This window comes from Nesoenas mayeri (genome assembly GCF_963082525.1).
Source record: "Nesoenas mayeri genome assembly, chromosome: Z".
In the NCBI taxonomy this organism is placed as follows: domain Eukaryota; kingdom Metazoa; phylum Chordata; class Aves; order Columbiformes; family Columbidae; genus Nesoenas; species Nesoenas mayeri.
In genome coordinates, this window is record NC_137542.1 from 76,398,223 (window position 1) to 76,514,659 (window position 116,437).

Here is a 116,437-nt window from a genome sequence, read left to right on the forward strand (position 1 = left end):
GCTTGCGATAAAGTTGCTGACTCCGGCTTTTTTCCCCATGTTCCGCACCCCTGCAATACATAAATTAAAGGTTCAATACAGAAATTAAACGCTACCCACCCCAATTTTGCCCTCAGCGTCTCCCCGCTCCTCTCCCTCTCACTCATTGGTTTCTTTTTCCCTCGCAAATAAACAGTCGTGATTCAACATTGAAATCCAGGCGCCGCTTTTCCACTTTGCTTCTCACAATTGGAGACGTTTCCCTTTATCCGTCGTTGCCCCTTTCGTCTCCAAATGCTCATCGCACAGACCCCATCACTTGGCTTCTCGCTCTTAGGCGCAACTCAACCATTCTTGGGTGTTGATATAATGTTCTTCTATCCTCCCAGTTTAAAGATCCAATTTCTTGGTACTATATTTCGGATCTATCGCTCTTCCCCCACCAGCACCAGCCAAAGCCACACAAGTTTCTCCCTTTCCCATCAGCTCCCGGTAGCGGAAACATCAGAAGAAGCCAAATCACAGGGACAAGCGTTAGGTGGTGGAGATGCCAAAAAAGGTTCAGATTTCCCAATTTTGGAGCACCTATGGAAAAAGAACAACTCATTTTTCCTTCATGTGGTCCCTTTGATTCACGTTGAACATGGCCCAGTGGTTCCTGTCTCGGCAGAAGCTCCTTTTGCTGGATGCAAAAGTTGATGGTAGTTGCGTCTGGATGTTCCATGAGATGACAACATCAAATAAGTTGTACTTGTGTTCTTTTAATCAGAAATAATTCTCCTGTTATTGAAGAAGTGAGTTCCAGAACAATATTTTTCTTTAAAACAGGAATTATTTCAATTGTTGTTTAAAGACGACTCATTTTCCAATCAGCAGAAACCATCAGATTGCACAAACTATCTTAAAAACCTTGCCTTGAGTAAATAAATTGAAATAACACCCAAGAAGTCACACCTATTGGTTATCAGAAGCCACACGTATTTGTAAGCACCTATATATATATTATCTTAAAAATCACTTTGCAGTATTAAATGTAGTATTTATTAGGTCACCATTTCCCTGAAGAGACGCAGAATGTACTAAAAGAATCATGAATGTAACTTTAAATATACTTAATACACATAAAACGCCTCATTTGTAAAGACGCTAGAGCTGGATATTTCTTGCAACTTCTTCCTAACGCATCTGTGTTCTTTATCTTTCCAATAAACCAGCGGTATATTGATTTCCTGCGGATTTCTTGAAACAAGGAGACTTCACACACCATTTGGCAGCTCGTTGCAAGCAGTTTGTACTTGAATTTCCAGAAAGGCGGCGTGTTATTTACCCTGCCGGTTGCAACACTTTTCGCTGTGTAAAAGCTCCCTTAGATTTCACTAAGCGTTGCCTTATTTTTTTGAATAAACAGCTGCCAAAGGCAAAAAGAACATTGCAGGGTAGGAAACACACAACATCAATCTCTTTGACATGATTCCCAGAAACACTTGCTGCAAAAAATCTATCTTCATTTTTCTTTAAGCAAGTCAAATAGGATTCAACGGGAAACGTCACGTAATCGCAGTGTTAAGAGTTGATACTCCACATCTACAAAGTTTTGGCAAGAAAATAAGAGCTTGCTTTAAACTAAGTCCATTGGAATAATATTTAGGAAAATACTAATAATCCTGGACAATATATCCCTACAGAATCACAGAATGTCAGGGGTTGGGACTTGGAAAGCTCATCCAGTGCAATCCCCCCATGGAGCAGGAACACCCTTTCCCCTACGCTGCTCTCTAATAGCTCATTCCCCACCTTATACTGGAACCTGGGGTTGTTCCTACCCAGATGTAAAACTCTACACTTGCCCTTGTTCTATTTCATTAAATAAGATATTTGACATTTGCAAAATGTGCAGCTCGCCCTGCATGGAGAAAGGAGCTGAAGGTATTTAGTGGACATTAACATCTATATTGTGCAAGCGGCAGATGCAAAGGGAAGGGATTAACATCCCCTGACATCAACCACCTCAAAATTAAACACCTGATCGTCGTCTTGCCTTCTTGTTTAACACAGATTAAAGTCGCTGCGATGTGCAGGTCCCCCTTTCTCACTCCCTAGAGGATGTAGAAAGCACTCGAGTGTCAAATTTAACTAGGGGGCTGGAATGAAATCAAAGGTGACCCGCTCCTGAATGCACGTCCGGAACCAAAGCGCATCGGAGCCCCTGGAAAAACAACAGTGGTAACTCTAGAAAGGGGTTTTTAGTCCTTTGCTGCTGCTGGTTTGGGGAGCTCAGGATGGGGACGAGGAAAAAGCAGCTCATCTAATGTCTTGTTTTTTACTTCTTTACATGGCAAAACGCTGGTTTTCCACCCACGCCGCCAGCTCCGCACAAACCTTTTGATTCTTTTTCTCTTGGAGAAACAAAGCGCAGACGCCGGGCTGGCCGCTGCCGAGCGCCGCTATTCACCCGCCCGAGCCGCCTCGGAGATTGGGGCTCAAGTTTCCACCTAGTGAGACATGGGCTGACTCCAGAGCAGCCAATCTGCGGCCGAGGCTGCGGATGATGCCGGAGGGGAGGACCGAACACATCGGAGCAGCCGCCAAGCTGAGTAAGCCCGGCTCTGCTAAGCCTGACCTCGCTTGCACCACCGCCCAGTCCTCCTACACTGCTGCTCAGCTGCAAATTCCTCTTATTTTAAATAACATTTCTTAGTAGTTTATGCTTCATTTTTGCTTTTCTTCACCCAGTTCCAAGAATTTGGCGTTTCCTGTCGCCGCGTGGTTTGTGTTCTGTTGTAACCGCAGGCAAGTGGAAGGTGTTTTACAAAACAAGCGTTGGGTTTCCCAACACGGGCTGAGCTCGGGGGGCAATAGCACCAGCAGCACAAAGGGAAATCCCGGCTGTAAAACGGCATTTCAGAATCAATACGGTTAAATGGAAATCGGACCGAAAGCGGCAGGGCTTGCTGGCTGAGCTGAATCCGTAACTCAGACACGGCTTCCCTGGATGAAGAAAATTCAAGCCAGACACAAGTTCTATGGTCAAGTCTTTTGAAAGGTGGAACCTACCCAAAAAAATCCCATTTGGGGCGGGTTTGTCATTGCCAAACAAAGTAAATCAGCTGGAAGGAGCTGGCTGGGGCATTTTCCTTCATTGCCTGAAGCATTAATTACAACTTAATAATGAAATTTTGTCGTAGTGAGATCGATAAAATCCTTTAAGCTTCAGATTTCTGTCTTTGCTACATCCACGTTTCCTCCTCCTCCTCATCCTGAGATTTTGCATTAACTACAAACAACTAACGCAGCACAAATAATGTTAAAACCAAAATAAACACCCTTATAAGGGTCATTAAAAGTATTAACACCTGCTCCCAATTCAAATATGAAAATCCTCCTCGACAAAATTTAACACACACTTGCACGACGCAGTTTTTTAATCAGTAAAAGCCCTTTATCGCCTTGTTTTGATCTCTGACAACTGTTGCTTGGTGACGTTTCCATGGTCTCCTATCAGTGCTGGCCCTCAAGACCCAGTTGTCATCCTCACGACCCACTTGTCACCCCCATGAACCACTTCTTGAGAACTCCGAGGAGCGGAAATGAAACGCGCAGAATTGGTTGTGTAATATGCGCCAAATAAGTTGAGCATGAACTTAGAGACATCTCTTGGACGACAAAAAGCTTCTAGGAATCCTGAAGTCCCAACAGATATCCATCCAACTATATCTATAGGGACCTTGACCTCAGCCCAACTGAAATTAGTGGAAAAAACACCATTAACGCCAGATTAAAAGCACCATCGAACAGCTCAAACCCACATTTCACAAGCTGTAGTTGCCCGGTATCCCCATCCTTTCCCTTCAGGGGGTGGGTGGCCTCGTCCAAGGCCGGTTTTGCATGTAGGACCTGGTTGTCCCAAAGCAGAGCCCTGTGGGCATCAGCAAGACCTCGGGCTAAGCTCAGCCTGTCGCTAATCCCATCTCTTTGGAGGAGATGCTGGAGCCCTTCTAAGCAGGGTTTTAGGCCAGCATAGAATCGCTTTGGTTGGAAAAGACCTTCAGATCAAGTCCAACTGTTAACACACTATGACCAAGTCCACCACTAAACCATCGAACCATTTAGGTGGGAAGAGACCCTCAAGATCATCGAGTCCAACCATTAACCCACCCCATGTCCCTGAGAACTCATCGGTGTGTATTTTCAACCCCTCCAGGGATGGTGACTCCAGCGCTGCCCTGGGCAGCCTGTTCCAATGCCCCACAGCCCTTTGGGGAAGAAATTGTTCCCCACATCCAACCTCAACCTCCCCTGACACGACTTGAGGCCGTTTCCTCTCGTCCTGGCACTTGTTACTTGGGAGCAGAGCCCAACCCTCGTGGCTTCAACCTCCTTTCGGGTGGTTGTAGAGAGTGAGGAGGTGTCTCCTCAGCCTCCTTGTCTCCATGGCCTGTGATTGGCCGTGGGACATGACTACAGGGACACGCAGTGTCACGTCATGGGTGCTCCATCAATCACGCAAGATCCCACAGCCATCCAGGCTGCAGAAGACCTCACGCCACCTGACGAGTAAAGGAGCCGTAGGTAGTGACGGAGCAGGTACAACCAGCCTGTCGGGGAGCTGGTTGCTGAGCTAGGCCAAAAACCGAGCTCAAATACGGTCCAAAATAAACAACGGGATAATCCACTCCTCTGCGGAACAGTTTGTTTAGGACATGGTGTTGAAACCTCAAGTGTGTTACAGCAGCGACACCATCTTGAGAGGCAGCTCTGCTGTTTGGAAGGGTACACGTTCATGGGTTCTATGCACACCTACCAAATGCAATAAATAGGTTAAATCCAGGAGAACGGCCACGACTTATCCCACAGAGTGATCCTCAGTCCTACACAATTGCTCCGGTTTTCTTCAACGTTCATAAACGGCTGAGAAGGAACCACCACAATTCCAACTGGGAGGTCTTGCATCCTACGACACACTGCAAGGAGGACAACCCCCATCTCTGCCGTTTCCTACAGGGCAAGGAAGAATCACACAACAGGTGGGGTTGGAAGGGGCCTTCAAAGCTCCCCCAGTGTCCCCTCTGCCATGAGCAGGGACATCTTCACCAGCTCAGGTTGCTCAGAGCCCCGTCCAGCCTGGCCTGGGATGTCTCCAGGGATCTACCACCAAGCAGACAGGTTGCTCAGTTCCTTAAACTGCTCCTAAGAATTATATATAGCTTTCCTTATTCTAGCACTGACCACGTAACCTTAAAGTTGAGACTGGATGAGTCCCACCACGTTTAGCATCAATATTTCTATACGTGCATAATCGTGCTTCTCTCATCCAGGTGTTGAGACCTGAAATGAGAGGAGAGGGATCTCCTTTACTCCTCAGCACAAGGAGAACTTGGAGAAGACAACCAAGACGCCTGCAAACTGACGCCTGTGCCGGTCTAAAAAATCATAAATTTAACATTAAGAAATAAAACTTCCCCTCAGACAAACAACAAATGCATTGTTTGGTGGTCACCGAGAAGACTCATTTCTTAATCAGACTTTGCAAGAGCGACACACACCAACGTAACCTCGTCTTACATCATCTGGAGTTCGGAATGTGCTCACAGTGCGGTTGTGCAGAAGTAGAACTGGGCTTAAGTGCCAGGTCAGGATGAATCAAGCAGTTACCCAGTAAGGACCTACAAAGCGGTAAGAACACACAAACACCCCTAAAGCTGCAGCACAACAGCCACAGCCCCATTTTTAGGAGCTGAGGCTTTTCTAAGCAAAATGATTCCATCTCACGCGGTGAGTCGTTTCACTCCCCCTTCCCTCCCAGGAAAGTCACGGTGAAACCCTTCCCGTCTCAGAAACCGGTGATTGAGACTGAAATGACACAGGTGGGAGCGACGGGAAACAACAAGCGGAGCGAGGAGCAGCCCTGCTTTGAAGTTCAAGAGTCATATGTCCAGCATGGAAAGATCTGGAAGCTATTTTAAGAGGGCACCAGCTCATGCAACACAATGTGTTGAGTAACATGAAGTTCTTTGGAATCTGACTCCTCCAGGGCACGGTCACCAAGTTACTATAAACTCAGAAGTTCCTGGAGGAACTTACGCTCTGTGGGCAACAGGCTTCAGATCCATAGTTGTCCTCTCCCTCGACTTCAATTTACTCCATGCTCAACCTACTCCATACTCAACCTCATACTCAATCTAGTCCATACTCAAGTCTACTCCATACTCTACCACATACTCAAGTCTACCACATACTCAGGTCTACTCCATGTTCCAGTTCATACTCAGTCTACTCCATACTCAAGTCTACTCCATACTCTACCATATACTCAGTCTACTCCAAAGTCTACTCCATACTCTACCACATACTCAAGCTCATACTCAGTCTACTCCATACTCAAGTCTACTCCGTACTCTACCATATACTCAGTCTACTCCAAAGTCTACTCCATACTCTACCACATACTCAAGCTCATACTCAGTCTACTCCATACTCAAGTCTACTCCGTACTCTACCATATACTCTAGTCTACTCCATACTCTAGTCTACCACATACTCTAGTTCATAGGCAGTCTACTCCATACTCCAGTCTACTCCATACTCTACTATATAGTCAGTCTACTCCAAAGTCTACTCCATACTCCAGTCTACTCCATACTCTACCATATAGTCAGTCTACTCCAAAGTCTACTCCATACTCCAGTCTACTCCATACTCTACCATATAGTCAGTCTACTCCAAAGTCTACTCCATACTCTAGCACATACTCAAGTTCATACTCAGTCTACTCCATACTCTACCATATACTCTAGTCTACTCCATACTCTAGTCTACTCCATACTCTACCACATACTCTAGTTCATACTCAGTCTACTCCATACGCAAGTCTACTCCGTACTCTACTCCATACTCTAGTCTACTCCATACTCTAGTCTACCACATACTCTAGTTCATACTCAGTCTACTCCACACTCAAGTCTACTCCGTCTACTCCATACTCTACTCCCTTCTACTTTCCCCTGAATCTCAAGTATTTGAACACTCACACTTGCTGCTGTTGGAATAAGAGTCACAAACGCCAAATTCTGCTTTTCGTCCACCACAACTTTACATGTTTTTCTCCAAATTAGTTCAACTTTACCAACTGTAGATTTGACCAATTATTACTCTTAAAATACGGTTTAGAAATGTCTGGAGTTTGGTGAGTATATTTTTTCTTGAAAAGAGCGTAACTTTAGTTTTGTGGAGGTGAAAAGCTTTAGCCTTGTGAGTAGCAAATGAGTTAATATTCAATTCCGTGATTACGAGTCCAGTAAATACAATTTCTCAGTGCTCTGCCATCTCCCTTCTGTATTTAAATTACGTTGTCTTCTTCACACTCTTTCCTGATTTTGCAAATTCCAAGACCTGAAGAATCTCTATTTATAAATAACCACAGCAGAGGAGGGAAAAACATTCTAGTGTAAAATATTCCCACAAGCCAAACAAAAAGCCCAATGATTTTATCATGTGTATCTTATACTTGAGCTAAATGTTTATAAAGAGGGATTAAGATTTTTCTCCCTGGCAACAGTTATAATAAACACACCGCTAGGGCAAAATATGTGAAATAGAAGATATGCGCTCAACGCTGAAGAAACGTGTTTGGATATAGTGAGGGACACTGAGAATTAGCGCTTGACCTGTAATTGCTGTGGCTACAGCGTTACCAGCCCTACAGCTGGATTTGTTATCAAACAGTAGCCCTAAATACATTTAAGAACGTTACCTTTGAGAAATACTCACCCATTATGAAACTAAACCCAAGAGTCTCGTGTAATTCAGACTCAACCTGTGCTGCGATATACCTGTTACGTTTAATTTTTTATGTAAATGTGCATAAATTAGCACTAGATCCTTGTAGCTGTTTTTGGAAAACTGCATCCCTGTTACTAACCCTTTAACTTATGCACCCTCAGGAGGATTAATTTCCCCTCTTGTCCCTACTCCGTAAAACAATAGACTCTGGGGTCTGTAGTAGCAAATACGTGTTGGGATGGCGGCACCTGCTTGGTTAAAACCCACAGAAGGAGAAAAGGGACCTGAAATTTCGTGTGATTCGGTTTCAAGGTTAAAAAAATACTTGTGAGAAAAGCTGTGCTACCATATGGAGAACAAACACCTTTGTCATAATAGGAGTGAGATCTGCAGGGTGTTGAAAATGCACCATCCAGTGGTAGAAAGCTACATCTACGTTTAAGAGTAAATCTCACGCTGCTTTATGGGTCTGTGATGAGAAAACATTTATAAGTGATCTGGAAAGTGAGGACATTGTGACATATTTCTATGTAATTATTCAGGATGATCCAATTTGACTTGCACAGCTCGTATTACACACGGCTCGCAAAAAAATGAGGGATAAAAAGGGGAAATAAAACATTATGTGCAAAATAAAGTGTATGAAGGGGATCGTTCTTTACTGTACCTACGCAGTGATGAGCTCTGAAACAACTGTATCTACACAGGGACGGGATCCTGGAAAAACAGCGGCCAGTTCTCTGAAAACAAGAGTTCAATGATTATCCACAGTCCAGAAGGAAAAGGGAATTGGTTCTTACAGAGCTAAGAAAACATCTTGCTTTATAAAATCAGCGCGGCAACTGTATCTTGAAGAGTGAAACCTCAGTACCGCTAACTTGATAAGATACGGTAGAGATATTGTGCCAGATGAACATCTGGTTGCTGCCTTATGGCAGCTGTTTGTTTTTGGAACAAGCTACAAGTTGTTCCTGAGATCTCGTTTCATCCAAACGGCATCTACGTTACGTCAAATGATTCATATTGAACTCTAGGGCCTGCGAGAGGTGAGACGACTCGCTCGGATGTGCACTCGGCAAATGAGCATTACGTGACCCAAAGAGATGGTACTCGCAGAGGAAATGAAGCAATGAGATGCTATATTTTTGCAGTCACCACACGGCAATGCAATGAGGTGCAACTGCTCCCCTTCCTGGACGGCTGGCAGATTTACTAGAAATCTCTAGAAACTACCCAGTAAACATCAGTTATACCTCAGGCTGGAAAAACAGCCTATTGGAAAACAAAAACTGGCTTAAAGCAACAATTCTCAGTGGTTTACTTTTAAAAGAAAGAAAACAACAAAGAAAACCAACTAACCACACCGGCCACACCAACGACACCGGCCACACCAAGCAGCCAACCACGCCAGCCAAGCAGCCAACCACGCCAGCCAAGCAGCCAACCAACCAACCACACCAGCCAACCAACCAACCACACCAGCCAACCAACCAACCACACCAGCCAACCAACCAACCACACCAGCCAACCAACCAACCACACCAGCCAACCAACCAACCACACCAGCCAACCAACCAACCACACCAGCCAACCAACCAACCACACCAACCACACCAGCCAACCAACCAACCACACCAGCCAAGCAGCCAACCACACCAACCATACCAGCCAACCAACCAACCACACCAGCCAACCAACCAACCACACCAGCCAACCAACCAACCAACCACACCAGCCAACCAACCAACCAACCACACCAGCCAACCAACCAACCAACCACACCAGCCAACCAACCAACCACACCAGCCAACCAACCAACCACACCAGCCAACCAACCAACCACACCAACCATACCAGCCAACCAACCAACCACACCAGCCAACCACACCAACCACACCAGCCAACCACACCAACCACACCAGCCAACCAACCAACCACACCAACCAACCAACCACACCAACCACACCAGCCAACCAACCAACCACACCAGCCAACCAACCAACCACACCAACCACACCAGCCAACCAACCAACAACACCAACCACACCAACCAACCACCAAAATAAATAACAAGCGAACCAAAGGAATAACAAGCGAACCAAAGGAATAACAAGCGAACCAAAGGAATAACAAGCGAACCAAAGGAATAACGAGCGAACCAAAGGAATAACAAGCGAACCAAAGGAATAACAAGCGAACCAAAGGAATAACAAGCAAACCAAAGGAATAACAAGCAAACCAAAGGAATAACAAGCAAACCAAAGGAATAACACCCACCCCTTTTTTTTCTCTTATATTTATTGTTCTTTTGGGAGGCACAATGGGAATTCAAGCTTGCGCTCATTTTTCCCTCGCCAACAGCGGGTACAGGTTACAATCCACAATCAGTACGTACTGAAGGTCTCCAATTAAATTTATATCTCATGATAATAAAAAGGTGCACGTGCCCGACAGCAGTGGCAGCTGAAAGAAAAACAGTTTAAACAATATTTGCTTCTAGAGCTGCACCAACTGCTATTTTAAGGCTGTTTGGTGAAAGTTTGACAGGCAATTTCCTCAGGAAATTAAAAGAATTTTGCCTACATTAGACCTGATTGAAAAGAGGCTTTCACAAAACCCTTGATCAGTGCGAAATTATACCGGCGTTACGCTTCGTTTGCTTCAAAAGACATTAATTAATCTTTTTGTATGGAATTCAGACTTCCCGGCTATTCCTTTACCTTGCAGGAACGGCACAAAATGAAGGCGGCGACATTTTATCGCCGCAAAAGGCAGCAATTTCTCAGGAAATTAGTGATTCGGGCAGCGCTGCAGTTTCCAGCGTCTCTCAGGCCGTGTTCTCGATGACAAGAGCAATTCCTTGTCCGCCGCCAATGCAAGCCGACCCAACTGCGTACTTGCCACCACGACGCCTGTGCGGAAAAAAGAACAGTGAAAATTATTGATATGTATGAAACCACAGTCGCTGTCATTCGGATTTTATGAAAGGAAACTAGTTAGCAACTAAGTACTATTAAATGTTTTAGAATGTGTCTTGCATCTGGGTAGGAACAACCCCAGGTTCAGTGTAAGTTGGGGAATGAGCTGTTAGAGAGCAGTGAAAAGGGAGCTGGGGGTCCTGGGGACAGCAGGGTGACCATGAGCCAGCACTGGGCCCTTGTGGCCAGGAAGCCAATGGGACCTGGGGTGGGTTAGAAGCGGGTGGTCAGTAGGTCCGAGAGGTTCTCCTGCCCCTCTGCTCTGCCCTGGGGAGACCACACCTGGAATCTTGTGTCCAGCTGTGGCCCCTCAGTTCCAGCAGGACAGGGAACTGCTGGAGAGAGTCCAGCGCAGCCACCAAGATGCTGCAGGGAGTGGAGCATCTCCCGTGTGAGGAAAGGCTGAGGGAGCTGGGGCTCTGGAGCTGGACAAGAGGACACTGAGGGGGGACTCAGTCATGGGGATCCATGTGGAAAGGGGGAGTGTCAGGAGGATGGAGCCAGGCTCTGCTGGTGACAACCAGTGATAGGACAAGGGGCAATGGGTGCACACTGGAACACAGGAGGCTCCACTTAAATTTGAGAAGGAACTTGTTCATGGTGAGGGTGGCAGAGCCTGGAACCGGCTGCCCAGGGGGGTTGTGGAGTCTCCTTCTGTGCAGACATTCCAACCCGCCTGGACACCTTCCTGTGCAACCTCATCTGGGTGTTCCTGCTCCATGGGGCGATTGCACTGGATGAGCTTTCCAGGGCCGTTCCAATCCCCGACATCCTGGGATTCTGTATGTTGTTCTTTTTCTAGAAAAACATCACCCAGCCTCAACTGATGTTGAAATATTTCTCCAGACTAAAAGTACCTTAATTCATGAACCAGATGAGCTGTGATCCGCGATCCTGACGCGCCCAACGGGTGACCTATGGCGATGGCACCGCCGTTGACGTTGGTTTTTTCAGGGTCAAGGCCCAAAACTTTTTCGACAGCTAAATACTGAGGTGCGAACGCCTCATTCACCTGAAACACCAGAGAAACGATAAAACCATTCGCCTCTGATTTTCCGCACGAGCTTTCAGGGGCTTCTGCACGCATGGGATGAAATGTGACGCGTTTCTTCTCCAAGTCAATATGAAAAATGGTGGTGATAAAAGCGTACGCGGACAACGCACGGGTTGTCAGGCCAAGCCATGAGTAACCTCATGTTCATGTTTAAATTCCTTACCTCTACCAAATCCATGTCCTTCAGGGTCAATCCTGCTTTCTTCAGAACCTCGGTGATTGCAGGTACAGGGCCTGTTGGGAAATGGTGTGCAGTTAGTTAGATTAAAATACAATAATAAAAGCTTATAAATATGTAGGAATAGCTTCATAAAGCTTCATCAGATTCCATTCCATGAGTCTCTGCGCAGGCAATGAATCCAAGAAAGAAAAAGGCTGTTCTGGAGTTTGCCAGACATGTGTTTAGTTACAGTTATTGTTGGTTTGGTGTTGTTAATCTAATTGAACGGAAAATCTTCTAGTCAATAAAACTAACAAGAAAATGTTCCTTTGGACACAGGTCCCAGCCAACTAAAGCCAGTAAGATCTTTTAAGAATATTATAGAGTTTGGATATAAAACTGTTCTCTGGAAGAAAGTTGCCATTTATAACCGTGTATAATCCACTAGCGGTGATTAATCTCAAAGCACAGCTACCTAAGGAGACACTCAGAGATAATTCGAAAGGGCTAATTCATTTGAAAGGACAAAGATATTGAGATGGTAGCTGACCATAAGACATAAAAAACACCCCTAAAACATGAACAATCCTATTGCATGATGGTATTTTACCGAACTTTGTGAGGCAGGATTATCTATGTCTGTGAAAAGGCTCAGTCAGAAGGGATCAGTCCCAAGGTGTATGGATTGGAGGGTTTGTCTGCGTTAAATTCTACTTGATTAGGAAGCATAAAATACGGGACTGGTGACAAAAAGAAGAGTAATTGGTTTGCCAAAATAATACCTGAATAGATGCTGAATAGAGCAACTGAAAGGGGTACATGGAGCCAAAACTCCTTCAACAAGCAGCGAGGAAGACAAATCAGAGCTACACATTTAATTATGGGAATTAAAGCTTATAGAAATTAAAGTGATTTTCAGGAGAAAACAGTTTAAATAAATTGAGAGCGTCTGTTTTCTTCACTTACTAACACAGTGAAAAAGGAAAAAGGTGGGGGACTAAAAGAGCTAATATTATAAGTGCCACACGTAGCCCTTCAGCCAAAGCGAGGAGTAAATCAGCCCCTGGGGACAGCAGGGTGACCATGAGCCAGCACTGGGCCCTTGGGGCCAGGAAGCCAATGGGACCTGGGGTGGGTTAGAAGGGGGTGGTCAGTAGGTCCAAGAGGTTCTCCTGCCCCTCTACTGGAATCTCTACCCCACATCTGGAATCTTGTGTCCAGTTGTGGCCCCTCAGTTCCAGCAGGACAGGGAACTGCTGGAGAGAGTCCAGCGCAGCCACCAAGATGCTGAAGGGAGTGGAGCATCTCCCATGTGAGGAAAGGCTGAGGGAGCTGGGGCTCTGGAGATGGACAAGAGGACACTGAGGGGGGACTCAGTCATGGGGATCAATATGGAAAGGGGCAGTGTCAGGAGGATGGAGCCAGGCTCTTCTGGGTGACAACCAGTGATAGGACAAGGGGCAATGGGTACAAACTGGAACAAAAACAGTTCCACTTAAATATGAGAAGAAACTTGTTCCCAGTGAGGGTGTCAGAGCCTGGCCCAGGCTGCCCAGGGGGTTGTGGAGTCTCCTTCTGTGCAGACATTCCAACCCGCCTGGACACCTTCCTGTGTAACCTCATCTGGGTGTTCCTGCTCCATGGGGGGATTGCACTGGATGAGCTTTCCAGGGCCCTTCCAACCCCTGACATTCTGTGGTTCTGTGTTTTAGCGCAACTCACCGATGCCCATGATGGAAGGGTCGCAGCCAGACGCATGATACGCGACTACTCGTGCCAGAGGAGTAAGACTGTGCTTTTTCAAGGCCGATTCACTGGCAATGATGACAACACCAGCTCCATCGCACACCCCCTTGGAATGAGGGAGAAAAGCATCTTAAGTGGGGAATATAAATCCTGTCACACTTTAAACTGAATATGTCTCTCAGAAAAGCTTGAGTCCAAGATATTAATATTTAACAGACAATTAGTAGCGTTTAATCAAAACCACGGTCTTCCACTATTCTGTGGATTGCGAAAGATAAATGTAGGTGTCTAATTAATTTCAATGGTTTAGAAGCATTTTTGTCACTTGAAGCCGCTTTCAAGAGCCAAGGCCTTGATGTACTCACCGAAGCGTTCCCGGCAGTGACCGTCCCGTCCTTTTTAAACACACACGGGAGCTTCGCCAGCTGTTCTGGGGTGGTCTGGGGTTTGGGGTGCTCATCCTTTTCCATAGTTTCCTTCCCCTTTCTCGTTTTCACTTCAATCGGTGCCATCTCAGCGTTAAAGTAACCGGCGTCCTGAGCTGCGAGCACAAAAAGGATTACACCAAGATGCACGAGCTACACACAACATCAAACTCATTCCAATCAATGCTAAAAACAGCCTAGATTTGAAGTTAGATGAGAAACGCTTCCATTCTTAAACGGACTAACCAGCTTTACACCTCTGTTGGGTTTTGAGCGCGTATCGGTCACAGTCCTCCCGCGTGATGTTGTATTTTGCGGCCAGATTTTCAGCCGTAAGCGCCATAGGGAGTTTAACGTGCGTATCTGTTAGGCCGGCCCACAACGTGTCTTCCAGCTGCGTGAAAATTAGATAGAATACGAAAATTAATTATTATTAGCAGTTTCTCGTTAACTAGCGCCTTCTTAGAAACTAGCGGCGCTTTGTAGAATTAACTCAGGTTACCTATGGATATTTTATTTAAATTAAAACAAATACATTGTGTAAGTGTTGGGCATTATTTTAATTAATCTACATTGTGCTCTAGAGTGATTCTTCCCACTCACAACCCCAAAAGGCTTGGGAAAAACCAACGATTCTTTGCATATCAGCGTATTTCACTCCTGCATAAACTATTTATTAGAGACCTATGAGAAAACACATCTGTCTTTCTGTTGTAACAGAAAAACAGTGTAGAAAAAAACATCGAAATAGCCTAATTTAGGATTTTGATGTTACACAGAATCACAGAATGGACGGGGTTGGAAAAGACCTCAGAGATCATCGAGTCCAACCCTTGGTCCAACTCTAGTCCATTGACTAGATCATGGCACTAAGCGCCATGGCCAATCTCAGTTTAAAAACCTCCAGGGCCGGTGAGTCCAGCACCTCCCTGGGCAGCCATTCTAATGCCTGACCACTCTCTCTGCACAGAATTGCTTCCTAATCTCAAGCCTAAATTTAAGTTTAAGCCCCGTTGTCCTATTGTGAACTGCCTGGGAGAAGAGATCAAGCCCCACCTGGCTAGAACTGCCCTTCAGGTAGTTCTAGAGAGTGCTGAGCTCAACTCTGAGCCTCCTCTTCTCCAGACTAAACAAGCCCAGCTCCCTCAGCCTCTCCCCATAGGGCTTGTGTTCAAGTCCCTTCCCCAGTCTTGTTGCTCTTCTCTGGACCCGCTCCAGCACTTCAATCTCTTTCCTGAGCTGAGGGGCCCAGCACTGAACACAACACTCCAGGGGTGGCCTCCCCAATGCAGAGCACAGGGGAAGGGTCACTGCCCTTGTCCTGCTGACCACGCTGCTTTGGATCCAGGCCAGGATCCCATTGGCCTTCTTGGCCACCTGGGCACACTGGTGGCTCCTGTTGAGCTTCCTGGCCATTAGTCCCCCAGGTCCCTTTCTGCCTGGCTGCTCTCCAGCCACTCTGTGCCCAGCCTGGAGCTGCAGGGGGTTGTTGTGGCCAAAGCACAGTTTATTTACCCATTGCTACCCTCACTAGCTTTAAAAGCAAAAGAAAGCACTAGACCTTGAGTTCTGCTCCTAATCTGGTTCCAAACCGAATGTTTCGAACGGCATATGGAGCCTGGCTCATATTTTCAGCTCCGCCACACAGAACAACTTCGGAGTCGTTAAGGCAAATTTCCTGTTAAGAGAAAAAACAACTAGATTTAGGATTTAATTTGCTGGTTTGGTCAGATGCTTCCTATAGTTACTAAAAACTTAGTGTACGTTTAAGCAGCTTGGAATAGAATCTGCAGCTTTGTTGTGTGTCGTAGTTTTAATATAAGTGGTCAAATTCGCCAAGAGATTTATTCAGCGTAGCCTTTGCAGAAAGTACTAGAAAAAAGGCACTTAAAAAGCACAGGTTGCTGCTTACACAGGTGAGAATATGAGAAATAATCAGGGGGAAGCCTCCTGTTGTGGTTTTGATGCCCATGAATTCCAATTCACCCAAACAGGATCACAAAATGCAACTGCTGCACAGCTGAGCTCCATTTCACTGGGTGTTGCGTTCCTTATATTAAACCAAAAATAGCTACGACGATGATTTTTAAGACCAAGCACAAAATATGTCACTGGGGAGGGTGAACTTCTTCACAAGGACAATAGGAAATCGCTACCAGTGGTAGCTAAAAAATCCACATTAAGCCTCATCCCAAACATGAAGAACATGTTTCTACGTATTTCTCTGATGTTAACACATTGATAAAGGTTATAAACACAGAATGTCAGGGGTTGAAGGGACCTGGAAAGCTCATCCCTCATCCAAATCATTGATGAATATATTGAATAATATAAATAACACAGATTAAAAAATAAGAGCTTTATACCTGACATCCATTGGCAATGGATTGGAAACCAGAGCCACAAAGTCTGTTGACGGTGAGGGCTGGAACGGGGACGGGAACTCCCACCCGTAACCCAGCGTGTCTCGCGATATAAATCCCGTCCGCGGCGCTCTGTTGGCAGAACAAATAAAAGGGTTCGTTACGTTCTGATTTCTTTAATACTCCCGATTAAAAGGCAGCGTGGTGTAATTGCACCACTGCGAGATGGTGGGTGTTCAACCAAAATCCTACTTGTGAGAAGCAGCACTTCAAAAACACACCATCCTATATGATCTGAAAGGGACTAAATATGTTAAGACCGAACTCGGTAACTTAAAGAGTCTTATGTTTTCCCTTTTCTTATGTGGTGAGCACAGGTATGGAATAAAAAATGATAATAGCACTGTAAAGGATCTTTTCCAAACAGAGAAAACCCTAAGATAATATGAGTTATAAAGGCAAAGGTTTGTGCATAATGCTACTTGCCAATGCAAAAAAATAATCAACACTTTCCGTACTCAATAAGAGTACGTGTATCCCTTTAAATAATCCCACACAGTTTTCAGGCAAGTGTGGACTCTTCCCAGACTCAGGGGCAGCTCAGACATTGTTTTTGGTGATGCCACGTGCATACACACTGTGGATTGCATGTTGTATTAATTGCTGCCCCTTAATAATTGACTCAACGGATATCCGAACATGTATTCAAGTCACTTTTGGAGTGCTAAAACCCTGTTTCTCACCAGTTTAATAGAAGTTGTTTTGGACCCTGTTGTCCCTTAAACCAACCTGGGGGTGCCTCCGTGACAGCACTGTAAGAAATTTGGACACTGTTTCTTTTTCTAGGCCACAATCAATTCTTAAGAAACCTGAAAAGAAGCTGAGATGGCAGCTGTAGAATCACAAGCTACACTTTTGGCTGAAAATCAAGAAGAAATGCTGCCTAGGTAAGGTCGCACAAGAACATGTCCAGGCGGGTTTTGAATATCTCCAGAGAAGGAGACTCCACAACCCCCCTGGGCAGCCTGTTCCAGTGCTCTGTCACCCTCATTGAGAAGAAGTTTCTTCTCAAATTTAAGTGGAACCTCTTGTGTTCCAGCTTGATCCCATTACCCCTTGTCCTGTCATTGTTTGCCAACGAGAAGAGCCTGGCTCCATCCTCATGGCACTTACCCTTTATATATTTATAAACGTTAATAAGGTCACCTCTCAGTCTCCTCTTCTCCAAACTAAAGAGCCCCAGCTCCCTCAGCCTTTCTTCATAAGGGAGATGCTCCACTCCCTTCAGCATCTTTGTTGCCCTATGCTGGACCCTCTCCAGCAGTTCCCTGTCCTGCTGGAACTGAGGGGCCACAACTGGACACAAGATTCCAGATGGGGTCTCACCAGGGCAGAGTAGAGGGGAAGGAGAACCTCTCTCAATCTACTGACCATCCCCCTTGTAATACACCCCAGGTACCATTGGCTTCCTGGCCACAAGGGCCCAGTGCTGGCTCATGGTCATTCTGTTGTCCACCAGGACCCCCAGGTCCCTACACTGCTCTCTAATATGTCATTTCCCAACCTATACTGGAACCTGGGGTTGTTCCTGCCCAGATTCAAGACTCTACACTTGCCCTTGTTCTATTTCATTCCATTTTCCTGCCCAACTCTGCAGCCTGTCCAGGTCTCTGATGGCAGCACAGCTTCCAGTGTCAGCCACTCCTCCCAGCTTGGTGTCACCAGCAAACTTGCTGACAGTCACTCTATTCCCTCGTCTAAATCGTTAATTAATATATTGAATAATATTGGCCCCAGCGCTGCCCCCTGAGGCACTGCACTAGATATTGGCCTCCAACTAGACTCCGCACCATTGACCACCACTCTCTGGCTTCTCTCCTTAAGCCAGTTTGCAACCCACCTCACTACTCTATTGTCTAGAGCACACCTCCTCAACTCAGCTGTGAGGATGCTGTGGGACACTGTGTCAAAGGCTTTGCTGAAGTCAAGGTGACCACATCCACCGCTCTGCCATCATCCATCCACCTCGTTACATTCTCATAAAAGTCAATGAGGTTGGTCAAGCATGATTTACCCTTGGTAAAGCCATGCTGACTGCCCTAATAACCCTCTTATCCTTGATATGCCTTGAGATGGCACCAAGGACAAGCTGTTCCATCACTTTCCCAGGGACAGAGGTGAGGCAGAATACAAAGCAAAGTCAGAATACAAAGCAAAACCAAACTAGAAATGCTCTTTGCTGTCTTGCTTAAAACAAAACCCTAATCTTAATATCCTAATCCTAACCCTAATATGTGCATAAAGGCAGTTTTGCAATGCTGGTGCTCTGTACATAACAAGCTCTTTGGAAAAAATACGATTGCTCCCAATAATATCACAAATCATGCGGGGTATGTCCCTTAAACATGAAACATAACACTATAAACGCTACTTACCCGTTTAATTTCCACCCCTTTAGCTTATTCTTGCTGCAAACCATATGTAACTATGTATAGGAGCAGAGGATGAATAAAATCGCTGCTGACCAGCGAATTTTCCACGCTACCAACCTGCATGACGTTTCCGACGATGACGCTGTCGATGATCTCGGGAGAGACTTTGCCGGCGGCCAGCGCGGCCCGAGCGGCGATTTCCGTCAGGTCAGTGGCGCTGAAATCCTTCAGCAAACCTCCATAGGCCCCGAACGGCGTCCGCTTCGCCGCGACAATGAACACGCCTGCGAGAGGAGCGAGAATTAGCCAGATAACCAACGGCGAATTCCCATCCTAAGAGGGTAACATCCTAAATTCAGAAGCAGGTTGTAAAGCAACGAAATGTGAACCCACACAGTTCAAGATCAGGGCTCTAAATGGTGGCACCAGAATCACCTCGGGGCTCAAAATGGCGGCACCAGAATCACCTCGGGGCTCAAAATGGCAGCACCGGGGGCACCAGAATCACCTCAGGGATCAAAATGGCGGCACCAGAATCACCTCAGGGCTCAAAATGGCGGCACTAGAATCACCTCAGGGCTCAAAATGGCGGCACCAAGGGCACCAGAATCACCTCAGGGCTCAAAATGGTGGCACCAGAATCACCTCAGGGCTCAAAATGGCGGCACCAGGGGCACCAGAATCACCGCGGGGCTCAAAATGGTGGCACCAGAATCACCTCAGGGCTCAAAATGGCGGCACCAGAATCACCTCAGGGCTCAAAATGGCGGCACCAGGGGCACCAGAATCACCTCAGGGCTCAAAATGGCGGCACCAGAATCACCTCAGGGCTCAAAATGGCAGCATCAGGGGCACCAGAATCACCTCAGGGCTCAAAATGGCGGCACCAGGGGCACCAGAATCACCGCGGGGCTCAAAATGGTGGCACCAGAATCACCTCGAGGCTCAAAATGGTGGCACCAGAATCACCTCAGGGCTCAAAATGGCGGCACCAGAGTCACCTCGGGGCTCAAAATGGCGGAACCAGGGGCACCAGAATCACCTCAGGGCTCAAAATGGCGGCACCAGAGTCACCTCGGGGCTCAAAATGGCGGCACCAGAATCACCTCGGGGCCAAAAATGGCGGCACCAGGAGCATCAGAATCACCTCAGGGCTCAAAATGGCGGCACCAGAATCACCTCAGGGCTCAAAATGGTGGCCAGAGGGGTGGCAGGATCATCTCCCAAGAAAGGCCTTGAGGTGCTGGAGCGAGTGGAGAGAAGGGAACGGAGCTGGGGAAGGGGCTGGAGCACAAGTGTGATGGGAGCGGCTGAGGGACCTGGGGGGTTCAGCTGGAGAACAGGAGCTGAGGGGACACAGGGACACACAGAAACGGCCTCAAGTCACACTGGGGAAGTTTAAATTGGATATTAGGACACATTTATTCATCTAAAGGGCTGTGGGGCATTGGAACAGGCTGCCCAGGGCAGCGCTGGAGTCACCATCCCTGGAGGGGTTGGAAATACACACAGATGAGGTTCTTAGTGACATCGGTCAGTGCCAGGGGTGGGTGAACAGTTGGACTCGATGATCTTGACCGTCTCTTCCAACCAAAATGATTCTATGATTGTAAGGTATGCAGAATCATTGGTCAGAAAACAAGACAAGGAAGATTCCAGAAAGCGATTTGAAAAAAAACAACACACCCAGATCCAGATTTGTAGACAAACGCATCGGCCAGAAGCAGAATTTCAGCTCTGGAAAAGCCGCCTTTGAACCAAACTGTATATCTTGGCACAGCGTCGCTGCTCCCACGTGCGCCCATTTGTGACCTTTCCCCCAGTTAAACAACAGAGCCACAAAACGTCCCCGGTTATATTAAGTAACACTACAAGGAGAAATACAGATACAAGAATGCAGGCGAATGGAAACGCCTGTGCATTAAACAGATTGTTAATGCTGGTTTTAGGTCTGTAACCCACATTATTTAGTTGGGTTTATATTCAGAGGGAGGGTTCTCTTCTTCTTCTCCTGTATTCAGATCCCAGGCTGTGCGATTTATACAAAAGAACTTTCCAAACTGGTCAAGGTCACACTCACAACCTGAATACAATATTAAAACCTGCAGCAGGCAATTAATACACTCATTATCTGGGGGATAATTTAAGCAAGAATTGCAGCTAAAAGATAGGAATGAATGCAAAAAAACAACGTGGGTTTTGAAGCCATGAAAAGAGCAAAACAAAGTAACACCCTAAAAATGCGCTCTAAAATTTGTAACAAATATTAGGACGAATTAATGAATTTGTTTCTGTAAAACGAGCGTGTTCAACAGTCACTTCAAGACTAGTTCCCAGACTAAGCAGATTTAAACTTACAGCAGCTGGTTTTATTTAATTATCCCAAATGGATTGTATTAACTATACATTATTTCATGTTCCCCTTGAGACTTGATTAAATGTTACCAATGTAAAGCAAAAGACTCGTAGCTGGTCATAAAGCTGCGGCACAAACTAAAACAACTTGTCCTCCTCCCTTTTGGCCACGGTGTCGCTTACTCACGTTATTTGCTGAATAGCCCGAGGATGGAACTTTGTCCTTCAGCTTTCACAATAACATCTCTTTCTTTCACCCTCCTCGCTCACTAAATCTCTAAAGGAAAAAGCAGCACAACCTGTGTGGAGTTATAAATGAGCACAGAGCCTTTCCCATAAGGATTTTTTAAGGATTATTACTGCAGAGCCTTCCTATTTTTGCTTGATTGGAGAGACACCTCCAAATAAATGATCCTATGGTCTTTAACAGCTCTAAATCCCCATTAATTAGTCCTACATTACCATGGCAAGACTTCCAAAGCCTCTGCAATTTTCCAAGGTGATAAAACATGGGATGAAAGCGGAATACACCAGGATAAGGAAACTTTTAGGGCTAGAAAGCAAAGGTCACTTTGAATCCTCACCAAACACTCAGCTCAAAGCTTCTTTTAATCAGGTTTTGTTAATCACCCGCTGCCAAACAGGCTGTTCTAATATTCCTTAATCCTCTAGCATTTCTTGGTATGACAATATTTCATCAAATCCTCTTTTAAATGCCTAAAAAACAACTGTTAACCTCCCCCCAAAATTAACGGGCGAGAAGCGTGTATGAAAAACATTATTGCAAGAGAGAAGATTATGAAATAAGCACAGAAAACTAACACCAAACAAGTTTGGGCAAAGCTGCTCTCTAGTATCAGTTCAGCAGAGCAATATGGAATTACACTAATTACACCAAAGGGAATTACAGAATTAAATTACACTAGACAAGCTCTCAGCCCTGAAACCTCAAACCGTGATTATATACATTATTATTTAGGTACCACCCGCCAAACAGCAAAACCCTGTCAAACAGATAAAAAGCACAATTTCACCACACTCCAATTTTGCTTTTAAAGAATATTGGGGCGTATTCGCCTCATTTTTAAGAGGCATAACATTTAAACGGCGTAAAGCAGAAAGCACTTCTTTCCACAAAACACTTGGTGCTTTTTTACCGCTGACACAGGCGGGGGGGGTGGATGTGACAAAACAAAGTTATTAAGTGTCACTTCTACTCACTGCACGCAAATAGGGACAATTATTTGACATATATATGCGTATATATTAAAGCTAGGTAGGTAAAATCTGGCTTTATTTCTACCACAAGTGATTTAAGCGCTGCAGCAAGTCAAGCACCGCCGGTCACCTTTACCTCAGACCCGCCCGCCATGACACAACCAGCCCGCGTCCCGCTGCCCCCTCAGTGCCCGGCGGCCACGCCACCCTCGCTGGGGAGCCCCACAACCCCCACCCGGTACCGGGGAACCGCCGGGGAACCGCCAGAAACCCGCCGGGGCTGAGTGACGGGAGCCCGGCGGGGCTGATGGAGCCTCACCCCTCAGAAGCGCCATGGCCGCTCCGCTCCCGCCGCGCCTGCGCCTCATCCGCCGCACATTCGTCACGCTGGGGGCGGGGTGAAACCAGCACTTTTTAAGGTGTTTTTAATGTATTTCTCCGCCGCCATCCGCAGCTGAGTTCCACGGATGCGGTGAGGAAGGTTGTAGCGGGAAAAGTTACCTCAGACGCTGAGGGCTCGTCCCTGTGAGCGGCTGTAATGGCGGTTTGGCGCCCTGAGGTGCTTCGCCCTGTTTCCAACCTTCATCCTGTTAAAAGTTGGACTTTCCTCGGGAGAATCCACAAAAAACCAGCCTTTTCAAAGGTGTTTTTGAAAAAAATACACGTTGAGGTGTATTTGGGTGTGTAAAACCTTTAGTGGATTCACTGAGACTGTCTGGCAGATGAGTATATTTTCACTTTGCATACGAAGAAAAGTTGTCACGTCTTCATTCAGTTTAAGTTTCATCAATTTTGTATTGTTTCCCTGCAAACAATCCAATGTTTGAGTCAAAATAACCTTTCAGCAGCATTCCCTATATAATTGCAATGGTTTAATGAATCTATTCACACAGCAACAGGCAACTTTGTCTTTAAAAAAAGCAGATTTGATGCTATTTTTTTCCCCTCTCTGCCATTGATTTACCTGGCACTACATCCCCCTCATTCCTAAGATCCCACCCTTAATTAGTTTCTAATTAGCTCACAATACTTCAGCACCTTCATTAAGTGATAACTCCTACGCCTTTTAAAGCCTTAAGTAAAAGCTTTGAGACCGTTCATTTGTGTTTGTAAAGTGCTTTGTAACTTTTAAATAGAAATGTTTCCCACCTGTACGATATCAAAGTGTATTTTTCACGCTTAGGTTTTTGATCAAAAATCACCATTTCTTCAAAAGTATTTATTTCACATTTTTTGTATCCACAGCTGAATATTACAGTGACTATTACAAGCGTTTTCCCATAAACAAAAGTGTAGTTTACAGATTTGTTCCAAATGGAAAGATATTTTATAAGCAGTATTTCATCTACAGTATCTCCTGTATATCATTTAACTTCGTTAAGAGCAGCTTTACCTTCTGCTTTTTAAGGTAATTAAGCTCCATATCCCCCCCGAAAATCCCTAAACAAATAGACATTGCGCTATAATAGCACATTTTTCTTATTTCAACATAATTCTAAAGCCTTTGTCCACTGGCTTTTATATTTTAAAGGAAATTATATATTAATTGGGGACTATGCGCTCTGGATTGTTTTAGGATCTATATTGTTCGAACTTCTTTCAGGAGAATCAATTTATAACCGTAATAAACGTGAAACAATAAAGTTGGAGGGAAAAGCTTCATGCACTTTGTTTTCATTAGGTTATCGTATTTATATGCAAAGACAAAATGCTGATTTATCAGCTTAATACGCTCTGAAATAAAGGGGGAAAAGGATAAAATAAAATTCAGAGCATTGCAAAAACATCCATTTGCAAAAAGGCAGAAGAGGTAGGTCCAATAAATTAAAGTATCGCAGAGGAGGCGACGGGAGAGGGTATAAATTATCATTATTGTATAGAAAGGCACTACTGTATATACCCAGTAGACGCAAATGCTTGACGATGATGGTTTAGAGGTAGCGCTGGTACTATACAAGCGATAAATTTTAGTCTATAATTAATTGGGTGATGATTAGAGGACAATAACTTTAAAGTCTGGCCTTAGGCTGGGACTAAACCATTCGAAACACGGGATTTACCCACCAATAGGTTTCTTCACAGCACTCCATTTCTTTAAAAATGTGCTTTTTTTTGGCTCGTAATATACATATATAGTACATACAGGACTCTTACAGTTTGTATATACATAGATTACATACACGATGTTGAACTCAAAACGCTCTGTATCTCAAACGGTGGCTGCAACATGGCGGGATTTTGTGTGTTTTGAAGCGACTTCCCACTTTAATCCTCTGAGGAGTTTGGGTTGTTTTAATTAATAAGTTAGATTAAAAAAGCAATCGGAACAGGATTGGTATTGGTTGTAGATAAAGAGTTGGTGTTGACTCCTCAATGGTTTAAATCACTGTGTTGCAATTTGGGGTTCAAGTGTTTCATTGATTATCCATTCCCTTTTAATTTCATGTCTTCATTCTCTTCTTAATTTTTCTAAGCCCTGTATTTGCACGACTATTAAAATTTCAGATGGCTGTTGAACTAAATACAATGTTGCCATGGACTGCTAAGGCTGGGACTAAAACACCCAACAGAAACAGCAGCAATTATTAAACCGGGTTGGTTTTGCACGTCTTATCTATGTGTGAGATTCAGAACCTCGACGGCCGCTGCATCAAAGCTTTTGACTTTTAAAACCAGAGGAAAAGCCAAGAGCGGAGATTAAGATGATGCCTAAAGTTGTCCCTTGTCTCAAGCCCATTATTAATACAGACAAAACCACCTCAGTATTAGACAATTTACACGGCCCTCAAGGCAGCAAAAGTGTCTCAGATTGTGGGTTTAACTGCAATTTCTTCATCGACACCTGTGAAGATCAAAGTGAGTCGGCTCCCGCTTTTTTGTTAGTGGCTTTGGGGCTCTGAACTGTATCAAGCAGTAAAAAAGAAATCTATATTTCAAGTATTATTATTCTGAGCTGCAAATTACCCCCCAAAAGAAAAAAGAATCACATATAGATCAGTCTCTATATTTTTACTGTACAATTTAACATCCATTTATTACTGGGGATCGGTGGTTCTTTTAAACCTGTTGTTTAAAGAGCTCCTTCAATTCCTTTTAGTGATTCTTCTGCCTTCGCTGGAGGTCTCTGGGTAAGGAAGGCTGAGCTTAACTCCATTTTACTCCATTTTACTCCATTTAACTCCATTTTCTTCAGACTTTCTGGAGAAATTGCAAGTTGAGTGAAGCGGGGATGTGAATGGAATCCATGGTTATGGAGGAAGGGTTGAAGGGGAACAAGACCGGGAACATGTGCTTGAAGTCCAAGAGCAGCTGCGGAGGGTCGTTTCGCTCCTGCAAGTGCGTCTGCGAGGTGCAGAAGAAGAGAAACGGATCAATCGTTGCCTTTTCTTTGCATTTCTCATCCTCAAAGGCTTGAGAAGCTACAAAACGTTTGGTTTGCATGTCTTGATTTCTCTCTTAGTTGCCTTGTAGCTGAGAAATAATTCAATTTCTCAGCGGCTCGCGCAGCCTCGATTCTGAGTCACGTTGCATTAGCTGAGCTGGGAACTTAATTGCTTATTGTAATTAACAGCCTCGTTATCCCTGCAGCTGTGTGTTGCAAGAGCGCAAAATCCCGGACAACACGCAAAATGACAAAACGCCTGAGTTATGCTAATGAAATCTGTATTAACTCGTTACTATCTCGTTACTATCCCCCCCACTTTATAGCCTCTAATTTACCTGGATGTCTCGTATGAAAGCTACAGTCACACGTTCTTCAAACTCATTCACGGGAGTGTAGAGATTAAGTATCTTTACAATCTGTTGAGAACAAAAGAGCGTTACAGAGAGTCAGAGGAGCCCAGAATTCAAAGCACCGCTAATATTTTGTCTTGATACAACCAGAACAAGATTCTCTTGACTTTCTTGAGAAGCAGAAGTAGCACAAGAACCATCCTGATGTTCCCCAAGAATCACCAGGGATCAGTTCACACCTCTGGCTTCTCCCTCCTACATTATCAACTTAAGACCAGGCAAAGAACATGAGTTTAGATCCTCCTGGAACAGAGTATCCAAGTTTAAGGTGAGATCCAGCCTAGAGGGGCCATTCTCAACCCCAAATCCCAATTTTGCTGGGCACTCTGCAGGCTTAGCCAGGTTAGACCTGGGAAGAGCAGCTGGGTTTAAAATCCCACGTGTCTGACTTATACCTCAGCGCTGGGTTTAAGCTTTGAACACTGAAATCTCCACCCCGATCCCCACCTGCTGCGTGGTGAGCAACGTGCACAAGGAGCAAATGGCCTCGGCGTCTTCCGACGTTTTCTTTTTGAGCTGCAGCAGCTGCGCCGCTTGGATCAAAGGCTCCAAAGTCTGCGCCGCTCCGCTCTGCTGCAGGTTCTTCCCATGCAGCCATTCCTCCAGCTGGCTGATGTTAAACCTGGGCGAGCGGCCAAGATAAGACGTGAGATGCGAGAGAAGAGATAAGATCACCTCAAAAATACTCTGCGAGACTCAGGGGGTGTCGCAGCGCTGGTGTATGGAGGACAAGTGCAATGGGAGCAGCTGAGGGACCTGGGGGACTGAGAGGAGACAGGGACACAAAGAAACGCCCTCAAGTTGCACCAGGGGAGGTTGAGGTTGGATCTGAGGAACAATTTCTTCCCCAAAGGGCTGTGGGGCATTGGAACAGGCTGCCCAGGGCAGTGCTGGAGTCACCAGCCCTGCAGGGGTTGGAAATACAGAATCAGTGAATGTCAGGGATTGAAGGGCCCTGGAAAGCTCATCCAGTGCAATCCCCCCATGGAGCAGGAACACCCAGATGAGGTTACACAGGAAGGTGTCCAGGCGGGTTGGAATGTCTGCACAGAAGGAGACTCCAACCCCCCTGGGCAGCCTGGGCCAGGCTCTGCCACCCTCACCATGAACAAGTTCCTTCTCAAATTTAAGTGGAACCTCCTGTGTTCCAGTTTGTACCCATTGCCCCTTGTCCTACCACTGGTTGTCACCCAGAAGAGCCTGGCTCCATCCTCATGGCACTCACCCTTTAGATATTTATAACCATGAATGAATCCCCCCTCAGTGTCCTCTTGTCCAGCTCCAGAGCCCCAGCTCCCTCAGCCTTTCCTCACATGGGAGATGCTCCACTCCCTGCAGCATCTTGGTGGCTGCGCTGGACTCTCTCCAGCAGTTCCCTGTCCTGCTGGAACTGAGGGGCCACAACTGGACACAAGATTCCAGGTGTGGTCTCCCCAGGGCAGAGCAGAGGGGCAGGAGAACCTCTTGGACCTACTGACCACCCCCTTCTAACCCACCCCAGGTCCCATTGGCTTCCTGGCCACAAGGGCCCAGTGCTGGCTCATGGTCACCTTGCTGTCCCCAGGACCCCCAGCTCCCTTTTCACTGCTCTCCAACAGCTCATTCCCCAACTTACACTGAACCTGGGGTTGTTCCTGCCCAGATTTAAGACTCTACACTTGCCCTTGTTCTATTTCATTCCATTTTCCCGCCCAGCTCTCCAGCCTGTCCAGGTCTCTGATGGCAGCACAGCCTCTGGTGTGCCAACCACTCCTCCTCACTTGGTGTCACCAGCAAACAGAGATGAGGTTCTTAGTGACGTGGTTTAGTGTTGGGTTAAGGGTTGGACTCAATCTTGAGGCTCTCTTCCTAGCAAAATGATTCTATATGTATCTTTTGATGCATGTTTGCCATACTCGTGACAAAAGACAACCAGAGCGAAGCTGAATGCTCAGCAACTCAAAGCAAAATTTATACTCTGTGTTGTCTTCAAAACGCGCCGAGGATCCCAAACCTGACCCTACCTGAGCTGCATGCCCGTGCTCCACGAGCAAACGTCCTTCCTGAGCAGCAGATTATTCAGGGCGACCGCGTTGATCATGTAGAAGAGCTGCTTGAAAACCTGCTGCACGATCTCCGGGTCCAGACCCTGGTCGCTCATGACGCCGTAGAACGTGTTCAGCTGGCGAATTAGCGCGTCTAAGCTGTAGCTGTCGCCGTCTTCCACGCTGGAGGAGCGATTCCTGTAGCCCATGGGTTTGACACCAGAAAGCCCCTGGATGCTTTCGTTTTCCAGCACCGCAGACACTGCAAAACGGGGATAAAATGAGCTAAAAACGCCTTTATCCACCTACTAAACAGAAATCACAGCAAGTGGGAACGTCTGTGCTTTGAGTTGTAATCGATTCTCCTTCTATACCCACCGCGGAGCCTGAAATTCTGCGCTTCAGGCGATTCATTGGCTCAAAGGACTGAGAGAAATGACAAACAGATTAAAAGGAATCAAATTCTTCCGGCTTGATTGATAAAAGAACAGGACAACTTGGCGCAAGGAGCAGGAGGTACACGCAGCGGTGGAATTGGGCAGGAACAAAGGGAAAGAGTCCCAAGATAAAGTGGAATCCAGGCTGGGAGCTCGGGGAAAATACAGCAACTTAAGGTCACTGTTGCTGCATAAAGATAGTTCTTGTAACATAAATTCTACCTCTCTACCAATCGCAGGCTCATCCTTTGGGGGAAAAGTCACTGTACAAAGGTCTGAAAAACCCGCAGGATATATAATAACAGCCAAAAACAAGCGTGAAGGTACCGATCATGGGTTGGAGGACGCCCTCGGCCACCTTGATGAGCTGCTGGTAGATCTGGATGGAAAGGTGGCTCAGCACCTGGCGATACTCGGTCAGGTCGAAGTTCTTCAGACAGTGCTCGTTCTGCTTCGGCGTGTTCTGCGTCATAAACCCCTGAACGCCGGGAGATTAAAACAGCCCGTTTTGTTATTCCACCCGCTAAAATCACTATATTTTTTATTAATATTATATATACGCTATTATCGTATTATCTTACCGTGTCTCCGCTGTACTGCTTCAAACAGTGCAAGAGGCGACACGTATTTGCCAGCCAGAACGACGTCATCTCAAAATCATCGCTGTGTTTCTGGAGGAGCAAAATTAAACCATCATTTTGAGGTCGAGATCAAGAAGATCCCTCTCCGTAGACCGGCAATATTATCTATTTGTTCCCCACAAATGTTATTTTTGCTAAGATCAGGTTGGAAATTGGCTACGAAAGGAGGACTTTGACGTGGTTCGAACCACCTCACGCCAAGACAAAAGGCAACGGCCACGCACCTTGAGCACTTTCTTGACACCGTTGATGGTGGAGGTGAGCAAGGAGTGGACTTTCTGGTCGTCGTTGATATAATCCGCGTGTCGGATGCACATGTAGAGGATGTAGGCGGGAAGGCAGGGGACGGTCGCAGACACGGCCTGAGGCTTGAGATCTATAACATTTGGGTTGGTTTTGAAAAGAATCCTTTTAAAGTTCACCCAATTCCAGCTGGAGATGCACCCGAGCAAACCCCAAAGTCTTCTGGACGATGAGATTGTGCTTTTGCAACGTGGATCTTTGCAGCGCGGACACGGAGCCAGAGGCGCAACCGGAACCGGGCAAAGCGCAAGAGCCCACGCTTTGTGACGTTGTCCCATTACGGACGCACAACTAGATCTTTACCGCGTAAAAACCTACTCAAGCAGCGCGCAAATACTCCCTGAAGCTTTCGGGAACATCTCCCACAGGTTATAAACCCCACACTCTGAATTCGTGACGCAGTAAATCACTTTTTCCCTCAACATACTGAACGGAAGCTGCGAGAATTTGCTGTTATATCTATATATTGAGATCTCAAGTTTACAAACTCCTGGGTAAGAGAAAAAGGTGCCAAACCCAGAAGCAAAGCGAGTTCCTCACCTGTTATGAGGTTTCGGATGAGAAGCGGCTCGTCTTCTTTATAATATTCCAACATGCCCTGAAAATCTTTCTCCTTCCGCTGGACGGCAACTTGCATGTTACGCTCGTTCCGTCTCCTCTCGGCCGGTAACGCGGCTTGAGACGCTGTGAAAAGAGCGTGAAAGGTGATCAAAACTGGTTCACATCCTCCACGGGCCTTCGAACGGACACCAGGTCAAAGCATTAGATATTAAACTTCCAATCATATCGGCTTCAAACTGATAAAAACATCAAGAACCATTGAGCCTCGCGCTTCCATCCATATTTCATAAAATAGGATGGTTTTAAAGAAAAAACTCTGCAGATCTCGAAGGTGTAGAACCAGAAGCCCAATATCAACCAACAGCCAAGTCACCTTCAAAATCTTGGACCTTCTTCATGTAAATCTTTAGTTGCTTCTTGAGCTTCTTCTCGTTCTTCTCCAACTTCTCCAGCAATTCTTTGAGATCCTGAAAAACAGAAGACGCGTTGGCTTTAAGAAATTAAGAAATTAAACCCCAAAGCAACTCATCTGGGGTGAGTTTGAGGCTGCAGGCGCAGTCAATGCAACATGGTGTGAGCATTTTGGGAGAAGACGACGTGTTATTGCTGGATTGCTCAGCAAAACCATGAACATTGTGGATGTCATGGACCTGATTCTTCTAGAAGTAACCTACAGTAAATATTCACAACACATCACCCACAACATTTCCCCCCCTCAGGCTACATTTTCAATATATTATCTTACCAAATTTTCATTGGTGAGCCGTGTAATTTCTTGCTGAAGTCCAAACTCCACCTGGGCCTCCGGTGAGAGCTGCAGGCTCTGCAGAAAAGCCTGTTGCTGTTTCTCCAACTCTTCTCTCACGGCGTCCACCTCGTTTTTCAGAGCTTCCACCTCCTCTTCATGCTCTCGTCTCTGCTCCTGGAGCTGCGCTTCCAGCAACCTGAGAAAGGGACGGTACCGATGGGTCCGTCATTTTGGTATCGTGGTGGTCACCACTGTTTTGAGTTTAGATCCTTCAAGATCAACCAACTTGGGAGATGTTTCCCACACAATCACGGAATGTCAGGGGTTGAAGGGACCTCAAAGCTCATCCAGTGCAATCCCCCCATGGAGCAGGAACACCCAGATGAGGTTACACAGGAAGGTGTAACTGATATGCCTTGAGACTCACAAATTTGAGTTCCTTTACTCTTCCGATTAGCGACAACAGGCGCCAAAGAGGACAACGGGCGCCAAAGAGGACAACGGGCGCCAAAGAAGACAACGGGCGCCAAAGAAGACAACGGGCCAACAGCAAAGGAAGAGAAAGAAACCAAAGGGGAAGAGGAAACAATAGGGGAGAAGGAAAGAGAGTGTTTTGACCTGGCAACTTGCTTTAAACCTTGATAAGCCAAGCCGAGCTCTCCATCTTCATTGAGATACCCCCAGTCCTCAGTCTTGCTAGAAATAAAGGACAGAGAAAAGGAAACGAGAGGACAGAGAAAGACGAAAGGTCACTTGCAGCACAAGGGGAAAAGATGCAGAATCCTTATTAATTTTTTCTTAATTTATTTTATTAATTGATCAGCCAATCCAACCTCCTGGCAAGTTACCGTAATTCCAGAGATATTCCTATTTTTACCAAAAATCCGAGCTAATTAGATTAATATGTGCCAAAAGAATTTCCTACAATACCAGGTAGACCTCAAACAAGCCTAAAATGAGTCGAATGGACACAATTCACAAAACCTCATTTCTCCTTTATCCTAAATCTTTTTTCCATGCGAAGACACCGCCAGTCCTGCAAAAACCAACTAAAATACCCCATGTTCTCTATAGAAATCACTTGCAAGTTATCACCGAAATTCATTTAAAAGTCTAAACCTGATCTGCTTTGAGCTGCCTGGTTATTATTTGCAATATCGTTACCTGGGCTGTATAACAGGGAAGCTGGTGGTGATTAATGAGTCATTAAGTAAATCACTAATCATCAATATAAACATTAGTTCTGATCCAGGGATGAGGCTCCGGGTGCCCAGCACAGAGTAGAAGCTGAAATGTTGGGTTTTAAACTATATCTGGACTCAAATATAAAATAGATGCAAATTCAGAAAACCCAGCCCGTAGTACGGCAGGAATTTGGGGGACGTGGTGTTATTAAAAGCCATTAATCCACGACTTAATCTTTCGACTACCTTGCTGAACGCAAATTATTACTTTGATTCAATTTTAGGTTGGTTTTTCTACCTTCTCTGCATCTCATCCCCTTGGGGACACGTTGTCCCGATGCCGAGCGCTCCTCACCCATCACACACCTACATCTTCGCTACCCAAGATCCAGAAGCTGATAACTCTCCAAGTTTCATTCATTTTAGTCCAGAGCCTAATTTTGCCCAAACCCTCCTGCTGCTGGAGAAAGAAATTTAGGCCGGGCTTACCGGTTTGTCTCGCACATCCCCTGATAAGCTTCAATCGCATCCTCCTGGTCGACGTGCTTGTCGCTGTTGGGCCAGCTGGCGTTGCTGGTGATGTCCTCCTAAAGCCGACAAGCAAAACGGAGTAAAATGACACCCTGCACGTCTCCCTTTTGCTTTTTAGAATTCCTAAGACCCAAAAAGTCGCGACCGGCCTCAACGTGAGTTTCCTCGGGGCTAAAGAGCTTCTGGGAATTCGCATGCGTGAAATTGGGAGATGGAAAGAGGATGCGGAGAAGCTGGGAGATCAAGGGGAGCGCGGTTTGAAATACAAACCGCACCCAAACCTCCAGGAATGATAACGCGATGAATTAAAAAACCCAAGGGAAGCTTTTCAATACAAATGCAACCAGCTCGAAAGAAAAAAACCCTCGGCTGCGATGGGCCAGGCTGTAAAATATGTAAGAACATATTCCAGCTTCACCCATGAGCAGAATCTGCTCCAAAAGATCTTTTTCCCCATCCTGTTTCTTTGTGGAATAATAAACATCACGGGGAACATCTTGGACGACCACACATCACAGGCTGTATCTTAACCAACCCAACAGAATCTCCTTGAACCATCTTGACGCCCAAAGGCTGAAGCAGAGATGGCATCACTCGGTCATATTTTCAGCGCCGGAAAAGGCAAAGAAACCACATTACCCGCTCAATTACCGTGTTTTTCCCCGTCTCTTTTTGCTGGGCCGCCTTCATAATCTGCGTCCTTAAGATGAGCACTTCTTCCTTCCGCACCTCCAGCTCTTCGTTGGCCGATTTCAGCTGGTTCAGCAAGAGGTTGTAACTCTCCTGGCCATCGTTGGCCGAGTTGTTGTGGGTCGCTCGCTCCGCAATAACCTTGCGCAGCTCATTTAATTCGTTTTTCAGCTTCTTGTTCTCCGACTCCAGCTCTTGCCTCTGGAAAACAAACGCAAAAGTGCCACCGCAGAGAAGCCAAACACAGAATGACAGAATGTTAGGGAGTGGAAGGGACCTGGAAAGCTCATCCAGTGCAATCCCCCCATGGAGCAGGAACACCCAGATGAGGTTACACAGATGAACATCCAGTGCTCTCTTTTCCACCTCACTCCCCGCTCATCCAGCCCGCACTCCCGCAGTTCAGCTGTGAGGATGCTGGGGGACACTGTGTCAATGCCTCACTCAAGTCAAAGCAGACCACGTTGGTTCCTTGTCCATCCCTTTCTCCTTTGCATTTAAGAAATCACCGCAAGCCCCACAATGTTTAACTCGTCTTTAAATTCATTAAATGAGGTGGGAATACGCTGTTTTACAGGTGAGTGACGGCTGTGCGAACTCCCACTACGGCTGTTTGAAAAAGACCCTCAAGATCAAGTCCAACCATTAGCACCTTTTCACCCTTTGTTTCCTCTTATCTATGCACTATCTGCTTTTTATTTTTGGAAATCTAATAATTCCAAAAATAGCTGGGGGCAATTTAGATAATTTACACAGCTGTGGAAACCTCGTTTCCATAGGAAACGGCTGTTGATAATTATAAATCCTTCCAAATTAGCAATAGCAGGTTTTAGCACAGCGGAGGTGTGAGCGGAATAGATGAGCATCTGGACATCTTGCTGCAAAACACCCTGGATTCCTTTCCCAATTTACCTTTAAATTATTTCTCTACTCCTTTCTTTGTGGATTTTATGGATTGATTTTATATCTAGAGACATCTGGTGGGTTAATGGTTGGACTTAATGAACTTGAGCATCTCTCTCAACCAAAATGATTCAATGATGAATCTACCACAGCAGAACAGATGTTGACCCAAAGAGAAACATCTGTGAGCTTGGCCCAGGTGCTGATGGATCAAATTATAGGAGATTTGGGGTTATTTCCACCTTTTTTTGGCTTTTGGATCCACGCTATAGGTGACAACACCAAGCAGGAGGCTCCTCACTCACCTTCAGACTGTTGTAGGCAAAATCCTCGTGGTCCGAAGTCACTTCAGGCTTCGTTTCAATGACCTGCGTGGATTCAAGGGATATTAATTCATATATAAAAGCAGCAAGGGAAGCCATGAAATATTAGGATGGACGAAAAGTCGGCTTTTACCTGGGATTTCTTGCTCTCTTGCTCCTTTTTCTCCAGTTGGTTTTGCAGCTTCTTCCTCTCCTGCTCGAGCTCCCTTACCCGTTTCTGGAGCTTTAGGAAAAGGGTCATGTCCATGGCCGCTTTGTCCATCCCGACCTCCTGAAGAGTGGAAAGAAATGAGAAAAATTCTATTATTCTATGAAAAATAGGAGAAAAAGTCAAGTTTTATAACCCTACAGCATCAGATATTAATTGTTTAGAAACGTGGAATATTTTCTATTAGAGCACAGCCAATATAGATTCATTTGATTTCAACCAACGCTCTCAAAGCGGTTCAGAAATATTTAAGTGCCGTAAAAAGATGCGCTGGGAGGAATAATTGGATATTATTAATAATTTCTTCCCCAAAGGGCTGTTGGGTATTGGAACGGTGGTGGAATCACCATCCCTGGAGGGGTTGAAAATACACAGAGATGAGGTTTGGTGTTAACGGCTGGATTCTATGATCCTGAGGGTCTTTTCCAAGCGAAATGATCAATGATACGATGAATCCTGATTCACCGTGCGGTACCTCCACTTGCTGCACGACGTCCTCGGTGTCCCCGATCTCCGACGTCGATATGGATGGATAATTGGAATCGGACTCCAAACTGCTCTGGTTGGACGGGTTCCTCCTGTGTCCCGGGATTTGCTGCCAAGGAGCGACGCGGATATACAAGATATTCAGTGTTTAAAGAAGGATTCCTCCCAAAGTATCATTTCTGAGAGCAAATATGTGTTTATACACTACTAAGGTTTATATAAAAGGTTCAATTGTCACCTTACACTTCACCTTCACTTTGTTACCTTCATAATCGTCACTTCGTCCCGCAAGTTGTCGTATCTCTGTTCCAGCCTCGAATATTCTTTGACCAGGTTCTGATATCGAGATCTTTCTTCTTCCAGCTCTTTCTTCATCTGGATATTTTCCTCAACTGTATTTTGGGCAAATTCATCTTTCAAATAAGGAAGAAACAATTAAAAGACGTTACAATCTTCACCTCTAAAATTAACTTGTTGTAAAAACACGCAACAAGTATTAATAAATAAAATTAGCAGAGGCATTCCAATGCTGTAAGTATATAAATATATATATATTTACCTTCAGATTGACACAGAATCCTGTTGTTAAGCTCCTCTTTTTCCTGCTTCAGGAGCGCGTTTTCCTCTTCCAAGTCAGATATTCGCTATGAAAAAAAGACAATCTGCTGATTGTTTCGAGCAATTTACATAGTTAAGATGAATACAGTGAATATGAGCATTAATATTAAATAATTCTGGCTTTTTTAACTCGATATCATGAGATTATAGTCATTTAAATGCTTCACGTTACTACAGAATATTTACTAGAGTGTGCAGCAGGGCCTTTGGAGTGTATACAGCAATTAACAGCAATTAATGGAAGATGTTGAGCGGCGAGCGCTCGTGGTGGTTTCAGGCCTTATTTAATGTTCTACCGGAACCATTTGCTCGTGAGATTTGGTTTCGGGCCTCCCTGAATCTTGTAAGAATTACGGTATTTAGGATTTTCCTACTAAAAGGCCTGGTGAGGATTTAACCTGAGTAGTCACAAGAATTCACAGCAGGAAACCAAACTCGAATCACCAGAATCACCTCAGGGCTCAAAATGGGGGCACCAGAATCACCTCAGGGCTCAAAATGGCGGCACCAGGGGCACCAGAATCACCTCAGGGCTCAAAATGGTGGCACCAGAAACACCTCAGGGCTCAAAATGGTGGCATTAGGGGCACCAGAATCACCTCAGGGCTCAAAATGGCGGCACCAGGGGCACCAGAATCACCTCAGGGCTCAAAATGGCGGCACCAGAATCACCTCAGGGCTCAAAATGGCGGCCAGAGGGGTGGCGGCATCACCTCCCAAGAAAGGCCTTGAGGTGCTGGAGCGAGTGGAGAGAAGGGAACGGAGCTGGGGAAGGGGCTGGAGCACAAGTGTGATGGGAGCGGCTGAGGGACCTGGGGGGTTCAGCTGGAGAACAGGAGCTGAGGGGACACAGGGACACACAGAAACGGCCTCAAGTCACACTGGGGAAGTTTAAATTGGATATTAGGACACATTTATTCATCTGAAGGGCTGTGGGGCATTGGAACAGGCTGCCCAGGGCAGCGCTGGAGTCACCATCGCTGGAGGGGTTGGAAATGCACACAGATGAGGTTCTTAGTGACATCGGTCAGTACCAGGGGTGAGTTAACAGTTGGACTACATCTTGAGGGTCTTTTCCAACCAAAATGATTCTATGATTGCAAAGAGCGCCTACAAAACATGAGATACAACAAATCCACACCTTCCTCAGCAAACCCTTCTCCTTGGCGTAGGTGTCCTCCACCACCTTCCTCTCCCCGTGGGCTTTTTGGAGCTCCAGCCGCAGCTGCTCCATCTCCTCCTGCAGGCTCAGGAGCTGGTTGTCGTCACCGCGCTGGTTCCGCTCATATTGCACCAGCTCCTTCTTGAGTTTTTCCACCTCGGACGAGTGTGTTGACGTGAGCAGAGAGAGCTGCTCGCTCAGAAGTTTGTATTCCTTGTTCTGCGGCCCCAAAAGAGAAGAAAATATATCAATACGTGCAAAAAGCGTCAAAATCCTCAAGCAGGGTGGCTAACAAACTTAATAATGAGATGAGCATCTTGATAACCTGCAAATTAAAGCTTTGGTTGTTTCTCAGAGCTTTGCTCACCAGATCCGCACCAGCTCCTGAGAAATGAATCACTGTGGTTCATAAATCTCCGCTGTTTTCCCCATCTATAAAGGGGAATCCACAATCTCTGCTCATTTTCCACCACGTGCTTTTGCGTCCCGAGGTTAATATATATATGATTTTATACGCCGGCAAACTGAGATTTCAACGTTATATAAACGCACCGAAATGTTTTATCTTCTTGTGCAAAAAATCCCTCCCCTGATTTAGAAACTGAATTAATAGGCCGCGTTACGGGCATTAACTTCCCAAGTTAACTGGCGTTGTTAATAGGTCATGTTTATAGATCAGGTCCTACTCAGCGTTTATACTCATCCCTCAAATCCTCGGAAGCAACACGGATGTAACTTGTAGATGGGAAAACCCTCCTACATCAAGCGATTATTCTGTAGCTCGTTAGTGAGGAAGATCTTCAGGCACCGAGGTGGAGACCCAAGATGATCTGCACTTCCATGGTGCTGTCGCGCCCTTACGAGTCTTTGGTCACCAGTAGAAGGTTGATCTTGTCGTGATGTTTGGAAGGATGTCATGGTAGTGGCAAATCCTTCCCAGGAAGGACAAGAGAAAAGAGGCAAAGCAGAACCACACCAAGTTGGAGACCCTACATGCAAATGCATCTATCGTGGTGATGATCAACCCTTACAAGTGTCTGGGTAACAGGAGAAGGCTCCCACCACCACGACATCCTTCCAAACATCATGAGAAGATCAAATTGTTCCCATGAAGGACAAGAGAAAAGAGGCAAAGCAGAAACACATGAAGGTGGAGCCCCAAGATCCAAGTGCATCTACCATGGTGGTGTCAAACCCTTACAAGTGCTTGGACAGCAGTAGAAGGCTCCCACCATGACATCCTTCCAAACGTCATGAGAAGATCAAATCCTTCCCAGGAAGGACAATGGAAGAGAGGCAAAGCAGAAGAAAACGACACCAAGGTGGAGCCCCAAGATCCAAATGCATCTACCATGGTCATGTCCCGCCCTTACAAGTGTTTGGCCACCCTTAGATGGTTGCCACCACCACGACATCCTTCCAAACATCATGAGATCAAATCCTTCCCAGAAAGGGCAACAGAAGCAAGACGAAGCAGAAGCAGGACCCCAACTTGCCCCAGCGCAAGACATACCTGCTCATCGATCTTCCTTTGAAGCTGGACCACCTTGTTCTCCATCCCGATGTTGAGTTTCTTCAGGTGTTGCGCTGAGCGGGCCTCGATCTTCAGTGCCTTCAGCTCCTGCCTGGCCTTCATGCGCCGGTAGTAGCACTGCAGAACGATGGTGGCGCCTCTGACCCGGCGGAAGCGAGTCCGGGCCAACCAGCCACGGGCGTACTTCTGGAGGATCGTGGCTTTGTGTTCCGCTAGGATCTATACGGAAAATACGGGTAGAAATGCAACAATTAAGGGAGAAAAGTCACCCACAAAGGGAGCGGTAGCCCTGACGTTGCGTCAACACTTCTAAAAGGGTCTTCAAGAGGTCGTCTCCAAGTAGGAGAGTCCTAGTAGGTGACATACGAAGATGGACGTTGTTATTTTACATCCTTTTATAGATGGGAAGAGGCACCTCAAACCCCATTCCTGGCTGGTGAGGACTCGATGGGGACATTTGTGCTGAAGTGGGACTTTATGGACCCCCTCAAAATAGAGCAAAGATCCACAAGATCCATCGGTAGCAAAATAAACCAACACTCAGTAATTAACTTGTTACCCCTTCAGCTTCAGATATAACTCACCAGAACAGGTTTTACATTGATTTCTTTCCGTGTTCCGCCCCCGCAACGTGATAAATTATACGGCAGATAAATGACAGATTACAAGACGCTTTGCTGTTATTATTTTGGGATGGAAAAGGCACCGTATCAGCTTCTCTTCCAAATCTCTCGCAAATTTTAGTTGGGAATAAAGGGATTGTGTGAACTCGGGATGCAGTTGGATCCCTAAGCTCTAGTGGGTCACCACGTAACTTCAATTGCCCTCAGGACGGGCTCATCGCGCCTTTGACTTCATTAATTACCCCATTACCATCCAATTAAGCATAAATTTAGGTGACTACCAAAGTAAGGTCAGACCTGAAGAGCGGACAGAAGATTCCCCAAAGCTGTTCTTGCTTTTTTGACCACTCACCCTATCACCTACCATCACAAACCTTTATTTCATTGCTTTCAACTCTTGGTTTAGCACAGAAAGAACTAATTAAGGATGGCAAACGTCAAAACGGCCACAATAAAGACATTTCCGTGTTCTTTATATGCTAAGACACCCCGTGGAGACGTACCCTGCGATAAATCCTCCTGACAAACATGCCCCGAGCGAAGGCCTGGATGGTGACGGTCGCATTGCGGACGCTTCGGAAAGCTCGGAGGACGCGTAGCATTCGGAACTGCTTCTGGAAGACGACGGCCGCTTTCGTCCTCCTCAAGTGCTCGGCAAGTCTAAAAAGCACAGGAAAAAAGGTTAAAAAACCCCTAAAATCATCGTATTTTTTAAAAAAATCATATTAAGTTTTAAACTGGACACAGAGAGAAAAACCTTTTGTCCAAAAGTAGCTTGATGGTGCTGAAGAAAGACCATCCCAACAGTACGGCTAAGAAGAGCGCAGCCGGTAGCATGACTTCGTTAGAATGACGAGAACGCGTACGCAACACTTTGTTACTCCTAAACGGCATTAAAAACAAATATTTTCCAGCTTTTCCCCTTGGTTTGAACTCTTTGCTTTACGTACTGGATCCAATCAACGTCCCGCGTTGGCTCCGTCATTTCCCCAACCATAAAAAGCCAACGGGGTATCGAGCGACTCGGTGCCAACGGCAGCAAATGGATTTGCCATTTAAAGCGGCGTGCGCTGGTTTGGCAACGCTGGCGGTTCACGGCGAGGAAACAACGAGGGACGCGGGCAACTCGGTGCCACGTCGCTCCCGTCGGGTTCAATTTGCTGTTCCGCGGGTTAATGAACGCCTCTAAAAGCTCCATTTAATTGGATAATGAGCTTGTTTTGCTGCATTTATGATCCATTTATTGCTCTCAGCATGATATAGATATTTGATGCACTTCTTTATTATGTGGAAAGCATATCAAAAGCCATATTGGATTGGCTTATAGATTCTCTTCGTCAAGGCCAACGAGTTCGTATTAGGACCCATTGAGCCAGAGCTTATTAAAGAGGACAAGGGATGGTCCGTTCCCAAAAAAACCCAGGAGAAATCAGTTATTCGGACAACATCCATCCCCCAAAAAGAGGCGAAGTGCATACAGAGAGTTAAACTTCAAGCTCTATTATAAATAGCGCCGTTGCCAGTCGTTTGCGGTGATTCTTCTCATTACAAAGGATACAGTAAATCAATGTTGAGAGCTCCCCTTGGATACCACGGAGGCACAAACCTGCGCTCTGCAGAAAAGGAGCACGGAGCGACTAGCAAGCGCCTTTTGCCAGTAAAATAGTAGTTATGTGAAGCATTTTCAGCTAAATTTATATATACTTTAGGCATTTGATTGCAGCCTAACTGCCTGCACTCTAACCCTGAACCTAAGAATTAAATCCATGTAGATATAGAATCAGTTTGAGACAAAGAACTTTGTTCTCTTGCCCCCGAATAAAAGGCTGGGGAGAGGAGCTGGGAAATAAGTCTTGACTTTAGCACCATAGTGCACAAAACAGGTCTTGTTGCTATGAAACCCCCGAGTTTAGGCAGAGATGAGGTTCTTAGGGACATGGTTTAGAGCTGGACTTGGCAGCATTGGGCGAATGGTTGGACTTGATGACCTCCAAGGTCTTTTCCTGGACTCGATGACCTCCAAAGGTCTTTCCCAACCAAAATGATCTTACAATGTGAAGTTTAAGGCCTACGAGACGGAACAGATGGAGAACAGGACCCACCTCCGTGCCCGGTGCCCACGCGCGTAGCGTTGGATGACGACGGCGGCTCGGCGAAGCCTTTTGTACTTGAGCCTCTGCAGCCAACCCCGAACCGTCTTCTGAATCATGATTGTGGCAGCTCTGAACTTATCTGCCCGTAGTTTCTCCAGATATGCCACTTGGCCTGCACGGAAAAAGATCTTGGTACGTCCAAACTGGAACTTGTCTGGATCCTTTTCAAAAGCATAAAGGAAACTACATTTAATTCAGGCGAACATTATTTTGGTTTGTTTCAGTCTATGCTGCTCAGTAGCTACAGATCAAAACCCCGCTTTGGATCAAGTTAATCAGCTCACGTTAATTGTGTGATGAGGATATTATTAGACTCCAAATCTAAGCTTCTATATAGCACACTACAAATGGTTCCGCAGCCGAGACAAACGCTCGGTATGTAAGGAGTAAAAAACCCAATGGAGTAAATAACCCAATTCCTCAAAATCCTACAAGGAAAACAAGGATCAAAAATTAAAGCCTGGCTTAAGATGATGTCCAAGTTCTGTGCTCCGCAATAGCCAAGAGGAAACATTTGTGTGCACACTTGTAACTTAAAAATAACGCACACAAGTCTATGGTTTTGGTAAGAGGTGCGACAATGCTTATTTGCTTATACATAAGGGGAAAAAGTGCTTTTCCTACATATTAGTGGCCATTAAAAGTCTCCCATATGTCACGATACGGAAATTATTGTGTTTTTCTCATTTGTGCAATGAGATATTTAATGATGGGGTGAAAGAATTGACTTTGATTAAGGTTCATGGTGTTGTACACAGCACCCAAAGCTTGACCTCTCAAACACACTTCATGGTGTTGTACACACCACCCAAAGCTTGACCTCTCAAATACACTCCAACCAAAATCCAGGAGGGCTTGAGGGGACGAGTTTTTTGGATATAACCCATTTTTCATGTATAATCAGTGATAAAAACCCCCAGACTTCACCAGTATTAAAACAGCACGTTCAGCAATCGAGAGATTCCACATAACGTTTGTTCTCATTATCTCATTTGGGAAATAAACCGTAATAAGCATCTGAACGAGCAGCGGGCGAAGTAGCAATTTGATTTGTATCAAAGCCACGAGCTTTGGCGCGTCCAAAAAGCGTCGCCAAAGGTTTGGTCCCGGCTCACCTGAATGAGATCTTCCAACAGGGTCTGGCAGATCTGCTTCTTGTCATTCTTCGAGAGGTCTCTCTTCTTCATCAGAACGCGATATCTATTGAAAAAGTCGTGGTAGGACCACCTGAAAGTGAAGCATACAGAGGATTAACCTGTGAACTGGGTGGGACTGAGGTGGGTGTATCAGCAATATAACACTTACTTCAAAACGCGCAAGTTTTGCATCGCTTCAAATAAGAGTGAATTTTAATCCCTATCTACACAAGTTTGTAATGGGGAATGAGCTATTAGAGAGCAGCAGAGGGGAAAGGGAGCTGGGGGTCCTGGGGACAGCAGGGTGACCATGAGCCAGCACTGGGCCCTTGTGGCCAGGAAGCCAATGGGACCTGGGGTGGGTTAGAAGGGGGTGGTCAGTAGGTCCGAGAGGTTCTCCTGCCCCTCTACTGGAATCTCTACTCCACATCTGGAATCTTGTGTCCAGTTGTGGCCCCTCAGTTCCAGCAGGACAGGGAACTGCTGGAGAGAGTCCAGCGCAGCCACCAAGATGCTGCAGGGAGTGGAGCATCTCCCGTGTGAGGAAAGGATGAGGGAGCTGGGGCTCTGGAGCTGGACAAGAGGACACTGAGGGGGGACTCATTCATGGGGATCAATATGGAAAGGGTGAGTGTCAGGAGGATGGAGCCAGGCTCTTCTGGGTGACAACCAGTGACAGGACAAGGGGCAATGGGTACAAACTGGAACACAAGAGGTTCCACTTAAATATGAGAAGAAACTTGTTCGTGGTGAGAGTGGCAGAGCCTGCCCCAGGCTGCCCAGGGGGTTGTGGAGTCTCCTTCTGTGCAGACATTCCAACCCGCCTGGACACCTTCCTGTGTAACCTCATCTGGGTGTTCCTGCTCCATGGGGGGATTGCACTGGATGAGCTTTCCAGGTCCCTTCCAACCCCTGACACTCTGTGATTCTGTGAAAAGCGAACGCAAAGATCACACAAAACAACAGGTTTGTGTTATGTCGGGCTTAAGCTTAAACTTGCTTTCTCAACGCCTCCGTTTTCATATTACACTTCCCGTCTTGCGCTTTGATCCTTTCGCTTTGCATGGAGAAAACCCGTCTCCATTTGAAGCACGTTTGAGGCTTCGCACGGCTCTAAATCAAAAGCGACAGAACGACGGAGCCTGCGGCACTTGGGACCTCCCGCCTGGTTCGGGTTTTATTTAAGCCAGGGATTGCTTGGAGAGGAGGAAAGAGAGCCCCTTGCTCTCGCTTTACGCGGTGATTGTTCCGCTCATTTCCATTCCAGCCCATCTTTAACGGCACGACATCGTTTCGCCGCGGCCGCTCGCGGTGATTTAATAGGAGGTGACAGCCCTGAGATCACAACCGCTTGGATTATCAGCCCCGGAATATCAAGATAAAAGCTCTGCAAGGATGGGGCTCAGCTGGTTCATCAGGAGTTTCAATAATTAGCTGCGTCGGGGGGGGTTTGGAGATGCCGTTACAAGATCCCCCAAGAGAAATGAACAATTAAAGATGATACCTCAGTTCAACTTGTTGATGGGTATGAAATGAAATTGGAAAGCTGAGATCAAGCACAACCCACCTCAAGCATGGAAATTTGAGTCTGAAATCAGTGCAGGTCACTAAAGGCAATCAAAGGAATGGAAGGACAAAGAAAACCAACTTGAATCTGTGGCAAAACCCCTTCTTAGGCTTGAGCTTAAGATGCTCAAGAGCTTGGCGACTTGGTCAACCCCCCAATTTCTTTGTCAACTACAAGAATTAGATGGAGGGAAGAAGCCATAAGACACCCCAGAAATTAAACCTTCTATTTGTGGTTTAAAAGTCAAGATTTGGACACTTTATACAAATCTCCGATTGGTATCAAGCCCTGAAAGGATCAATATTTTAAGCAGTAAAGAGCTGGACTATATGGATCTTTCTATAGCACCCAAAGGCTGTTTGGGGGCAGGTGTATGAAATATTTAAGCCAAGATTTGGCGTGAAATTCTTTTAACGGAGATCTGCACTAATTAATTTGCTACGGACTCATCGTTACGTGGCCAGTTCCTACAGAGACGAATGGTTTTATAACATCCTCCGTGCTTTATAATGAAGACATCAATGATAAATTTACTATCTACACATCTCAGATTCATCACAGTCACTTCTACACATGCTAATAAATCTATTTCTTAATTGCTGCGGAATGTTTCAAATTAAATGATCTCTTTTCAAGAAAGCCCCCCAGCGGCTTTCGTTACCTTGATAACGAAGCTCTTAAATGTGAGGAAGTCAGGAGCGAACGTGCAGGTGGCAAAATACTACATGATATATCTATATTATCTTTTCTAACATATATATCTAAGGCCACAGCCAATTCGCAACACGGTACCTGGAGGGGAAGCCGGCGGCACTGATGCGGATGGTCTCCAGTACTCCACAAGCTCTCAGCTGCTGCACCGCTCTCTTGGGATCGAACCTGCGATTAGATTTAAGACAGAGATTAACACAGCGAGGAGGAACCCACATCATCACCTAAAGCATCCACGAGAACACAGATGTTGGCGTCCTGGCACGATCCCACTTTTGGATCCATTTCTCTTTGCCCAGAGCACAAGTAGCAGCATCTCGGGTCACTTCTACCTCCTTCCACCCCACCACCAAACGCACAAAGAGGTCCCAGCTCTCCAGCATGAAACATTGGACAATGGACAAGGTTGCTGGATGAAGCTCAGACTCAAAAGATGTTGATGTCCATCAAGGTTGATGTCCATAGATCCTAGGAGTCCGTAAAGGGTGATGTCCGTAGATCTTGAAGTCCAGTAGCGTTGATGTCCGTAGATCTTGAAGTCCAGTAGCATTGACGTCCGTAGATCTTCAAGTCCAGTAGCGTTGACATCCGTAGATCTTTAAGTCCACTAACGTTGATGCCCGTAGATCTTTAAGTCCACTAACGCTGGCGTCTGTAGATCCTGAAGTCCGTTAATGTTGATGCCCATAGATCTTGAAGTCCATCAGCGTTGATGTCTGTAGATCCTGAAGTCTGTTAACATTGGCGTCCGTAGATCCTCAAGTCCGTCAACGTTGATGTCCGTACATCACAGAATCATAAAATCATTCCGGTTGGAAGAGACCCTCAGGATCATCGAGTCCAACCATAACCTAACTTCAGCACTAAACCACGTCGCTAAGAACCTCGTCTAAATGCCTTTTCAACCCCTTCAGGGCTGGTGATTCCACCACTGCCCTGGGCAGCCTGTTCCAATGCCCAACAGCCCTTTGGGGGAGAAATTATGCCCCAGATCCAACCCCAACCTCCCCTGGCGCAACTTGAGGCCGTTTCCTCTTGTCCTGTCACTTGCTACTTCGGGGAAGAGACCACCAGAATTTGAAAGGAAAATTGCCAAAGGTATAAGCAGAAGTCAGGCATTTCTCTCTCTTTGAAGTCTTCTCCATCAGGGATCAAGCTCGGACACAGCAAATTTAATGGTGTGGTGCCAACGTTTCCTCCAGGCTACAAGTTCTGACGTTCCTCACCTTCTAAAGAAAAAGTCCTTACATTTGCACCAAGATGGAAAGCAGGAATGAGAGTAATTCAGGGAGCAAGAAACCTTGGAAAGTCTCTAGTCCAACACCCTACACCTACATCATTCCTGTGCCTATTTTGCTTTCCCAAAATCTGGAGAACTCTGACGATGGCCAGATGGGAAGCGTCACTCAGACTGTGCCACAAGCACAATTATCCTCCTGGTATGTGCTACCCAGAAGTACAAATGAGTTCGTTTAGCTAATTACTGCACCTTGACAAGCAGGTGTGCGTGTGTTTAGAAAACGATATTCACTGAGACTTGAGCATGACGTGAAGAATTGAATTGTCATGTTAAAGGTATATTAAGAGCTGAGCATTTTTGAACTTAAAAGGAACAAAATTGGATTAAAATACCTCGTCTAAGAGGCTAAACAAGGGTAACACCTACAGTTCAAAGTCTACAATACGCCTCTAAACTAGAGGAAGATCCGAATCGGCTTTTTCCTTCAGCCATTCGCTCACCTGGAACGCTGATACAAGTCACGTCTTTACTTTTCCCACATTTATTTTGGAAGCACCAAGACATTTTGGGTTTTCATTTCCTTCTCTGCTACTTTTCACTGTGCTATAAACCACTTAAATCAAAGCAACTCTAAGACGAAACTGCACAAAGGAAGAATGCTCAGTATTAGCAGAGTATCTATGAATTACTACGACCTGCGTTCATCTTCATTTCACAACCACATTATTAAACCCAAGAGAAGCAGCTCCAGCGAACAACGAGGAACCTTCTGGTTACGGAAACGGCATCACAATGTCTTGGAGCAAGAGGAAGAGTCCAAAGCACGCTCTGGCTGTAACGCTGAACACATTTAATCAGCCGGAATTCCACTTACTTAAAGGGGAGCTTCTCGTCGTTGGGCTTGATGCAGCGCACGTAGTGCGGGGTGGTGGCGTTCAGAGTCTCCATGAGCAAATGCAACGAGTTGCGGAACTGAAAGACGAAAGGAGAGATGGAGGTGATGGGTCAACGCACCCCAAGTTGGCAGGAAGGGCAAGAAGCCGCCTGCAGTATCAGCCCAGCACATCCATCATTTTGGTTGGAAAAGCCCCTCAAGATCATGGAGTCCAACCATTAACCCACCCCTGGCACTACCCCATGTCCCTGAGAACCTCGTCTGTGTGGATTTTGAACCCTTCCAGGGATGGTGGGGTTCCCAAAATCCAACCTCAACCTCTTCTGGCGCAACTTGAGGCCTTTTCCTCTCATCCTATCGCTTGTTATATGCGAGAGCAATTCAGAGAAGACACTGGTGGCTTCAGGGCTTCCAGGTCAATAAGGTACAAGAGCAATAAGTGTTTGCTCAGGGCTTTCATCAGTTGAGGCTTGAAACGCAACGGCCAAACTGTTCCCATCCTCAACAAAGGTCTCCTTCACTTTTACCCCCCAACTTGTGCTTCAAGCTGAAGAAACGAGATCTGAACTGTCAAAACATGTGGATTTACCTGTCCCATTCTCCAAGCAATCCGCTCATATCGTACGTTACCTGGTGTCCCACTGTTTTCTTGTGCTCCTTGTTGGCAGCTTTGATGGCGGGTCTGGCAGAACGGACGCTGATTTTGGCCGTTCCCTTTGCCACGGAAGTGGTGGGTGCAGCGTCCTTCTCATCTTGGAATAAGTCAGCGACCATTTGATACTGAAACCAAAACCCAACACCTGAGCAGCTCTTTGTTTAGCCAACCCACTCTATGGAGCCACCACAAGACCTAACGCCCGATTCCAAGGATTCCCCAAAAAGCTCTCGAGCAGCAAGTTGGTTTTACAATATTTGGGAGAGAAAAGGTACATGGCGCAAAATCAGGTAATACAGGAGCAAGAGTGATCACCAATATGTGTTAATTTGTTAAGATTATGGATTGGAAATGGTGTAAAATAGCTCTAACAGCAGCTGGAATGTTTCTAAGCTCATGCCAGATTTCCAGTGGTTTATATTCTTTATTTTAAGTGGATTATCTCCCGATTCGCTGGGTTTACCTTGCTGGCTTTGAGGATGTTGATCTGTTCCTCGTACACCGTGTCCCTGTTTTTTTCCAGGAATCCCTCGCTTTGATATTCCACCTGGGACAAAGCAAATGAAGAAGCTCAGATTAAGTCCAACCACAAAGGGACAAGGCGTTTTGGTCCATCGCTCCCCATCATCAGCTGAGACACCAAAGTGGGGGGAAGAAGCGGAACAAGGAACATGGTCAATGGGGCAGAGTCCAGTTGAGGCCTGGACTGCCTGTGTAACCTCATCTGGGTGTTCCTGCTCCATGGGGGGATTGCACTGGATGAGCTTTCCAGGTCCCTTCAACCCCTGACATTCCGGGATTCTGTGAGTTTGGAGGCTGAAGTTGTCCAAGCTGATCTAGATCTGATTGTCCAACCAAGATGATGGTCAACCAGCCATCGCTCTCACTAAAAACGACCTTGTGGTGCTAGAAGTTAATTTCTCATTGTGTTTCTTGGTTTTCTCACCTTGTCGGCGAAGTGGAGGACGATGAAGGATGTGTTGGACATGCGGGGTTTCTGGAAGTGTTGGCAGGCGCCGTGCCGGTCGTAAAGCTTCTGCGCCCAGTTCTGGTCGGTGCCTTTGGGAACCTGGACAGGGAGAAAACGGAGTGAAAATAAAGTCGTGGTCGACTATATAGAGAGATTTTGGAGCCCTTGGGGGATTTCTTGGAGTTCAGGCTACAGGAGTATTTGCAAAATAAATTCCAGCTCCTCCAATTCTAGTTCTAAATAACTGTAAACTTCTTAAATTAATGTAAAATAGCATCACAGAGACGCAGAGAGACAAGCGGGATGGCAAACAGGTCTGTGAGGAGCAGACGTGAACGTTCTTGGCACTTGACAGAAGGATTAATTAACCAGAAAGGTTAATGAGCGTCTTCTAAATAAGGTTAAAAAATGTATTTGGCACATAAAAGGACTTTTCCAAGCAAAATGGTTCCATGATTCATGAATTTCTCTTGCAAAAGTATCGACCCCAAGTGGCTCCTCCTCTTCAGAGCTCTTCATGTCTTCCCTCCAACCTCAAGGTCTTCTGTCCGCTCCACCAAAGTCATTCCCACCATGATTAGAGCAACCATACGCTCAGGCCACCCCAGACATCCAAGTCGTCTTCCACTCGCCCTCCCAACTTCCAACAACCCAATTTTCAGAGGACAAACACCCTCCTCGATGCCCGTCTCTCCTGATGGGTTCTCCATTGGTCTTGTTCTCCTCAAGGGCTCTGCTCTTAGCCCAAAGTACTTCCCACCAACACCGCTGGCCCCGCGGTGACTCCGTCCTCTCTTCTTCAGGCTCATCAGTTTGTGCTAGAGGACGTCAACGTCGCGTCCATCGTGGTGGCCTTGGTTTCTGGCCATGGAACACCAACTCTTGCTGTTCCTCTGGCATCTTTTTACGTCCAAGCAAAACAAAGAGGTTCTAAAAGCTCCAGATCTGGGTGGGTGACGCTCCAGTGCGGGAAATGGGGAAGAGTCACTTGGAGGACTCCGAAGGACATAAGGTCACAACCCTATGGAGATGACGAGTCCTACTGGGCAGACCAGGGACATAACTGGGGGTTGGACAAAATCACCTCCACAAGCTCCCTCCAACCTTAAAAATTCTACAATAGCTTCCAACTCGTGGGACCTCAAAGCTGTTTAAAAACCCCCAAATTCAACCAAATCCTAAAGTCATCTTTGTTTTTCAGAGTTAGGGGTTTTATCGCTTGCTTTAGTCCTTAAAACTCCAATCTCAACTCAAGACTCTATTTTATTGCCAATTCCCATTTCAATCCCGTCCAGCCCCCTTCTCTGAACAGCGACAAGACTCATGATCTGTGACCTTCGTTAGCCAAACGGCTTCGACATTTCCCCAACCACCCCCTCCTCAACCTCACATTAAAGATTAAAAATATAAAACTCCATACTGCGAAGCGAGAACACTAGCGCCAAACCCTCTGCATTTGCGTTAATGTTTCATTATGTTACCAGGACCCCCCTCGATGCCGTTTCAGTCCCGGAATATGTTTATTTTCCACCGTTGTACGTGCTAACGAGACGACTCGCAATTACCCCATTGTGGTCCCGCGGTTGGTTCTCCCCAAGAGGCCGAACGCTGCTGCCAATGACGCGGGGGTGAAGGTTTTCAGCCATAAACCGGTGCTTTTAGTTGACAGGTTTTGCTCAAATGTTCATAAAGCTGGAGAACGCTTGCAGGTTATTATAAAAGAACCAATTACAGGGCTTGTAATAAGGGTCTGTGATTAATGACGGCGTTCCCTACTGACAGGTAAATATGCAGATAATTGGTGTTTGATGCGGGGGGGATAGATCTTGTGTTCCATTTCTTTATGCAAAAAGAAGTATGGATGAAAAAAGGAGCAGCAGGCAGATCTACGGCAAAGTTGCTGTTTCCTTATGGTCTTCACGACGCCCAGGAGCTGGTTTGAGCCTGGAGAACTTAGTGGAGACTAAATGAATATCAAGCTGATAGTCTAGTCTGACCTCCCAAGACAGCACTGCTTAAGTCGCTATTTGAATGTCATCAAACCAAGTTTAATTCGTTATCATTTTGAAGGAGTCTTCTTGAGATCGGATTTGAAAAGGGCAAAGTGTCCGCATACCAGGGAGGGCTGAGCTGGTGGGACGTGTGGGTTGGGACAGTCCGGTTGTGCCCTGTCACTCGGAGGAGAACAGTCGCTTGACAGGCGGCGGCCGTCCCCAACAAGGACAGGTCAGCCTGAAATCCCAACGGGGACAGTGCTCTGAGAAAAGGATTCCAAACCTTTCCTCTGATCGCTGAATCGTAGAATCATTTTGGTTGGAAAAGATCCTCAAGATCATTGAGTCCAACTGTTAACCCACCCCCAGCACTGAGCGATGTCACTAAGAACCTCATCTGTGTGCCCCTGGTGCTGCCATTTTGAGCCCCGAGGTGATTCTGGTGCCGCCATTTAGAGCCCTGAGGTGATTCTGGTGCCCCTGGTGCCGCCATTTTGAGCCCCAAGGTGATTCTGGTGCCCCCAGGGCCGCCATTTTGAGCCCTGAGGTGATTCTGGTGCCCCAGTGCTGCCATTTTGAGCCCTGAGGTGATTCTGGTACCGCCATTTTGAGCCCTGAGGTGATTCTGGTGCCGCCATTTTGAGCCCTGAGGTGATTCTGGCGCCCCTGGTACCACCACTTTGAGCCCTGAGGTGATTCTGGTGCCGTCATTTTGAGCCCTGAGGTGATTCTGGTGCCGCCATTTTGAGCCCTGAGGTGACTCTGGTGCCCCAGTGCTGCCATTTTGAGCCTCGAGGTGATTGTGGTGCCACCATTTTGAGCCCTGAGGTGATTCTGGTGCCCCTGGTGCTGCCACTTTGAGCCCCGAGGTGATTCTAGTGCCACCATTTTGAGCCCTGAGGTGATTCTGGTGCCACCATTTTGAGCTCTGAGGTGATTCTGGTGCCACCATTTTGAGCCCTGAGGTGATTCTGGTGCCGCCATTTTGAGCCCTGAGGTGATTCTGGTGCCGCCATTTTGAGCTCTGAGGTGATTCTGGTGCCGCCATTTTGAGCCCTGAGGTGATTCTGGTGCCGCCATTTTGAGCCCTGAGGTGATTCTGGTGCCACCATTTTGAGCCCTGAGGTGATTCTGGTGCCGCCATTTTGAACCCTGAGGTGACTCTGGTGCCCCTGAAGCCACCATTTTGGGGAGGAACTCCATCTCCTGGATAAGAATGAAGGAATCAAAAGTCGCAAGCAACGACCATCCCTATGTGCACTCAGGCCAGAAACACGAGCTCTGATGACACCGGGTACCCAAGTTGGTAGCAAATATCTACCAAGGAGGTTCTGAAAGGTCCTGAAGCAAATAAAATGCCGAGAGACGCACATGAAAGGAGATAGTTACCCTCCTGCAAGCTACCACAGGTTAAAACCCGTTCTTTAAACTCGTATAAAAGCAAAACATCTTTGTGAAAAGGCTTTTTACCTTACACTCTTCATCCAGCAGGTCCAAGATGCCAAGTTTTGCCTCTATAAGGTCTATGCAGGGCTGGTTATCGTAGAAATCGATGAGAGTCCAAGGGATTCCCTCCTTCATGTACTCTTCTTGTTCCAACTTAAACACGTGCTAAGAGGGGAAAGAACAGATGAGTTATTGACCGGCGTCTGAACCTGACGTGCCCCCGTTCGCACCGGAGCTGAATATTCCCTGGGCGCATCCAGAATGTTCCGTCGGCACATCCCGAAGCCATAAGAAGCATCACACTAAGAAACCAAGGAGAGAAATAAAAATAGAAGGTTTTATGACTTTCAACCAGAAAATGACTGAAGCTGTCACTCCGTTTAAGCTGGAGCCAAATATTGAAGCGGCAATGATATTTATATCTCTAGGGCTGGGAAAACTGCCCTGTCTGTCCTTTATTAGTGTTTTGCTAATTAAAGTAGTGACCTGCAGCAAGATGACGAGTCGGGACCTTCACAAAGTCCACAAAGGATATCAACAGTGGCATCTTTCTATTGTAGATTCTTATTAAAAACTTGAATAAAAATCATCTTTGAACAGCTTATATATCTCAGACCTCTGTCCAAGTGGATAAATTGTCTCTATTTCGGAGCTACTCTAATCATATTAAAAAATACTTCTTCAAAGATGGCTTTTGAAAACCTCTTCAAGCGTCACCTCGGAGTTTGAATTTCTAAGCGTCAGAAGCACTAGTTGGACACCCTAAGTGAGATCTGAATAGCGCAAATACGATCCATAATTCGCTTTTCGGTTTTAACAGCGTTAGATAGACCCCAAAACGTTGGCGTCGCCGCGTTTGAGCCGGTTTCAAACTACCCCGCGGCACTTGGCGGTTTCCAAGCCGACCTTACCAAGTTGAACTGCTGCTGGAGCTTTTCGTTGGCGTAGTTGATGCAAAACTGCTCGAAGCTGTTCACCTCAAACTTTTCAAACCTGCAAAGCGAGGAATAAATCAACGTTAAGCTTCATGGCCAAGAAGAAATCTACTTTAAGCGTCACGTCTCCCTAAGACTCCGGGGATTCAAAATGTCCCTTGTACGCACGGTTGAGATATTTGGTGTGACTGCAGCTTCTTGCCCATCAGGTGGAAGCGCCGAGATGAGAAAAGTAACAGCCTCTCTCAGGGAAAAAAAGATTATGAAATATTAAATCCAAATATATTCGCCGCGAAGGTGACGGAGAAACAGGAGCTGCCCCGAAAGACCCGATGTGGTATTTTTAACGTGGAAAAAAAAAGGTATTAAATTCATTATAGCTTCTGTATTTTATCCCTGATAGCACAGGAGGAGGTGGCAGAACAGTATAAAGTATTAAAGACGTGAAACTTGTTGGTTTTAGCCCAAAATGAGTATTTCTAGCACTTTCTGAGGACCAGCTGGCTGTTCTGCACACGATGAAGCTGTTCCTCAGGTATCACCAAGCACCTGGGATTAATTAATATTTGTGTTAAACACATGCCGAGAGTCTCGATGGTGAACACGTCCCCAAAGAGCTTCTTGACCTCGGTCTCGCAGCCGCCGCACCGAGGCATCGTCAGCTCTCCGCAACTAAAGGGACGCGATTTCAATGGAAATAACTCCTGTAGGTTCATCATGGGAGCAACAGGGCAAGAAAAGACTTAATTAAAACAGAGACGGAAAACACGACGATCAAAAGATACGGGAGGGGAAACTCTTTTTCCACTCAGGAGGCACCAGATGTGATTTACGAACCCTGAGGGGTTGAGCAGCTGCACAACGTCAACTCCAAGGAAGATTTCACCAAGTCGCTAATTAAGTGTTAACGCTTTGCCCTCTCACCCCAAAACCAGCAGAGGAATAAAGACGAAAGGTTGAGAATTAGGAGATAAACCCCACAACCTCTGTACTTTGCATTTGGACCCTGTCTCCAGAAATCCCACCCATGGGGACACCCTCTGCAAATCTACTTCTTGCCATGGGATCTGCAGGTCTCTATGGAGAAAAGAACCCCAAACTTCATACCCCGCGGTGACACCGGCGCGGTAAAAGCATCGGCGGGACGTGACGCACAGGAGACGCGCGGCTAAGAAAGGTTTTTCTTCCACACTAACAGGTTTTCAAGCTTAATCTTTCATGAGCGTTATCCTCAAGTCTCCTTTGATTCTGATTTTGGAAAGACTGCGGTTGGTTTTGTAACTCAGACATTCGGCTTTCTGCATTGAACCAGGTTTGAGAACCTCAGGGCCATGGGTGAGGGTCTCAAGACCATGGGTGAGGGTCTCAGGGCCATGGTTGGGGTTCTGAGGACCATGGGTGAGGGTCTCAGGACCATGGATGAGGGTCCTAGGACCATGGGTGAGGGTCTGAGGGCCACATTTGAGGGTCTGGGGGCCACATTTGAGGGTCTGGGGGCCACATTTGAGGGTCTGGGGGCCACACTTGAGGGTCTGGGGGCCACACTTGAGGGTCTGGGGGCCACACTTGAGGGTCTGGGGGCCACAGGCAAGGTTCTGAGGACGATAGTTGAGGGTCCTAGGACCATGGATGAGGGTCTCAGGACCATGGCTGAGGTTCTGAGGACCACGTTTGAGGGTCTTAGGGCCACGGGCAAAGTTCTGAGGACGATGGCTGAGGGTCTGAGGACCATGGGTGAGGGTCTCAGGACCATGGCTGAGGGTCTTAGGACCACGTTTGAGGGTCTTGGGGCCACAGGCAAAGTTCTGAGGACGATGGTTGAGGGTCTCAGGGCCATGGCTGAGGTTCTGAGGACCATATTTGAGGGTCTTGGGGCCACGTGCAAGGTTCTGAGGATGATGGTTGAGGGTCTCAGGGCTATGGCTGAGGGTCCTAGGACCATGGGTGAGGTTCTGAGGACCACGTTTGAGGGTCTTGGGGCCGTGGGCAAGGTTCTGAGGACAATAGTTGAGGGTCCTAGGGCCATGGGTGAGGGTCTCAGGACCATGGCTGAGGGTCTGAGGACCATGTTTGAGGGTCTTGGAGCCACAGGCAAAGTTCTGAGGACGATGGCTGAGGGTCTGAGGACCATGGCTGAGGTTCTGAGGACCACGTTTGAGGGTCTTGGGGCCACAGGCAAAGTTCTGAGGATGATGCCTGAGGGTCCGAGGGCCACAGCTAAAGGTTTTCAGGACCACGGTTTAGTACCAGGGTTGGGTTAACAGTTGGACATGATCCTGAAGACCTCTTCCGACCAAAATGACTCTACGATTTACACTCAGCTCATCTTTAAGCTTGATGCGTTAAACAGCACGAGGGACAGAAATCCCCAACGGGAACAGCACGAGAGATACATCCCAAAAGCCAGCGCTCAAGTGCATCTTTCATACACTGTTTCCACGTCGGGGCTTCAAAACCTAAGGGAGGACTGAAACTTCAAACCACGTATTGTTGCAACCAGATGCTCATTGCGTGGAGGTTGGACTAGATGACACTTGAAGGTCCTTTCCAACCCAAACTACGATTCTATGATATCACGACCACGCTTTTCGCGACCTTTTCTATGATTCCCATCTCCTGCCATAAGACGAGGTCAAGCGTGCACGACCAGAAGGGTGAGATAAATCAGGAAGGCCTAATAAAGTCATGCCTACCCATAGATATCGAGCACGCCGATGAAGGAGTGCTGCTTGACGGTGGTGTGCAGGGCCTTGTTGATGTGCTGCACGATCCAGTTGAAGAGCTGAGCGTAGATGTGCTTGGCCAAGGCGTCGCGGGCGTTGAGCACCTGCTGCACGGACATGTTCTTCACGTAGGTCTCGGCCGTGGTGACGAGCTTGCGATGGCAAAGCCAGTGCTGCATCTGGCCGTGCTCCAGGCCCAGCAAAGCGCAAAAGTTGGCCAAGTGCTCGTCCTCACTCTGGAGGGGGAATGAGAGGTCAGATCAGCAGGTTGGCGACACTCCAGAAATGGAGTTTGAACACTGAATCTTCAAATCAGTGCAAGGAATTAGTATTTAATGATTATTTAGGGAAATACTGTGTAAGGACAGAGGGCTCGTCCAGTTGCGTTGGTCTTCGTGGACGTGGAGGACATGGCTCATGTGGAGCTCTACGTGGTGGGACAACCCATGGTTTTCCTCTGCTCTATTTTTGAGGTCTTAAACCTCATCAAAAACCAGATTTCCACGGTGATTGTCTCCACTTTACTCCTCCTTGAGCTGCAACCGCACGCTCCTTCTGAGCAACCTTAATTAACCCTCAATTAAAGCTCCGGGTACGCCGTTCCACCGGCCTTTTACAAACCGACCCCATTTTGAATAGCAAAGATGCAAAACGCGCATTAACAGAAGGGTTTGTGTTTTGCAGAATCAATTAAATGAAAGCTGAACTTCCTTTTCTCCAGTGCATTCTAAAACTCAACAGATTTAAAGATGATTTAGGATGTAAGGCGGTCACTGAGCTTTGAATGGTTTTGCTCACAGGCTGGCTTGAGTGGAGACATAATGCGCTATCTCCCAGTTAAAAAGCAAAACAAGCATGAAATTATGATGTGTTTGCAAAAATAGAAAAGAAAACGAGGAGGGAAAGGGTTTTCTACCAAAGGATCCGCTCAATATATCCATATATGAGCCAACATACCGAGACGCTACAGGTGTCGCCGTCCCGTTCCCCTTGGATTTCCAAGTTGCCGAGGTGCAGAATGGCAGCGATGATGCGGAAAATGGTCGTCTGGTGAGACTCCTTCACACCTATGGGAACAAACGACAGGTGATTGTGGCACCGCAAAACAAACGGTGGGTTTCGGTTTATTCAAACCAATTGGTTTATTCATATTTTGGTTTATTCGGTTTGGTTTCCTTCCGGCACTGTGGAGAATTATCAGACCGCTCCCAATCAATCCGGCGTTAAGTCATCGCTCAAATGTGACACAACGGGAGCTCCTCATGGTCTTTCTTTACCCCTAATGGTTGTATCAAAGGCGTTTTATCACGTGTGGGTTTCACACTATAGAGATAACGCATGAAAACAAGGATTCTACCGTTGCTTCTACACCGGGAGTAGATGTTATTGCTATATATATATATATTTTCTAGCAGATTTTTGCAGGTATTCCCAGCAGGGCCTTTGCTCAGCAGCAACCTACACAAAGTTTTCTTGCCATATCTTGCATTTTTTCATCCCTGTTGGGTTTCTAGGCCTGTTTTATGTTCAGTTCTAGTGTCCTAATTATCCACCCAAGGTCTGAGACAGCACCTGCTGGGTTTTGAATTATCAAGAGCTTCTCTTTCTCTTTCTCTCGCTCGCTCTCTCGGGACTTTTCTGTTATCAGCACAGTGAGAAACGTTTCAAGGTTACTAAAAGGAGCAACACTCTGGTGCTTGGCATTCTTAATTGGAGTTAAGCCTGCCTAGGGTGGGGATTTGCAGATAAATCTGACTTCTTGTTACACATAATAAGGCAGGAGAGTGCAGGAGTAATTTCACCAGGCCCTGAACACAAGGAGAGTTGGGGGAGGCAGAGAAAAGGACCAAAGTGACATCTCGTGTGGCAAAGGGATGGGGACAAGGTCCCCTGGGGGTTATAGTCCCGTGGGCAAGTTTGGAGCAACAAGAGGCATCATATATTTACTGAGTAATTATGAGATATAAGTTGCACAAGCTGGACAAGAGGAGGGTGAAGATGAGACCCTTGGCTCAGGAATCAGCTGCTCGGTACAATCCTGCGATAGTCCGAGAAGTGACATCACCCTCAACCTGAATACAGATTGAACTGTACAGTGAGAGCCTGGAAATAGGGTAAGAAATAGCTGCAAAGCAGCTTTGACTCCAAAATGGTTTATTTGGGTTTCTCTGAATTGAAATTCGGCGTCCTCCTCCATTTCACAGAATCCCAGAATATTAGGGATTGAAGGGACCTGAAAGCTCACCCAGTGCAGTCCTCTCATGGAGCAGGAACACCCAGATGAGGTTACACAGGAAGGTGTCCAGGCGGGTTGGAATGTCTGCACAAAAAGAGACTCCACAACCCCCTGGGCAGCCTGGGCCAGGCTCTGACACCTTCACCTCCAACAAGTTTCTTCTCATATTTAAGTGGAACCTTTTGTGTTCCAGTTTGAACCCATTGCCCCTTGTCCTGTCATTGGTTGTCACCCAGAAGAGCCTGGCTCCATCCTCCTGACACTCACCCTTTATAGATCTGTAAACATGAATGAGTCCCCCCTCAGTGTCCTCTTGTCCATCTCCAGAGCCCCAGCTCCCTCAGCCTTTCCTCACACGGGAGATGCTCCACTCCCTTCAGCATCTTGGTGGCTGCGCTGGACTCTCTCCAGCAGTTCCCTGTCCTGCTGGAACTGAGGGGCCACAACTGGACACAAGATTCCAGGTGTGGTCTCCCCAGGGCAGAGCAGAGGGGCAGGAGAACCTCTCGGACCTACTGACCACCCCCTTCTAACCCACCCCAGGTCCCATTGGCTTCCTGGCCACAAGGGCCCAGTGCTGGCTCATGGTCACCCTGCTGTCCCCAGGACCCCCAGCTCCCTTTTCACTGCTCTCCAACAGCTCATTCCCAACTTACACTGAACCTGGGGTTGTTCCTGCCCAGATTCAAGACTCTACACTTGCCCTTGTTCTATTTCATTCCATTTTCCTGCCCAGCTCTCCAGCCTGTCCAGGTCTGGACTCTGCCCCATTGACCACGACTCTCTGGCTTCTTCCCTTCAGCCAGTTCACACTCCACCTCACTCCCCGCTCATCCAGCCCGCACTCCCTCAGTTCAGCTGTGAGGATGCTGGGGGACACTGTGTCAGTGCCTCACTCAAGTCAAAGCAGATCACATCCACCGCTCTGCCACCATCCACCCACCTCGTTACGTCTTCACAACAGGTTGGTCTGCAAGAAAAACTTCTACCGCTACTAAAGAACAAGGTAAAGCCAACTAGCTCAGTGGGAAGGTGGGTTTTTTGCACTTAGTATGACAGGATAGCTGCAGAATTCAGCCCAAAATCATTTGCAAGAGGCTTCTCCAAGCGCTTACCAAGCAGGGTGAAGGCGTGCCTGGTTTTCTCCAAGTCGTCGGCGTCGTCCACACCGTCGATGGACGTGTCGCCTCCCTGAGACGTGTAGAAAAAGTCTTCGGCGCACGCTAGGAGAGGAGAACAAGAAGAAACACATCAGCGACAAGCAGCAGATTTGAAGAGCGAGGGGCGTTTGAAACGAGACGCAACAAGAAGAGACCGCAGGATTTAGAACCGCAATCGCCTTGTCCATAAACCAAGGCTTGATTTGAGGCCCAAACCATCAAGATTCGCACCCAAAGGTGAGAACTGGAAGCCAGAGTTCTCAGCACCAGCTTCGGTTCGTTTCAAACTCCCAACATATAAGTATCACGAAAAACCAGTCGACTTTGTGTTCATGCTGGTAACCTTTAAAATCACTGCAATCTGCGCTTAGTTTTAGACTCGTTGGCACCAGAAAGTCCCCACCCCTTCCCAGCCCTCCCGTGGGTTTTTGCATTAGCTGTAATTTCAGGTTGTAAGAAAAACATTGAGTTCTTTTTGGCACAAAAAGCGCCGGGACGCGGAGGTTTCGGTGCTGATGTCCGTCCCGGTTTCGCCAGCACAATAGAAATTCACCCAGCTAATGATGGAACGCGTGGTGTTAATGAGTTTAATGAGCACAACCCGCTTTGATTCGCGGTGAAAATGAGTAACAATAATTATTTGTGTGTGCAAGACACAAAGGAAAAGCAACAGCTCTTGCTTTTGATGTGGAAAAATAGAATAAAATAGAATGCTGCTCTCTCCCTAATAAAAAGTGGGGTTTTATAGCAATATACTCATAGTTTTGGACAAAAATAGGGAGAAAAGGTTGATTGGTACAGCTCACAGGAGTTAAATTTGAGGTTTGACTACTCATCTCAATATACGGGCTGATACGTCTGGTGCGACATCAGTCATGAAAAATCCCTCGAAATAAAGAAATGGTAAAGAATTGCACTCACGAAACCCCCCCCCGACCTATTAATTCCCTGCACCAAAGTCAAACATCTCAAATTTCGGAGCAAATCGCTTTTCGGCGTCGTTGCGTTTTGCGGATACGCGAGGGAGGTGGAACCACGTACTTAGGCCAAGCTCTTTGAACTCCGGAAGACTCGCTGAGGCGCAAAGCTGGTAGAAGATGTGGTAGTTGCGCTCGTCCTCTGCCTACGGGGGGAAAACAGTAAATTCAGGGGTGAGAAGAGGTTATGGTTGTGCTCCCATCCTGACCGCCCTCGTGGCCAATGGGGCAGAGTCCATTTGAGGCCTGGATCTGGTGCGGTGCCTCAGGGGCAGCGCTGGGGCCGGGATTGTTCAATATATTCATCAGTCTCCTCAGCGCCACCAAGAAGGTGGGAACCTTGTGGTACATGGGAAAAAGGAGGTGCCACCCTTGTCCTAACGCACGGAAATCAAAACCACAGGATCCAAAAGACAGACCAACTCACCTGGAAAACAACGCGGGATTTTTCCAGCAGATACGTCCTCATGTTGGCGCCGATGATGTGGTATCTTTTATCGAAGCCGATCTGAATGTATTTCCCAAAGCGGCTGCTGTTGTCGTTCCTGGTTGTTTTGGCGTTTCCAATTGCCTGCGTAAAAAGATGAAAGGTTGATTTTTCATTTCTTCGTCAAGCAGATGAAGTTAAAGCCGTTTTAGTCACTTCTGGGGACACACAGTGATCGCAATAAGAAGGACAATGGAAAATACGTGGGTTTTACCTCCATAATTGGGCTCGACGCAAGGACTTTGGCTTCGATGTTGGTGTCGCTGGCAGAGCCGCCCACGGTTGCGAAGAAGCGCATGGCGTATTTGGCAGAAACCGTCTTCCCCGCACCCGATTCCCCGCTGACGATGATGGATTGGTTCTTCTCATCCCTGTGGCGGCAGAGACAAGAAGCTTATTAACCTAGTTAATTTGCTTGTTAATAGTCTGTTTGCATCACGCAACCATCTTCACGCAGCCGCGTCTCTCTCGTCTTCTCACCGCCCAGGTGCCGGATTTACTCTGGATTTTACCAAACTAATCATTATTTTGGTTGGAAATGACCCTCAAGATCATTGAGTCCAATGGTGAAGAATCCACAATTGTGCTAAACGTTAATTAAAATCTAAAGGATGCTCTGACCGTCCATCCACCTTATAACGTCACAATATGCTGCTTGACATTCAGCTAGAGAACTATTAACAATCATTGGCTGAATTTCAGCTCTAATATTATATATTTAACCTCCCTCCAATGCTTTCACTCAAGCATTTGAGCTTTTGCTTAACGAAGCACGGGCAATTAGGTGCAAAATTCACTCAAGTAGTCTTACTGCTGAGCTATTAGAACATAAATACCCAGGAAGGTTCCTCTGAGCTCCAAATACATGAAAAACTATTGAAATTGTGAAATCAAGCACCCTAAAATTAGGAACAGCAGAATTCGTTTGATTCCCTGGGGAATTATAGAAGTATTTTCATACATCTGGTTAAAACTTTGACAAAAATAACACAAAGGAAAAATATAATGGATTTAAAGGACACAACTGCTCCTGCCAAGACTCCGGCCAAACCAACGCGTATTCACGCTTCGTTTAAAAGATGGATCTTTATGCACGTTTTGTACAATATTAACACGCGATCTCCCCACATCTGCACGTTTCTGTGTGTCCCTGTGTCCGCTCAGCTCCTGTTCTCCAGCTAAACCCCACAGGTCCCTCAGCCGCTCCATCACACTTGTGCTCCAGCCCCTTCCCCAGCTCCGTTCCCTTCTCTCCACTCGCTCCAGCACCTCAAGGCCTTTCTTGGGAGGTGATCCCGCCACCCCTCTGGCCGCCATTTTGAGCCCTGAGGTGATTCTGGTGCCGCCATTTTGAGCCCTGAGGTGACTCTGGTACCGCCATTTTGAGCCCTGAGGTGACTCTGGTGCCCCTAGGGCCGCCATTTCGAGCCCTGAGGTGATTCTAGTGCTGCCATTTTGAGTCCCAAAGTGATTCTGGTACTGCCATTTTGAGCCCTGAGGTGATTCTGGTGCCCCCAGGGCCGCCATTTCGAGCCCTGAGGTGATTCTGGTGCAGCCATTTTGAGCCCTGAGGTGACTCTGGTGCCCCTGGTACCACCATTTCGAGCCCTGAGGTGACTCTGGTGCCGCCATTTCGAGCCCTGAGGTGACTCTGGTGTCCCTGGTACCACCATTTTGAGCCCTGAGGTGATTCTGGTGCCACCATTTTGAGCCCTGAGGTGACTCTGGTGCCCCTGGTACCACCATTTTGAGCCCTGAGGTGATTCTAGTGTCACCATTTTGAGCCCTGAGGTGATTCTGGTGCCGCCATTTTGAGCCCTGAGGTGATTCTGCTGCCGCCATTTTGAGCCCTGAGGTGATTCTGGTGTCACCATTTTGAGCCCTGAGGTGAGGGGCCCAAAACTGCTTCCAGATTCAACGTTTGGCTCCCCAGAGCCGCTCAGGGGTGTTCAAGCTGTTTTTGTAGCACGACCCACCAGACACATGAACCCAACAGAGAAAAAGCAATTCCAGCTCCAAAGAAACTAAGACTACACACCAAAACCACAAGTATGTTAGATAAACCCTTAGCAGTAGTTCCCAGGACAGGCGACACCAGTGATTTATCATCATTTATCTATTAAATAGGTGAGAAGTTTCACCTCTGCAGTGATCACCTTCATGGACAACCAAGATGAACCACAGCCTGGAAAATTAATATAATGACCCAAACTACAACCTCCGTCCATCAGAGATAATTAGAAAAGCACCAAGGTGCAGAAATCCAAACCAGAACCAAATCCAGGGTTGCTCCAGCTCTAATCCCGGATCCGACACTAATTCTCCACGTGGCGGAGCGAGTCGATGAGTCTCCCTGTATTTCCACCACGAAAATCATATTTAACCTACTTCTTTGGGGATGCTCAGAGGATTAGTGTCCATAAAGCAAGCTGAAGATTAAAAATGCTTTAAGTATTGTAGTTTGAATTTAGCCTGACCGTAACTAAAAGACCCATAAAGCCTCGATGCACAATAGGCTCTAATAGAATTGTGGAGGTTAAAAAAGCGTAGCTATTTAACCACGGTGTTAGCGATATATAAAACGGCAATAATTTAATTACCATCAGTGCCAAAGTGAGCAGCAACATATTAACGGCTTTTCCAGTGCTATTATTTATCCGCAATATCCCATTCCGGCAACACCAAAAGCTGGTGTAACGTCACCCAAATGTTGCAGGGGGGACGTTAGATCACACACAGCCCATCCAGGGTCTTACATGAGATGATGAGATGGTGACAAACCCCCCGGGGTTCACCCTGCGCAGCTTCGGAGACGATTTGCTGACACACACCTGGGTTTTAGCAAAGAGCCAGAGGGAAAATATGGGTTTGAGTCGCTCAATTGCTGCGAAAACGCATAAAAGCACCAGTTTTGCCCCAAAAGGGAAAGGATGAGCACGCGGTGTGATGCTCGAAGTAACGTGCAAATTCACCTTATTTCTGCAGCTACCTCATTCATATGAATATCAATCTGATGCGTCTAATGTTGAGATCAAACACCACGCCGCAAATTCAAGCGTCTTCGCGCGCGCTTTTACGCGACGCTCCAGCAAACCAGTTACTCCTACAAGAGTGGTGGGAGCTCATTAAATTACTTCCCCCACCCCATCGTTTTGTGCCGTCGCCTGGAAAAGCCCCTTCAACAAGCAAAGAAAATCCCACGTACTCAAAGTTCCTACAAAAAGCTGAGCTGGCTCCAATCTTTGCACCAAATCCCAAGGGCCGGCGGGAAGGACGAGCTTCTCCCGGGATTTATGCTTTAGGGAAGAACACAAAGTCCTCGGCCGCGCTCAAATGAGGTCAGCGATTCTTTTGTCTGCTGGTTTTAACGAGAGCAAAACACGCGCCCGGCCAATTTTAGCGGTTCTCTGGTACCCTGATGCTCTTTTTGGCGCTGGGATTGCACACCCGAGCGTCGCCGGCTCCCACCCAAGCGGATGTGGAGCTTGGTGGCGCTGAAAATGGAGATGGCATCCTCCCAAAAAAGATCGCACAGGGTAAGGATCACAGGGGTTTTCTGCTCCACGCGCTTGCAACCGCAGGAGTTGAGCTCTGCAGGCACCAGGAGGACAAGGTGGTTGTTCTTCCACCCCATGGCAGTCCCAGGAAGAGGGTAAAAGAATCATATAATTGTTATGTTTGGAAAAAGACCCTCAAGATCAAGTCCAACCATTAACCCACCCCTGGCACTGACCGATGTCACTAAGAACCTCATCTGTGTGTATTTTCAGCCCCTCCAGGGATGGTGACTCCAGCACTGCCCTGGGCAGCCTGTTCCAATGCCCCACAGCCCTTTGGGGAAGAAATTGTTCCCCAGATCCAACCTCAACCTCCCCTGGTGCAACTTGAGGCCGTTTCTGTGTGTCCCTGTGTCCCCTCAGCTCCTGTTCTCCAGCTGAACCCCCCAGGTCCCTCAGCCGCTCCCATCACACTTGTGCTCCAGCCCCTTCCCCAGCTCCGTTCCCTTCTCTCCACTCGCTCCAGCACCTCAAGGCCTTTCTTGGGAGGTGATGCCGCCACCCCTCTGGCCGCCATTTTGAGCCCTGAGGTGATTCTGGTGCCCCCAGGGCTGCCATTTTGAGCCCTGAGGTGATTCTGGTGCCACCATTTTGAGCCCTGAGGTGATTCTGATGCCCCTAGGGCCGCCATTTCGAGCCCTGAGGTGACTCTGGTGCCGCCATTTCGAGCTCTGAGGTGATTCTGGTGCCGCCATTTTGAGCCCTGAGGTGATTCTGGTGCCGCCATTTTGAGCCCTGAAGTGAATGGCCCAAAACTGCCCCCATGATTCGAGGTTTGGCCTCCCCAGCGCTGAGCTCCTTCATCACCTCAACCATCATCAGCCACCGGTGCTTTTAAAACGCTACCATCTAATTAATTACGGTTGATATACATAAGGAAAATCCCAGATTTTCAGAAATCAACAGGACCAAATTCTCCACCCCGAGGTCTCAGGAAGTTCAGTGAGGACACGGGACAAGAAGCGGCGGCCGGGAGGTGGACAAGGGCTTTGTGCTCCCGTGTAATTACGATGCTCGTCAACACCATCCTGAATGTTTAATTACGACTCCGGTGACACGACAACTTTGTGGACATCACAAAGCATCGCCCTGAAGGATGCGCAAGCGAATATAAACCGCAGCGTTTCACCCACTTCTTAGGAGGCTTTTAAAGTCCTGGTTTGTGTGCAGATGAACCTAACGGGTACAAAATCAAGAGATGGAGCCAACGATAGAAAAGCTGCACAAATATATTCTCTATTTGAGCACTTCAGCTGTGATTTTTCTAATAGGGAGTCGCAGCATCACCGTCCAAATTTTGGTCGCATCCACAGAAGTGGCAGCAACCGCTGAGATGTTTTTATGGAGAGAAATCAAGTTGCGAGGGGAATATTTTGGCGGAACTCCGGGCTCCTGCCCAAAGCGATGACACGGGAGGGAATCGGAGCCACCGCCGCACTGGGACACACAAGGGAGCTTTTGTTCCGCAGAGAAAAGCGAGAAGCAAAGCAGCATTTGTGCTGGATCTCCGGGGCAGCCCGGGTGTTCTCACAGAATCCCAGATCTCTCTAATAGTTCATTCATACGCATTCATACGCTGCTCTCTAATAGTTCATTCCCCAACTTACACTGGTTCATTCCCCAACTTACACTAGTTTAATACCCTCTTGCCCCTAAAATAAGCCCTACCCTGAAAATAAGCCCTAGCATGATTTTTCAGGATGCTCAAAATATAACCGGTCCCAAAAAAGCCTAAAGCGTCGTTTCAACAACGTATTTTTTAAGGGTTTCTTACGCCAGTGTGGCGTTTGATCTCAAGGAAGCAGCTTAATGAGTCAGTTAATCAAGTGCTGCAAAACTGCATTAATATAAACCCATGGACGTGTCTAAATTGCACTTGATTTGCTATTAGAATGACTAAATCTATTTTTTTCTGTATATAAAATCCTCTATATGCATAAACACACTTATATAGATAAATAAAGGCAAGAGGTTCACCAGAGATTGTTTCCCTGCTCTCAACACCATTGTAAATTTGACCTTCTGAGATTGCAGGTTGGAGTTTTAATCCCCATCTATACAATGTACCAGACACAATATCATAATTTTAAAGCAAAACAAGTGATGGTTTTGCGCCGGTTCCACGTTGGTCAGGAACTCTGGCTCATCTTGGATTAGAAACGCATCTTAAATCGCCACTTCCAACCAAAACGGGGCAGAAAATGGGTTGAAACCCTTGGTAAACGGTTCAGCGCTTATTTTTGCCATTAAAAGCCGGGGCTGGACAAATAATCAGTTTATCCACAAGCAAATCTAAACACACTGTTGGAGTCCAGACAACTATAATCAAATGATTCCCGGTGCAACAATTTGAAGCTTCCACTCAAATTCTCTTTTGTAAGAACAAAATCTGTCCTCGGCAACACAATAAACACAAATGGAAACTCACGCCACGTTCACCTGGTGAAAACTCCGCTTTGAAGGACCTATAAATATCTCTAAATATCTACTGGTCACGTCCTAACTCAAAAATCATAGAACAACTGAGTTCAGCCTGCTTATCTCACTAAATTATCTGAAATGCGGTTTCCTCGGAGCTATTAAACATGACATTTGCAGAGCGGTTTGAATTTCTGCCAGGAAACTCATCCAAGCGGCAACAGAAAGATCCCCCGTCTGAATGGCGGTTGTGTGGATCACGTTGAGTTTGTGAGGGCCGCGGAGATCCCTGTCGGCCCAGCCTGTCGGTCTCACCAGCTGACACCGTGGAATTAATTAGAAATTAGCAACGTCGCTACCGTGGCGCGCTGGTAATACTGAGTTTTGGGCTCACCTGGCCATCTGCTTGTAGGCCTCCTCGGCCACGGCGAAGATGTGCGGGTCCATATCGCCCACGTTTTGGCCGCTGTACGCGTAGATGACATCTTGCTCGTAGATGGGCAGCTGCTCGTAGGGATTGATGGCAACAAGCACGATACCTTCGAAAAGAGAAATAGATACGTTACAAAGTAAGCGCAGAGTTAGACTTGCGGCTTTTCAGGGCTTGCGTTGGTTGTTTTGAGTGATTTTTGAAATAAAATGCTTGGAGAAAAACAATATAAGAAGGGATTGGGGAAAGATTCTTAATTCTTATCTCAGCATCTCATTCAAAGTGATGTGCTTTGATATATAAGCTCCCGTACAGCTACAGAGGAGGCGAATGGAACAGGTGAGAAAGTAAATATATAATAATCTCCGTTATGTAAAGCCAGGCTTTGCAGGGGGAGCGAGAAGAAGAGCTAAACAGCCATCACTTCAGAAAAGCAATTCCTGCACGATCAAAGCCCAAACAAATATCTCGGCTTTTCCCCTGACTTTCATTCTTGAGTAAAAGCTCCTAACAAAGAACGTACTCAAATCAAAATGAAATGTATAAATCACAGGGAAGAAATGCCAGAGTTTGAATTAAAGCTTTCAAGCGTCTTTCCTTGGAACGCTGAGCGAGCCCAGGAGCTGACGCGCATCTCACAATACGCTCATAGGTTCCACCTCCAAAAACCTTCAGGTTTTGTAGGTTTAAACTGTTATTGCTCCGGAGAATTGGTTTGGAAAGGTGCCTGGTGGAAAAGGATCTGGGGGGTTGGCTGAATTGGGCACCAGAATCACCTCAGGGCTCAAAATGGCGGCAGCAGAATCACCTCAGGGCTCAAAGTGGCGGCACCAGAATCACCTCAGGGCTCAAAATGGCGGCAGCAGAATCACCTCAGGGCTCAAAGTGGCGGCACCAGAATCACCTCAGGGCTCAAAATGGCAACACCAGAATCACCTCAGGGCTCAAAATGGTGGCACCAGAATCACCTCAGGGCTCAAAATGGCGGCACCAGAATCACCTCAGGGCTCAAAATGGCGGCACCAGGGGCACCAGAATCACCTCAGGGCTCAAAATGGCGGCACCAGAATCACTTCAGGGCTCAAAATGGTGGTACCAGGGGCACCAGAATCACCTCAGGGCTCAAAATGGCGGCACCAGAATCACCTCAGGGCTCAAAATGGCGGCACCAGGGGCACCAGAATCACCTCAGGGCTCAAAATGGCAGCCCTGGGGGCACCAGAATCACCTCAGGGCTCAAAATGGCAGCCCTGGGGGCACCAGAATCACCTCAGGGCTCAAAATGGCAGCCCTGGGGGCACCAGAATCACCTCAGGGCTCAAAATGGTGGCCAGAGGGGTGGCGGGATCACCTCACACCAAGAAAGGCCTTGAGGTGCTGGAGCGAGTTGAGAGAAGGGTGGAAAATACACAGAGATGAGGCAACCTCACTGATTTTGGACAAAAATCAAGCTTGCATCGAACTGCACGCCCACACGCAGCTGCAAAAGGCTGCGAGTTGTGTCAACAGTCAAACATGACAGATAATTACAAATTCAAAGGAAAATTGCCACTGTTAAGAGCCACTGAGGGCACTTATTTCAAGGATGCTACTCTAAAGAGTCATCTCCTCCTGCCAAGCATTTCCTCAACAACCCAAATTGCAACACTTAATCATGGTCGTACGCGCCAGCCTTAACCCTGCCACAAAAACACGCGTTTCACCGAAATCTCCCGACTCATCACTTTGAGAAGCCAACAAGGTCTTCTTGAGTGCCAGCCAGAGGGTTCAACATTCAACGTTCTCCAAGGTCACTGAATAAAAATGGCCGAATTGCCTTTTTTTGGTTGTTTTTTTTAGGTTGCAATCTATTCATGGATAACCCGCTGTTTCGAATGGTTTTGGTGAGCAGCGTAGGGGAAAGCGAGCTGGGGGTCCTGGGGACAGCAGGGTGACCATGAGCCAGCACTAGGCCCTTGTGGCCATGAAGGCCAATGGTACCTGTGGTGCCACAGCCCCTGGTTTGTGGTTGGGAGCGGTTTCTGGGTGGACACGGCTCAGCGGGAGCTCAACGCGTGGCCTGGACACTCACCGCAGTACGTGTAGATGTGGTTGGACTCCAGGAACCTGACTTTGAGGTTGTGGAGGACGGCGGGTTCGTGGAGGTAGCTCAGAGCCGTCAGGTCATTCTCTCCCACCAGGATATCGGGATTGCGAAGGAAAGGCAGCTCGTTTCCTTGGAGATCAACGGGATATTCGTAGAGCTGAGGAGAGACACACGGGGAACATGAGACCACAAAAACCTCTGATGTTATAACAAGCACAACCCCACCCTGATACTATAAAATATTGATACTTGCACATCCTGCTATAAATTAAAGCTATAAGGACCTGGATGACGCACCACCAGGTGACAGGTCATCATAAATGGCTTGGAGGTGGCCAAGAGATGGTCCTGGTGGACACTGATGATCCACAGTGAGAACATGTGAGTTGTTTTCAGGCCAATCATGTGGCAAATAGAGCGGGGATCTCTTGTGATACTTCAAAATGGGCTTTTCATTCAGGAGTACGGCCAGAAACCATAAAAATAAAAACCCAAAGCATTTCAAGCACAAGGACAAAAGAGAAGCACTAAACAAGCAGGTAATGCATGTTGGCTGTCAGGAATAAAAGGCTTTCAACAGCTTCAAAATCCCCGAAGATATGAACGCTCGGTGTCTCCGTCTGATGTACATGATTTTTTTCCCCTTGGCTAAAGCTTTTCAGTCCAACCTGGGTCCCTGTGGGATTTAATATGAAAAAGCAGCAAATTGGGGTCTCTGGGAGCACCCGCAATAAGCAGCAGCTTCTTGTACAACTCCAGAGCATCATCGTATTATTAAAGATACGTGCAAAGATTGATATGACTGAGAGATGCGGGATGGTGAAGCCAGCAGGTCAAACCACGGAGCTACTGAGTGGGGACCCATCCAGAAGCACAAGATGGTGATTCATGGTCCTACAAGAACAAATCTGGTGCTTCTTCCCAAATTTAAGTGGAACCTTTTGTGTTGCAGTTTGAACCCATTACCCCTTGTCCTATCACTGGTTGTCACCCAGAAGAGCCTGGCTCCATCCTCATCCATCACCGACTAATTTTGCCAGGGGATGAAAAGATATGAGAGGGGTCAAGGGCTTTTCTCGCAACCTAATTTTAAACTAAAGCATCAGGGCGATAAAACACATTTAAAAATATTGACTAAAAAACATGAGACGGTTCAGGCTTCTTCACACGTTAATTTGAAGCTTGAAATTCATGAGAAGAATAACGACGTGCACAAGCTTACGGTTTCATCTTCGAGTTTCAGATGGAGGCTTTTATCTCCCTCTTTGTAATCCTTGATGATTTCTGCTGATCTCCAAACTTCGTCGGGGTCAGGAATCCAAACTCGGGTGTACTGGGAAGAGGAGAAGAACAAAATGAAGAATTAAATGTGAGGAAACATCTAGAAATTAAATCAGAAAGAGATTTTGTGGCCGCCATCTTAAAACCGAACGCGCGGCGCGTGATGGGCAAATAATACTTGGAGAGACCCAAGAGTTAAAGAGAGAGAAGGAGGGGCAGGAAGAGAGAGAAGGGGGGGGAGGAAGAGAGAGAAGGGGGGGGAGGAAGAGAGAGAAGAGGGGGGAGGAAGAGAGAGAAGAGGGGGGAGGAAGAGAGAGAAGAGGGGGGAGGAAGAGAGAGAAGAGGGGGGAGGAAGAGAGAGAAGGCGGGGGAGGAAGAGAGAGAAGGGGGGGGAGGAAGAGAGAGAAGGGGGGGGAGGAAGAGAGAGAAGGGGGGGAGGAAGAGAGAGACACGTTCCCGTGTCTCCTTTCATCCCCGCGGCCGCGGGTTCAGCCAGCGGGAGAGATCAAACCCGCTCTAGAAACGCCCAAAATAGTCGGGGATCGGGATGTACCCGGCGGCTTCAAAACCAAGATGTTGAAGCACCGACCTGCCTGGACAGACGGACGCCGAGAGGGACACGTTGACCCCAAAGAGACCCAAATAGAACGGACCTTGTGGTGAGGAACTTTGGGTCCGTCTTGGTGATTCGTCATCGCCCATGAGCAGGTGAGATGTTGGAAGCACTGGTGGAGGTCCCAGATTTCAACGTCCACCACCCAGCCATGGGCTTCGAAGTTGGTGGTCAAAGACTTGATGTCCCACCAACCACCCCAAGCACAAGAGTAGAGAATTGGAAGCATTGAAGCGGATTCTCCTTGTGCGTACGCAAGAAGACGTCGATGTTTGAAAGGCCTCGGGAACCCCTGGGGTAACTCGTTCCCCGGTTGAGACACCTCGAACATGACCTCTGCTCTTCCCATCCTGCTAAATACGGGTGGTTTTGCTCCACAAACCTGCACCCAACGCTTCCCTCACAGCCACAAATCCCAAGTACGTCACACCACATGGTGCCAAAACCAAAGCTCTTAGTCGTTCTTAGATCTTCACAAGCTGAGCTTTAATTAAAACCCACCAAAGACTGGAGGTGGCCAACGGTGCGGACCACCAGGCTCCCATCTCCCAACCTCTTCCCTTCGAAGCAGCTTCGCGTGATGTACGTTTGCCAATTAAATTAATCGCGATGAGAGCCAGAAAGTCACCAAAACCACCTCATAAAATCATAAACCAGTTTGGGTTAAAGGGACCTTCAAAAGTCATCTCGGCCAACCCCTAAGAGAGCATCTCCATGAACATCTCATCCATAAATAATTACGCTAGAGGTGAGATTAAGTTTATACGCCACGTTCTGGCTTAATTAGCGTGAACATCTTGAGTTGCTGGAGGAGCTTGTTATGAAGGGAAGGGGCAAGTGGGTCTATCTCAGTTTAGTCCGGGCTGTTTGATGGTTGTGGCACTTTGGGACAAGCTGGAAGTCGGCAAATCCATCTTGATTATTGTTTCCTTTAATCCCCCGAGTTATTTCAGGAATGGCGACACTCATGTGTTTGTTTTTATGGGAATTCTTTTTCCACGGGCATCTTGCCAACAGGAGCACAGCCCGAGGGTGAAGACAACAATAGAATATCTCACCACCAAGGTTCTTCCACGCAGGTTGAGAAGAACTTAGGAAAGGACTTTAAGAGAAACCACGCACGCCTTAGAAAATCAATTACTCGATGCTCTTGACGAGGACAAAAATACATATTAAAGAGGAAACGGCACGAGCTTCAGTCCTGGCTTCCCCAAGACTATTTACACACAGAATCCCAGGATGTCAGGGGTCATTTATGTGTTTCCCAGAGCTGATAAAAACATATAAACGCAAACAGAGGAGCATAATCTGCACCAGGACGCATATTCCCCATCGGTGCCAACACGTGGATTTTCCAGCATTTATCCACCGGCTCGTTAGCAGCGTTGCTAATGAATTGGGGTTTAAAAAGCTTCGGTTTATCAGCGTGCCAACCATATCTCTCCATCAGCAGAGTTAAAACCGGTACTAAGCAAAGCGGGGCTGATGGTGAGCCCGACACCAAGTGTCCCCTTAATATTTCCAGGACTAATCAATAGCCTTAAACATAAACAGCCAACTCGCGCCTTCCCATCCTCTCCCCATCGTCATTTCTCAGCGGTGCTCGTTAGTGCGGGCTTAATGAAGAGCGACAGGTTCAGCACCAAGGTCTCGGGTGCGCAGGCAGCGCCGCTCGACCGCAGTGACAGCCCGAAATGCGAAATCCCTCTTACAATAAATCAGGAGATGCTGCAAAACTGGGTAGAGCCGCAGATGCTTCGCGATGGCAAATAAATCAACCATTTGCTCTTCATTTTGGGGTAAAAATGGTCGCTCTCAGGCTGAGCAGTTGCTCCACAAGACCTTCTACAAGACGCGGACCAGTCGCTCCACAAGACCCTCTACATGATGCTCTAGAAGATGTTCACCAGTTGCTCTACAAGATGCTCAATCGCTCTACAAGATGTAGAGCAACTCATGAGCAAGATGCTCTACAAGACGTTCACCATTTGCTCTATAAGACGCACACCGTTTGCTCTAAAAGATACTCTAGAAGACATTTAGCAGTTGCTCTACAAGATGCTCACCAGCTGCTCTACATGGTGCTCTACAACTCACCAGTTGCCCTACAAGATACTCAGCAGTTATTCTACAAGATGCTCTAGAAGACGCTCACCAATTGCTCTATAAGATGCAGAGTAACTCATGAGCAAGATGCTCTAGAAGACATTTACCGTTTGCTCCACAAGACGCACACCAGTTGCTCTAAAAGATACTCTAGAACAAGTTCACCAGCTGCTCTACAAGATGCTGTACAAGACGCTCACCAGCTGCTCTACAAGGTCCTCTACAACTTTACAGTTGCTCTAGAAGGCGCTCTACAAGATACCCACCAGTTGCTCTACAAGACGCTCACCAGTTGCTTTACAAGATGCTCTAGAAGACACTCACCAGTTGTTCAACAAGATGCTCAACAGTTGCTCTGCAACTCATCAGTTGCTCTACAAGGTGCTCTACAAGATACTCACCAGTTTCTCTTGAAGATGCTCTAGAAGACGTTCACCAGTTGCTCTACAAGACACTCACCAGCTGCTCTACAAGATGCTCTAGAAGACCTTCACCAGTTGCTCTACAACTCACCAGTCGCTCTACAAGACGCTCTAGAAGACACTCACCAGTTGTTCTACAAGATGTTCTACAAGACGCTCAGCAGTTGCTCTACAAGGTGCTCTGCAACTCAGCAGTTGCTCTAAAAGACATTCACCAGTTGCTCTACAAGACACTCACCAGCTGCTCTACAACTCACCAGTCGCTCTACAAGACGCTCTAGAAGACACTCACCGGTTGTTCTACAAGATGCCCACCAGCTGCTCTACAAGATGCTCTACAAGACCTTCACCAGTTGCTCTACAAGACACTCACCAGCTGCTCTACAAGATGCTCTAGAAGACACTCACCGGTTGTTCTACAAGATGCCCACCAGTTGCTCTACAAGATGCTCTACAAGACGCTCACCGGTTGTTCTACAAGGTGCTCTGCAACTCATCAGTTGCTCTAGAAGATGCTCTACAAGATACTCACCAGTTGCTCTAGACGACACTCACCAGCTGCTCTACAAGATGTTCTAGATGTTCACCAGCTGCTCTAAAAGATGCTCTAGAAGACGCTCACCAGTTGCTCTAGAAGGTGCTCTAGTATTGCAAAAGTTCAATCCTTCCAGGCTACTTCCTGCAGATCCCTGTTGATTGGTATTAATTACCCTCCTCACGCTTAATTCTCAATTAATCAAAACCTTGAGTGGCGTTGTGGTGTAATCTCGTCTTCCCGGTCCCGTTTTCTACCTGAACTCCAAACAAGCACCTTGATGAACATCGACTGGATCTAAAAGCGCTTAATACACACCATATACATTGATTAGTAATAAAGTAATTAAAGAATGGCCTTTGGGTTTTAATTATGGAGTTAAAAACGTCCTTTCGCTCCAGGTTTTCACAGTTCTCCATCTATAACGTAGCCTCACGATGCTTTAGGGAAACGCATCAGCGTGTTCCCTCCCCAGTGCTGTGACCACCCTCCATTAATTAATTTTATATTAAAATAACCCTACGAGAATTATTTAATTGCAGAGCCACCTCTCCACCAGCCTGAATTTTCAACCTAATTAGAAAGTAATTGGCTTAATCAACCTGTATAGTTATCCCTCACCTTTCCGGAACTCACACGCTTAATTCAAAGCGGTTTTGACTTACGCTCGTATTTATGGGGCATTTCTTGGGCATTTTCGAAGCACAGGGACGCATTGGAAAAGCCCCTGGGCCACCTTTGCATCTTTTTCATTGCTAAGCAACTGAAGGAAAACAAATTGATTACAAAGGATTTAAGTAAGCAACGTTTTACAGGTTATAATTAATCCCAGCGATAAGATTTATTAGCAAGGAGACGTTAGACGCTTGGAAAACGGCACCAGCTGGGTCGTGTTCTACACAAAGGGGACGTACCGTGTCCAAAATATGGAGAGAAGTGAAAGATTTGCTGGATATTCCTCGTCCCATCAAAGTTCTCGGCATAAATGTGGATGTTCAACGGTTGAGTTGGAAGTGGCCACACCAATAGAAATAAAACTTCAGTTAACGGCAATTTTTAACTTATCGCCCCAGTTTTTTGGACATATTGTACAACCACAGGCATCTCTTGACTGTAGAAATACCCTGCGATCAACGTATCAAGAAGCAAATTCCTGTTTGTTATGAATAACCATCGAGGACTGAACTGAAATCCATGATCTGAACTTCAGTTATTCTCCATACGTGTCAAAATCACCTGGAGATTCGCAGATTTAAGTCTCAAACCACCGTAATTATTGGAATATAATTCCTGCCAATAAAACACAGCAAACTTGGGATGTTTAAGGTATAAAAGAACCTCAAGCTAACTAATGCAATAGTCATACCCCTGTTTCTGTTCCTCAACAAGGGACGGCGGGGAGCCCTTATCAGAGCATTATTTAAGCTGCTGCCGGAGCACAACCTCCCTATTCCCAGCTGCAGTTGAGATAAGACCCACTTGGTGTGGAGATAAGACCCACTTGGTGTAAACAGAACGTTCAGAAAGGCTTTAGTAAGAGCATGAGAGGGGAATGGATGCTATCAAAGCATCAGTGAGGTGGATTCAGCAGCAGAAATGCAAATATTTGCTTTACCTTCTTCTCTCCTTTGTCCTCCTCGTGTTGGATTTGCAAAACGGGGTCACCTCCAAATGCAAAGCTAAAGGATGTACCGGGTGTTAATGCTGCAGAGCAAATCCAGCCCGGCCCGATGCCCCAGGGACCTGCTGGTCACCTCCTGTTGCTTTTCGTTGATGCTTTCAATCATTTCTATGTTCTACACATTGGACTCTCCCAGCTTGGTGTCACCAGCAAACTTGCTGACAGTCACTCTATTCCCTTGGCCAAATCATCGATGAATATATTGAACAACCCCGGCCCCAGCATTGCCCCTGAGGCACTGCACTGGATCCAGGCCTCAACTGGACTCTGCCCCATTGAGGGTCCCTAATGCATTTCAGAGAAGCCACCTCAACAGAAACCCAAACCTTTGCGAGGACGGCAGCGACGGCCACAGCGACGCACAAGGAGGGGACAACGCGGCCATCACCGACCGAGCCCGTTTCGGCTGCCAGCGTTGACGTCCCAGTAAGAAACCCCAAGGGACTGGTTTTCACAACAGCTCTTTTCATAGAAAAGCAGCGTAACCTGTTTCAAGGGTCTTTTAATCTGCGCTCAGAGGTTTTCCACCAAAGCGCATGAAAAGGTTGGGCTTTGTTTGAAAAGAAACAACCCAACCTCAGCGCCCCTTTCCAGCCAAAAACACTCAAGATCCTGGATTTCCCTGCTCCTCCGACGCTTCCATCTCCCTTTAGGATTTGCTCATATGGGAGAAAACCCTCATCTTGTTTTGCACGGACACCGGGGAAAATCAAATTGCAAGATATCACAAGATATAAAATAGAGGCTCTGGTAGCTGGACAAGCTGCTGCACTTCAATTTGATTATCGCTACAGTAATTAACCCCATCTGTAGAATATCAAATGTAAGAGACATCACCAGCAAAATCCCCCCCATTGTGGGAAGTTCTGTAATGCACCCCACAAATATTTAAGGCTGGTTTACTGTGGCAACACAGCAGCCAATTTTAAGCAGAAATAAATTATGTATGAAACATAAAAGATACAGGTGAGCGATATTTACAGGGTTGAAACAGGTAAAGCAGACGCAGCCAGAGCCTTTTCCATCTCTTGGGGTGTTTCAAAAGCTGTTCAGCTTCCAAACGGTGAGTTCAGATCCAGCTCCTTCTACCCTCAGCCGCCGTATTTTGCTCTGTCTTGACTTGCTAAATTACACGGGTTTTGCGTGAGCCAAATCCTTCCAAAACAGCCTCTTATTCCCATAATAATTCCCTATTTGAAGTTTTTAGCCCGATTGCAGGACGGGTTTGTCCAGATCCCAGGTATTTTTTAGCTCTTCCCAACCTCCCGCAAGGCAGAAAAAGCTTCAGTCCCATCGCCACAAGCTGCAATATACACCAAAAATTAGCTATGATATGACATTAAGACACAAGTGTTGCCACACTTCGCAAAGATTACAAAGCTATTTTTAAGAAGGGGTTACAAGACGTTTCAAGGAGATAAAGTGGGTTTTTAGCTCAGCTCACACGGCCGCAACGATAAAAACTCACACCAAGAAACAGCCGCAACAAGTCGCTCGATGGAACTTGTAGCGCTGAAAATCAACACTCGAGGAACACTCTTGTGTTGGCGTTGGCTTGGACTTGATGATCTCTGAGGGCTTTTCCAACCCAGTCCGTTCTGTGATTCTGTGAACTGTATGTAAGGCTTGTGATACAAAGAAAACATAGAAATCAGAAAAAGAAAAAAAACAACCATCCTGAACCTGGGAGAAGCTCAGCACAGTCATATAAAATACAAAAATTACAAAGCACAACCTCTATTGTCTGAAAAGCGTTGATTTGAAAGTGGGTCATGTCTCCCAGCATTACTAAACCTTCCCAAATTTGCCCCGATTAGTCAAAGGCGATATCCCTTCTGACATGTGAGTGATTGAGGTCGCGTGTAATGCCATTTTTCCCCCTGAATGAGCCACATCAAAGAGGGTTGTGAGCCGGTTAAAACAGTCGCCAACAGATTGTCCTCAAAATAAGAACGACATTATTTTCTTGGAAGGCTTTTTAGAAACATTCGGTCGTTAGGATTGAAGGTGGAGTGACAAGAAAACACCTTCAGAGTTGATAAATGGATGAAATTTCAACTTACGAGCTGCGTGATCTGATGGTTAAAAACTATTGTGAGCACTATCAGCCACAACACAAAAAACCATCGTGTTGATGATTAGCGAAAGGGCAAATTTGGGAATGAGATGATATTTAAGTAGAGTCATTGGAGACTGAAAAGAAAAAGGAGAAACAACATTTTGCTATTTACAAATATATTTAAAATGGAGATATAACACTGAAAGCTCCGAGATGATCTATATGCAAAAGGCTCGATAACAGAAAGCTATAGAATCAGTCGGAGAGTGGATCTGAGCTTCCTTTTTGCAGGAAAAAGAGCTGGGGATCCCAAGTATTTAGCAGTTTGGTGATTAAATGAGATCCGGGCAAAGTTTAGCAAGGACCAGCAGTTTGCGTTGTGATTTACTTCACGTGACTCTCGAGCGCTGAAACTTTGTACCGAGTAAAGAACGCCAGAAGACGGCGGCTTTTTCACTCCAAAAGCAATTAAAAAGAAATGAATAATAGTATTTTGGGTGGGTTTTGTGTCTGATGTCGGACTTTGGGATGTGAACACTAGTGCGGAAGCACTTGGGGAGGAGAATCCTGGTCGCCGTTCGGACAGTGAGAAATTCCATCATCATTCCAGAATGAAGCGGCAGGTGCTCAAAGTCAAATCCAAGCACGTTTGGCTCCTAAAAATGATTTTGACCCACCTCAGCGGTCACGCAAATGGGTATTTCGGCACCATACGGCATCACGGGGACGGGTTTCCCTAAAATAAGAGGGCGCGAGCGCGGCCGTCGCTCACCGAACCAGCCAAAAAAGCAGCACAAGATGAAGATTCGTCCTGACAGCCTCGGCTCTGAGTTTATTTTGGCACAGTGAGAGCACACGAGGTTTTAAAGCATCTCCCAGATGTGCAGACATCACCACCAGAAGAGCTTTCTGGTGCTGTTAAAGGGCTTTTTTTGGCCAAAACGTGTATCCAGGTCTCCATCCCCACCAGGAGGTGAAGCATCCTTGGTTGAGATCAGTGGGTACCGCACCTCCACCCCGGCTGGACGTCGCATTCACCATCCAAAAACCAGCGATATCAGAACTCAAAGTAATTAAGAAGCATAAATCCACGAGGGAGTTACTCAGCTTAATTAGATTGAAAATTATAGCTTGCATCAGGCCAGTATTTTTGCATTCGGTTACGCCAAGTTTCTGCTCACTCGGGGCACAGCACCAAGGACCAACTTCACAGTAGACACAGGGATCAGATGTATTTATTATTATTTTTGGTCTAAAAAGCCATTTTCAACATTAATTTGCTAAGACACATCAGCGGCACCAGCTGCCTGCTCATGTCCAGCCGACCGAGCCGCCTATGGGGCTTCCACAAAAAACTGCACATTCCCATCACCGTCCTCCAAGATTTTTAAAAGCCGCCTTTAAATCTATTAAGGGTCATTTTTAATTTGAAGAGCAGCGACTCGGCAGGATGCAGCCCCGAGATGTACCGTGTCATTTTGATAAGTAGCGGCTGTGACTCACCCGCAACGCATCCTGCTCGCAACAGCATTGGGAATGGTGGTTCACGCGTCCTACAGGCAGCTCGCGGCTCGGCAGGACCATCGGTGACTCATGGGAAGGTTTGGATAAGCTGGGTTTAAGGGCTGGCTTAACACCTCGGTGGAGCCACAGAGGGAAACGTGACCCTTCATGGAGCCCATTAGGGCTTCCCATGAGAGGGGAAGAGAACGTGAACCAAAAGGGTTGGTCAACCTCAAGCATGAAGACGAATTGTTCTCAAGGAAAAGCTAAGCTGGAAGGACCTGGCAAACAAAAGGATGGACCAACAGAACGTCCAAAGGGCAGGATGGACAGGTAGACACAGCTCACATTTGTTGGGGAGCCACGTCACGTTAGCATCAAACACCTGGAGCACACCCAGACACCACAAAACCACCCCAGTGGTACCACCACCAACGCCCATGGAAAGTGGACCAAAGGAGAAGGTTATGGCCACGCGTTAAAGTCGAGCAGAAAATAAATCAATTTTAACAAATCGAATGGGATTTGGTTAAAAGTGGTGAAGGACGGTGGCACAGCGGGTCAGGAACACACATTGCTGGAGGAGCTGCACCATTATCTCACCACCCTGCACCAAGACACGGGGTTGGGGCCATACCCAGCAATTAAGGGCTTATCTTACTTAGAGGAAGGATTTATAGACATATGTTGCTTATAGTTCTCCATTCTCATGACTTACAAGTTTCGGAGAGCTGGAGGAGAGCCCACCGGGCCCTGATCACTTGTCACCATCTCCGGAGAAGTCTCTGCTCATTTCTGAAGGCCCAAGCTAAACCAAAGCCCAACCCAACCCCACAAAACGTGTCTTGCATTGAGCCAGAGGCATTTGAGGGCAAACCGCTTTACACAACCAACTCACGCCACAAAATGCTCACATGAAACTGTTCTTTCGCTTTTGCTAAATAGCAAATTCCTCACCAAAGCTGCAATAAAAGCATTTTCCTGACCTGAATTATAGTTGGTGCTGATATTCCTTTAACCACCATGTTTGCAGAACGGGTCAAAGAGCAGATAATAACAATACAAAAGAACCCAAGTCAGGGCTTCACCTACGCTACCTGCTATTTATTACACCCACGACTGACTCAGAAGGTCCAAAGTCCAGTTTTACGCTCAAGTTACGTTATTTCTGTGCTTTCCTGCCCAGAAAACCATCACATTAAGGGTATTCTACTCTTTTTGGCCACAACTACAAACTAATTGGTGTGTAAATTCTAGCAACAACTCATCCCTGCAGCCCTCAGGTTTCCATCCTGCAGTATGGGAGTTAACCCAGCAAATCGCTGCCACTTGGGCTTGTGTGCTTTGGGATCTTCCCCAAATTCACATCCTTAAAATACTATCAGAGTGCAAATTCTTTAAAATAATTTATAGAATGCAAGTTTGATCCCAAGCAGCACAAGGGTATAAAGCAGGAATGAAGTTAATTAAACCTTGCAGCGGGAGATCCATCCGTACGGAGAGCGCAAAACTAAATCCCCCTCTCATTTATTCCCCCAAAATGTTTCTATTAATACACAATAAATCTCTCTCCTTCACAGCTGCTCTTCGAGCCCAAACCAGCACACAACCCACTAAGGTTGAATCCTCCCTGAGCCCTAAAGCACAAACCATTTTCAGGAAGGTTTGAAGCCAGAAGGTTTTCTGCCAATTCATGGGCTCAATCAGTGTGTGATCACACTGGGTATATTTATTGGCTTCTGAAAAGTTGCTCCCCAGGGTCATTCATTCCAGCTACTTTATTTAATACAACCTGAAGTGAAAACCGGGAAGTTTTCTATACCCAACACAAGCCATTAGAAGAGGATTTTAATGCATTAAGTTCTAGCATCTATTAAAAAATACTTGGCAAATTCGCTTGGCAGAACGAGAGGGAAAAATATATTTAAAAAGAAATAAATACCCTGGTTTCTTCTACAGAGTTTGCAAACCTTCTGAAGAACGTAACTTGAGCTGCAAAACACCCCAGGAGCAGAAAGCTTATTCACCACCCTGGCAGAACTATTTTGCATTAGGTTCAGTGGCTATGCTTAAATGAACAATTAACATATTTTAAGAAGTACCTTGAAGAGAGCAGAACATCCAGCAGCAAAAGCAATTAGATCTGTTTTCATAAGATGAAGAGCTTCGCCGTACGAGAACAAAAACCAGTCGCGCCAACGCGTCTGATCTCCGGTTTGATGCCGTAAATCAAACCGTTACTGGAGGTGGCATCTCTCAGGAGCGACGTCGTCCCTCTGTCCTGCCCAGATTGTCCCCGTTATCTCCTTATAGAGCTGCTGGCATCTGCACGGGCTTACGGGGATCACGCCGCGGTCACCTCGGCTCAAGTCTGACATTATAATAGTCTCCCCGTAACTATTTGCTCAAGTGGAGTCCTACGTGCTTGAAGGTTGATGCAGTTTTGGAACTACTCACATGCTGCTCGTTAGGCATAGCTGTTAATTATGTCATTTGATGGGGGGTTATTAAACACCAGTCATCACTGCTCTTAAAGGGGAACGGATAAGACATCCCATGGAGAGGGTCTCCAGCTGCTGGTGTTCCCAGGACATGTTCTTCTCCAGTTTAAATGCTCCTCAGACTAGCACCGAGTCTAACACAGCCAAGCCAGCAGCAAGGCTTAACAAGCATAAGCTTAAGCACCAAGAAAACACTCCACATCTTATAAGGTCCCAGGAGATCTTCTGTGAACATCAAGTAGAAGTTACGGGCTCCCTACACAACCTGTAGTAGCTCTCTACACAACCTGTAGTAGCTCTCTACACAACCTGTAGTAGCTCCTCATCACAGCCCAGCTGGATGGAGAAGCAGGAGGACCTGACAAGTCCCACTCAGCTACTCCAAACTTCTCCCCACCAGTTTCCTTCTGGTTCAACCAGGAACGACTCCAAGGGAGGTACCATTGTGGCCGTGCTAATGCAACGCCGCACATCAGATCAATAAGCTTTTAGCAAGACATTTATATCGATTCCAGCAAAGCAGATCATCCGCCTTCCCCCAAAAAGCCTCATCCCCACGCTGCCCACAAGGTTATATCCAGGAGACCCCACCTCCGCGCTTGGAAAGTCACCTCCCAAACATCTCCCTCTGCTTCATCTTGGGGACCTTCACCAGCAACCGGCACCGTCAGGTTCAGCATCCAAATGTTGCTGAGATTTTTATAAGTTTTCCATATTTTTTTCCTTATACACTCAAAGTCACAGGAAACATTTTCTGGGCTTCAAAGCCCAGAGTCAGCGCTGAGTCTCCACACAGCGGCCAACCCAGCAGGATAGTCCTAAATCTCACTGCAAGGCCAATGCTCAGCCCCACAAATGACCCACATAGGTACAAGGCATCATCTGTGGCCCCAAAACGTCCCCGCAAGACAGACGGACACCAGCAGAAAGGTCAGTGCTGAAACACCAGCTTGCATCAGGAATCCCTGTTGTTATTAAAAATAGATTAAAAATTAGTGATATGAATGTATTGTCACCAAACCCCATCACTTCCAGCACCAGGATCACAAGCGATGCCCCCACGGGCATCTTATGCCCATTGAGCAGTATAAACCGAATCAAGTCAGCATAAAAACACTACATGGGTTAATTACCTGAGCAGCAAATTAAGAATCAATGAACCAGCCCATAGATATGGATAACACAACAACCAGCTCCCCATCGCATCCACACGCTCATCCTATGAGATGCTGCACGTCGGAGCAGTTTAACCACAGCTTGACTCGCGATTTTCCAAGAGAAAACTGAATAAAAGGTTTTCCCAAACCTGAGACTTTTGCTTGTGAAGTGAGAAATAAAGAGGGCAGCCCCACTTCTTAAATTCCCACAGGTTCAAAAGGAGGAGCTGCCAGATTCACGATCCGTCCTGCGCCCGTTTCACAGCGACAGCCAAAAAACCACCAAACCAAGCGGCAACCCCCAATATTACATAAAAGCCGTCCGTAATAAAAACACGAGTTACAGAGGCAGAAATCTGCAGCAAAGTTCAGTCCGGGAGACAAAAAGCTGGTGTCAAGCTGGTAACATCACCACAGGAAGAATTGCAAACAATAAATTCTTATTGTTAAAACCACGACGCTTTAGAGTCTTAAAGACTCTCTCTCCCTGTCCGAGTTATTTCATCGTGCCAAGTCAATCAGAAAATAAACCTCTCTAGATACCAAAGTCTTGCTTTAAAGGGGGCAAAACCCCCTAAATCACCTCAAACCCGCTCTGGCCGAAGAGGAAAACCACCCTGGCACCCTGAGGATCCCACAGCTGTTAAATAATAAAGCAAAATCAAATCAAAATACAAGTGCCAAGCCACCAGCCATGTTCCCTCCCCCGCTGCCATGAGGAAGCAGGTGCGCTGAGGACTCGGATTTGGGAGGCGCAGAAGGAAAAAGAAACTAGAAATTGGGCACCTTGAGAGTATTTCGGTTCCTCATAGGAGTGTTTTCTCCTCTCCCTCCACCCTGGCGGAGGAAACGTGAGGTAAAAAGCATTATTCTGTGAGGATTTGGGGAAGCTGAGGGTGTTTTAGAGCGCGCTGAGGTGACGGACCCAGTTTAACGCCGACACAACCGCGACCCACGGGCGAACTTCACCCTTCGCTACACGGAACCGGCCGCCCCGGCGGGAACCCCGTGAGGGGCCGGGCTGTGGGGGACCCGTCCCGGTACGCGCGGGGTCCCCAGGGCACCATGGCGGGGGGACACGGGGAAAGTTGCCTCTTCACGAGTGGAAAACTACACACACACACCCCACACACACTCAGCCACCCCCCGCCAAAACGCGCCCCGCTCACCTTGGTGTAGAGCTGCGCGGCGGACATGGCCGGGGCGGGCGGCGCTAAGCGCGGGGCATGGGGCCGGCAGGCAGCGAGCGGCGCCGCCGGACCGACCGCCGGACAGACACACCGACCTTTAGACCCGCCGCCGCCGGCCGGGGCGCGGGGAAGGGAAGGGAAGGGAAGCGAAGGGAGGCGAAGGGAAGCGAAGGGAGCGGCGCGGCCAAGGGGGCAGGAGGAGGAGGAGGAAGAACCGCCCCCGCCGCGCCCCGCGCAGGTATGGGGCGGTGCGGCCGGGCACGGCTCGGCTGCGTTCGGCTCCACTCGGCTGGGCTCGGTTCCGCTCGCTGGGTCCCGTTCGGTTCGGCTGACTTCGGTTCGGCTGACTTCGGCTCCGCTCGGCTGGGTTCGGCTCCGCTCGGCTGGGTTCGGCTCCGCTCGGCTGAGTCTGGCTCGGTTCGGCTGTGCGCTGCTCCCCCCGGGCGCGGGGGGTGAAGGAGCAGCGCTCTGCCTCACCCCTTGTGTCGGTTTACATCTATATTTTAAGAAAACCCCTTTTTATACCTATTTCTCTTCACCTCCCCGGTCCCAGCTGCTTCCCGCCCTGATCCCCAGGCGGGGCACCAGGCAGGGGGGCAAAGCATCACCCCTTCACTCAAACATACCCCATTTCTCCTTGCGTTTGGGCTTTTTTAACCTTATTCTTCTTTTCCAATGGAAAAAAAAGAGTCACAAAACCTCTAGCAGATTCCTCTGGGTGGTTTGAGGCGCTGCCATGAGGGGATGCCCCATTTATTGGGGTGCAGGAACAGCTTTAATGGGGTGTCACCCACACGAGCCCACTGGAAATCCATTGAGGAAAGCGCCAGGGATGGGGTTTTCTCCATCAATCCGTGGCCACGCCGCTTCCCTCCATCCCTGGGCGCTTCTATTCCTGCTTACGAGGCACTTTCTGAGCTCGAGAAGGACGATGCGAATGCAAAATATTCCTGATGAATCACTCTAGCTGCTCATTAGCATTGGAGGTATTTTGCATATTAACTAAGCAGGCAGAAAATGTGCTTCGTTTGCTCTGTTCGGGCTGCGTTGTTCGCTGGGCACCCAGTTTTCCCTGCTCCTTGTCCCTTGGGGGTGAAACTGTCCCCTGCATTTGTCACCGCGGAGCCGGCGGGAGGACAATAAACAGCACAAATATCTCTTTATTTTCCCAGTTCTAACGTCCTTGGTGAATCCAAATAAATCGCAGGTGGCGCCGGGGGAATCTCTCCAAATAGTTTTGTCGCGCAAACAAAACTTAGAAGGCAAAGGCTTCTGTTCCTTTGGGAATCAAAACTTGTGCTGATCATATTTAACAAGCACCGGCCTAGTAAATATTTTAGCGTATCGGCAAGCGCCGGGGTTTTAAATTTGGGGTAAATCTAGGGTGATGCGATTGGGACTGGAGTTCCCAGCTCTGCCACAGCCAAGTCGCCCACCCCATGGAGGTGGAAAAGCAGAACAACAATATATAGGAAAGGATGATAAAAATATATAGGAAAGTATCATAAAAATATATAGGAAAGGATCATAAGCGAACTTCTTGAGGGTTAGACGTGAGTTTTCGTCTCATAGGGTGGATTTTTGCTGTTTGATCATAAGGCTTTGCTAGAATGTCCTGGATCCTCTCTTGATACGCTCGCTCTGCCGCTAAACCCGACTCGTGTTCTCGCTGCTTCTCTTCTTCCTCAGCATCACGGGCCTGTTGTCGCTGGGCGATTTGAGCCCTGAGTTGCTCTTGGTATTCTTTTATTTCCTTGACTTTTCTAGAAATAACATATGAATGGCTTATTATAAAGCATGGCTTAAAAAATAATCAATAATTATTATTATTTAATCCGTTAGCTTTAGATAAAGAACCTCCTGCCCCAGTTTGGGCTCATTGCTGGAGCGGGAGTCACAAAGACGCCTCAAATGCCAACAGTTGAGTCAAGATTTGGGTGGAAACGCAATTGGGATGGACAAGTGACGCAACTAAACGCCGTCTTTGCTAAGCGAAGCTTATTTAAGACAAAACCCAGCGTGTTGCATTCCAAACGGGGAGATTAAGAGCAGAGAATGCAGCATTCCCAGTGACTTGGTCACCTCCCCAGTGCGGAGCATCAAAAATAAAGGGAATAAGTGAAATAATGTCCTTTGCATGACACCCAGAGGAACATTTTAGCTACTGCGGGTAACTATTTTCACCCTAAAGTAAGAATTCCATGTTTATGTGCAGCAATCGGGGACTTTGGCGGCTGATTAAATGACCATTTAATTGCTGCGTGTGGGTGGAGTTGAGCAATTAGCACTAGTTCTCCCAGGTAATAACGAACTAACCTCTCATTAACCCTCCTCCCTAATAACAGCTCGGAGTACAAGGGGGTGTATTTAATAAACAAGTCATGCAATGGGTCAAAAAAGCCCCAAACGAGACGTAATGAAACGCCGTTATTTGTGTGATTAAATCGCTAATTCTGATCTCGCACCAACTGAGCAGCTCTGAACAGAAGAAAATAAGAATGTAAAAGATCGATCTGCAATGAAATTAATTGATTAGATAAAAGAACAGAAGGAAAAATACCTTGCATATTTTTCTTCTTCTATACGTCTGAGTTCTGCGATGGCTTCGGATAATAACAACCTCTCTTGAGCGAGTTCTTCCTGCTCCTTTGCGTTTCTTTGTACTGAAAAACAAAGATAAGCTAAGCTTAGAGGGACAGCAAGCCTGAGTTCAAGCCTAAAGAGCAAGACTAAGTTTTGCTGCTTCTCCAGAGCCACATGAACAATATCAAGTTATCCTCAGCTTATTCAGTTCTTATCCACTCAGAACACAATAAGATTTTGCATTTAGAACGTAATAGAGTAAATAATAAAGATTGCTTGCTCATATAATCTGTACTTCACTTGGCTTTGCCTTGGAAAATCGCTGCTAAAGTGTGAAAATAGTGAGTATATTTGTGTGGCTTTTCTGGTTTTGGCCCCCGTCTCTTCCTTTTGTACCCGTTCGGTTCACTCTGGGCAAAAGCCAGGACTTGTTAGTCTAAGTAAGCATCTTAAAGCCTTCAAAAAATCATGTGTATCACTGTGGGCGATGGGGCAGGAGAACAGGCCCTCCAAGCGCTGTCAAACATCTTCCCAAAATGGGGCGGGTGGTGAAGATGGTCTTGGCTTAAACCATAAATCAAACCGCTAAAGCATCAAGAACCCCTTGCTGTGTGTTCTGTGCGTTTCCCAGTGGGACTCGATGATCTCAAGCATCACTTTCCCACCAAAATGATCCTACAAACGCCCGTCAGAGTCACATTTCAGAAGGTAATTCAGCCGTTATCACTTACGCTTCTCCTCAACCTGCAGTTGTCGTGTGTCCAGGACGTTTTTCAGCAGCTGCTCTCTCGCTTCCCTTTCTAACCGCAGTTGTTCGGCCTTCTTGGCCCAAATCTTGGCCATCTCCTCATCCAGGAGCTGCTCGTCTTCCTTTTGGCGCCGTTTCTCCTCCTCCAGCTGCTGAGCCCGGTGCGCCAGGTAGTTCTGTTGCTCCTTGAACAGCTCGTGCTGCGAACACAGATATTTGCAGAGCTCATCAAGCTACTTCACCCTCACCTGCATTAGAAACCTCGGGATTGAGACATATATTAAGACACTATAATAAATGCCACCTCCTCTAAGGTCTAACAGTGAGTTTATACAACTTTCCTAATGTACGTGAGCTTCTAAATACCTGGAGGAGAGTAAAAAATTCAGCTCCCTGCTCTCTCAAAGTTACGTCAAGACCCATTTTCAATGGGCAATCGACTTATTTTAAGTGACACACACATCTGCCTTTCGTGGCATCTCCAAGATGTTTAACATGTGGTTTTGCATATATATCTCCAGCTAGTAAAGATTTTAAACCTTTTCTTAGTATGAATGAGTTGGAATAAGTTAAATATTGACTTTCCTCAGCTCTTACTTTTCTTTTTGTTTTCTCCTCAGGGTCTTCCTGGGGTTCCTGAAGAGCTTTTTCTAAGATCTTCATCTCGAGGGCAAGTTCGGTTTGTTTTTCCTCATTAAGATGCTGTTTCTTGTCCTCGGCTGCGCTGAGCAACATGTCCCTGAGTTCCTTCTGTTTCTGTCGCTTCTCCATCTGACGTTGGTCATTTTCTTGCTTAAGCAGCTTCTGCTGTTCTTCCTACAATGGGAATAATAACCAGCTTGTAAAATCACACAATCCCATAATGTCAGGGGTTGGAATGGACCTGGAAAGCTCATCCAGTGCAATCCCCCCATGGAGCAGCAACCTGGGGTTGTTCCTACCTAGATATAAGACTCCTTGCATAACTTCCAACCAAGCGATGGCTAAAATTAGTTTAATCAGAACACTGAAGAGCAAAGATAAATAGCTTAAGATGTTCACTAAGTGATAACAGAGCTTCATATATTGTGGATATTCTAGCAGACATAAATTTATATGAGGTAAGTAATTGCATCCTTATATTCAGATGGGAAGTTACTGAATTCCCATTTCCAGTTTATATTGGAAAGAACGGGAAAAGCGGCGGTAAAGTTGAGTTCTTAACAAAGAAACAATGAAAAGAGTTAACAGGTATATGTATAATTTAAGATTATTTAGTCAAAATTAAAAATAGCAAGCACCAGTAAAAGCAGCACAACTACAACAAGCCTATAGTGGAAAGGGATAGGAAAAAAACAACAGCGTATTGACCACAATGGTTGGGCCAAGGCGGCCAAACGCCTCCCGTAATGACACCCAAGAGTAGCCAGGACTAATTCAGGCACTGAATTAGTTAAAAAATAATATATAATAGGTGTATATTCTGAAATTCCAACAGCTGAGGCATAAGCAGTTGGGATTTTGTATATAAATGCGTATCGTGGTCTGAGAGCTGGTGTTGAGCGTCCCAGCTGGGACACGAGGAAACTAGACATCAGGAAACTGCAAAGGTGTATGGAAAATGTGCCCAAGTTGGCCAAAAAGGCCCAAAAGGCCACCGGTATCTTGGCTGGTACCAGCACTGGTGTGGCCAGCAGGGCCAGGGCAGCGACCGTCCCTGTGCTGGGACTGGGGAGGCCAAACTGTGAATGCTTGGGGTGGTTTTGGGAGCTCAAAATGGCGGCAGCAGATTCACCTCAGGGCTCAAAATGGCACCAGAATCACCTCAGGGCTCAAAATGGCGGCACCAGAATCACCTCGGGGCTCAAAATGGCACCAGAATCACCTCAGGGCTCAAAATGGCGGCACCAGAATCACCTCAGAGCTCAAAATGGCACCAGAATCACCTCAGGGCTCAAAACGGTGGCACCAGAATCACATCAGCGCTCAACACGGTGGCACCAGAATCACCTCGGGGCTCAAAATGGCACCAGAATCACCTTGGGGCTCAAAATGGTGGCACCAGAATCACCTCAGGGCTCAAGATGGTGGCACCAGAATCACCTCAGGGCTCAAAATGGCACCAGAATCACCTTGGGGCTCAAAATGGTGGCACCAGAATCACCTCAGGGCTCAAGATGGTGGCACCAGAATCACCTCCGGGCTCAAAATGGGGGCACCAGAATCACCTTGGGGCTCAAAATGGTGGCACCAGGGGCACCAGAATCACCTCCGGGCTCAAAATGGCACCAGAATCACCTCAGGGCTCAAAATGGGGGCACCAGAATCACCTCAGGGCTCAAAATGGCGGCACCAGAGGCACCAGAATCACCTCAGGGCTCAAAATGGTGGCCAGAGGGGTGGCGGGATCACCTCATGAAAGGCCTTGAGGTGCTGGAGCGAGTGGAGAGAAGGGAACGGAGCTGGGGAAGGGGCTGGAGCACAAGTGTGATGGGAGCGGCTGAGGGACCTGGGGGGTTCAGCTGGAGAACAGGAGCTGAGGGGACACAGGGACTCAAAGAAACGGCCTCAAGATACACTGGGGAAGTTTCAATTGGATATTAGGACACATTTATTCATCTAAAGGGCTGTGGGGCATTGGAACAGGCTGCCCAGGGCAGTGCTGGAGTCACCATCCCTGGAGGGGTTGGAAATACACACAGATGAGGTTCCCAGAGTAGTGCCAGGGTTGGGTTAACGGTTGGACTCAATGCTCTCAATAGTCTCTTCCAACCAAAATGATTAATAATTCTAAAAGCTTAAAAACATGTTGATTTCCCACAAAGGCTCTGAGAGGCTTTAAATGCCCAAATCCTTGACATGCCGAGTTTCAAAAGCCGTATTTCCCTCAGTAAACAGGAGCGCGTTTGCCGCAGCTCTGGAAAAGAGGCTTAGCATAATAGGACAGTCTCAGATCCTAATGGAATCAGTGAAGACACAAACAATGTATGGATTAATGTAAATGTTCAGTAAACCTATCACCAGGAGGGTCTTCTAGACACCTCCGAATCGCGAATTATATAGAAATTACCAGCAACCGAGCCTCTTCTTCCTTCAGCCGCTTCTCCTCCTCTTTGCGAGCGCCGAGCGCCGCGACCTGGGCGCCGAGCGCGTGGAGCGTTTCGCGGTGCCGTTGCGCCCATTTCTGCGCCTCGGCGGCGTCCCGCTGCTCCTTGGCCAGCCCGTCCTGCCTCCAGAGCTCCGCGAACATCTGCTCCTCCTCCCGACGGTGCTTTTGCAGCTCTTCCTTCAGAGCCAGCTGGGCCAGCCGGTCCGCGCACACTTGTCGCTGGTGCTTCTGGGCCAGCTGCGCGCGGAGCTCCTGGCATTGTTGGCTGGAAAGGCAACGGGAAAGGTTGAAGTTGAAATAATGGGCTCAAAATAAGGCGCGAGTCTGGAGGGGTGAGGAGGATGGAGGATCGCGGGTCATATAGACACAGGGGAATGAGGCTCGGGATGCCAAATTGGACAGCTCCTGTATCTTCATTTGTAGGAAAAGGGGGGGGAAGAGGGGGAAGGTGGGGGGGGAGAGGGGGAAGGTTGGGAGGGGAAGAGGAGGAAGGTTGGGAGGGGGAGAGGAGGAGGAAGCGGAGGGGGAGAGGAAGAAGGGGGGGGAGAGGAAGAAGCGGGGGGAAGAGGAAGAAGGGGGGGGAAGAGGAAGAAAGGGGGGGGAAGAGGAAGAAAGGGGGGGGAAGAGGAAGAAGGGGGGGAAGAGGAAGAAGGGGGGGAAGAGGAAGAAGGGGAGGAAGAGGAAGAAGGGGGGGAAGAGGAAGAGGGGGGGAAGAGGAAGAAAGGGGGGGGGGAAGAGGAAGAAAGGGGGGGGAAGAGGAAGAAGGGGGGGGGAGAGGAAGAAAGAGGGGGGGGAAGAGGAATGGATGTAGTTGGAACATGCGTTGTGCGGGGTTTGCATATATAGGCCTTTCTTTTCCATATAAACCACACACACAATACGCTCGTTCTAACATGTTGGTTGCTCTTCATTCAAATAAAGACTTAAATAAGTCTCCTGGTCACTCGAAAGCTCATTCCTACGGAGAAAATACTCGGAGAGCGGAAATGTAGGTTGCGCTGTTCAACAGGAGCCACTAGAATACGCTGTCAAACAATATTTAATTTGGACAATATATGAGTATTTTAATTGTTTTATATAAATGTTCATCAACAAGGGTGAAGATCTACAGGTGTGACAGAGGCACAGGAAATAATTTAATGCAATAGAACAAGGGCAAGTGTTCATGGGGATCAATATGGAAAGGGTGTTCCTGCTCCATGGGGGGATTGCACTGGATGGGCTTTCCAGGTCCCTTCAACCCCTGACATCCTGTGATTCTGTGAAATAACTGTCTTACCTTAACCACAATGGGTTCAAAGTTCTCTCAGCAGTGAAGGAATAAACAATTATTTATTCCTTTTCACGCTTAGAAACTAATCTGAATTTAATTGCTTTCTCAGCACGGGTAGAATAATAGAAAATACTCCTGTAATTGCTTGATTTCATCAAAATAATTCCTTTAAAGCAGCTTTTACAGCAACTTAGAAGCATCTGCTCCCCCAGATGGTTGGTTTTCTTCCTCTCTTGATGTCCTAAGCTTCTTAACATGAAAATTATGTCTGTATTTGCCGCTTCCTAAAGACAAAAACCTCATTTATTTCCCTCTTCTCTGGTTATTTATTTGTTTTAAGGTACAAAGTCGCTGCGATAACATTTTCCATATGGATCTTTCTGATGTTATCGCAAAATAGAAGAGGATGCAATATGGTTTTTAAGATGATTTTCTTTAAAGGTACAAATAATGAACATACGCAGATTTTTGGTCATGGATCTTCAATAAATATTCATCTCCTGATCAGCAAAGTCTCCGCATGGACCAAGTTGTTTAAGGATGAAAATAACAAGGGGACAACAGATTCGGAGCTACTTAAAGACAACAAAATTGTCACCTTAATGCCCAATTGCCTCTTGGTATTTATTTCGGGCAAACACTAAGATAATATTCTGGTGATACCTGAATTGCTGCTCCCGTTTCTCAGCCACCAGTTGTTGTCTTTCTTTTTCTCTCTTCTCTCGCAGTATTTTCACTTGTTCCCTCATTTTGTCGTGTTTCTCCTGTACCGTTTCTTCCAGCGCGTCCATCTCAGCAAAGTATTTGGTTTCCTCTGCTTCCAGAAGCTCCCGAAGTCTGTATTGAAAATATTCAACTAAAAGTTCAAACGATCATTCTGGAGAATGATAAAGTTCTAGTTTCTTGGTTACAGGCGCAAAATGAAGGTAACAAGTGCAGAGTCTTACATCAGGTTCCAGTATAAGTTGGGGAATGAGCTATTAGAGAGCAGCGTAGGGGAAAGGGACCTGGTGATTCTGTGAAAATGGGCACTTGGCTCCTTCCAACATTGTCCAAATTTTAACTTGGGGGTGACTGCAGAATCTCCTCTGAGGACACAAAAAAATCATGTCCTGCCATAGATTGATCCCTTTATCTTGCAAACCCAAACCGTACTAGTTACTGTGTTTAAATAAGCGATTGGCTCAGTGAGTAGCACCCCAGTTAACTGATGTTTGCTCTGTGTCGCTGCTTCACCGCTGCTTACGCTTTCAATTACAATGAATAATTAATATCATGCCCCAATGCGTGGTGTAACACGGAGCTGAGCTCCACTGAGTGTTTTTCCCGTCATCATTTCTCTAAGAGCAAAGTTAAACTGAAAATATTAGGGGACATATTAGTTGGTACCTCTCTCTCCTCTCCTCAGCTCCGGGTAGATATTCCAGCATGGCCGCATCCACCTTTCTCTGCAGGGCGCTGTGCAGCCATTTCTGTTCATTGTGTTTCTGCCACTCATTGACGTGGCGATACTGGGCGTAGAGCTTTAAGAGATGGGCATATTCAAGTTCTTTTTCTTCCCGTCTTTGGGCAGAGGCAAAGTTTTCCCTGGTTTGCTCTTTAGGAGGCTTGGCTCTCTGTAAGACAAAGCATTGTCAGTGGTGAAAATATGATCTGTGGTTTGGATTAATTAATGATGAAATAAGGTGAGGCCGCACCTCAAATCCTGGGTCAGTTTTAGGCCCCTCATGAGAAAGGACTTGAGGTGCTGGAGCGAGTGGAGAGAAGGGAACGGAGCTGGGGAAGGGGCTGGAGCACAAGTGTGATGGGAGCAGCTGAGGGACCTGGGGGGTTCAGCTGGAGAGCAGGAGCTGAGGGGACACAGGGACACACAGAAATGGCTATGACTTATATCTCACCCTTTTCAGCCAAGAGAGTGTTTATGGTGTGTTTTACACCCGCCCCTCACCCTGTCGCTGGGCACCACTCAACAGAGTCTGGTCCATCCCCTTGTCCCCATCCTCAGGCCTCAGCCTCCCCCGGGAACCCCGCGCCGCTCCCGGCCGCTCTCACAGGGCTCAGCCCCAAGCGGTACCGGCCTGGAGACGCCCCCAAGGACCGGATGGGCCGCTCACCAGCGCCGTGGAGTGCGGGAAGGGCCCGGGCACCTCCCGGCACCGCGGCCGCTGCCGCCGCCGCGCGTCCATGGCCGGGGGAGGCGGGACGCGTCGGCCGTTGCCGTGGCAAAGCGACGCGCCGGAAGTGGCGTCATGACGCCGGGGGCGGGGGGGGGCAGCTGCGGGCGGGCTGAGGGACGAGGTGCGGGTGACATGGCAGCCGAGGGCCTGTGGGTTGTGGAGTCACAGAAGCATGGAGAACCTCAGGATAATCGAGTCCGACCCCGGCACTGCCCCATGTCCATGAGAACCTCATCTGTGTGCATTTCCAACCCCTCCAGGGATGGTGACTCCAGCACTGCCCTGGGCAGCCTGTTCCAATGCCCCACAGCCCTTTAGATGAATAAATGTGCCCTAATATCCAATTTCAACTTCCCCAGTGTGACTTGAGGCCGTTTCTTTGTGTCCCTGTGTCCCCTCAGCTCCTGTTCTCCAGCTGAACCCCCCAGGTCCCTCAGCCGCTCCCATCACACTTGTGCTCCAGCCCCTTCCCCAGCTCCGTTCCCTTCTCTCCACTCGCTCCAGCACCTCAAGGCCTTTCATGAGGTGATCCCGCCACCCCTCTGGCCACCATTTTGAGCCCTGAGGTGATTCTGATGCCCCTGGTACCACCATGTTGAGCCCTGAGGTGATTCTGGTGCCCCTGGTACCACCATATTGAGCCCTGAGGTGATTCTGGTGCCGCCATTTTGATCCCTGAGGTGATTCTGGTACCACAATTTTGCGCCCCCAGGATTCACAGTTTGGCCTCCCCAGGTCCCAGCACAGGGACAGTCGCTGCCCTGGCCCTGCTGGCCACACCAGTGCTGCTACCAGCCAGGATGCTGGTGGCCTTTTTGGCCACCTGGCCCTCCAAATGTGACACATCTCCCGCCATCCCATGTTAATGTAATGTCACCTCGCTGTGAGGTGCTGGTGACATCTAGTGGGAGCAGAGCCTGGCACAGACGGCTACAAGAGCGGCAAAGTTTTGAGTTTATAAGCACATAAAGGAAAATCTGAGCTTCATTTTGGTGGTCGCCCTGCTAAGAACTTCCTGTGGTCCATGTCCTGCCGGCATGTTAATATTAGATGAAGAGACAGATTCATCTTAATTCACACGCCAAAGGGAACTCTGTTTGCTGCGCTTTTCTCCCGGGTTTCCTCACTGGGGGGATATATATGGGATATATACGGTGTGTCTTGGATTCTCCTTCCTGAAACCTCTCTCTAAGGATCTTGCCAGGATAAAACCACTGTTTTACACTCAGGTGTCTGCAATTGCACACAAGTCTGAGTTTTAGATGTGGGTTGAGGTTTTAAGCTGCTTTAAACAAGCCCGGCCAGTCACAAAAAGAGCCGGAGCCGCCTCTCCTTTCTCTCCTCGGCACAAAGATGCGGCTCACGTGGTTTAAAACCTAATGATGGGGCGACATGGCTCCTCGGGTTCCATCCGCCTTGGCCAAGCTGCACGAACACGAACGGCGGCGCGAGGGAAGTTCCGGGGGCGAGAAGAGGGAAGAACGGCACCTCGTGATGATTTAAAGCAATTTGGGAAAGCAGAGATGTGGGAAAGTCCACCCAGGACACTTGGGCCTTTCTGCTCTTTGCAGAAGCGTAAGTTGATTGTTATCAACCGATGAACAATTCCCCCTTCTCTTTGTACAAAGGAACTTTCAACTTCTTCTTCCAGAAGGAAAATCAACTGCTTTTAAGGGAACCACAGGCATCCCCACCTCTCAGAATAAGACAAAACTTTCCTTACAGCTTTGGGACATCACCAGTTCTGAATTCCCCAAGGTTTCCTCTGGTCACGCTCCCTTCTAACCCTTCCAGATAATCTTCAAAATATTTAGGGAAATCATTTTGATGTCTTTTCGGTACTTTGGAGATGGAGCCGCTCAGCGTTCAAATATTAGGAGCTGAAAAGCAAACAGTGAATCTTCAGAGGGAATAAAGGAGGCGGCGGATGGGCCGGGGCGACTTTTGGTGGGATCAACGTGGCTCCTGCTCGGTCGTTGTGGTTTAGATGTAGAAGTAAAAAGATCAGAGACCTTTCCCGACCGCGGCGCACACAGAAACGGGAGAGAAAATCAGCTGCTCTTCACACCCACGGGCAAGTAGAGGAATTAATCTCTTCATTTCCTTCTCTCAACCTTCAAAGTGAAACCACAAAAGAAGGGAACGCAGATGATAAGATCCAACGTGGGTTTCAACACTTTGTCCCACCGAGATGTCCTCGCTCACCATCTGGATGTCACCAAAATTCCCCTCCCAGGACACTGGAGGCGATGGAACTGAAATCACTGCGGTGGCAACTTCCTAATTCAACTCCACACAGCAACAATTTCCCCACCGTAAAAATGAGAGAGTATTTGTTGCTGGGCAACACATTTGTTCACAGGGGCAAGAACTGTGTAACTCAACTAATATTAAAGAGGAACTGAAAGTGTGTAGTTTTTCACACTTTTTGCTAATTTTTGGAGCTCCATAAAAGATTATTTCAATATTTTCCGCTAAAAAGTTGCCTGTAAACTTGCCTTCCTGTTATTTTTAGGAGTTTTCACAAAAGATCCAAACGATTCTGAGAAATAAGATCATCCACCGTGAAAAGCGCTGCTGCGTCACCCCCACGTGCCGATCATGGGAGAGCGATTTGCTGTCCCCGTTGCGCCACGGGTCACCAAACATGCGGCAAATTGGGCAGGAAAGCAGGAATAAAGGGTTAGAACCAAGGGGAGGGTGAGGAAAGGGATAGTTACGCAGCGCAAGCTGGGCTTGTTTAGTCTGGAGAAGAGGAGGCTTAGAGCTGAGCTCAGCACTCTCTAGAACTACCTGAAGGGCAGTTCTAGCCTGGTGGGGCTTGGGCTCTTCTCCCAGGCAGTTCACGATAGGACAACGGGGCTTAAACTTAAATTTAGGCTGGAGATTAGAAAGCAATTCTTTGCAGAGAGTGGTCAGGCATTGGAATGGCTGCCCAGGGAGGTGCTGGACTCACCGGCCCTGGAGGTTTTTAAACTGAGCTTGGCCATGGCGCTTAGTGCCATGATCTAGTAAACAGACTAGAGTTGGACCAAGGGTTGGACTTGATGATCTCTGAGGGCTTTTCCAACCCAGTCCATTCTGTGTGATTCTGTGCTGGCATGTTGAAGAACAGAAAAAGGGCTTGGAAATGACAAGCTAATTAACCTCAGTTCCTGAAAAACAACATCAAAAAGGCCGTGGAATAACTGGGAAATCAGCCACAAGAAGAAAACAGGGGGGTGAATACCAGGTGACGTGGACTTGTCAAGGCCAAGTAGTTTCATTTTAATCTCATTTCCTTCCGTGCCGGACGCCAGGCCTGGTGGGGAAAGCAGCAAGAAAGAACACGTGAGAAGGTTTGAACGCCGCCCCACGGCCCACGGCTGCGGGAATGGTCACTTGTGGGTCTGCGTCACCAAACTCTCCCGGGTTTTAATTCAGTAAGAAAGCAGAGGATTAAAAATAGAGAATTGAAATGCGGAGGATTTGGGGGGAAAGGCTGAAAAACGCGACACGGAGCAGAAGGGACGAGGGAGAAGCGGATGGGGACGAGCTGGCTCAAATAGATGTGGAGCGAGCTGGAAGTGAGTCAGCGATGTCCCGTTTAAACTCAGTTTTAAGTACTTCAAGAAAAATGGGGCTCAATAGGAGAAAATCAGATCTGGAAAAGACCCGAGCAAATACGTTGCAAACCACTCAATAAATAAATGGTGGGGAAGCTGTTGTTTGCCCAACATGTTTTCGAAACCAATTTCAGGTTTAAATAAGACAAACCCACCCAATTCATCAAGGGATAAAAGGTCGCGAGGCAGAAAATGGCTCTGGACTTGTTGCAAAATTAACTCTACACCTTCAGTGATTTAAAAAGCATGAACGGGTGGAAATAAAGCGACTTTTGCAGCTCTCCGCAGTCCCCAAATTCAAATCCTTCTGCTCTGAAGCTGCCAAATTAATGTATATTGTGATGAAGTTATAAAAGACATACCTATGGACATGAGATAAATGCTTTCTGAAGAAGATAAATGTAAAATAAGGGGATATTTTTCAAGTTTTAGATCTTTCCGTGTGACGAGGAGACGGAAGATTAAGTGACACATTGTTTAGAAGCGGAGTGATTAGTTTATATCTAACTAATAATAGCTGTGTCATAAGTAAGAGACTAAACAATTAACATCATCAGTTATTTCTTAGTATAGCGATATGTATTTTCAAAAATCGTAATGCATATGTAATAATTATGTGAATATAAAACGCAAGAGCGACTGGTCTTTGTGGCACTTATGGAGAATGATCTACAGCGCTGCTAAAATAAAGAATGCCGCTTAACAGTTTAATTGACTCTGCTGTTAAAGTAATTTCTCCATTTCTTATTTAATTTGTTTTATTTTGGCGGTCAGGATGTATTTTGGGGTGTCCAAACCCTCCTTGTAGCTGTGGAAAAACGGGCACCACGCAGTGCCAAAGCAGGAAAGTTGTGGAGTGATGGGAGACACTCAGAGGGAAAAAAAACTATTAAAAACTAAGCAAACAAAGCAAAAAAACATCCTGAAGTGAAGAATATTTGCTGACGGGGGAAGCTCCTCCATGGCCGCCGCCCCGTGGGCGGGAAGGGCCGGGGCGGGCGGGCCCGGGGGCGGCTCCACACGGGCCTCACGGCCGGTTCCTGCTCGTTGTGTCGCAGAATCGCTGCTTTTCTGTCACGATATGGACTGTGGCGTGATCACCTCCAAGACTGTGTTGCTGCTGCTCAGCCTCTCGTTCTGGGTACCGAGACTGGGGGGTTTATTTTGGGGGGGACGCGGGTGGGTTGTGGGGCGGCCGCGGGTGGTGGGTGCGAGGGGTCGGTTCTGAGGGACGTGACCGTGTTTGCAAGCAGAGTTAATCGATTAATTTAATCCACCAGCGCGTAGTTAATCGATTTATTTAATCTACAAGTGCGTAGGGAACTTATTTCTGTAGGGAAACCCTACATACGCATTTTTAAAGAACAAAAAGTTGCGAGGTTTTAAAAGTTTCTGAGGGGCCGCCCTCCCGCTTTGGGGTGAGGCGTATTTGGAAAATGGCCGAGAATTTTGTTCCAACTATATTTAGTGACAAATAAGCCTTTCCAAATCGCTTCCTGAGTAATTATTTACGACTATTTAAACAAGAAAAAAAAAAAAGAGGGTGGGGTTGTGTACTTTTTAGCCTTTGGTTTGAGGGGTTTGGAGTGGGAGGTTCATGACATGATGGTGACAGCTTGGAAAAAGATGTGATTATTCCAGTATTCCCTAATTTTGGGGGTTTTTCTCCTGCATGGGGAAATTTGCTTAATCCCCCCATCGTCACCCAGCGACTCGTGTGCTGATCTTGTAGAAGGGACCGAATCGGTCACGTAGTTTTGAACAAGGTGACAAGGTTGAGAACCCTCGGCCGCCATCGCTCGGCTTGGCCGTGGGGAAGGGACAGAACCTTATAAAGCGAGGAGGAATTAATTCAAGGGGAAAAACAGGTTTCTCGCAAAGCAGCTACATGGAAAGAACATAAAAAACAACTATAATATTGCTTAAATTAAACCCTGAGGTCTCGTGGGGTGTTGCGCCTTGGTTTGTAAATAAGGGACGTGCTGCTGGTCGGAGCGAGGAGCTCACCCTGTTTCAGCCTCATGTTGCTTTATAGCACATTTTATTGCTGAATTTATTTCTGGGTGTATCCGAGGTGACTTGTATCGCTGTGTGTGCTGCTGCATGTCGAGTAATGTGATCTCCCCATTTATATATGGTATGCGGTGGCTTTTATTCTTAAATACTCGCAGGGAGGCGTTGGAGCATCCCACTATTTGTGTGTGGAAATCCCCTGAGCTTTAGCTCATCGTGTTTCGGATCAGCATCATTTCTTGGCTTTTAAAAACCTTAACAGCTTTATATCCTCTTGGAATTGTTTCTGGGACCTTCCGCTCTGGGGGAACTCGCTAATCATGATTGAAGCCATTCAGTCCTCTGGATCTGTGGACTATCAGTAATTATCCTTCCACACATCTATAACCTCTAAAATTGGGGTGACCCAGACCAACCCTTTGTATTTTTACCCCAGGAAGAGCAATTCAGCTCTGAAGCCCGTGGCGTTTAGACGCTGCCGCCACCATTACATGCAGTAATCACATTCTGCAGTAGAACCGCAGAACCTGGAAATCAGGTTTGGGGAGGGTGGGGATGGAAGAACTGAATTAATTTTCTTTCAGACCATTTCTAACACAGAATCCCAGAATGTCACGGGTTGGAAGGAACCTGGAAAGCTCATCCAGTGCAATCCCCCCATGGAGCAGGAACACCCAGATGAGGTTACACAGGAAGGTGTCCAGGCGGGTTGGAATGTCTGCACAGAAGGAGACTCCACAACCCCCTGGGCAGCCTGGGCCAGGCTCTGACACCCTCACCCCCAACAAGTTTCTTCTCATATTTACATGGAACCTTTTGTGTTCCAGTTTGTACCCATTACCCCTTGTCCTGTCCCTGGTTGTCACCGAGAAGAGCCTGGCTCCATCCTCCTGACACTCCCCCTTTCCATATTGATCCCCATGAACGAGTCCCCCCTCAGTGTCCTCTTGTCCAGCTCCAGAGCCCCAGCTCCCTCAGCCTTTCCTCACACGGGAGATGCTCCACTCCCTTCAGCATCTTGGTGGCTGCGCTGGACTCTCTGCAGCAGTTCCCTGTCCTGCTGGAACTGAGGGGCCACAACTGGACACAAGATTCCAGGTGTGGGGTAGAGATTCCAGTAGAGGGGCAGGAGAACCTCTCGGACCTACTGACCACCCCCTTCTAACCCACCCCAGGTCCCATTGGCTTCCTGGCCACAAGGGCCCAGTGCTGGCTCATGGTCACCCTGCTGTCCCCAGGACCCCCAGCTCCCTTTTCACTGCTCTCCAACAGCTCATTCCCCAACTTACACTGAACCTGGGGCTGTTCCTGCCCAGATTCAAGACTCTACACTTGCCCTTGTTCTATTTCATTCCATTTTCCCGCCCAACTCTCCAGCCTGTCCAGGTCTGGACTCTGCCCCATTGACCACGACTCTCTGGCTTCTTCCCTTCAGCCAGTTCACACTCCACCTCACTCCCCGCTCATCCAGCCCACACTCCCTCAGTTCAGCTGTGAGGATGCTGGGGGACACTGTGTCAATGCCTCACTCAAGTCAAGGCAGACCGCGTCCACCGCTCTGCCATCATCCGTCCATCTTGTTATGTCCTCATAGAAGTCAATGAGGTTGGTCAAGCACAACTTCCCTTTGGTGAAGTGACGCTGACTGCCCTAATGACCCTCTTATCCCTGATATGCCTTGAGATGGCACCGAGGATAAGTCGTTCCATCAGTTTCCCAAAGATGGAGGTGGGGCTGATGGGGGTGGTGCTTCCAGCTGTGGGAGATCTGCCCACCTCTAATTTTGCTTTTTAGCACCTACTAATTAGGTACAATATTTTGGTAAATGGGTGTTGGCCTGGTCTGGATGATGATGGGATGGTGGTTTAATTCAATTAACCTAAAAAAAAGAGTGGAAGGGTTGGAGGAGACCCTAATATTCATGGTAATGTCTTGTGAAGTGACTTGCTGTTAAACACATCGTCACATCCTGGACTATTTATGTGGTCGGTGCTTAATCTGTTTCCTGTGCCCTCGGTGCATCCAAGCCCAAAAACTACTTGTTTTCAACCTTAATAGGGGTTTCCTGTGTGTATTGGAAGCTCCTCCTGATTTTAAGCTCTTCTGCCCAAAAGCAAGAAGCAGAAATCAAGCGACTTTCAGGAAAATGCACTTTGCTGCGCGCGTAACGGTCACACGGATAAAAATAAAACCAAGATATCGGCTCCGCGTGGTCGGAAAAGGGGAAGCGCTCAGATGCTGATGCAGATATGGGGTGAGAAACTTGACCCTTTCTGGCCCATTTCCGGGGAACAACCTTAGTCTGGGTGTCCCCAAAGCTGGGAAAAGACCTGTTGGGTGGTCAAGTTCTGGATTACGGTCTCTTCATGAGTCTCGCACCTGCGCTTTTCCCTATGGCAGGAGGCACAAACCGACGCCGTCCCTTCCCTTTCAGCTGTGTGATGAGCCGGATTTTGGGGCAGATTACAGGCAGTTTCCAGCTCCGAGACGTTTTCCCAGGTTTTAGCGTTCGCTGAGTGAACTTTTCGCTCTTTGGTTTGTAGGTCATGAGGTGGAAGTCGCAGGATCCGGTGGCTTAATGAGGAACCAGGGTGGTTCTGAAGCCAAATATTGAACTAGAGGGTGTTTTGTGTCTGAACCGGCTGTTCAGATCAAAACCATCTTGGCGGCGGCCGATAAATCCACCGGCGCTTGGTTGACATTTGCCGCGAGCTCTTACAGTCTGTGCCTTTTATTTGGGGACGCGCTCAGACAACAAAATAAACCATTTATTCAACAAGACTTGAAAACAAGCTGGAACATGCCCTGTATTTTGATATAATCTACTTTGAAGAGTCTCCCACGGCTCTGGAGGTTCAGTAGAGTTGTGTCCCACCTCTGGATTTCCTATGAGGAGACTGTGGTTTCAAGATAGTAGGAAAAGTCTGCACGAGGCTCCCTGTGCCCATAAGTTACTGGGGTTCCGTTCCTGTTCCATGTCGCTGTGGGTTTCCTAAAGAAGTTCTGGGTCTGGTGACAGCTCAGGCCTTTCCCTCCTCTGGAGCCTGAAACAAACTGCTCTGGTTTGGCTGGGAGGGTCAAGTGCACCCACCACAGACGTAGATAAATACCTGAGGTTCGGGCGGCAGGAGGATGGAACCAGATTCTTCTCAGTGGCACCAAGACTAAAGTCAACGAGCATGAACTTGAGTGGTGGTGGATGCTCCATCCTGGAGACATCCCAGGGCTCTGAGCAACCTGAGCTTTAAGGGGTTGGACAAGGTGACCTTTAGAGCTCCCGTCCAACCCAAATTATTCCATGATTCGATGACATTGAAACATCGAAGGTTCCTTCTGAACGTCGACATTCAAAAGCCGTCTGGACGTGTTCTTGGTGGTTCGAACAGATGATCTCCAGATTCCTTCCCACCTCAACCCTTCTGTTCTTTGGTGACCTCATAGTGCCCCTGTAAGGATGGTCACACGAAGCTGCGTCACGCTAATTGATTTATCATTTGGCGAAATGGACACCGTAAATAGGGTAGGAAATGAAGCCGTCGCCAGGAGGTCCCTCCCAACCAGGAAAGTTTTAAGCCCAGGGCAGGAAAAGGAACGTGGGAAGTGGGATGGGAAGCACTGAGCAAGGGTTGTCCTGATTTTGGGGCAAAAACCCGGGGAGATGCTCATGGTCGAGTCCGGAACCTCCATGGTCCTCATGGGCTAAATGGGATTTTAAGCAGCAGTTGGAAAGTCATTAAAATGTTGGGGTTTGTACACAAAGAATTAAATACGTGGAGTATTTTCTGCAGGCAAAACAGCATCAGGTTTTATATTGGATGCTCCGACTTCAATCACTGCTGAGCAAAGATATGGGTGAAACAAGCCTTAAAATTAAGTCAAAACCCCTCCATGAGCTGCTTGTCTCATGAAGAACTAGAAGGGAATGGTTCAGAAGGTGTTTGTGTGGATGTTTATAATTCTTCCAGTGTGGTTTTAAATAGATAGATATATATATATATATATATATATACACTGGTGCACATTAATGGTCCAAATGATCAAATCAACACACTGAAATTGGAGGATTCTGGGAGAAACCTTAAAAAAACCTCCTGAAATCTCAAAGCGACAAACGCCGCCTTTTAATTTCTTGGCTCTTTTACCATCTTGTATTTAGATGTGGTGGGAGGAGGGGAACTGAGGGGCCACAACTGGGCGACAATCCTGCCCAGATTCAAGACTCTACACTTGCCCTTGTTCTATTTCATTCCATTTACATTTTCATTACATCTCCAGCCTGTCCAGGTCTCTGATGGCAGCACAGTGTTTCAGCTTAGCTAAATCAGTGCTTCGTTAGTAGAAAAGTGATTAACATGATGTGAATTTTGTGTTATAGTTTGGATGAGCAGCTAGTTTAGGTGCGTCTTTTTTTCCTTCTAGATCTTTGCATGCTATACTCATTACTCCTAAAGTTAAAATATGAATTGCACCGATCCAAACAGCTCCGTCTTTACTTTCCCAGGCAGATGCTTAACAAATAACCGCTAATAACTCTCTCGTTTGCATTTCAGGCAGCAGCAGCCGGTCTCAGCTACGTTGGGGGCTACGTCATTAACACCTACAAGAGCTACAACAACTTTCTGCAGGACAAGTATGCCGTGTTGCCGGCCGTCATCATCCTTTGCGTCGCCGTCGTCATGTTCGTCATCGGGTTGATCGGCTGTTGCGCCACGTTCCGGGAGTCGCGCGTCGGCCTGGGGCTGGTGAGTGTCGCACGTCCTTCTTCGCCCTGGTTAGTTCTGTGAAGCACGAATCTCAACTTGTAGAATGATTTGATAACTTGGGGCCTCCAAGTCACGTCTTTGAGCTCAACAAGCAGTGCCCAACGTACCTAATTCAGCTGCTGGTTTATTCATTTTATGCCACAGTCATCTAAATTATTTCCTGAAAACTGTGGCGGCAACAACAGATAAGGATAACTTACCGCTATAAATTGATGTAATAGGAAATGTGCGATTTAATTCATTCTTTACAGTCTTTTTCTTTTCATTTCAGTTCTTGGCCATTATCCTGGTTATCTTCATTGCAGAAATATCCGCTTTTGTCCTGGGATTTGTTTATAGGGAAAAGGTAAGCAAAGAATTAGCAGCTCTGTAGAAACCTGAAAGTAAAAGAGCATTCGAATATATATATCCAGATTTTTTGGGGCTTTTTCCCCTATCCTGCAATCACATTCAAACAATATATCTATTTTTTCCCTTTCCAAATAGGTAAAAAGTGATGTGCAAGGCACCATGCGCTCAGTCTTCGACAAGTATGATGGGAAGAATCCGGAGTCTACCGTTGTGGATTACTTGCAAGAACAGGTAAGAAAATACTTAAATTGTTCTCAGAATTATTTAGAAAGGAATAATTGTGTCCTAAATGCAGAATTCGGCTCCACAGCAGCGTTTAGCATCTGGTTCTCCATAGCAATTGAAGACGCTCTTGCCCATCTTGCCAAAGAGAGGTTTAACATTATATCATTCATCTATATCCATCCATCCCCGTAACTGTCCTGTGTCTGGCAGCTTCATTGTTGTGGTGTGAAGAACTACAGCGACTGGACAACCACGACCTGGTTTAACGTCACCCGTAACAACAGCGTCCCTCTGAGCTGCTGCAGGCAAGACGTGAAGAACTGTACGGGGAGTCTGGATCAACCTCAGGACCTCGATACGCGGGTGAGAATAAAGGACACGGTTCCACAGTTGGGTCGTGATCGCTTAAGGATAATTCATCCAAATCTTGCCAGCGATTTGTCACCAAACTCTTTTCTCGCCATAGTTTTCCTCTAGCTAACGTCCTTCCTTGTGATCTGGATGATCAGGTGGTGAGGTGCAAACTGGAACACAAGAGGTTCCACTTAAATCTGAGAAGAAACTTGTTGGAGGTGAGGGTGTCAGAGCCTGGAACAGGCTGCCCAGGGGGGTTGTGGAGTCTCCTTCTCTGCAGACATTCCAACCCGCCTGGACACCTTCCTGTGTAACCTCATCTGGGTGTTCCTGCTCCATGGGGGGATTGCACTGGATGAGCTTTCCAGGTCCCTCCCAGTCCCTGACATTCTGCGATTCTCATATTGTTCTATAAAAGCTCCTAGATGATGAAAGGGGGACCAGTCTGGATGTTGGGTCTTATCTGTACTAATAATTCCTTCATGTTTCATGTTAGACATGAAGGAATTGTTGCCCTGAGGGTGGTGAGAGCCTGTCCCAGGTTGGCCAGAGAGGTGGTGGATGAACCATCCCTGGAGACACCCCAGGCCAGGCTGGACGGGGCTCTGAGCAACCTGAGCTGGTGAAGTTGTCCCTGCTCATGGCAGGGGTGGCACTGGGTGACCTTTAGAGGTCCCTTCCAACCCGAAATATTCTATGTTGCTACAGAAGCAACATGACAATGCCAAAGCGTGAGCTATGGCAAGAATGGAAGCCCTCAAATCAGTGGTTGGTTAGACAGGTCTTACAAAGGAGGTAAAAGCCCCAAATGTCCAGCTGAATTACATCTTTTGATGAGTTTTCACCCATTTCTTTCCCGGCAGGGCTGTGCGGCGGAGGTGGAGTTGGGGCTGCAGAGTGTTATCAGCTACGCTATGCTTGTCATCCTGGGCTTTGCCATTGTCAAGGTAAAAATTCTCTCTTCCCTCATGGAAATATGACAAGGAACAAAACCTATTTATGACTTAGAAGACTGAATGGAATGAAATGTGAAACTGGATCATGTTGTGGGTGAAAACTAGAGTTGAAAAGCCCTGATGAAAAACGCAATTGGCGCATCGATGAAACACCGACGCAGCTTAGTGAAGGTTTTGACCCATATATTTTAACCTGGTGCTTTGTCATTGTTTGCTCTCCCTGCTCCCAAGATTTGTAACCTGTTTTTAGTTGACTATTTCAACCCTTTAATAACAGCAAAGTGGTTTTTATTTGATTATAAAAGGGTGGCTGTAAGGTGAGCCGTTGCTATTTAACATCCCATTCCTGAACTCAGTGCACAAGCCAAAATCTGCCCAGATATCATCTTAGATAACGTTAAATCCGATGACTGAAACAAATAACACAGCAAAACTAAGTATCTTACGCGCTGTCTCTTTCTCTTTCAGTTCTTCGCCATGCTGAGCGTCTGCGTGCTGACCTGCAAGAGAGAAGACACTGGGTATCAGCCGCTTTACTCGGGCGTATTCGCCTAATAAAACACAAACATCACACTTTTTGCTTCCTGATGATAAAATAGACTCGTAAAATGAACGCTAGAGGACAATTTATGACCTTCTCGCTAAGTATTTTATGTACATGAAACAGAAAGAATGTGTGTTGACTTGGGAAGGTTCTTTGCGTGTGGCCCTCAAAACACGCAGAAGAAAAACCTTTTGAATTCCATATATATTCAATATGTTCCAATATTGTTTGTAAGCGTGGGGAGTTAGAATATGTTTTCTCTACATCTGATGGATTTTCTGTTTGATTTTGCCTTCTCCTTCTGGTCATATGTTGTAATTCAGTTTATCACAGAGGTGGTCAGCGCAAGACAACCTGGTTTAAAGTCTAGAAACGTATATTTGAGTTGGTTTTTAAAGCACTTAGCAAATGTGAACATGAGCATTTGGGCTCGGGACACCTCTCTTAGCATTGTTTTATTAAAAATTATTATTATTTGACATTAAAAATGGCTTATGAAGCAGCGCTTTTGATTTATTTTCCTTTTATTGATGCTTTCATAGTTTGTGTAGTCAGCAGGCTATGTATCTTAATTTAACATACAAATTGCAAAGGTTATTGAGAAGCTATTCCCTGTTAGGGAATTGTGGAAAAGCAGCCGAGTTTTGCTTATATTTTTATTTGGAGAGATAAGCAGTTAATCCTTAGCAATAAATACTCGTATTTGTAGTTAATTAGGAAAAAACAAAGGAGTTTAGGGTGAGTTAAGCTGTTTATTTATACTTTCCTCCCCAGAGTAAATAGCAATATGTTCTATATGAGTATGTATATGTTGAAAAGCGACTTAATTTTTATAGAGGGCTTTGTCTTTTACTGAATGTCGAAATAAACTGGATTTATATGGATAATTAATAAAAGTTGTGGGGTGTTTTGTGCGGGGAGAAGCCGTGCGGGGCAGTCCCCCCCAGAGTAAAAAGCAATGGGTGATGATGATGTCCTATAGATGCACCATTATAAGTATGTATATGTTGAAAAGCGACTTAATTTTTAACGAGGGCTTTGTCTTTTATTGAATGCTGTAATAAACTGAATTTCTATGGGTAATTAATACAAGCTGTGGGGTGTTTTGTGCGGGGAGGAGCCGTGTGGGGCGGTCCCGGGGCGGGTCCCCTCAGCGCTTCCCGCCTTCCCAACGGCCGCGGCGGGTTTGAAACGGCGCCGAGCGGCGGGAGCGGCCGCGACTCTTTTGGGGGAGCTTTTCTCACCCTTCACGGCTTCTTCACCCTCTTCACGGCTTCTTCACCCTCTTCAAGGCGTCTTCCACTCCTCACAGCCCCGACCGAGCCGGCTCCGGTGAGAGCGGGGCGGGAAACCCCCGGGTCGGGACCTGAGGTAAAACGGGGCCGCGGTTCCGCTGCCGAGGGTTGTAGCGCTTTCTCCTGTTTTGTATCCACAGAAAGCGTGGAAATGGGTAAATCTCTTAATTTAGCGAGCGTGCTGGTTCGTCATATTTTAAAAACTAAAAGGAAAAGGTTTAAGTGTTAGGTAACCGCCAGAGGGAGCTGAGCGAGCGCTGGAAACACAAGGGGAGCCGGGAAATAGGATTAAACGCTGGTTTGTTACACTGAGATTGGGGAAGATGCATTTCAGCAATGATTTTTATCCATTCTTTTCCATGATAGAGTTAATAAACATACAAGAGTAACCACTTTTTGTGCTTCTATTCTGCTGGCGAGCAACTGCATATTTTCTTTTGTTTAATTATTGGTCTTAAAGAAAACTACAGACCTACCTCTTTAAATATTGATTAGTTGTTGCAGTCTCCCTGAAGGTGCCTCATAGCACCACTTTATATAGACCAGATGTATCTTTATTGCAGTAAATTGCTATCTTTAGTAACAAAGAGCTTGATATAACACTTATATAGTTTTATGAGGAATTGTACTGATATTACACTGCGCTGCTCTCCAGAGTTCAGGGAAATTGCTTTGTCTTGTCTAATATCAGTCACTTTGTGCTTCCTCCTGTTTCCAATTTAGGAGGATAAAAGGTAGTTATGACATTTATTGCTTCATTTAAATTCCCTTTGTTGCTTTGACGCATCAGTTTTGAAATTCTGCTTGTGTTCTTCATGTTTGCGACATGGGTCGTTCTTATTATATTCTTTATTTCGCTTCAGTATGATAATAGAGCAGCATGGCATCCTCAGACCTGGAAGATTTGTGCTTTCACATCAACACGAAGATTTCAACTATTAAAAAGACTCTTCAGCTAAGGAACATAGGTAAAAGATACTAAAAGTGGATTATTTCCTTATAGAAAATGGGAATGCGCTAACGAGACGAGGAATGTGACGGGAAGTGGGAATCAAGTCATAAAGTGAGCACGGATGGCTAAATAGCAGCATTTTAACGGAACCGGTTGCCAAGCAGAGAACATGAGCTTATAAAACTATATTCCTTTGAGAGACTTGGAAAACGGTGCTTAATACACCCTATATTTTATATACTTGGTGGGGAAAGCTCCAGATGGGAGAATTAACAAGAAAATGTTTGTAAGTATGTGCAAACTAATGACAAAAATGTGCAAAGGCACAAATGGGGGTTTATACAGATGTTGTCTTGGCGTTCCGGGATGTACCCGCACAACAAGGAGCAAATTTATTGAAACTGAGCTGCTGAAATTGTTCTGAATGTTTCATGGTTTTGGCTTAATTTTCCTCTCTTTGATAGGTCAAGAAGCATCGCTCAAATCTACGCTCTGTAAAATAGGAAATGAGATGGCTCTTCTGCACAATCTCCTGAATCAAATGGAGGCGGAGGTTCAACAGCAAGAAAAACTGAATAATTTGCTAAAAGTAATATTTTTTGCATTCATAAAACGCTGAAAACATTAAATTGTTGATAAGTGTGTAGTTCTTTTCAAAGTCATACATTTTGATGCATGTGCTTATATGTAAAACACGCTCGTGACGGGAATAGATCCTGCGATCTAAGAGCAGCTCTAATTTTACATCTTTGCAATGAAAACCGTTTAATGAGAACATTGTTGTTTTAGTGTGTGGTTGCAGGGCCTTGATGTGTTAAGTCTCTTTGGGAAGGTGGTTTTTTGGAGAATATAGATGAGTTGCCTATAGTTTCTGTTCATCCCCACCACCCAGACCTTCCAGGGTATTTGTTGAGTATCTACATGTTACCCACTTAAATATCTCTGACAGACAAGATTATGTTTTGTTGCTCTTGGGGAAATTTGGGGTAAAGAGATGGAGAGCCCAAAGAACACCTCAATGTAAAGAAATTTTAGCATCGCCCTAAGAGCAAACTGATTTTCCTTGTTTGGCATTAAATTTCTGATGAAATCTAATGTTCATTTCAGGAGCTGCAGAAATCTGCTGAGAGAGATCAAAACGAAGCACAACACCTGCGGGAAAACATTCCTCCCCATCTGCCCAAACCAACGCAGAGCTGGTATGTGGAACATTAAGCGGTGGGGCTGCTCGTGGCAGCATCTGTATAGTTATACCCCTTTTATTCTATATTTTGGGAGCTAATGTCATTAGATGTGTTAATTCTGGAGTTTACTCACAACTTGCACCCTAACAAATGGTTCAGACGGAAGGTTCCGGTAGCAGGCGCGACGTTAGAGTAGAAAACTAGTTCATTGATAAACCTGAGTGTTCCTTGCTGTAGAATTGTGAACGCACTGATTTAATAGCCGCAGTGCTTAAGGATTGAAGGGTGGGTCGCTAGAACTGATGTTCAACACCACCCTTCCAAATATCATATTGAAACCAAAAACCCCATATATAATTCACCTTTCTATAGAGATTTAAATTATGGTTGTGATAGTTTTAATCTCCTTTCCCTGCAGCAGGTTGGCATTTATTTTATCTAGTAATGACATCCACCTTCCTTTAGAGGGCTGTACAAAGAAGCCTTTCAGAATGAGATGCAAATCTGTGTCTACCAGACCAAAATTGGGCAGAACCCCCAAACCTTCATCTGTTTGAGGCTCTAAATGGAGGGTTTATTATAAAAAATCATGCTCTGACAATCACTCAAAACAGGAAATTCTTGGGCTGTTGAGATCTTGTCTAAAAATATATATATATATCTTAAAAGTAAAACTCAACACCATCCAGCAGGCTGGGCTATGCTTCAAAAGCTCAATGGATGAGTCAGGCTTGCCGAGAGTTGAACTCGGTTCTAAATCTGCCTGTTAGGCTGCAGCTTTGTGCTCTGTTTCATCTGATTAAAAAGACCCAAAGAAAACCAGGCCTCCTGTTCTGTGAAATGTAATGAATGGTACGGTGAATTCTTAACCGCTGGCTGCTGCGTTTGGATTCCTTCCAATTCACCTGCTCGCAGCCTCACCAGCAGAACAGCTCTAATTTAAAGTCAGCGGAAACGCGCAACCTGAAAATGGAGCAGGCTTGCTGGCTTTTATTTCTTTTTCTTGCAAAGGTGGTGAATTGTGTTCGCCCAGATGGGCTGAGAGTGAGCAGATGTACTAATGTACTATATTATTCGATATATTCATCAATGATTTGGCCGAGGGAATAGTGACTGTCAGTAAGTTTGCTGGTGACACCAAGCTGGGAGGAGTGGTGACACGCCAGAGGCTGTGCTGCCATCAGAGACCTGGACAGGCTGGAGAGCTGGGCGGGGAATAACCTGATGAAATTTAACAAGGGCAAGTGTAGAGTCTTGAATCTGGGCAGGGACAACCCCAGGTTCCAGTGTAAGTTGGGGAATGAGCTGTTGGAGAGCAGTGAAAAGGGAGCTGGGGATCCTGGGGACAGCAGGGTGACCATGAGCCAGCACTGGGTGCTTGTGGCCAGGAAGCCAATGGTACCTGGGGTGGGTGTGTAACCTCATCTGGGTGTTCCTGCTCCATGGGGGGATTGCCCTGGATGAGCTTTCCAGGTCCCTTCAACCCCTGACACTCTGTAATGTTATTTTTACTACTTCTCTACTATTTATACACCTAATAGTCATTCATTTCCCAGCGTCACTGGGCTGATTGTGAAACGTGAAGAGCTGACCAAAGTTGTAGAACCTGAACGTGCGAAGAAACCTACAAAAGAGACGAGACCTATTAAAGAAGTGCCCTTCATAACCTCAGAAGAATTTGAAAGTGTTCCTGCGTACGTAAGCCTGGCTTTGCTTAAAACTCCTCATGCCAACTTGGGTTTTAAATGCAGGCTTGTCAAAGTGAGCTCTTGTAGAACTGAGCCTAACAGAGATGTTTGAAGATTTTACATGATCCGCAGGATGAAATAATAGCTCCAAATAGTTTAAATGCAATGCTGGCAGACCTGAAAATTAAATGAATAGAGCTAATTAGGTTCTTTGTGTATATTTTGGGACGATCAGAACTAATCAGTTAAACCCCATATCTCTTACCACAAATCATCTGTGATCACCTCTCAAAGTGTTTCATTTTCCTTGGAAATGGAAGGTTTTTCACTGCTGTTGGTGTATGGGGAGAACAGGGACAGACACCAGCCATTTATCGCTGGTTTATAGGATGGTTGTGTCTTATTTTGAGCTATAGGAGCTATAGGAAGATTGTTATTGTGATGGGAAAGGTGTGTTTGTCCTTTGGAGGAAGATTTACCCAAATTTAAATAGATCTCTTAATCTACCTTGATTTTTTAATTCTGTTGCCTGACAGTGTTGGAATCCGAGATTGGGAGAGTCCATTCAACTTATAATTTCACAGATTATTTAATCAAATCTAAGCAGCGAATGTTTGCGAGCCAAATTTTCTTACACCTAATATATTCTCTTGGCAAAATGAGGATTTAGGTTCATATCCCAGTTCTCCAGGTCAGCACTAGTTCTGGTTTAGGATGGCAATAGAAACACAAGTTAATACAGTGTTTTTATGCAGCTGCTGTGCTAACACAAGACTGTGCCTATGATAAGCCTGACTAGGGACTTAATAAAGCCCAACTTATGTGTCTAAATCCTGTGTATTGTGGGTTTTGCATCTACCAAGAGCCTCATTCCTTTTTCTCTAGGAAAAATCTAGGTGGTTTTCACCCCCTTTGTGCTGAATGGGAAGGAAAATCTATCCCTAACGTAATTAAAAGGGATATACAGTGACTTGGTATTTTCAGAACCCTGCAGCGGGTATTTCACAAAGGTAAATGCTGAGTTAGGGCGCAGATTCGATCAAACAAAACACGCTCGCACAGGAAGAAACTTGGAAATACTCTTGGCCTTCAAATATATTGCAGAAAAGGCGCCTTTTTGGAGGAACAGAAAAGAAATGGCACAGTAGATGTTTTGTTTAACATTGAATTGAAGGCAAAGAAAATGCTTTATTCTATGTCTAAAATCCTAGAGCTTAAGATCTTTTTAGAATCTATACATTCATTAGAACGCTCTGAAGTCTGAGAAGACGGTAACTTGAGGGAATATACGTTTCTTTTATCTAAAGTGTTTTTATAAGAGCAGAGCCTGACCACTAGGAGATTTATCTATTGTATTTTTATTCCTGGTGGATTAATTTGGAACTTCTCAACTTGATATCTTGGACACCCAGGTGGCCTCTCAAAGGCTCTGTTTCAGGGGTGGTAGCGCTGCTTTTATTTAAGAAGAGGTTATATATGCCAAGCAGAGTGGTTTTTATTAATAGAAAAACAGCTGCACCTCCAACTTCGAATCTGCATTGATCAAAAATATCAATAAAGTTGAAAAGTGGCTCTAAATAGTGGCAATTCAGACTGAAATTAGAGCAATTGCTTTGGATTTGGCGATTTTTACACACCCTATGCAGACCGGGCTATTCTTAAAATTTACGGTGAGCACTTAATTTTAGTTGATAGTTGTAGAACGCCTGCCCACCTTCTGCTTTGGAATATTGAATTTGTTATGGATGAGCTACTCGTGCTTTAAATTCTTTGTATGTTGGCCAAAACCAGAGCTTTTCCCATTCAGATGAAAATGAGTTTCCTGTTCATTGATCTTTTCACTCTTATTGTCGTCCAGTTTTTAGCTGCCTGATGTGCCGACTTCAAAAGCCCTTATTATCTTATTAATGGTATTATTTTAGTCCTGGCTTTACGAAATGCTCGGGAAGCGGCTGTTTCTGTGCTTTCTGATACTTGGCTTTTTGCTTCGTGGTTACCCAATTTTAACTTGGATTTGTAGGTATATGAAAGGCCGCTTGACGTATGAGCAGATTAACGCTGTCGTTCAAGACCTCAACAAAGCCGTGGTGGGCAAGTACAAGATAGTGCATCAACCTTTGAAATCAATGAATGCAGCAGCCAGAAATCTCTACCACAGGTTCCTGGAAGATGAAACCAAGGATACAAAAGGTATTTTTCTTTTTGCCTTTGTTAGTACTGAACTTGGACCACTTAGATAGTCTAAAACATTGACTTTGTAATGACAGCACATGCTTTTTGTGTTAGAATGTAATTAGAGCATCTTATTCTCTTCTAGATAAAGTGTAGCAATTGTTTTGACTGTGGAAGGTTCTTCTGTCTCACAGAATGTTCTTTACCTGAAAACAAGACTCTCAATATTTATAATATCGTGATAACATCACAAACTTCTAGATTCTCAAGGCAGATTTTGCGTAGGGAAGGAATTCGAAGCCATTTTTGAGACCTGTAGGATAAACACGTCGTGTATTGAATTCTGGGCAAACATAAGAAAACCCCTTAGATTCTGCACAGATTGGGGACATTCAGATGCTCCCAAAGATGTAACTGGAATCAGCATGTGGATTCTTTCTGGCTTCCTAACGCTATTTTGGGCTATTGCCCTGTTACTGGAAATTTTAAACATGCTTTATCCAATTTTAAGCAGTTTTTTCCTAGTAAGCAAACCTTCCATTTCTCATCTCTATGTGAATTTGGCGGTGCTGCAAGCTGTGAAACTGGAAGAACTCTTCAATAACTTAATAGAAACACAAGATGCTCCATTTTATTTGAGATGCTGCTGCCTCTGCCTTATTTAAGGCTAAAAAGAAGAGGGAGAGCGCTCTCCTATTCTCTTCTCCAAGCTAAAACATCCCTAGTTTAGGGATTTCTCTCTCATCAATGTGATATTACCAAAGAACGTTATTTCCTTCTACTTACTAGATGTATAATTATCTCCTGAGTGGTGTATAAAGGCTGAATATGAAACGGTGGGGAGTGAATATCGCTATGGAGGGCTTAGAATAACTCCTTGTGGCTGCCTGTTTGTGGGGATTTTGGGGGTTCTGTTGCAAGTATTTTAATGACTTTAACTTCAGTCCAGGCCTATAAGCGCTTGTTAATGAGCATTTCCTATTAGAAGTAGTTAATCAACGACAGGAAGGGATGGGCTGGCAGCTCTGATGCAATTCTCTTAGAGACGCAAGGAGGATGCTGTGCCACGTGGTTAATTGTCTTTTTTAATTAACAGACAATGATTCTGTTCCAAATCTGCGTAACTCTGACGTATCTTCAGATAGTTTGAGATCATCCTACTGCTGATTTTATCTTTTCATTAGCTTGGGTGATTAAGAATTGCTGTTTACGAACCGTTAAGCCTCGTTATTTGTTTTCCAGGTGAATTCTTTATCGTGGAGGCCGATATCAAAGAGTTCACTCAACTCAAAGTGGATAAACGCTTCCATAGCATCCTCAACATCCTGCGCCACTGCCAGCGAGTGCGAGAAGTTCGTGGCTCCAGGCTCGTTCGTTACGTCATCTGCTAATGAACTTTCTGCTTTACCCAAAATACAGGAGGCCGAAGCATTTTGAGACACAGAGAGGTTTTGTTTGAACAGAGATTCTGCGCAAACGTTCCTACCCAGGTCTCTTATTTTCTAAAAGCGATGACCACTAAATGTTTTTTGGGCATTTCTCCTAAATTAACATCAAACAGCCTTGAAATATTTTGAGAGAAATTGGTCTTTTTGGTAAATTAGACACACAAACCAAAGAGCAAATTGCTGCACCTGCGCTCACACACGGTTTCAATCCCATTGTCAAGTCAACACTTGGAAGTTTAAATCCTCGGCGTGTTAATAATGATCCTTTTGTGTTTCTGAGTTCAAGACTCTGTAGCTCCTCAAAGGAAGCGTTTAATTATTAGTATTTCTTTAATCCCTCAAACCAATTTCCAGATTTCCTTCATCTTTTTCTTCTTCTAATTGTGTGTGTTGGAGTTTCCTGCGTGGCTTGAACAGGAAGATCTGAGGTGGTTTAAGCGTTTCCAGACGGACGATCAGTGGTTCTGTTTCCCATGTGGTTTTCATTCCTCATCGTGCGGCCAAGAAAAGTGACTCTTCCTTAAGTCTGTATCTATTATCCTAACTACTAATCCAAAATACCTTCTCTTGTACCCTGTTGGTGTTAAAATGACAATACAACAAGCAAAACACCCTCTTAATAAAGAGATTTTGAGTGCTGTTTAAACATAGATTCCCGTTTTTGGGGTTTAAGTAGGCGGGACAGTTAGGACAGGCTTAACTTATTGATGGGCAAACCATCTAATGTTTCAATTCTTTTCCTCCCACCTGTAATTCCTTTTAATGTTTCATCGTGGAGATTGCAATTTATGATTAATTAGATGTCAGTTAACAGCCTTTCGGAGAGTTTTTAATTGTCTGGATTATTTCTCCTTGGGCGAATTTTCATGTTTCTTAATATTGTGTTTTCTTGCTTTGATTTCTTCCAAGAAATTTAACCATGGATTGTAATCAC

The 116,437-nt window shown here is 46.5% G+C and overlaps 5 protein-coding genes across 5 annotated transcripts; 2 read left to right on the top strand and 3 right to left on the bottom strand.

Moving 5' to 3' along the window:
* Nucleotides 1-10,038: 10,038 nt before the first annotated feature.
* Nucleotides 10,039-22,847, bottom strand: ACAA2 (acetyl-CoA acyltransferase 2). The gene is made up of 10 exons (XM_080363031.1): nt 22,809-22,847; nt 19,034-19,200; nt 16,488-16,616; nt 15,683-15,799; nt 14,368-14,515; nt 14,062-14,237; nt 13,673-13,802; nt 11,954-12,024; nt 11,594-11,748; nt 10,039-10,670 (listed from the first exon to the last, which is right to left on the bottom strand). Exons 1-10 carry the CDS (start codon nt 22,822-22,824, stop codon nt 10,586-10,588), a joined length of 1,194 nt encoding a protein of 397 aa, XP_080219157.1. The 5' UTR covers nt 22,825-22,847; the 3' UTR covers nt 10,039-10,585.
* Nucleotides 22,848-23,732: 885 nt separating this feature from the next.
* On the bottom strand, nt 23,733-84,220 carry MYO5B (myosin VB). The gene is made up of 39 exons (XM_080363152.1): nt 84,064-84,220; nt 70,259-70,369; nt 69,022-69,193; nt 66,915-67,059; nt 60,760-60,916; nt 60,486-60,629; nt 60,123-60,204; nt 59,037-59,144; nt 56,643-56,752; nt 55,656-55,921; nt 52,939-53,020; nt 52,052-52,192; nt 48,564-48,686; nt 48,081-48,164; nt 47,593-47,742; nt 46,942-47,039; nt 44,909-44,995; nt 42,529-42,640; nt 41,363-41,574; nt 39,764-39,920; nt 38,617-38,856; nt 37,083-37,322; nt 35,883-35,967; nt 35,588-35,736; nt 35,313-35,432; nt 34,763-34,900; nt 34,612-34,674; nt 33,365-33,604; nt 32,672-32,769; nt 30,996-31,194; nt 30,624-30,717; nt 30,230-30,373; nt 29,611-29,762; nt 29,327-29,416; nt 29,073-29,223; nt 28,288-28,570; nt 26,732-26,906; nt 26,210-26,290; nt 23,733-25,831 (listed from the first exon to the last, which is right to left on the bottom strand). The coding sequence occupies exons 1-39, from the start codon at nt 84,088-84,090 to the stop codon at nt 25,679-25,681; spliced, it is 5,463 nt and encodes a 1,820-aa protein (XP_080219278.1). The 5' UTR covers nt 84,091-84,220; the 3' UTR covers nt 23,733-25,678.
* A 1,129-nt stretch (nt 84,221-85,349) lies between these two features.
* CFAP53 (cilia and flagella associated protein 53) lies at nt 85,350-96,602 on the bottom strand (the record flags this gene model as incomplete). Its single annotated transcript, XM_080362566.1, has 9 exons — nt 85,350-85,847; nt 86,645-86,747; nt 87,399-87,615; nt 88,013-88,231; nt 90,465-90,768; nt 92,440-92,613; nt 93,166-93,392; nt 93,891-94,100; nt 96,540-96,602. The coding sequence occupies 9 exons, from the start codon at nt 96,600-96,602 to the stop codon at nt 85,610-85,612; spliced, it is 1,755 nt and encodes a 584-aa protein (XP_080218692.1). The 3' UTR covers nt 85,350-85,609.
* A 1,964-nt stretch (nt 96,603-98,566) lies between these two features.
* LOC308051712 (tetraspanin-36-like) lies at nt 98,567-107,267 on the top strand. The gene is made up of 7 exons (XM_080362308.1): nt 98,567-98,699; nt 104,122-104,313; nt 104,606-104,680; nt 104,821-104,916; nt 105,121-105,273; nt 106,128-106,211; nt 106,689-107,267. Exons 1-7 carry the CDS (start codon nt 98,640-98,642, stop codon nt 106,773-106,775), a joined length of 747 nt encoding a protein of 248 aa, XP_080218434.1. The 5' UTR covers nt 98,567-98,639; the 3' UTR covers nt 106,776-107,267.
* Nucleotides 107,268-108,939: 1,672 nt separating this feature from the next.
* Nucleotides 108,940-115,446, top strand: SKA1 (spindle and kinetochore associated complex subunit 1; the record flags this gene model as incomplete). Its single annotated transcript, XM_080362394.1, has 6 exons — nt 108,940-109,027; nt 109,476-109,600; nt 110,119-110,210; nt 111,752-111,889; nt 113,904-114,073; nt 115,298-115,446. 6 exons carry the CDS (start codon nt 108,940-108,942, stop codon nt 115,444-115,446), a joined length of 762 nt encoding a protein of 253 aa, XP_080218520.1.
* Nucleotides 115,447-116,437: the final 991 nt, after the last annotated feature.

Coding starts and splice junctions, on each gene's coding strand:
- LOC308051712 (XM_080362308.1), top strand. CDS start 98,640: ATGGACTGTGGCGTGATCACCTCCAAGACTGTGTTGCTGCTGCTCAGC. Junction 98,700..104,121: donor TGCTCAGCCTCTCGTTCTGG/GTACCGAGACTG, acceptor TTTGCATTTCAG/GCAGCAGCAGCCGGTCTCAG. Junction 105,274..106,127: donor CTCAGGACCTCGATACGCGG/GTGAGAATAAAG, acceptor CTTTCCCGGCAG/GGCTGTGCGGCGGAGGTGGA.
- ACAA2 (XM_080363031.1), bottom strand. Junction 12,025..13,672: donor CCCTTCCATCATGGGCATCG/GTGAGTTGCGCT, acceptor ATTTCCCAACAG/GCCCTGTACCTGCAATCACC. Junction 11,749..11,953: donor AGGACATGGATTTGGTAGAG/GTAAGGAATTTA, acceptor CTGGTGTTTCAG/GTGAATGAGGCGTTCGCACC.
- MYO5B (XM_080363152.1), bottom strand. CDS start 84,090: ATGTCCGCCGCGCAGCTCTACACCAAG. Junction 52,193..52,938: donor TCCAGCAGCAGTTCAACTTG/GTAAGGTCGGCT, acceptor TTCCCCTCTTAG/CACGTGTTTAAGTTGGAACA. Junction 25,832..26,209: donor CTTTCATACGAGACATCCAG/GTAAATTAGAGG, acceptor TGCACCTCGCAG/ACGCACTTGCAGGAGCGAAA.